The following is a 144,179-nucleotide window of genomic DNA, read 5'->3' on the forward strand; positions in this document are numbered from 1 at the left end:
CGAGCAGGCCATTCAGTCCTGTTTCGACTTGGAATTCTGGGACTGTTTTCCTAAATGCCAACTTGGGAAAGTAAAAACTACTGGTCCCAGAATGCAAATGGAAAAAAAAAGCAAGACTGGGTGACTTCATCGTGCATGATGACAGGAAACTTGCATGTTCTGCATGCTGAGCTTAGGGGATTTCTGGCATGCATGCATCAACAAAACAGAAAAGCGTTTTTGCATTTTCCTTCTCTCCACTTGGAGAACAAGGAAATGGCAGTGGTGTGTAGTAAATCCCAGTAACATAACATAACATTCTTATAGCAGGAGCATACAGCATTCAGAGACATCCTAATGTGCTAATGGCTTCTTCTGTAATCCGTGCACAATAGTGACATAGGATGTGTGGATCCGGAGAATGAAAGGGCCCATGCACCTTGGAGCAGGCCAGAAGCGGAGCCGTGGGATGTCCAGTCAGTCGATGAGGCTGGCATTTCTCTCCTTCTATCTTCAAAGTCTCCACCCTCTCCCCCTACAACTATCATGGCCGCCCCCTGACTGAAGATGGCAGCTGGAGGTCACGGGGGTTATCCATGCGGTGGGGGGAAGAGGTGTGACTGAAGGGATAACACCTGTTAATCTGGGTTAAAAATAGGAGTTCTATTCTTCTCAGGCTCGGATAAGCAGGGGGCGGCCCCTGAGTGTGTGTGTGTCTGTTTATCATAGAGAGAAGGAGAAGGGGGCGAAGGAGAAGCGGAGGGGGGCGGCACACAGAGGATAGTAGAGGGGAAAAGTGCAAGCAATAGCGAGAGACAGCGGTCGAACAGACGGGATACAAAAGCAGGGAGACGAGAGGAGAGCGAGTTGGAGTAGAGAGAGGTGCGGAGAGCGGCGTAGGGTGGGAGGGACGAGGAAAAGAGGAGGGGTGCTCCCAGAGAAAGAAAAGACGAAAGAGAGAAGAGCGGGTTAGGACGGACAGAAAAGACAGCAGGAGAGAGCGAAAGGAGGGGTAGTAACGAGCGGTACAAGGGCGGGGACTCCCTGTGGGAGGACCAGTCCCGAGAGTAGGGAAAGCGCTGAGAGGCTGGGAGGGGAGACAGGGAGAGATCCAGAGGCACTGCAACCGGGCGCTTCAAGCCGTAGACGAGGTAAGTGTTAACTCCGCACCATATACTTTTCAAACGCTCCAGAGGCACCTATGTCCTCTGCAGCCCACAGCTAAGGCGGGCTTTTCTACCTGCAGCGCTGCGGTGCATCCTGGGACTATAATGAATGAGGATAGGCTTGCGGGCTGCGACGCGTTTTTGAGTCTTATTTTGCCTCAAGGAAGGTGCTCCCATTTAGAGGAGTTGGTGCTAACAGAAAGTGGGGGCGCGTTTTATCTGTCTCTTCTTGGCTGTACGGTGTGCAAGGGGTGTGCTGTGCAGTAGATGCTTGTCGGGTGAGCACAGGGGGCGTACAAGTGCCGTCGGATACTTAGCATTTGGCTGCTTCCAAAGTTTTGCTAGTTTCTTCTTCAGCGATTAAGTTATTACAGTATCTGCCTAACCTTATTTATGGTACTCGTTTGACGAACAAAGGAAGAATGAAATGTGGAGCGAGGCAACCCCTAGATTGGAACCGGTAATGAGGAAAGTAATAGTTTCAGAATACTCGGTCTCATTATACGTGCGGTGGTGCAGGTAAAAGGCAGCACAGTCAAGTGCCGCTAATTCCAGTACTATAACGCCACTTTACCACTGCATTACCACACCACCATACTACATATTTTGATGTAAAGTGAGAAGTACCTACAGCATTTACCACTTTACCCCCGAAACTCAGTGGATTGAACGTGCAGTTAACGTAAATCCGTTGGAAATCGCATGGAATTATATGGACTCTAAAATTGGGGATTTACACTGCTACACCTGTAATTCCATGGGATTGCCACAGGACCGAGTGGCGTTTACCGTAACTGAGGTTGGCAGCCACTCCCTACATTTACCACTAGTTGTGATGAGGCCCACTGAATCTGAAGTAGTAGGAAGCTCTGTCCGCGTGCTCAATTGCAAATATAGAGTGGGATCTCTCGTGATGATTTCTTGCATGAGTGTATAGTTTCAAACACGGGTGGTGATCTCCAGGTAGGATGTGTAGTGGAAAACTCTGGTGGTGATGTCTAGTGTTGGTGTGTATTGGTGAGACGAAGTGGTGATGTATAATCGGGGGATCTAGTAGTGGGCTCTAAGGATGATGTCTAGTGGTTAGCTCTGAAGCTGATGCATAGCGATCAGCTCTGGTGGTAGTGTTTAGCAGTGTACTTTGGTGGTGATCTCTATGAGTGATCACCGGCCCTTGCTCTGTATTCAATTATGGTGTGCAGTCAGTGCCACTTCTTGGATTTGCAGGGCGCTGTAAATGCCCGCAATGTTCATTTGTATTGACATTACCTAGTGTGTCAGAGGCATTGCCGAGGGCATCGGGCGGGGGGGGAGGGGGCAATAGCCCTGGGTCTTTTGGTTGTAGCCTGGGATAGAAGCTCAGGGGCTACAACCAAAAGGCTAGCTAGCTCCGAGTCACGACAGTCCTGACTTTAATGTAGCCCCAGATCTTTTCTAGACCTAGCAACACCCCTGGTGTTGACATGGGAGTGTCATAATTCTTTGATAGTAGTCCATCATGGGAAGTTACATAAAAAGAAACAAATATGTATGATGTTCTTATGAATGGTCACTTTTATTCTAAAGGAAGTAACACCAGTATATGTTAAAACAATAATTTTGGCTTTATCAAAACACTGTATATGGAATCACTTTTAGAGATGCAACATTTCCTTTTGCAGATGGCCACAAGTAGGAGAAAATCGTTTGCCCCATGTCAAGCCTTTTTAGTTAAGTGGTGAAGCTGACACATGATCCAAGTGCAAATTAGGCCCTTGACGCACCACACTTATTTTCAGCTCTGGTTGGTAAAAATATATTATATACCAACCGGGTAAATATATAATATGCCTCATTCTGAATGAAAGCGGCCAAGTAACAACATGCGAAGAAATACATTAAAGGTTAGGGAGTTTCTTTGTGATTCTGTTTTAATTGTTCTAAAAAAAGATACAGAAAATCTCCAGCTGGAGATGTGTGGGGCTTCCAGATACAAAAGCCCTCATCAGCCGTTACCAACCAATAATTAATGGTTATTTGGGGAGACTTGCTGACGTTCACAAGTGAGAAAGAGTTACACTTACAGAAACGTAGGAATGTGTTAAGGCATTTGCGAAGCACGAATTCTAGGTGTGGGGAAGTGTTTTTTTCGCGACACATCCTCCTCCTAACTGCGGTTCTGGATGGGTGCTGCAAGGCTCCCTAGAGAGTTAGGCCTTGGACTACCCACCGCACAGGTGGCCCATGCATAGGCTAGCCCTTTGGGTAGTAGCTATAATCCTGTTTTAGGAACGGATCGATTCTAGCAATGGGAGGCATTAAAATGTGACCCGTTATCCAGCAAAAAGTCGCGGCCGAAAAAAGTTTTATAAAATTATTTTTTTTACCGAATTTATATGGGGTGGTGGGTAAGGGTGATAAGTTACAGTAAGGGGAGCATGAGGAGGCTGCGGGGTCTCCCCTCGCATATATAAATGCGGTTTAAAAAAATTCTCAAAAAGACCGATTTCATAGAACCTGCGAACCACCCGGGTTGCCGTGCATTTTCCGCTGTATGCATGTAATGGTTGTGAGGTGCCCTCTAATGTGCATGGATCACAAATGCAGGGGCGGGGGGATCATGGCTAGATTGTAACACCAGGTCTCACCTCTATCACTCTCATACTCTCTCTGCCGGTAGTTGGCCAGGTCGTCTGGGTCTAAGGTCGTTTTTTTTCAAAAGAGGTTGTATAAAACCAGTCTTGACGGTGTCTGGAAATGAGCTTTCTGTGAGGGAGGAATTAATGATGCTGAGTAAGTAGCACCAGGCCCATCAAATGTTTAATGATGGAGGTTGGGATAATATCATCACAATATGAAGTAGGTTTGAGAGATTTGTTTTTGGGAGGTCTATGGGAGCGAGAGGAGATCATTTAGTCTAGAGGGGGCATGTGTGTGCTGGGGCAAAGGGGTCCTATGCTGTGGGAGGTTGAATTTATGATCTGTCGAATTTTGTCTATTTTTTAAATAAAATAGTTGTTGATTCTGTTGCATTTATCCTGAGTCGCTTGCACCTCAGGGTAGGATAAGGGTTTGGTACAATGTTTGCGTTTTTCAAAGATGTCTTTGCCCCTGTTGGTGGCTGCCGCAATGGTGCTGAATTAGTAAGCAGCTTTGGCCTTGGTAATCAGAATCCTACAGTTGGCCCAGAGAGATTTGAGGTTGGTGAGATATCCAAGGTTATGGTTTTTGCAGCACTGTTCTGCTAGGGCTCTGATTGAGCGTTTGTTCAAGTTGAGATTGTTTGTTCCAAGCCATGGTAGTTTTTAGGGGGGCATGAGTGGTCACCAGATTCACACCAAGTTGTTGAATAATCCTAGGAGAGCTGCAGCATTCTTTGTGGTGGGATAGTCAGCGAAGTTTGATTCTAGCTCATTGACTGGGAATGTTTAAAATGGGTGGTGCTGAGTGAATGGGTGTTTAGCCTGACCTTTGTGGGCAGTGGTCGAGTGGGTGATCGACAGTGGGATGGCAGGTTGATCATGGCAGGGTGGTCAGACCAATTGACTGGGATAGGGTCTGCTCAGGTGATGAGGGGGGATGTTAAGACTAAGTCTAGGGTGTTGACTTTGTTGTGCGTGGGGGCAAGCACAATTTTCTTAAGATGCATAAATCCGTTAAATGCAAAAAGCGTGCTTCAAGCATGGTTGATGCTGTGAGACTCAGGGATGTTAAAATCTCAGAGAATGACATTAGTGTGTGCTAGTTTGGCAGAAGAGAGTAAGTTGGAGTCAGCAGTGAAGAAGCCACTCCTGTGAGGTAGTCAGTAGATGAGGTGAAAGGTGATAGATTCCTTGTGAGATGAAGTGAACCTGCAGGCAACTGATTCAGACGATCTTGTTCTGGGATAGGGAATGATGGAGCATAGCCCATCACTCCTGTGGATGATTGCCACTCTGCCTCCTGCCCTTCCTGGTCAGTCAGCATGTTGGATGCAGTAGCCTGGGGGTGGAGCCCATCAAAAACATGGGGGAGGATGGGATAAATCATGTTTCGGTGATGAAAAAGTCATGAAGGTGTTGTATGAGATGAGGTTGGTAATCCCTGCAGCATGAGCAACCGCTGAGCTAGCATTGGGGCAAGGATGATATTGAAGAGGTTTTCTAGGGTAGCTTGATGGGGCTGCCCAGGGCGCGTGGCCATTCGAGCCCTAGCATGGGTGGCGATATCCTGTTCAGGGAGGAGACACCTGGTGATATCTTATGTTTAGTAGTAGCAGTAACAACTTATTTGTAGGTGGAATACAGGATAGCGGGTCTGGCCCTTCACCCTTTCAGGCCAGAACAGGCACAAACATGTGAGGTCCTTGTCTTCGACTGTCCTTTGATGAGGATGCCTAAGGAGGTTTGGTTAAATAGGTGGTGGACAGAGCAACTGAGTGGCAGTGCCTGGTCATCTGGTCATGTGACTAGAAGCCGCCTCAATGCAGTCTGCAATAAGAGATTGCAGGCCTTTATCGGTTCTTTATGGCTCAATGGACCGACTTGGGTAGGTCGTTCAATTACAGTTGATAATCATAGCATAATTCTGTTGCTTGACCTTTCGGTTCTGGTAGCTCATTGTTCCTACCCTGGTAGGTAGCTAAATAAGAGCCTATCAACACTGGAGAAATGTGTGTCACCAGGTGCCTGAACTGCTACTGCCCCTCCCAATCTGGTTATGACCAGTTAATGCACTGCCGAGCGTTAGCACCTGAACTACTCTTGCACAGCGTGAGGTGATGACGCCATTGTGCCGGGCCCAAGCCCTCAGTCAGCACTGGAAGAGGGAGTTCCTGGCACTGGCTATTTGGTACTATTTGGTACCATCTGCATGCCAAACATCCCCCTGGCCTGGAGGTTGGCATACAGGATCATTTGGCGGAGAGTTGGGGGGGGATCTATGGGTCAGGCTGTCCTTTTTTCCCAGTGCCCAACCCCAACTAATAGCATATAAACACACAGAAATTTGGACTCAGAATTACTTGGATTCATTAGTAAAGAATGCACTACAAATTGCCTTGGGTTTACAAAAGGCTACAGCCAGCCTGTTATTATCGAACATTAGAGTCTACATTAAGATGGGCAGGAAGAGCCTCTCTCCTTAAAAGTTATGCACCTGATGACACCTGCTGCAAGATTGTGTTTATGGGGCCCGTCCATGTACCATCTAGGGCGCTCTTTTTCCTTCATGCAGTTGGCACATCCCTCCCACCCCAAACCCCCCCCCTCCCACTCCGGGCCAAACTCAGGTTCAGTTAATTCCTTATTTGTTGGTTTGGAATACTCAACAGGCTCATTACTGGGACGCAATAAGAGGTTACTGACCTATCTCGGTCCTGTATGTCTCAATTTACCAACCCAGGTAGGTGGCTTAGTAAGAGTTGACAGAGACCTGATAATACTGTTGCTTGACCTCTCGGTTCTGCTATCTCATTGTCCCTACCCTGAAAGGTAGCTAAATCAACACTGGAAAAGATGGTGTAAATTGGGGCCTCATCTGGCCATTAACCCCGCACCTGCTACCCGGGCCGCTCCCACCAACTACCTGGATACACTCCCATAAAGCTTGGACTCCTAACAAACAGTACCTTCCCATATTACACACCTCAGGCACAATGCTCTTAGAGCTTCCTCGCTCCCTGTCTAACGCCACAAGGTGTCTATTTTATTGGCACCTGCTGTAAAATAAAACACCTGGGTGGGAGACAGTCTCATGCTTTAGCATTATTTTTAAGCCCTTTTGGGTCACACTCATCTCAGATGCCCTCAGCATCCATTCCAACCGTTCCCTTGCCACATGCCAAAACCCTTCACCTCTATCCCACCCCTGCGGGGGGAAAGTAGCTGAGAGAGAATTCCTCTACGCCATATTTTGGCAACCAGATTCCTCAAAGTAGCCTCGCTGTCGATTGGCTAATGGTGTGAGTGTTTGGAGCACTTACAGCAGTTCGAGTCCCAACACCCTACCTTCTTTATTGCCTCACCCTCTAATCCAGCTGCTGGAACATCTGATGCTGCAGCAATCCTTAAAGAAGGTGTACCATACTGGGCTGCGTCCAGGCTCATTTGGCCCAGCTCCTTTTTCTGCAATGAGATGAACTGATGGACAGTTAGCTGTGTCCCATCCTTGTGTACCAGCAGGCCACCTCCTTTCCAAGATGGCATTCAGAGACCCCGGCTCCCTTCCCACTGTGGTCCATTTCGACACTGGGCTTTTAAAACACCTTCTGTCCTCATCTAGCCAACAAGCCACTAGTTGCACCATCCTGCTACTATCTGCATGTCTCCAGGGCACTGCTAGCTCCCTAACTCTAGCAACCCTAAAAATATGGCAGTAAAAAAGTGCACCAAATGAATACCACCTCAAATGCAACCCTGAACACTTCGAACAAGCTGTGCAGTAGTCCCTACAGAATGTTATCTTGCATTTGTATAGCGCCTACTCTAAGCGCATTGCCTGTTAGCGAGACAAAGGAGGAATATGATGGAACATTCAGTAGTGGTAGGGAGAAGCAAAGTCAGGTAGATGGTTGGGATGAGGAGGAGGGATAGATATGAGACAAAAGAATGTATGCAAAGGAAATGGTAGAGGAGCTATGTGTACAATTGGACCAAATGTATTGTGGCACTCAACTGTATTCTATGTGGCACAGCCACAAGAGGAGAGATAGATGGAGAGGAGGTGCTTTCTCTCTGCAAGGGGGGGGTATGTCTGGAAATTTCCTACTGCATGGTGAGCATGTGCATGTTGAAGCTATGCCCAAGAAAACGCATGCGGAAAAGCCGTACACGTCCAAGCCCCCAACAACATTTTGGAGGGGGTTTATGTCAGAAATCCAAATTTGCCAAGTTTGCAAACGCTTCCTGAAAAGCACGCAAAATAACCCTCAAATGTTTTGGTTTCTTTATTTGTGTCATGGTTGGCAAAACCCTAGGCTTGTTCCCATCATGCTTATGGCCAGACTCCGAGCCTTCCACAGAGTCATGGTGAGCTAGGGTATGTAGAGAACCAAGCCCAAGAAACCACAGCATGCAGAGCTCCTCTTATACCCCTATGCTCTAAACAGCCAGATTCTATATATGGGAAAGCTGGAAGGGAAATATGGGCACATTTTACTGAGGGTGGGATTTTGACAATTGCTGACTTGGGAGCAGAAGCTTCGACTGGCCTTCCTGGAGGTTCCTGAGTCTTGCTAATGCCTTTAAGATAATGGTTCTGTTGGTGTCTGAGGCAGGAATTCTCTTAGGCTGAGTGCTTATGGGAGTTAATTTACATAATCCAGCCTTTGACTAGCCTTCTCACCCTGGGCTGCAATTACTGTGTACTGTTAATAGATGGCATTATCTGGAATTGTACAATCAGACCGAAAAAAAGGTCAGACCGTACAAAAAGTCTGAAAAATGCTACCACCAAAGGTTCGAACACAAAAAGTTCGAACCTTTGGTGGTAGCATTGTAGGTAAGTATTAAAAGAAAGGCTGCAGGGGTGTCCCCCCGCAACACCCCGCTCACTATACTGCGTGGTATAGTGAGCGGGGGTTGCGAGTGACAACCCTGCAGCTCCCGAAAAAAAAAAAAAAACAAAGGACCCTGCGGCGCCGGTTCCCGATCACAGAAGTGAAAGGGAACTGGCACCGCAGGGACTCGGCGTGTAAAAAAGGTAAGTAGGGTTTGTTTATGTTGGGGGTGTGGGTGGGGTGGGTGTTGAGGGTGTTGGTGGGGGAGTGTTGTGGGTATGTTGTGAGTGGGGGTGTGGGTATGTAGGGTTTTTGAATGCGTGTTTGCATGGGAAATGTGCAAACTTTTTGTGTTTCGCACATTTCTCATGCAAAATTTTCCGTTGGTGACTTTTCCGCGATGGAAAAATCACGCAGAACCCATTGTGCAATGTTAGGTCATAATAGGGGTGTATGGTCTAGTTAACAGATTAGATTTCCATGTTTACCTTTGAGTGTGTTTATGGGCTTGCTACCTGGTGTTTTATGGCTGCTTCAAAAGCGCTTGAAAATTAGACATTTAAAGCAAAACATTATAATGAAGCCTCAACATAATATAACATGTCCCAACAACCTAATCTAAAAGTAAAGTGACATCATATTGTCTGCTTACCCTCAAAATGAGCGAATCAGTACGTCCATAGCACTCCGGTAGATTCTAGATAACGTGCGTTTAGCTTTCGGAAAATAATACTTTGATCCCAGCATATCAAGACATTACAAACATGTTTCTACAGCTCAAAACACGGAGTAGCATAATATAACCCAGTGTAGCATACCAAACCTTAATCAGTGTAGCACTTCAAAACAGGGCAGGGCATAGATAATATAGCTTAGTAAAAGCACATAGCAAAACATCACATACATACTCTGCTCCAAACTTACCTTCTGCTGCTCTGCTCTTGCTTTGACTGATTTCAGGGTGAAATGGCTTCTCTTTTGTAGTCCAAGGGCCTAGGTCTTCAAAGGCAAGGTACTCCACCCATCGCACCCTCTTGCACTATGCCCTGGGGCAAACTGCTGTTTCCTTTCATTAAGAGGTGCCATTCCTCCTTTGACTAAGAGGTGTTATCTCTTTTGGCCAGAGTGCGGACCATTTTGGTGCTTTTTGGTGGGAGAGGGAAGGCTCATCCTTTCAAACAACTCATGGCTTTCATCAATGGAGTTTCTTTTTTTAAATGTTATTTATGTATGTATTTATTTTACTTGACCAAATGCTAGGCTTGTGCTTCTGGGCAGAGTGCTTAAGGACCCCAAGCATGCCATTGTTTCTGCGTTGGTCAGACTATTGAGTCTTCCTCAGTGTCATGGTGAGTAAGAGCATGTTGAAGCCCTACCAAGAAAATACTGATGGCAAAGCCCTTCTGCCTAATTCCCTAGGGCCCCCGATAATGTTTGGGAGGGGTTGTATGTCGGAATTCCGATTGCCAATGAATTATTTTTATTTTTTTTGCAACAGCTCCTTGAAAAGCAAGCTAAAACAACTTTGATTTATTTGGGGGTTTCCTCAATAATGTAATGTATGCCAAAAGGATTATTTTTTTTGTACCAGAACCCTGGGCTTGTGCTTAAGGACCCAAGGCATGTCATTGGCTCTGCATTGGTACGACTTTGAGTCTTCCACAGTGTCATGCTCTCTTGCCTTTGCATAATGCTTCTGGCCATAGTTTATGGCTTCTTATCGCTTTGCCTGTCAGAGTATAGCCAATATCAAATCATACGGTTTCAAAATCCCTGATAGCATAAAATATCATTGTGTGCTCTGTGTGTAGTTGGGTGCAGCGTACAGCTGAGCTACTTTGATTGTAGTAGAATGATACAATCATCATAGTTTCATTTGGAGCTGAGCTAGTTTGGTGAAAGCAGTTGTCTTCCTCTTTCTCGTGAGGTTCTGCTTTGTTTTAAGCTGTATTTCCAATTTTTTGTATCTTTACAAAGACATTTCCGTCTTTCCTAGCCGTCTCTCTAAATCCCCTTGTGAAATCCAGGCCTGCCATAGGCCAAGGAAGTCACCTAACACTCCCCAGAACTATTTCTCTACTTAGCCTGTGGAAGCCTATCCCCAGCAGCCAGTGAAGTGCAGAGGCAAAGGAGGAGGGGGGCTTGCTTGCCTGTTCACTCTGCCCCGTCCCTAGTACAATTTTATGGCATCCATCTTTCCCATCCCTCTCCCACAATCTCCTTGTACAATCTTGGCCTTCCATAGACCAAAGAAGTAACCTGGCCCACTCCCTAAACCCCAGCCCTGGTAAGGAGGGCTAGGCTATGCAGGTTTCTGTTTTTCATTTAGAACTGAGATTACTTGGTGAAAGTGGCTGATTTCCCTTTTTCATGTCATATTTCGTTTTTCCATTTTTGGTGTCTTTACAAAAGGGATGGATGCCTCTTTGTAAAGACACACAAAATGGAATTGCATCTAAAACAGTAATATTGCTCAAGAGAAGAGCCATTTGTGAACACATGGTCTGAGATAAGCCATAGAAGTCCGCTAACCCCCTCCAGAACTATTTCTCCTTTCAGCCGACGGCAGCCTATCCCTGGCATTGGTGAAGGGAAAAGGGTGCCTCCTGTTTGCCTGGCACCCCAACCCTACCACGATTTCCTGGGTCCTCATTCTACTACACTCTGTGTAACAACATCTTTACCCCAGACTTAAATTTCTCTTATAAAGGCCTCAGCTGTCCCAAGTTTTAACTCGTACTCCCAAATCTACGAAGTCCTTCCCCATCCTAGCTAGGCTTCCAGGTTAAGGCACACCTCTTTGTTTCTGTATTGTGCTGCTATATATTGTGTCTCACATTTAGTTGTCCCTAAAAAGTGCTTTACTCACTAACAACCTCATGCTCAACCACACCCACTAACCACATGCTCACCAACCACATTAACACTCATGGCTAGAAAAAACCCTCTTCCCCTTCCAAAACACGTACAACTCTGACCAGACATAGCACCCTGGTAAGTTAAACTCACGAGATCTCCCATCTGGAAACAAAACAACTCGGGTGTACAAAGCAATATCAACCTTGAAAGCACACTCGCACTCGGGTCCGTTGCTCCCAATTCTGCATGCATCGGCAGTTAAACAGAACTCCCTGTCTTTTCCCTCACCCCACCCCCAAACAAACATCCTCACAAGCGTTCCATTGCAGATCCACAAGAGTTCCTAGAGACCATGCAAGTGGCAGCGGTGTGCAGTATGAATCCCCATAAAATGCCTGCCCTCTTTTCATTTTCCTTCACACCCATCTTGGCCAAATGAAACATTGTCTTCCTGAACAGGAATAGATTGGAAAGGTGCTACCTCCCCCATGCCTATGCACCAAGCATAATTTTTGCTACCCTTCCAGCTGTCCAGGACCTGCATCTCCCTCTCCCTTGCTTCCAAGTCCACAAAATGAAATTCACTGCAGTTTCTTCTTCTAGCCAATGCAATGTGCCCACATACTCCCTAGTTTACCAGCCCCTATAATCTCCAAATAAAAGTCCTGTATCTGGCCTTTGCTGCTGGACAGTGCATTCAATGCTAGGACATTCAAATGTGGGGAAACACTTCCAATGGTCGAGTGGGAACAATGTAATTGCCTCTTTTTCCAGTTTTTTCCACTAAAAAAGAAAAAAGCATCAGAAGTATAATTTTTGCATCCCTCAACAAATCTTGAAGTGAATGTTCTTGTGCAAACCGTGTAAAACCAACACCCTCAATAGCTGCAGTATATGCCAGTAAACCATCTCGTGAAGTGCTAGCTCAGCACCTGCACAATAAACCAGCTGTCAGAAAAACACTATGGGCCTCATTATAAGTTTGGTGGTATCCCGCTGGTAAATCTGGTGAGATACCACAAAACGGACCTATCGTTACCGGCATGTGGTCAGCCGGAATTACCAGCAGATTATAGGTGCCTGTAAGGGTAGGTAATTCCCCATTCCAAGGAGTCCCACAAGACTCCATGGGGGATTGCCGGTGTTATCTGGTACCTGTAAAACCGGCTGTTTTTTGCTGGTGGGGTTGCCTGACTTACCTCCAGCATTTGGCTGGAGGAAAATTGGGGTCCCCACTAGCAATCTTGGAGTATGCCGGCCCCGAAACATGCTGGTAAACAGAATTACTGGCACGTTTATTCCAGACCGGCATAATCCTAATAAGGCCATATGTCCTTGTTGGTCAAATCTCCCCTGCCACACTGGTGAAATCCCTCCTCCCAACAAGAGGTAAATGCTATACATTTGAGGAAAATCTCAAGAAATGTAATGTTGGTGGCCAGTTCGCTACACTTCCAGCTTTCAGGCCATTCCATTTTCCCCCCACTATGGATCTAAAGTCAATTCTTCCTGCCGCATCAGTGAAACGTTAAATTTTAACACTGTCAGCCTTGGGCCCCTTCCACATGGAGACCTCACTGCACTTAACCAAAAACGACATCCACTGAATCCATTCCAGTATTACTGAGCTACATCACACTTGGGTTTCCCCATACCGTGCGTGAGTAGATTACCCAGTCCAGGTTTTATTCTTTGCATTCCAGCACTTTTACCTTTTTGTAGTTCCTTCATAAATCCAAAAATGCAAGGAAATAAATCCTATGGTTTGTGTTACTCACACCTGATTGCAGAACTCCCTACATGGCACTCCTGCACCAGGACTGAAAGCCCTATGTTTCAGTCAGTTGCATTGTGTTCTCAGCCTGTCGGTACTAGGGGCACAGAAAAAAGGGAGCGAGGCCACTTGAGGGATCCTTGGCTCAGAACAGTAGGATTATTTCCCTTCCAGTAAGTGTCAGACCCTCAAAGCACCATGTCTGTGCCCAGCCGGCTTCAGATCCAGGTTCCATCATAATGCTGCAAACCCTTAGGCATGCAACTGACTTCCGCTCCCTCTCCATCCACTAGAGCAGAGTTGTCCAGCATTAATATTCATGAGAAAAATTTGCATGCAATGATTCTGTGTATGCAAGGCAATCTCATGAATATTAATGAAGGCTATCCTGAAAACCTGTCAGGTTTGCGTCCCCCGAGACCTGGATTTGGACACCCTTGCACCAGAGGTATGACACAGCAGTACCACCTCTGCCATTAACTTTTGACTTGGAGATTGAACCGCACTTACTTACGTTTATAAGCAGGTTTACCACTGCTCAGGATGCTGGCCAATTTTCTGCCTGGATTTGTTATTATCTCGGACCTTTGGCGAGTACAGCAATGGAGTTCTTGGGAGATCATGGGGGGGGGCACATCATAAATTGTGAACCTGTCCGGTTATGCCAATCAGAGCCTGAATGGTATAACATCCCTTCACTAAGCTATATTTTGATTAAAAAAGAAGCATCATAAAAGCAGACAATTTAACACATATTTAAAAACATGATATAAAACACTGAGGCTATCAAATAAAGTTCCTTGGATTGACAAGGCCTTGGTGGTTGCTGTTAAGTTAATTCTTAGAGTTTGGAAAAGCAGGAAAAAACCTGTTATGGAAGACTGGTTAGTAGAATAGGTCATTAGTAAATAAGGGCCGTGAAGATGTATATCTTTCATTATGGAGTTCTTTCAATAGCCTATGTGAGTGAATCATTTTTGGGGTGTTTATTTTTTTGTGTTTGTGTGTGTGAATTCTTTTTTTTTTCATTGCCTTATGAAATTATCGCTGCGGGGTTTTTAGTTAATTGCATAAGATTACAAGATGATGCCAGATGGTATGCTGTTATAGTAATATGGAATATTAATATGTTTAAAAGTCATAGTTAAGGAATGTTACTGAAATCCATATGTATTGGAAATGTATGTTTGTTGTAAAAATCTAATAAATATATATTTTTTAAAAAAGTTCCTCCTTAAGTTCTAAGCTTTCTTAATGAACAAATCTACAACACTAGCTGTTCCCGGCATTACATATGCCGTTCTAGCATATCTTTAAGGTCAATATCGGTCGGTAAATCATAGGGTCACTTCTGTCCCCCTTCATGAATATCTGAATTGCCACTGATCGCTTCCAGGAAGGGGGTGTAGGTCTCTGTGACTTATTAATCGTAATTGAAATGGCTAAACGTATCAGATGGAATGAGAGGTATGCACGGTACAAGAACAGAATCTACGTTCCATCGATCACACGGGCCTCTATGATGTGTCTTTGTAGACGCTTAATTGTCAACCTTTTTCCATTGCGGAGTCTCCATGATGGAATAAGATTGTATAGTAGCATAATTACAGCACCTACTTTCAGTTTTAGCTTTTGAGGAGGCATTCGTCTTACAGCGTTTCGCTCTTTAGAGACTGAAATGTTGAGCCAGTCCTGTTCATTGACACTGGAACTGCTGTGGCCCATGTGAAGAGAAGCAGGGGTGGAAAGAGGTAATTTCCTAATGTTTGCGATAGTGTAAGATGGCAGTGACCACCTAAAACCGTGCTCATTCTATTTGTTGAAATGGTAGCTGTTCTTGAAGTGGGCACACTTTGCCATTTGGACAGCAGAGGGAAAACTAACACTGATAAATTACACGAGCTGAGCACAGAAATATACTTAAGCATTATAGATAGACAGACAGACAGACAGACAGATAGATAGATAGATAGATAGATAGATAGATAGATAGATAGATAGATAGATAGAGCCAAATTCCTAGTTGGAAGATTATGAAAATTCTTCTTGGTAGCAATTCCAGACCTTTTCCATTGCAAGTCATGGAATAAAACATTTCTTCCTCCAATCTTTCAAAAAAGACAAAAGAATATAAAATGTGTAAAATCATTTTTCATGACACTGTCACAAACACAAAATAGTGAAATAATTTTTAGAGTTCCACCTATGAGCTACTGTGACCACCAGGAGCAAATTCGCCCTTAAATGAAACTAAACTGCTCTCTTGCGCGGTTCATACAACCAGCTAGACTAGTTATCCAAACAATAGCATAAACTGTTCTCAAAGTAAAGCTGAGTGTTTGGTAAACTCAAGGTCGTTACGTTTTACAGATTTTTGATGGAAGAATTCAGCACGCAAGGCAGCCATATATACTGGCACCACCAAAAGAAGGTTAGAAAGCCACCCTGACTTCCTCCTATCTTAATTATAACAATTACCCCTCACTCCATACATTTACAGCCATATTCAATGAAAAAAAGTCACATTCGATTTATTCTACCACGATGTAACCTCCCATTCCCTAAAAAACTATGTCCGAATGGCCCAGCATACCAAATTTCTGCTTCAAAAATTTCAGCCACAGACCTAACAACCTTGAGTCATCCACAGACTACAGCATAAAGTAGAGAGAAGTATCAGAAGAGCAAGGAGGCACAGCAAGGGCAGGGCACAGAAAGGATGAGGCGAGGGGATAGAAGAGTTCAAGAGGGAGCGTAGAGAGAGATGCATTCAGCACTGTGGTGGAGGTAAGACCATGGATGGATTTGTAGACAAGAAGTCGAAATTTAAAGAATGCTTTTTTTTGCATCGTTCACTATCCAACATGGTGTCGATGAGCAAAGGTAGGAGAGGATATAGGTAGGGTAGGTTGAAGATTGTGTGAGTAATAAAGTGGCTAACTTTGTTGGGGTAAGAGAAGGAGTAGAGGAGAAGACCAACTTACCTGTTGCACTCCAGTGCACTCTTCGGGATTCCTTTTAAGCCCGGCTCCCTACAGACCTAGGTATTGGAGGTGTGCTTCTGCATGCGCTCTTCCATTTACAGGCACTTTAATTGTTGTGGGTGCAAAGAGGTCAATGGGAGCACCCAATGGGTTAGCTGAGGGCAGGGTGGGTGAGAGTTTAGATGTGGGGGAGACGTGTGATAGTGAGGGAAGGGTGGGGGGTGAAAGGACAGATGGGGTGGGAGAGTTAAGAGGGTGGAAAAGGTGTTGCATATGTTGGTGTTTTTGGAGAAGTAATTGGCAAAGCCAGCAGAGAGATGAGAATAGCAAGTATTTCTGGGGGAGAAGGGCATAGCCTGGGGGATCATGGACATTTTGCAGGAGTGTGTCAAGAGCAGTAGCGAGGCACACACAGGTCTTTGAAGGCATTAACTAAAGCAGGGAAGGAATCCTTGCACTATTGGTGTAATCAGGGGCACATGGATGTCATCAGCTACTTGTTGGATGCAAATATCCACAGTCTTGTGTGTTGGAGGATGGAGCAGGGAGCCAGATAGTACTCAGTAAAGGGGGTACACAAAGTGTATTTGATGGAGGGGGCAAGTGGGAGAGAGAGGGAGTGCTGGGAGGATTTGTCTCGGTCCAGATATGTGGCCATGAAGTCATTTCTGAACTTCCCTTTAGTAAATAGTGATCAGGGAGGGATTAAAAAGGAGAGGTAATAGAGATGGTGAAGTGAATAATAGTGATATATATATATATATATATATAGATAGATAGATAGAGAGAGGTGGGTTGAGGATAGGTAGAACAGACCAAGAAAGCTCCCATTAGTTTGAGTTGGCCAGGGAGTAGTCAGGATGAGTGAGGTTACAATTGGTGGCCATTGGTTGTGCCGAGGGGTGGGGGTGGAGTTGCCTAGCATTACCATGGGAGTATCAGCTGGGATTGGTTCTAGTAGTAGGTACATTCCTGAGTAGAAGAGGTTAAGGCTACCAGTGAAGGACTAAAGTCGGAAGGAGGAGGGGTTCACGATTAGACCCACACCAGCACCTTTTTTTAGAGAGTTTGGTGGAATGAAAGAAGGTGGAGAAGTCGATGGGGTGATCACAGTTTTAATGGTATCCGTTACAGAGAACTTACAGTAGTGGAACTTGAAGAGATCAATGATGTTTTATTGCAGAGAGTTTGGGCATTCCAGAGGCTCAAGGTGAAGTCCTCAGGGGAACAGAGGTTGACCAGAGTGGGAGAAGGCGTGTGAGAGTGAGAGGAACAGCCAGTATGCTGCTTGGTTGGGAATGAAGGATAGAGATGGGAATAGGAAAAAGAAGGCATGAGGAATGGTGAGACTGAGCATGGGGTAGAGGGCAGTTGGGAGAAGAAGTAAGATGTGCAGGAGCATGATGTGGTGAGAACAATAGGAGTGTAGTAGGGAGCGAGGGATGTAAGTGTAATCCACATCCCAAGGGGCCCTTTCATGTATGGGGTTATCTATTGGCATAGGTAGTAGGGTGTTTAGGGAGAGGATAGTTTAGATACAAAAAAGACACCGACACTGCAAAGGGTTTTATAACAAATCTTTATTAATGTGTATGTGATTTGACTGTGTACACTGCCCTTATCTGACTTTACCATGGTGTCTCCACTGTGGGTGACACCTGGATTCTGCAGACTAATGACATGGGAAGACTCCCTTGTCAGGAACAATAGACTTACCCGTGTGAAGATTCCAGGACGGAACAGAAGGATGTTGAAAAAGAACCGTTGGAGAGAATGGTTGAGAGGGAGACAGAGGATAAAAAGGCAAGGTGTGTGCTCCCTGAGTGGGTGGTGGGGCTATGTCCTCGAGTGCCCCCACCAATGCTCAATGGATCTGTGTGTTGGGCTGTGTATGTCAGCTGTGACTCAGCAGTATTCAGAGCTTGGGATGCATGACCGGTGCATCCAGACATCTACATTGCCTGAGGAGCTGTGAACCCGCCTGTTGACCAGACCGGGCAGTCCAAAGCTGCATCGGTTGGCGGCCCTGGTGAAGCATGAGCCCAAATCCGGGGCTGCAGCACCGGGTGGCCCCAGAGCCAGAGCAAAACCTGAGACTCATAGTCCACCCGGGGGCTAGACCTGGTGGGCCGGTAAAGAAGCAAGCCCACGGCTGCATGTGGCGTGCGGCCTGCGTGAAGAGACACCCCTAATCCTTGGCCGCGTGAGCAGGGCCGTTCTGGTTTGAATCATGTTTATTTATCTTACTGCTTCTATGTTCCATGTTTTATGTATTTTGGTTGTTATGTTGTAAAGCGCCTTGGTGTAAAGTTCTATATAAATAGTAAAATACAAATACAGGGCGACCCCAGTATTGGTGGCGTGGCCTGGCAGCCATACAGTACACCTGAGGCCAGACATCCCGGGCCGTGTGGGCAGAGTGGCTGGGTGAAGGGGAAGTGGCCTGCGGAATAAATCCGGCCACCCTGGGGCCAGATAGCTGAAGTGTCATCTTTCTCGCTGGCATGGGTTCTGGGTGGCAGCCTGCATGGACAAGGGGCCTGTGAGGTCTTCACCCTCCCCAGGGCCAGACTGTGAGGGCAGCAGTGGAACTTACCTGGATCCCCCGAAGCTGGCTCCCAGGCGGCTGTGGAGCAATGGACGAGTGCGGCAGGACTGTTGTAGGCGGGTCTGGGGCACAGCTGAGCAGAAAACTTGCTTACTCGAGCCTGCCCAAGGGAGCAACGGCTCCTCTTGAAATTAACAGCCTGCCATGGAGGAAACCTTTCTGACACAGACACAGATGAAAATGGGCTGCTGCAGCCTTCCATATAATCGGGCACCATCATTGATGAAAAAGCTATTTTGATAAGAAGACCCCCCCTCCACCCCAGAAGGGGCAGACAGTGTGATCCTTGGCAGCCACCTGCGGCAGTGCTGGGACTTAAAGCCATTTACAAGTGGATGAAACCATCACGAGATTAAAAAGGTATTGTACTGGGAACAGGGAGGATAGCCCAGGGGCAACATGTTCGCCTTGGAAGCAAGACGACACAGGGCACAACAGGTTCGATCCCCGGGTCCGCGCTTAGAAACCTCTCGGTATTAAGCGCGATATAAATTACTTATATCAAATTGACTATATGGACTTGGACTGACACATTAAAGCTTAGAGTCATACTTAAGGCAGACTGCAACGGTCACTGTAAATAATAAAAAAAAGAAGGTGGTGTTGTAGAAAAAGAGGGATTAAAGAAAAGAAGGCAGGATCCTGGAGTGGATATGGTTAGCAGCCTTCTCAAGGTCTAGTAGGTCAGGGAGGGAGTTAATCTCAAACCGCATCGATAAAGGGACAGATAGGGTAATCGGAAATGTAGATGATGGGCAGTTTGTCATGGTGTGTTGGCTTGTTTTGTTTTTTAATATATTGCCTTTAAGGGTGGGCCACCTCTTATTTGAGTTAATATCTTCATGTTGCAGGATGCTCAGTGGCACTTCCTGTCCAGCTGGTCGTGGGGGTGGTTCCAGTGTATTCCATCACTGGCCCCGGGAAAGGAAGGGGCTCCCTTTCTCTGAGCTGGTGCTAGAAACAGCAGAGTCTACATGAGGAAGTGCAGGAAGATGGTGGGTTTGCTTACTGACCATCAATGTCAAATTTAGCTAACAGACTGGTAGCAACCAACAATGGAGAATATAGTCAATATGATGGTAGCAACCAAAATGGAAAATGTATAAAGCGTAAGCCTAGCGGGGAAGCAATGGGACTCACATAGGGGTTACAAGTCGTATGTAGAGGAGCTGGGGTAGGTAGGGAAGCAGGGTTGTTTTCTTTATTTGTTTGTCCTTATTGCAGGTGAACAAATATGTATGTGTGTGTTGGATATTTTGGTGTGCTTTCTGCTATATCTTTCACTTTGTAATATGTTTTATTTCATTACATCCCACCAAGCCTACTACTCATTTATGATGGCCCTACTGTGTGTTGGGTGTGATGTATCTCCTTGTGCTCGTCACAGAATATTTTTCAATGTTTCATTTTGTGCAATATTTGTAATTTCCAATGCTACTGTGAATGTACAAAAATATTCATAAAGTTGTATTTTTTTAATTTAAGTTTATCTCTCAAGTTTGGCTGGTCTGTTTATAAAAATGTATTTGGTGAGCACAACTTCAGCATAACACCTAGAGGGGTGCCAAAAATCTGGAAATTCGAAAAGGAAAATTTCAAGAATTTGGGGTTGAAAGTGTGATCTTTCTGCCACTATGGAAATCACAATTAAACGTGTTAATTTCAGCAATCGCTTTGGCCATGAAACAACATTGATGAAACTTCACTGAATTTGGCACGAGTGCTCGGATATGACTATATCAATTACATAGCAAATTTGGTAAGAAGAACTTAGAGGAAAACAATGTTTTCATTTTCCTATGTAAATCACAACGGGCCTCATTACGACAGTGGTGGTGGTAAGGCAATAACGGCGCCAGTAGTGCTACCGGCGCCGTTGTTGCCATGCCGCCACATTACGAGTTCTGCTGGCGGGGGCCGCTCTGCATGCCTGGTCAGACCAGACGTGCAGCGCGGCACCCGCGTGCAGAACAGGATGTTAGCAGCGGTACAGTTATGAACGGTACCTCTGCTACCATCCTCCCCATTCCCTTTGAGCCCTATGGGGGTTCAAATGGGAATGGAGACATACCGGTCCTGGGTACCGACGAAGGGAAATTACCGGGCCCTCCAAGGTCGAAATGGCCTGGTAATTCCCCTTTCGCAGGACCCGGAGCTGGACCCGAGTTTGGGGGTAGCCATGCCCTTAAGGGCATGGCTACTTCCAACCTCGTAATGAGGCCCAATGTGATTATACCGCTGCCATGGCTGCAGTAATATATATGTTGATCCAGAAGAAAATCATGAGTCGATATCTTAATTAGGCACAGTCTTTTATTTTGCTTATTTGCGAGCTTTCGTGGAATGTGTCCACTTCCCCAGGCAAAGATGAAATGAAGCGTTTGAAAAACATCTCAGCTTTACAGCTTACATAGCCCCTCCTGCAGCTATCCCGGTATCTGTTCCTGTCTGTACTTGATTTGTAGTTTTGCTCAGAATGGCATGTGCAATCTTCAAGGTCTAAATGGTACGCTTTGTTAAGTGGGGCAGGGGTTAGTGAAACTGGGAAGCAGGGGAAAGAGATAAATACTGTACTGAGGTGTGTGTGTGTGTGTATGTATGTATGTATATATAAATTTGATCTCTGTGGTATCACGTAGAGGTATGCCTACAACCACAATCCATTCAATCCTTCACTACCAACGTAAAATCACATCACAAAGTGTAGAGAAATGCATGGAAATTTTACCATCTGACACAGGGGACCGGAGAAAAATGCAATCCAGGGACAGCATTGAGTGTCTGGGTTGGGTTTTAGAAGGGGCCTGGTTTGTAGGTGCAGAGGAGAACAAGGAGTGGGGGGAGATGTTGCGGGCAGTGAAATAATTCAAAGTAATTTGAAAGAGATGGGTGCGCCAGATCTTGTTCTTGAGCACTAGCTTTGAGACTGTGGCTAAAAAGGGCTGTTATTTGCCATAACAGATATATCATTCACTATACTATCACTACTGTGGGATGGTGTCACAGATTTGGGAGCTTTTGGAGTTTGTTGATTAGGGAGACGCTCCACCAATAATTAATCAAACTTGAGAAACTCCATATCTGGGTGAAATGTGCTCCAGGGCGGGTGAAAGTCACTTTCTAAAACTCTTTATATGCTGGAATAAAATCCTTGCATCCACCTTTGGTTGAAAGACTGAGTGGTGATTCCGCCTACATGGAGCTGGCAGTCAGAAGTCACTTGAGAAGAAGTAATCACAAGACGTGGATTTCAAAGGCACTAGCAACAAAAGGCTGGTCATTGCTTGAGGGCTGAACTGGTGAATGTATATCAGTAAGCATAGACATGGGGACGCTGTACTCCACCATGTAAAGCCCTGCGGCCACCATGCACAGTTAACTTCCTAGGTAAAGGATCGCGCAACAGGCAGACGTGAGCAGATGCTTGTATTCTAGTCTTGCTTTATTTACATTTCTTCACTTCATTTTGGCATCGTGCCAGGCCAGCGGGTAAAAGAATAAACAACATTGTTTAAAGATATTATATTCATGTATGCGGCAGATTTCAGTGCTGACACACCATCACTGGGCATGTGTACTAGAGAGGTTAAATACCAAGGGTGGTGTGACGGTTCTCCAGTATTTAGTCCACCAGGATATTTTCCTTTCAAGCGGGCGATCAGACGTGCTTTAAATCTCCAAAATATCAGTTTCCTGTTCATGCTCTGTTCAGGACACTCAGCGGGAAGGGTAGCTCAGCAAGTTAAGCGTGCACGCATCAGACATGTGGCTAGCCTACATTTTGCAAGTTTCATAATTACAATACTAGAGCCATCCGCTTAGGTATTCATCCTATGTCCAATAAATGAAGTAGCATTGAAATTGGGTAACAGTATCACGTAGTACTACTACAGCAACTAGTAGTGGAAGGAACCGGTCACGAAGAGCTGAATTGTAATGTGACATCTATATTATTATTAATTATAAGCAGGTCTGTGTTATGCTACTTACATTCTTCTAAACGAATAGGAACCAGTTATGAGGGTTCAGCCCTCCTAAATAACCTGAATTACTTGATTATCCAGCTCTTAATTTACATATAGTACTTCCAATATCCCTTTGCTTACAGTGGCATATAAAGCTTATACAACAAATTCTTAATTACATTTAAATGCGTCTCTGATAAAATGCTTCCATGAGATCAGGTTGCCAGAACAGTTTTTGTGTAATAATAGCGCTTGCTACATGAAAAGAAACCTATTGGTTTACCTAACCAAGTTCTAAGATCCTACAGCAGGTTTCAAAGTGATTATTTGTTAGTGTAGCTTTCAGATTACGGTACAGACTAAAAGCTACAGATGATCTAGAGCCGTAGGCCAATATCATCTTGCGAATAATGCCAATGATTAGATAAATCTTCTAATTTTATAACATACTACTCCTCCATTTCGTGCAAAAATTCCGATATTCTCTTCTTTATTTTCTCCCTCATGCTTCATAACAAGTAGACTTTGCCTACTGCGTTTTCTAACATTTCCCACGGTTTTAGGTTTGTGGCCTCTACTCACAAATGTCTTGCTTACTTGCATAGACTGATCAACTGTCTGAAAATCATTATCTTGTGAAGAAATTATCTTCTACTGATCATTTCCCTAAATGGAATGCTGTTCATGGTTTGCACTGGGTGGAAACTCGACACCTATAGCATGCCACTGGGAGATAGAAACATTTCTCAACAATGTACAGTCCAATTTGCCATCAATTACCTCAAACCTGCTGTCCAAAAAGGTAACTTCAGACGCACTGATAGTAATTGCAATTCTCAAATTCAAATATTTTGGTTCAAAGTTCTCAATAAATCCTCAGGGAGACTGTTTTTGCCCTGCCATATGATCGGTATTTGGTGTACCTCATCCAGGGCAACCTCTTACCAGTGCAAAGAATGGTTGTGTCAGTCCATACTTTAGTCCCCACCCAGAATCAAATAAAGATTGCAATTGAGTATCAAATGTAGCCCTCCTCACCCTCCTGTATATGTATGTAAGGCATTGGATGATTATGGTGGTTCACGTCCCTTTGACCCAAGGAGGAGTGTTATGTTATGTTAATTAAGTGTATTAAGTGCACGTACGCCCAAGGGCACCATGGCGGTGAAAGCGTGATCAGGAGTTAATTGTTACTAGGGTCTAAAAGAGAAGTGTTTTCAGTGATGGACGAAAGGATAGGTGGTCCGCAGTCTCACATAACGTGAAAGGGTGGTAGGCTCTCTTCCAGTCTCCCTCGGGCTCTTTGTTGCAGGACCCCCAGTGTACATAGCACAGGCAGTTAGCCTGCTAGTGTAGTCACTCTCCACCAACCAGCGCTCAGCCTGATGAACTAGGAGCACTGGGAAACGTATGTGCTGGCTACCAGTTAATCCTGACAATTATGATCCATCTCATAGCAACCACCACATCTAATTGGAAGCAGTGTGCCGCTGGCAGAGGCCTGAGTTAAGCATACCTCTCCCATTTGCTGCACTCTCTCTGCAGCCCTTCGATTTGCCCCCAGTTTCTCCATAACAGATGTATCATTGCTTCCAGTGCTGCACCTCCACTAAAGAACTAGGCATGCCTATTCAACAGTGGTCCACCTGCCATTGTGAGCCTGCCACGTAAAGGGCATGTCTCTATAAAGGTTTGCGCACTTTTTAAGCAGAGGAGCAATTCCTACATAATCCATACTATCATACTTGCCCCGATTTGAGCTTGTGTGACTTGGGGATTATTGCCTTTGAAATGTTAGGATCAGGGTTTCATATGTAATGCTGCTAGCAAAGCATTTTCACATCTTCGCCATTACTCCCCTTGGCCCCGTGCCTTCCCTTCTCGGTTATTTTTAGGAGCTGGTTTGATTGTTTGAGATTGTTGTAGAGCCCACTCGCATTCACAGTGAACATGTATCCACCAGTGCAGGGGATAACGTGTTCACACGCCCGCCCTGAGGCATGAGCAACAGGGTTGGTGCTTGAGCTGAGGATGGTTTCCAAGAAGAGAGTAAACACACCACTGTGAGATTAGAGAACACACAGAACATACTTGTCTAAACAGATGAGAGTTGGAAGAGAATGGTAACAGACAAGAAGAGAGGGAGATGGAGGCAGAGATGATGAGCACACAGTGACAGAAAGAAAATAAATGATATTGATTGTTGGAAAAGCACATCATCTTCACGTGAGTTAAGTTGTAAAAATAATAAAAAAATATTTCAGTGCAACGTGCCAATAAGTACTGTCCAAATTGCACATCTCCATCACACGATGGTTACTATAAACTGGTCCCGAATGAATTCCACACCTTACAATGTATATACACCACCACCTCATGCTGGAGATGGTCCTCCTGCAAAATCGCTCTCGATACAATGTTCTGTTCTTCCTGGCAGCAAGGCCAGCTCTTTATCAAATGCCAAAAAAAGGGTTGATCCATTATGCAGGGAGAGGAGGGGAGAGGGGAGAGACAAATGGCTGCTGGTTTGTGAAAAGTGATGAGAACCAGGGAGTGGCAGGGAATGCACACTGTTTGGGATGAACTAGCTAGCTATAAGGAAGGAAGGCATAGAAAAACTGGGGAGAGAAACGGGACGATAAAAATGGCAGGAGTTGAGAGATGGCTGGTGAAATGAAAGGAGAGGAGAGTGAGAAATGGGGGGAAATAAGATAAAAGCGATTAATTGATGGTCAAGAGGCAGTTCTTGGAGTGGCATGAGACATTGAGGGGGGCCTAAAGAGTCATAGTAGTAGAGGGTGTCCTTGAGTGTGTCCCTCTGGCATGGCTGAAGAGGTGCAAGTAGAAAAGGGGCCTTTTATGAAATAACTAAAAATAAAAAGCAGCATTAAAACTAGTGGCCAAGTTTACAAGTAAGGACAGATTCCATTATGCACAGCTATGCCATATACAGTGTGCCGAGTAAGTCCAACGTCCAGGTTCCATTATGCTTACTTAGCTCAGCAGTGCGAGATGCAATCGTGCAGTTACCACTAGGGCCAGATTCTGTTATGCCAAGATAGCACATAAGCCTAGGTACCACAATATGGTAATTACCCAGTTTATTGCCCTCCCTCACCTCCCATTTCCCAGCAGCTCTTAAATAGAGTCCAACAGCATCCCCCCTGAGCCGTGCAAGTAGCCACCAGCACAGCCTGCCACTGCCCAGCATTGTTGTAGTCCAGGGGCAGCTGCAAAGAAATGCCAGCACAACTTGCCTCGCAAATGGCAACAATGTAAGCTACTTGCAGAGACTGCAAGGGTCCAAGCCACTCCATGCACCACCTGGCACAGCCCCATGCACACCAGACCATACTTATTAATTTGGGATAGGCTCATCCATTCCTATTTTTCCTTTGCATCTAGTATTTTGGTTTTGGTTTTTCCATTATAAATCAAGGACTACAAGTCCCAGATTCGGAAGAAAGCAGGAATGGATGAGAAGCTCTTGTATTACATTTTCTTAATTCTTTGTGTTTATATTAAGAAATTCAAGACCTGCGTCCCCCACATCTGTACCAGATGCAGTAATTGCGTGATGAGTTCGGCAGTGCAGGACAGACAGACAGACAGGGGGTGGTACTAATCTACCATGAGAACAAATCGTCAAAAAAGAGTCTAGCATTATCGGGGTGTGGAGATCATACACGTCTATACAAGTGGTGGGGCAGAGTGGGGTTTCACAGGGAAAAGGATGATCCTGCTGGATAGATCAGAAGTTACTTCAAGGGAAAGGAGGTACCCTTTTCAGGGCAGGCTTGAATCCTGATGCATACTGAACAGGCAGGGGCTTGGGAGTTCCAGTTGTGGAGTCAATGAAGGTGCAGGGTTAGCCAGGGAGGGTGAGATGCCATAGAGTCTGAGGAAGGATTCAGATCTCAGAGTGCCAGGGTGCTTAGTTCAGGAGTGGGAGTTGGCCAGGTCGAGAGCGGGCTAGTCCATGGATTCAATCTTTCCCTATAAAGCATCAGCAGCAGATGGCCATGTTATCTTCCTTCCATTTTAGAACTTGGTAATTCCCAGTCTCAGGATTGTCTCTGCTCTTATTTCCGAACTATAGTGCACCCTCCTTTCAACTTATCAAGTCAATCAGTGTCCGATTGTACAGCTCAGCTGAAGACATGCAAATTATATTTCAATTAAGCAGAGATAATGTAGGCCGATAGGTTTATTTTATTTCTCGTAATGTCTATTAGCTGTGCAGGGATAGATGAAGACCAACAGCCCGAAGATGAACCAAACATCCTTGATTACGCTAATTGGATGTCCCTCGGTTTCCAGAAGACCTGGCTCGGGCTGCATAGATCTGAACACATTTCAGCCGTGCAGCTTTAATGGTTGCCACTTGGGTCATGCCAGGCTTGAATCTGTATGTATTTAACACAGAGCATTCCATGCAGAGGGTCCTTCAGATCCGTCACTTCTTTATCGTTTGCAGTCCCAAAAAAAAGAAAAGGGGAAACGGGCTAAAGACAGAGTTCTTTCCACCCGTGCAGCCATCTTTTAGTATGCACGCACATTGCAGCCAAGAGCTATATAGAAAATTATGTCCAGTTTAGAAAAGTCCTGAAGGCCCATCCTTTCTCTGCTTAAACTGCCTCGAAGTCTAACTAGCTATTCTTCTGGATGTCGGCTTAGCAGCACTAGGAAAGTACTCTGTTGGTGTTGATGCACTTTACAAGACTACATAACATAACGAGCATTTGAAGGCAAGGTGAAGAAATTGGGAGAGGGAGTGATTGTCCATCAACGTCCATCCCACATGGAGACGGTGGGCGTGGATCAAGGAAGGTTGAAGACTGTATGGCAGTCAAAGTTTAGCACCTTGTCAAGCTAGATGATGGAGAACAGAGGGAATTCCATGAGGAGGCTGGAGAAGCAGTGTCTCCTGCTGAGGGCTCGGGGGAGGGGGGGGACAAGTCTTCATGGCATGAAAGTGCGATGGGGCAGATCTTATGCAAGTTCAGGGAGTTAAGCCTGCAGCTGTTGAGGTGGTTGTAAAGACTGTTGTAGTTTCAGATCGCCATCTAAGAGAGCCAAAGTTGAGAGTCTTCGGAAATGGGTGAGGGTATCGTGGGTAAAGGATATATAGTGGAGGATGGGGGAGGCATTGAAAACAGGGAGGTAGATCGCCTCCGATCTGGAGGAGTTGAGCATAATGTAGCATAGTGCCATTCAGTACTCTATGACAAAGAGGCAGTCCGTAATGCATGAAGGTAGCTCTGAGATGTAGGAGGGGAAGGAGAAGATGTGTGTCATCAGCAAAGAGGTGATTGGAGAAACCAAATGAGGAGGGAACGTTTGGCAAGGGGTGAGGTGTAGGGAGTGAATAGGACGGGAGCGCGGAGTGGAAGGGAGGTGGCCATGAATGCATACGCATTCCAGGAGACAAGGGGCTTCCAGCCATGAAAGAGGCAATGCAAGCAAAAGCAGTGCTCTGAGAGCTGAGGTGAGGGTCATCAGGAGAGACGATAGTCAACTGAGTCAAAGACGACAGGAAGGTCAAATCGGATCAGAATAGAGCACAGGAAAGAACTATAAGCAGTTGTAAGGTAGTTGGAGATGTGGATGAGTGCACTTGACAGTCAGAGGTTGAAGAGATGGGAAAGGTAGGTGAAAGTAAGGGGTTGCTGTTCCTTAACCATCTTGCACTTAACAAGGTTGGCAAGGGCCCAGGATGGGTTGGCAAATGGAGAATGGTTGCCAGCTCAGCTTAAGTGGTAGATGGAAAGTCAGACTTTCTGTGTGAGGTGGTCGAGAGACAGAAGGTAAAGGAGTGCAATCATGGCGTTGTGGATTTTTGAGATTTCAATAGCGTAGTAATGGGTAAAGTCATTAGCAGTGAAAAAGTCTAGGGTGTAAGGTCGAGGGCAGACACGCATTGATTGAAGGGTCATGGAAAACGTGCATGGTGCGAGCAAAGAGAAAAGATGAAGTTGGTGTAATAAAGCAGTAGAGTTAGAGTGGAAGAATTTATTTTGTAGGAGTCCTGGTGGGTCGGGGGGGGGGCATTTTTTTGTAATTTCTTTTTTTTTTTTTTAAACAGTTGCATAGATGAATCTGCATTGTAGTCCTCTGCTGATCTCTCTCTCAAGGTTGGAGATCTGAGTGGAAGGTAGTGAAAAAGAAAGCAGAGTAGCTGTGCTCGAAGGCACCATTAAATGCTAGGTTTAAGTCAGAGAATGTCTTTGTAATGGGTTTGGCATGGGGTAGAGGGAACAACTACCAGGGAGCCGGATTTGATTCAGCTAAAGGCCATGGGGTCGGGTTGGAATTTACATTTAGTGATAGGAGAAGTGGGGAGAAGGCAAAGTGGAGGAGGGGAATAATACAGAGAATGGAATTGGGGCGTGGTGAGGGCGGGAGGATCTATAGAGCAGGGCGAGGACTTGACTGAGGGGGGAGTGAAAGATGAGGTCCAATTAAATGCCTTGGTTTTGGGTTGATTGGCTGTGGAGGGTGAGGACCACAAGCATTGGGCCATGGTCATGTTATGAAAGGCTGGAACCTCCCTAAGAGTAATACTTTTACATGATAGAGCAGAGATTCAACTAGGAGGCTGAGGTCTTGGGAGAAGAGATTACAGGCACTAGGAAGCTGGGCAAAGTGTACAGGGAGAGGAGTTGAAGCAAAGAGGTATAACCAATAACAACAGTTCATAAGAAAATGGGTTGGGGTTGCGGATGGGGTATCTTTACTCGACACGAGGCAGGTTATGAGTCCCCAAGTCAGTCCTGTCAGTGGTACAAAGAGAGAAGACTGGTACCATTGCTCTATTGCATAGCACAGTGGGGCCGAGGCTCAGCCCAGGGAGATCTCGTGCAGGCATAATATACCCAGCAGGTCTGTGCACAGAGGTGACTGAGTATTCTCAGTTCAAATGAAAATAAGGAGTGTCTTATAGCTAAAACATTAACAATGAAGAAAAACAACACGGGTAATGTAAAAGCACCCGATCCCATTCTACTGACCTGCGATTTCTCCTAATAAATTACAATTTACTTGATGTATAAGCGCATTACAAATGCACAATAAATAAAGGCGGGCAGGGGGCAGCAATAGATGGACCCCTCAGGAAGCATTTAAAGGGAAGCGGGATCTGAACGTTGGTTAGCAGAGTCGGTGTTCTATTATATTAGTTATTACAGCCCTTGACATTAACACCTTGCTGTAGTGTGTGATGGAAGGTGGAATGTTGAGTATCTGGAATGCGTGGTAGAATGTTGTTCTGGAGAAGACAGTTGGATGATGGCCGGTGCAGACACTTCTCCACAATTGATTTGTCAGCCGCATATCATCAAATACAATTGCACCAGGATTCCCGGAAATAAACCACTTAATTCGGTATGTACAGATATATATTAGGATGCCATTTGGATTAGCTCCGGCTGCCGCAGTCTTTCAAAGGATCATGACACATTTGTTAGAGGGCATGCCGGGAGTATATGTTTTTCAAGATGATCTATTAGTATGTGGACAAGGAGAACATGATGAGAGATTGATCAAAGTTTTTGAAAAATTGGATGCGAAAGGTCTGACTGTGCAACATAGCAAATGTAAGTTTGGTAGCCACAAAGTAGACTATCTCGGACACACATTGTCAAAAGGGGGTTCTACACCAAAATCTAAAGCGATGGAGACTATCGAAAAAGCACCTTATCCATGTTGCGTTCCTTTTTGGGATTAGCTGAGTATTATAACAAGTTCATGAAGCACTTTGCTGAAATTGCTCAACCTTTTGAAAGTGCTTATGAAAAAGAATGTAAGATATATATTTGGACGGAGGAGCATGAAAGGAATGTGGATGAGATAAAGGAATGTATTATAAAAGCACCTTTATTGGGGGGGGTGGGGTTGTGCCTGGGAGGAAATCAATTATTACTGTGGACACCAGTGGTAAGGTCTTAGGTGCTGTGTTGTCTCAAATGGAAGGAGACTGGGAGAAGATAATTATGTTTGCATCAAGTGCAGTAACTGACGCTGAGGCACGTTATTCAGTGATGGAGAGAGAACTGTTAGCATGTTGTTGGGGTGTGGAACATTTCAAACAGTGTTTATGGGGTGATAGGTTCACTATTAAAACTGAACACAAGCTGCTGGTTGAAGTACTAATTGTGAAAGGTATGTCAAGGGATACCTAGAATTGCAAGGTTGAGTCTCAAATTGATGGACTACAATTGGGATATAGAATATTTCCCAGGGAAAATTAATTTGTATAGCAGACTTTTTGTCCCGCATGCTGTGTGAGGATGTGGACTGTGGTATTGATGCGAACTCTGAGGAACATGAGCGGGTGTGCAGAGTTCTACATGCATTAAGTCAAGAGAAATGGAGTGAAAGTAACACTCAGGATGAAATTCTTACCCAGTTGAATAAATGGGTAGTGGAAGGGTGGCCAGATAGAGAACTAGTGGAGGATATGTTTAAAGGATATTTCATGGTCCAGGATGAGTTGGCGATTGAGAGAGACACAATTTTGAGAGGTATAAAGGTGACACCCCCGTAAGGGGTGAAGCAGGAGATTATTAGGTTAGCGCATGAGGGACAGGTGTGACAATAACGAAAAAAAGGAAGTTTAGAGAAAGACTTTGGAGGCCTGCCATGTATACACAAGTCGGAAGAGAAGTGAGATCATGTGCCGCGTGAAATAATTGTGACAGAAACATGGAAATTAAGATGTCACTGCTTACCCAGTTTCCGGTTGCTGAAGGACCATGGATGGAATTAGCTATTGATGTTTTGGGTCCATATGAAGGTCTTGGAAGGGGCAATAGGTTTTTATTAGTGTTGATTGACAGGTACAATAAGTGGCCCGAAGTTGCTTTTGTGGATGGCGTTGCTTCAGGGAAAGTCATTTATTTCTTGGAGAAGATGTTTAGGAGGGAAGGTATTCCTAGCGTGATATTAAGTGACAACAGTCCACAGTTTAAGAGCAAGGAGATGGGTGAATTTGTTATAAATATGGTGTTTCAAATGAAATTATCTTCGGTGTACCACCAAGAGATGAACGGGGTGGTGGAGAGACTGAACAGAGTTATTGGGGAGTGTGTGCAATTGGCTCTACCTAATGGGTTGAATTGGAAGGATAATCTCTGTGATTTGTTATGGAGTTTAAGAATGACGCCACACAGTCAGTTTGTGGGAAATTCGGATTGATGAGAGGTCGTGGACCTAATAGTAAGCTATGTCCAGTTTGGTTAAATGAGATGTTGGGCGTACCAGTGGTAGATAAGAATGTTGTGGCTGATAAGATGTTGGAAGGTCAGTAGTAGTTTAAGGAATATCATGACAAGAAGCACAAGAACAGTATTGTGTGGAAACGTGAGCAATTCCAGGTTGGTGAGGTGGTTAAAGTACAAAAAGGAAGAACGGGTAGAAAAAGGATTTTCCAATCCTATGTAGGTAATTGAACGTTTTGAAAAAGCTGTCCAGAGTAGAAGGGGTGCGGTTTGGAATGTTTAAATTGTTGGGTGACAGGGTGAAGAAGAAGAATGATATGGTGGTGATGGAATGGGATCATTCGGACTACGCGCCTGTATTGAGTGATGATGGTCGTAGTGGCATGAGTGATGATGTAAGGTTGAACGCTGATTCTGAGGGTATGGAAATTAGGAGAAGTCACAGAGTGTGTAAATTACCTAACACATTTCAAGAGTTCATGATGTATAGATAATAGTTTTATATAGTTCTGCAAATTGTAGTTGTGCAGTGTATACCTGTGCTTTCATAGCCCTGTGAATTATATTCTGTGACCATGAGTTTACCATCTTTGCTTTATCTCGTATAGATGTATGTTCTTCCTTTTCAGGTACATCGGAGACTGTTCTGTAAAACTGTTCTTAAGAGTTGGTGTTTATCTGCAACCGCAAGAGTGTGAAGTACTGTATTGTTAAAACATGTGTGTTTTCTTCTTGGGTATACACTGTAAGGACAATCTATATTGTGTAATTGTTTTTTGAATTGTTTGGTTTTGTTTTCCTTTATGAATTATGTATTTTTAGGAAGGTGGTGTGTGGTATTCTGTTGGTTATTACAGCCCTTGACATTGTCCCCTTACTGTAGCTGTGTGATGGAAGGGGGAATGTTGAATATCTGGAATGTGTGGTGGAATGGTAAGGGCACTGGAGAAGGCATTTGGATGATGGCGGGCGAGTAGTGAGCCTGTATGGTGGGGCCTATTACCATTATTGAACTATATTAATAAAGACACTTTGAAAGACACTTCCTACTTGTCGGATGTGACTGCATCAGAGCCTACAACTGGAGTCATCCAGGAAGGTTGGCCTGGCAAAGAGAGAGCCATTGTCAATAGCTGGAGCAGGGGGCGACCCGTGACCTGTAACAGCCACACCAATGTAGAGGACGGGCCCTAGACATCTGCATCGGGACGGCCAGGCCCTTCCCGCAGACTAGTCTCTGCCCACAACACAACACAGCGCAGGCGCTGCTCTGCAACTCATTGCAGTAATGTCTCTGGTTAGAAGGCCATTACTTACATACATAATATCAGAGTGAGCAAAGAATTTCAAGTTGCCAACGCTTTATATGCAAGCAGAGGACACGAGGTCCGTCCACGCATTTCATGTTCTGCGAGATGAAAACAATTGATTCGGTTCATTACCCGAACTGAAAATATTCCGCAAAAGACTGGTGTATTTTATGAGATGAATGGCGGCCCTTCTGCAAGTTCCTTCATCTGAACACTCTTTGTAATCGCCTGATATAATTACTGTATGAATAATCGCCCGTTTATGAACACCCGCACCCCCCCTGACCTCCCTGGCGTGTGGCCTGACGCAAAATAGATATGGTCAATACAAGTAAGATGTACTAGCCGAGCTGATTAAATGTATTGTCTGAGAATGAAGGATTCATCTTTCAGTGCACCCAACAGAAATCGGATATTCATCTCCCATTACATGATTCCTCCTTGAGGCTGCTCTTTATCTCTTGGGTGAAGTATTATTTAATCCTATACATATTTATATCAGTCTAAGCCAGCATTTGTAATGGTGAGGGTTCATGGGAGCTGTAGTCCAAAACATCTAGAGAGCCGCAGGTTGCAGTCCCCTTAATACAGATAACCCAGCAGCACTCTCTAGAATAGTGGAAATGCAAGTGCAGGATGGAATTGTACTCCAGTTTCTACGGGTCTGTCGCAGGCCATTTTAGGGAGTTAAGTGGTGTGTGCATGTGGTGGAGATGGGAGCAAATACGTGTAGGGTGGTACAGAGTGTCTGGGTTGGTTTATTGGTGGGCAGGGTGTTTTCTGGGTAGCATGGGTACATGTTTGGGAGTGGTGGGTTGGTTGTGATGTGTCTGACTGTTGGCAGGTGGTTTATGGTGTATGTATGTGAGGGGAGTGTCGGTGTGTGCATGTGGGTTGCTTGCTGCATGTGGGAGGGTGTGTGTGTGTGTGTGTGTGTCTGCTGGTAGATGGTTAGTCTGTGCAACATTTTGTGTGAGCGGTTCTATGTCCTTTTTCTCGTAAGTTTGTTTAATGCAATTTTGAACGAAAACATTACATCGAAAAAAACGATCTGTTTTTGTATAAAGTATATTTGTGGGGTTGGAAGAGTGCTTTATGTACGTGTGGCCAGGAATGACAATGCGTTTCAGTTGAGTGGTGCGTTTTGGCGAGCGAGTGATAGTGTGTGCCTGGGTGAGCGAGTGATAGTGTGTGCCTGGGTGAGCGAGTGAGGGGGTTATCGGCAGAGAGGAGATGCCGCAGGTGCAGGGGTGACAGGTGCTATGGGTCTAAATGTCAAGCAGTATTTTTAGGGCCGAGTTTGTCCCGTTTCCCGGGACACATCAGTCTTGGCAGCAAGGAACATGTTCTGGGATTATCGCTCTGGGAGCCCGGGCTGGAGAGGAAGGCCAGGGTTTAGAGGAGGGGTTGTGGGCAGTTTAAAAGCTCAACAAAGGGAGAGTGGTCACAGAGGTAAGGAAAGGAGGAAGAGAGAAAGCAGAGGAGCAAAGGGAGGCGAGGAGGAAGGACTGTGTGACGAGAGCAAAAGGGAGAGGGGGAAACGAGCAGTGGTCGAAGTGTACGAAAAGAAGTAGTGAAACTATGTTCCCTGCTGGCCTGCCCTGCTCCCCACAGACCCCATCACCATGCTCCTCCCACGCACAATATAAACTCCCAAACAAATGCGTCTTCTGTTTAAGGGTATGTTCAGTGCAGTGCACTGTAGGGCAAGTTTCAACTTCTTCCTACACTTTTATTTAAAAATGAAACCATTCCGGTTTTCTTTTCAAAATAAAAGTATGGGAAACAAGGGAGTAAATGGAAATGGGCTTTGCTGAGGAGAATTGAAAACCAACCAGAGAGGATATGCATCCAGGCAGGAGGAGAAGTAAAGAAGGTGCATAGGGGAAGAGGGTCCATAGCACGCAAGGGCAAGAAGGTGCTGACTGAGAAAGGGAGGATTACACCGTGATAGGCGGGGTGTAACACCTTATAAAATCAGGGGTCAGTAGGTTGCGAAGTGCAGTGTTCATTGACATGGCAAAGGCACCGAATAATGCATGATAACATTTTAACTGCATTTAAAATATGCAAATGTAAATCTAATGCTATTTACTACGCTGAGCGGCATGTAAATGTTTAGACAGTGTAAATGTTCCCCAATATTTCATGCAGGGTTCGAAGTTAGATGTGATGAACAGTAGCTAAACCCACTCCTGGATGTCGGGCATCACCAAGTAGGCAGGAGCTACCACTGGGGAACCAGGCGCGAGTACCAGTGCATCCCAAACCTAACTTCCATATACATATAAGATGCACACTTTAATTTTTTGTCCATTATGAATGATTCTTTACGTTTAAATGTATACTAGATGTGTCCTAAGTCCTCTGTTCACTGTTAAACTGTGCCTGTGGTATAAAGTATTGGTGTTCTGAAGAAAGAAAAACACAGGTAAACAGACACCTTTTAACAAACCTAACCCAACTCACCTGACTGGCAATTCACAGATTGGCTGGCTTTGTTATTGGCCAGTAGGTGGACACCTTGTGACTTCTTGAGGTAACTTAGTTCTGTCATGCCGTTACCCCACTGAGGTATGCCTACAGTGGCACAGCTCACCCAGTGTTTTATAAGAAGCCCTTCTTTTGTGAGTGGACCTTTGAGGGCACTTTGACGTGGCTAAGACTGCTGCCTTTCGTTGTTTTTGTTAGTCTGTTCCTGGCCTGTAGTAGGCCTATTTGTTACTCTGGAGTGATCCCTTTGTTTTGAGTGGGGTTCCAGGCAGGCATCATCACATTAACATAATAAATATGGGTTGCAGAATGTAAGGAGTCGGTCCACGAGCAAGCACTGTGAGAAGCCTGATGGTGTTCTTCCACCTACTCGCTTGGGATCTTCCATTCAGGTGGCCAGGGAAGGGTCATCGCTTTTGGATCCCAACTCTGGGGGTGAACAAGCGAGGGAGGATCACCTTGTTAGGGGGTCCTCGGGAGTGGGGAGGAGACACCAGAAGGTGTGACATGGTATCCCCATTTCCTGACAGTGTAGGGTCACGTTTGATTGGGAGGAGGATACGCAAAGGTGAGACATGGTATTTCCCCCATTCTCAATAATACCCCAACCCACTCTCCCTCAGCCTTCATGGGGTATTTTCAATCTCACCCCAACTCCTCCCTATTTCCACCAAATGCTGAGACGAGGAGGAGGCAACTAAGGGCAGTAAAGATTACCCATAGAAATAACATGGAGAAAGTAAGGGTAACCTACTATAGAAAGAACTGAAGTTGTCCCACTAATAGTCAGACATTCAATAATGACCATTCATAACTGACTCCACTTGACTGTTTTTCAACTATAAAAGGTGTGTTTTTTCACAAGGAGGAGAGCGAGCTGGATATGCTGTCTGGAGCCGAGAAGCTAAGGAGCAGGGAGCAGCAGGAGTGGACACCAGGGGGAGAATGACATGCCGAGATGCTGGCCCAGTGTTTGTGAGGGGCTGCAGCGTGGCTAGGAAGCTGTGCCTCCAAGGAGCTGGAGTAAGTCAGCCTGTATCCTACTAGTAGTGTTCGGCAGAATGCTTGTTCCCTTGGGACGTGTGCCGGACCCAAGGATGCCTGAGGGGCAGGGGGTAAGACCCTGACCTCAACCCTGTGTATCCGGAGGGACCGCTTGTCAACGCGACGCTGACCGGTGAGTGAGAGCGAGAAACTCGGAAGCTTGCATTTGACTGAAGCAGAGCGCGAGAAAGACAAGCAGCAGAAAGTGAGATAAAGTGAACGAAGGACACAAAAGTGTAAGAGATAATCAGAATAAGAGAAATACAAAGAAGGAAGTTGCACTAGTGGCACAGAAGAAAAGTAAAGTGAAAGAAGGGCATTTGAACCGTGCGAAGAAGGAAAGTGGAATAAAGACTGAGTGCAGAGGGTGCATGGTAAAGAGAGGACAGTGTGTCAAGTGTACAGGAAGTACGAGAAGAGTGCAAGAGGCGCGATAAGAAAGCAAAGGAGAACAAGAAGGGGTGCAGAAAGCACCTGAAAGTGAAAGGTTTAAAAGAAGGTATATTCTGGTAGGAGGGAGCAATAGAACTGTGGCACTGCGCGCTTCCAGGTGAGATTTGATCTTGTCCTGCTGCGTGTGTACTAGGTCTAATAGAAACTGTTTCTGGATGGGAGATCGGGATTTGTGTTTCGACCAGACACCTTTGTGCCAGACACTCGGGTGGGGGAGTGGGGGTCTGGTTGTCAAGAGAATATTTCTCTCCTAATAAATTCAACAAGAGACATTGGTTTATAGTACTGTGATTTGTATTGTGAAGGATCAAGAAATGGGTTACAGATCACAGTAGTCACACCTAGGATGAGTAAATAACCAGGTGGTTTTGAAAGTCTCTGATTATAGCCCACAAGTGAAGTGTGGGTACTGTATCTGAAAGGTGAGGTACATCCTGACGAGCTGAACTTGGGTTTTAAACCAAAAAGGGGCCTACGCTTGGGGAAGGGAACCCTAAGAGGCCTAACAATGTTGGAGACTTGTTGTTTTGTGGTGTTGAAAGGATTGAAGCTTGGGGAAGGGAACCCCAAGGAACTAAAGATGCTGAAAGTAAAAAAAAGAATATTGAAAGGGCTCTGTGGAGACGGTTACGAGCAGCCCTTTTTGATTGAACTCATTTTTGGGACATTGCCCAAACTACACCTGGTGAGAAGACAACCGGAAACCAACCTTGGTTTCCTATGTTCTTGTTGAACCACTGTTTTCTTCCTTTTTAAAGACTACCTCACATTTTTGTAAAGCGTGAGGGCAAACATAGGGTTAGTCACAGACAGACTTTTATTTTGAACTATCAGACATCAATGGCCTTTAGAAACATCAGTGGAGGGAAGCGACCCTTTAGCGATAGGGCCAGTTAGGCATTACACCAACCCAGGAACCTTAGTAAATACATGTTTTGAAACTAACATCTTTGAGTTTGTCTCTCTCTTGATACCATGCCTGTCTCACAGCACCCATTAAATCAGGGCAAGTTGTCTTGTGTCATGCATGCTGGACATATTACCTCTGGACCTGGAAAACCATCTTCACGCAGAACGGGTTATGCTCATAGAACTGCTAGACCGCTCTATTCTAAATGGAGGTTGTTTGATGTACTGCCGGGAAAACGACATTTGCATTATTCACGTCATTGAATTCACGTGATTCAGGGTAGCCACGTGTGTTACTGCAGTACGTTCATAAGCAGCGTGGAGACTTTGCTCGCTGCTTCTGATTGAACCAATATGGCGTTTGGTAGCTGAACCCTTGATCTGCGTCCTCGCATCTCGTCAGTTACTTCCTTGGCTTTCTTCGGCGTGTTTCTTCCACACGCAAACTCCTGGAGCTGCTTTCTAAAAGTTACAGCAGTTTTTGTTTACATGAAATTTCTACACGCTATCTTCATCAGTCGTCCATTAGAAGACCATCAGACTGCTTCCTTCACACACGTGTTTTGGCAGCACTGTCTGCATGCACTTCAGTCGCGTGTATCCTCACACGCGGGTTCCTATCTTCGCATGCTGCTTTCCTGACTGCGTGTAAGTTGTTGCGTGTAAATCCAACGCGGCTTCCTGAACTCTTCAAGCACAACTGTCCTGGCTGCGTGAACTTTGTTCGCGTGGAAATTCCCACGCGGACGCTGGAACTCCAAGCGCGGCTGTCCTGGACTGCGTGTACTTTGTTCACATGTATAATCCCGCACGGACTCTGGAACTCTCCAAGCGTGGCTGTCCTGGCTGCGTGTACTTTGTTCGCAGGTAAAACACTACGCGGACTCTGGAACTCTTCAGGTGCGGCTGTCTGGCTGCGTGCACTTCTGTTTGCATGTAAAATCACACACAATCTACTCTACTCTTTACACACTGTGGTCCTGGTTGCGTGTACTTTTGTTGCGTGTAAAACAGCACGCTTTCTACTATACTTGCAAGCGCGGCTGTTCAGGCTGCGTGAACTTTTGTTGCGTGTAAATCTGCACACGATATTTTTAACTCTTTGAAACGTGTAATTCCACACGCAAATTGTTCTTCGCTTTGAATCCCTGGCACCTGTGATGAGATAACAGGTGGACTCATTTCATTTCTGTTCTACGTGGGAAAGGAAGTATTATCAACAACTGTTTATTTGAAGGTGATTGTGCACAGTACTTTGGACGATATCCTGTGGTGCAACAACCCGGTATCTAGCGTGAGCCTCGTGCCGTTTGGGATAAGTTTCCCTTACTAACCTCCCCTCCTCTGTCGTTGTTTCAAATCCTGGATTTCTTCTGAGACTTGTTGGTGGAGATTCCAGTTCTAAGCCTACAGGTTAGTGTTGTAATTAGTGCTATTGCTGTGCTATCAGTGAGAGTTTAGTTGGGACAACTTCTCATGATGCTTTATTTATCCTAGGCTGACTTCCTATAATACTCCCACGCCCTTTCCAGTGATCCCTCTCTCTGCCTGTTTTACTAGTCAGAGAGTTGTATCATTTGGAAGGTCTAATTTGACTTCACTACTATCAAGCCGTGTGAATTCAAGGATCCGAGCCCTACCAATTGTATCCTTTTTTGGTTACCGTATCCTTTTCATAAGATACCTTGGTGATTTATGACATCTTGTTTCCATCAGGCATGACAGCTCGTCAGCCTTTTATTTTCGTATTAAATAACAACATTGCAGACTAAGGCGGGGCATAGTGCAGCCAAGGCACAAAGCTCTGGTGTGCGCTGAACCTGGTCTCCCTCCTTGCGGGGGCAAGTATGGCCGTGGGGTGCAATCACTGGGCAGTCTCGGTTTGTTTTCACAAGTGCAACGACTTGAGTCCTGGATTGCAGTGGAGGATGTGGCTCTCCACGCAGTGATGTCCGACAGTCCGCTGAGTGCACATTTGGCTGATGTTGTCATGCTTGTTATCGAAGAAGCAGCTCCTAAAGGGAGTGCTTGTGCACCTCGGTCTCCAATTATTCAGCTGCATGACTTTGAGAGGTGAAACCTGTCATTTTCACATTGTGAGGAATATTACCAAAGTCCATTTTCAGTGACTGTAATATGTGTATATACATCGTCACCTGATGAACCCCATTGGAATTTAAGTGCCACTGGCCCATCCTCATGATTCATGATGGTAGATGATACAGGACAGCTCAAGAACTAGGCATGTTTCCCAGACCGCATGAATCTCCGACGCCTTATTGGAATTTGATGTGGAAACTAATCCAGCGATTCTGGAGCAGCCCGTACCTGCCCTTATGGAAGATTGGAGGGGCAAGGCATTGGGGGATGCATTTTTGCCACCTGGATTATTAGCCACTGAAATGTTGCGGCTCATCAACAGGAGACATTTGATTTACTGCTCCCTTCATTTGAAAAACAGCAAGTTTAAAACCAGCTACAATAATTGAGTCGACTCGACAAAAATCAAGCGCTAAGAGGAGAACCTCTACTTCTATGCCAAATGTGAACTTGCTGAATTTAATAAAACCTGCTACAGACTATGAGAAACCAGAAGGTGCGTCACCCACTAGTCCCCGGGGATCTGTCATCCAGGTGGCCAGGACACTGCCATCACTTTTGGATCAAGCTCCTGGGGTTGACTAGTGCGGGAGGATCACCTGAGTGAGGGGTCTTGTGGGAGTGGGACACAGGATGGTGAGACACGGTATCCCTTTCCCTATAACACCTTTACCCCATCCTACCAGGTAGGATATTTAGGAACTCTACTCCCCACCCCCTTTTACAACACAAACACTTTCACACGGACAGCCTGCTATGAGAGAAAACAGACTAACACCCGAGCAGTATACTTGACGTGCCCCAATACAATGGTCTGGTGGGGTCAGGCAATTACCGACCATCACACACATCAGACTTCCGTTAAGCTTCCCCATATGGATAAAAGGTGGAGCACGAGAGCACACTCTGAGCGAGGCAAAGCACACAAGGAAACAGCAGTTTCAAACCGGCAGCTGAAGGAGAGAAGAAAGGCGGCAAAACAGAAGGGGATCGCAAGAAGGGAAGTTCCTTTGACCTTTTTGACAAGGAAATTTTAACTTCCAGAAACCTTGAGAAAAGAAAGCGTAATACCAGGAAACCAGGCTGAAGAATCCTGCATTGTGTGTCGGAGATAACCGGGTGCCTCCTGCATCAATAATCAAGGCTGGGAGAAGTACCAGCCGCCGGGATACCGTTCTTGGCTCCAAGAACAAAGCAGTGTCTGTGAAATCAACACAGCTGGTGAGTTGGGGAGACTGATACAAGTCCGGTCTGTGTTGAAGCCAAGGTTGCAAGCAGCAACATTGTATGGCGAGCGCCGGGACGGACATTGTTAAAACGTATGTGATAAGAGACGCAAGTAAAGTTGAACTGCTGATGAGTGATTGAACTTTCAAAGCAAGATACAATACCTTTGACAGAGTGGTCCGACACCGCCTAGGTGCTCAATCGAAGGTCTCGGAGGTATCCAGCTGAGAAGTGACAAAAGTGAAAGTGAGAAAAAGGTTAGTTCAAGAAGAGAACAAGTAATTGTGAATCGTAGTGGTCCTGCGACTGGTCGAGGAAAATCCTGCAAACAGTGGAAAGTCTTTGATTTTGATGATGTCGATATATTTTGTCCGAACCCAGCGGAGGGAGACCGATTGAAGGTTTTATGTTACAGTGTGTCTGAGGCCGATGGATGGGGGACACAGGGTGAACAGTAATTCACCTGAAAAGTTATATATGTGAAGTCCTAACAGGAAAGGAACTTTAATGTTTGTCGTGTTGCATCAGGCCCTCTGAAATAGGAGACTTTGAATGGCAAAAAGACTTTGGCACAGATGGACCTGATGTTGAGGTTTCGAACTGCATCCTCATGCTAGAGAAGCCAGAGAATGTGCTAAGCTAGAGTTTGCCGCCTTTTCCCATGCTGAAAACGTGGGTAAGGGAAGCCAAGGGCTTGAAAAAATCCTGACATAACATTTCTTGAACACTTCTTTTGCAGAACATTGTTTCCCACACTATTTGTATTCAAAAGTAAGGATTGGCAATTCTGTTTATTAGAATAGGCCCTTTTATTTTGAAAGACTCTACCAGGACTGTGTTATTATTATTTCATGGTCGTAGCTTGCTCCCATCTTTAGCTTTAGGATTAGAAAGGCGTTTTTCGAACCAAATTGAAGTTCAATTAACACCCTTCAACTGTGACAACTTGTGCCTGTCTTACTGTTTGATACAATGCCTATCTTACAAGACATAACATCTGTATCAGTTGACATAGATGAGGCCCTTCCAGTTTTTACTGCAGTGACCACTCAAATCACTGTCCAAACTACAGCCCAAGTGCATCATGAGCCTAATGAACACCCATCACAATCTTTGGCTGTAATATTCAATCTTGTTGGTGCAGATGCCTTAGGTGCTAAATGTAATTTTTTTTAAAAGAGAGTTCTTTCTAAAATTGGGAACAACCTCTACTAATGGAAATATACTTTTGCTGCAAGGTAGTTTGGAGCCTGCTCTAGGAATCTCTGATAGAAGTCTTCTGGTATCGCTGCCAAGAGTGGAGATGGAATTGGAGACACCCGTGGCACAGAACTCTATTGTTATTGATATTGGTGAAATACAGTCAATGGAAGAGGTTGGAACCGACTTGGTAGATGATCCGGCCTCAATTTTAACAGAACACTTAACATTTAACTCAACTAATTTGCCTGATGCTGAGCTGCGAGTGGTCTTCATGAAACTTTAAAAGACATGGATGATAGGGTGAAGCTTGCCGCCCAGTCTATATCGGCTTTGAATCTTGTTCTGAGCTCTTTCGTTAACTTCTATGAGAACATAAAAGATACTCTTTCTGTAAATGTTCTACAATCGAGTGAAATAAAGCTGGCCATTGCCACGTTAATAGACTCGGTGGAGAAACAGGGTAGCAAGAGTACAACGTTACAAATAAAAATCTGTGTCAATGGAAGATCTAAATCAGAAAATGGAAGTGATTGCAAATACCCTGGAAATCCATCAAAGCCTCATTATGAACCATCTCCAATTGATTGGGGCAAAGGAAGAGCTGGGAGGAAAACTGGTGGATGGAAGTAACAAGACTGAAACAATTAGCTAATTCTATGGAGATGCAATACAATTATTGCAATCTAGAAGATCCAGGGTTCTAGTCGGAGAACCAGAAACATCAGATTAAAAAATGTCTTCAGTTATAAGCGTTGATTTGCTGAATTAATCTATTATGGATCTGGCTGATGAACAAGTCAAAACCTTTGCGATAATAAGCAACGAAAAGTGAAAACATTTAAAAAAATAAGAAGCAGGTAAACTATTCTAAAGGTTCAAGAACGTATTTCAGATTTTTGGATCTATCTCAAGAATTAAATACTGTTGAAGATCAACTGACTAGTGACCCCTCCAAGAACAATAATGGCATTGAACCACATAGATGGCTTTCTCGTCGGCAGGGTGAGTTCTCAAAGAGATCACAGACTACTGAAACCCAGGGGCAGTTGAACTGCGATATATCTGTACAAGCTATTGAGCCCCAAATCACAGCGACCATAAATAAGGATAACATCGACAGAATGAAAAACTTAGAGCAACAAACACAGATCGGGAAGGTGATAAATGATAAAAACTCTAAGAAGAAGCTCTGTTCTAATGTGCAAACTCAAGTGGATTCGAGACAACTAGATCCACAATCTGAGTTGATTGGAAACATCTCACTGGCCAAACAGAAACTTCCTCTGGAGCACTGTGAACCAATATTCCACATGGGAAAAAAATAAACACAAGGCGGTTACTGTAACAAAAGCTTCACCACCCTGTTCAAAGTGTTGCAAACCACAACCCAGCAAAGGTAGATAGTCCACTATGTACATTGACTCAATTACAAGTCTACCATGCAATACATCTGCAACTTCATGTTACAGCAAAGGGTGTAAATAACAGGATGTGAAAGGGAAAACAGTAAATCAGGGGAAGACCTTCAAGCAAAGAGTTCTCAAAGTCCTTCTTTGTGCGTCCTCTCGTCTGGTTGGAATATTTGGCTGATCCGGGAGAGCAGATTATATTACATGGACAATCGATTCTGAGGATAGTAAAGGATGTGCCAGACCTATATTTACTGTCTACACATGCAATAGATTACATTCATTTTCCCTACGAAACTTTGACTAATATAGTGGAAATTGGTGTACATTCTCGCTTGGGTGTCAATGCAATGGTGTAGGCTGATATATATTTTTTTTTTAAATGGGGTTCAAAATCTCAACTATTAAACCGAAAGAGGAGGAGTAGTGTGATAAAGGACAAGTGCTATAATAAGCAGAATGAGGCCAGTAACCAAACCCAAGTGCAGGAGTTGGTTAGGCTTCCTGTAATTGAGAATGGAGGAGGTGTGAACCACGAGTAATGGTTGTTCTCTGTTGCTGGGGATATTGACACAGGTCTTTCAGAGGCTTGAGGAAAACAATGTGCTTCATTACAAGTCTGGCGATAGCTGTATCGGTAAAACCAGCCAGCTGCCACCGGACTTGTGAAGTTTTCTGGTGCCTGGCTTCATGGAAACACTGGGGCATTAACGACCCCGGTGTTCCTGGAAGTCAGGTGCCGGAAAATTGTTAATCCCCATCCCCATTCCCATTTGAGTCCCACAGGACTCAATGGGAATAAGGATGACAGAAGCACCGGCACCGTTAAAAACGGTGCCCGTGCTTCTGTGAAAGACTGTGGGCGGGTGCCATCACCCTGCCAGGTCCGACCTGGCATGCGGGACGGCACCCGTTCCCAGATTCTTAGTGTGCCAGTCCGGTAACAACGGTGCCGGTAGGCTTACCGGCACCGTTGTTACCGGACCGGCACACTCATAATGAGGCCCAATGTGTTGCTTTAGTGAATGGTGAGCTCAATATACTAAGCTGAATACGATGGGTTATAGGAGCTTCATAAATGGGAATACTAGCAGTGACATATTTGATTCATTTGACTTGGTATTGCTGCAAGAAACCGAATAAAAAATTGATGGATTCACCATGTTAGATCAATTGGCGGTTAGTAGCAAAGGAGGAAGCCCGTCAGGCGGTCTCATAATTGGTTTGAGAAATGCTAAAATAATAAAAAGCATTCAAGCTCTATTATCGCTATTATAGCTCGCTGAAGAGTATGGTGCTATAGATCTCTACTATAACCCTAGTTGCAACACCTTGGATGAGTTTTTGGAATGCATTGCTGAAGCGCTGTCAGATGCAGTTTCTTCAGGGGGGAAGTTTCTAGTATTCGTATTGCAGGAGATCTAAATTCACATTGCTTAGAATGGGAAAATAAAGCTATGACCATAGTATTTGTTCTTAACATATTTCTATGTGGATTTATATATTTTTCAGCTTGGGTGATGATTTTTGTAAGCTTGAAGTCCCCTCCAAAACCGAGTATTCTTTAAAACCAAAGAACTATTTCAACCAACTAAAGCTGGGAAGATATCTGGTTAAGTGCCTTATGTTGCAGACTGGTCTCAAATCCCAGCTTCATAATTAACTAAAGTGTGTGATCCTTGGCAAATAACTTTATTTCACTGTGTGTTATCTGCCAAAATGAGAAGTGCCCACAAGCTATTAAGATCACATGTGTACACTACACAAAAAAGCTCACCCACGGTTCTGCTTCATATATAATAATGATAATGCTACTTGTTAGTCTGCACATCAAAAGTTATTTGTTGCTTGGTTTATTTATAGACATTTTTTGTAATACAACTTACCATCATCCCATTGAGTATCAAATACTACATAGGTCATTTTCCGTGGTATCACTTCCAGTGACGTCAATACATCTGCAAATTCGGGCAGGCTTAATTTATTTTTTCACATAGCCAGACACATTACTAAACCTGGCAACTTTAAATGGAAAGCAAAGTTCATGTTTGTCATGAAAGTTAGATGTCAGCTTGCACTTCTTTTTCTATCAAGTTCCTACCATATAGCGTGTACATGTTTTCGGTTCACCATATGGCATGTGCATTAATTGAAAAAATACTAGTCTATTCCTTGCATGCTTGGCCCGGATTATAGAACCTTGCAATAGCAGGGTTGACCATAATCTTAGCTTTTGGTGCTGTCATTGAAATAAAATGGTGCCCTAATGGTAACATGTACAATAACCGCAGCAACATATACCAGGGTATTGCAGCTTTGCATGAGCAGTGTAGATTTTCACATGTACACAGTCCTCGGCCTTAAATGTACACAGCCTGCGTTTCACATGTAGCATGGATTTTCACTCTAACACTATAGCCTTTTACATGCATGCACACCAAAGATTCACATGTGCACACTTGGACTTTCAAATAAATGCACTCAACATGCTTTCATTTGTGTGCACGCAACAGCCTTTTGCATGCACACATGAAAGCCTATCCTATCTAAGTACATGGCAGTCTGAGCAGAATGTAGAGCTCAGAAAAAGTGTGCAGAGAAGAAAGGCGAATTAGATGACAATTGATTTAGGAAGCAAGAGGTGAGAGAAAGGAATAGATGAAAGAATAGCAACTGAGAAGAGATGAGGAGACATGGGCAGGAGAATGTTTTAGTGTCAGGTGGATGAGCGAGACAAGTGAACAAAAAATGGGTAAAAAAAATCAAAGGGTGCAAAAGTGAGCAAAAAAGTTATGCAATAGGAAAATGCCAGGGACAGAGAAAGGAATGACAGATAAGTGTAGGGTTAACTCATTTAGTACCATCCCGACAGTAGCTCCCTCCCAATATTTACAGCAGAACAAGACAAGCTCCCACACAGCAGTCACTCTTAACTGCAGTTTCCATCTGCTAGAGTGCTCATTAAAATAAGCATTGGGGTCAGACTGCAGCCTGGATCTCTGCTTTCCTTTGTATAGGCCCTGTGCTGTTCTGGAGCTTGGTGCACAGAATAATAAACATGTGGTTCCATGTGTTTATAACAATTCGCCAATAACCAAACCCTTTTTTTTCTCCAACCCTGTTTCCCTCCTAGTGTTATTACCCCACCCTAAACCCCTTATATACTTTTACCCCAAAATTTAATATTTTTTCATTCTTTTGTATTCACTGAAAAAGTAATTAGTTATTGTGAATTTATCACTGTATACCTAAACATGCTCATCTTCTCTGAAATTACATTGCAGTTAGTGCGACATGATGTATAAAATGAAAAGCAATTAATGTGATACCGCTTATTTCATGCCTCGTATGATTACACTTATATAGGGACATCAGGTATGTATCTAGGGGACAACCTCCACTTTGGCTCCTCTGCGCTTCACAGCAATTGTTTTGCTGCCCTTGCAGCAATTACTTGGCCCTTGGTTTAAGCATGCAAATCAGCTTGACTGCTCCCTGCAGAAATATCTGTCTGTCCCTCGTAAAGCCGGCTGGCCCTTGGCCCTGACACTGCTCCTTACATCAATAGCTGGCCCTCACAGCTCTTCCTGCAGCCAGGAGATAAGCTCACCTTCCAACTTGAGAGAGGGTCTTCTCTGGGTTTGGGGGCAGTGGATGTCTCTTCCTTGTTGTCCCTTTCTTCTGCTGTCCCCCAAGCACAGCCCACACAGGTTCTAATAGCACGTCACCAATTTTGTAACAAAGTCTTGGCCACATATGACATGGAGACTGGTGTAGGAACAGGACACATCTTTACAATTTCACTCTCAGGTACAGGTTACAATGACACATTTAGGGATATCGGGTAAGTATCTATGGGACAACATACACCGGCACGCTCTGTGAGGGGGTTAGTAATGTGAGGCTCACAACTGAGTTTAGTTTTCTCAGCGGTTTGACATTTTATTTTGAAAAGAAATGATAAATAAACCCTAACTAAACCTACTCTACCAGGGAATTTCCTACCTTTTTATTCTAAGTTCTAAAATAAATCCTCATAGCATACACACAACTAACCCTGACACTAAACTACCAAAGTAAAGCAACAAAAACCTAAATAAAAGATTACCAAACAATTGAGGTCTTAGTTGACTTCTATTTGTTCGCGGCAGATTCTACTCACCAAGAAATACCCAAAGTCAATTCCTCCCAAGGAAAAACAAAGTCTCAAATAATTTCTTGAAAAGCTCCAAAGAAATAAAAAATCACTCAAACAAAAATCCACAGCTAGCAGTTTCTTCTTCACTGGATGAAAAGCTCCCTTTTCAAAGTTCCACAAAGAAAACTGCACCAATGGTAATCCTGGATAATCTTCAAAAACAGAAATGCCACTTATACTTTAATAACAACTTTACTTTCTGCAGCGTCTTGTATGAAACTTGTCAGGATGCTTCTTTTAAGGAAGATGCTCTTTCTGCGACGACTTCCTTTTCTCAGTGTTGCTGTGATAGCCGACGTCTATGCCTCACAGACTGCTTCTACTTCAACCTCTTCATCATGTAACAGCTCTGACACAATTCTGGACAACCACAGTCCAACGTCTACTGCTACAACCTGATATTGTGGTCATTTCTTTATGCAACTTAAACAAGACTCTGTGACCTCTACTGGTTGGCAAAGCACTCTTCTTTCCACTCCTACCAGAAAGGGGGGGCCTCTTTGCCTTTCCTTTAAGTCTTGCCAGTGTCAGCTTTACAGTTGCGTAATTATTTATTATTACAAGCACCCAGCTCAGAGCCATCTTAAGCACTTTTGGGGCCCGGGGCAGGGACACCTGTTGGGCCCCACTCCACCGAAAAAAAACAAATTAAGGGGTCTGAATATCTGGTCACCCCCGCCTGCATCGTGATCACTCACAGCTTGAAATGCTGCCTCGCAAAATAAGCATAGGTTCTCATTTCAGTCCCATTACCCTCTTTAGTCTTGCTGTAATCAGAATGATGAAGTAGCATTTCCAGGACAACATTAGCAGTCCACGATAAGGGTACGTGTGTTGTAGCATAGATACAGGACATTTTTCATCACTAGCAGCACCAAGGAAGGTATACTGGCCATAGTGCAGGTCACAGGTAATATAAAAAAGGTGCACATAAACCGGAATAGACAACTCAGATTAGCTGCCTCACATAATGTGAAAGTGCTTAAGCATGGATACAGGAGACCAATTGGAAGCAAGACGAAAGCTACACATATCATAGCATAGATAGTGAATGAAGATTAGAAGCTTCTAGGAAGGTGTCTGAGACTGAGATTAAAGCAGCATATGTTTCAAGTAGTATTACCATTGCAGAGCAAAGGAACAAGTGGTTGTGGTGTGCAATATGTAAATGCTTACTATTATAGGGGAAGTAACACTATAGCCATTGAAAGCAAGTGTGAAGCTTTTTTGAAGACCATACCCTGAGAACAAAATAACTCTGAATGGTTTAACAGATTAGGCAATATGAGATTAAATGAGATGAGGATCACACATTGGTCAGGCAGTGATCCTGGGATTTGGGCCCATACTGCAAATTCTGCCATTTTCTTTTCCAATTCTTACCATGAACTAAGACAATAGAAGTGGCATGGAAAGTACACAATTCGCATAACCCAACATGACAGTTTTAATAAAACCAAGTTTTATAGAAGCTTATCATAAAATGACGATGATTGTAACTTCATTGGGCCTCATTACAAGTTTGCCGGTCTGGAAACAACAGTGCCAGTAAGCTTACCGGCACCGTTGATTCTGGACCGGCAAACTACGAGTCTGCTGGCAGGTGCCGTTTCGCCTGCCAGATCTGATCCTGGCAGGTGGAACGTCCCCTGCCAGCAGACTTTGACGGAAGCATTGGCACTGTTGCACACAGTACCGCTGCTTCCATCCTCCCCATTCCCATTGAGTCCTATGGTACTTGAATGGGAATGGGGAGTAACAATTGCCGCCACCTGAATTACCGTACAGCCAGGGCTGTAATGCCCCGGTTATTCCGGCAAGTCAGGCAGCGGTAATTCATCACAAGTCTACCACCGGACTCGTAATGAGGCCCAATTTTCTCCATCATCAAGGGAAGCATTAAAGTACTAGCAGTCTAATTGATGTGATCTTAAAAGATTTTATCTTGGTTTCTCTTTTGTATTTTAAATCTTTAAAAATGCTAAAAACAGGCTTCTGAAATTGTTATTTATAAACGTGCAGATAAACCTTTAAATTGTACAAAAAAGCAAACAGTTTTTGTGTCAAATGAGCAGACCTTAAAGTGTGCTTGCCAGAGGCTTGCAATATCTGGTGGCTTTCTTCTGAGTAGGACCACTCCCACTTAAATGACCTATTTAAAAGGAAAAATCAGGTAATGGGCTAAACAATTACACCAGCATGTGAGACGGCAAACCTTATTTCACAGAAGATAGCACAGTACGGTCAGTGATATAAGATGATGTGTCATGGATCACTGCATCATCTGCTAACAAAGCCAGGACACGAGAATGAATGCCTTGATTTCACAGTCTTGAATATGGTTACCTAATCACCACTCTAGACTAATACTTATGCTCATTATTAGGGGTGGCTGCCTAGAATTTACAACCACCCATATGAAGAAACCAAATTATGATTCCTAGACCGTCGACATACTGATGCTTTTTGTTTTTATAGCAACTATCATCTGGTGCAGTTGCCTTGCTGATAATAGCACCCGCTGTGCTACAAAACAAAGTAAATATACATGCAGGTTTATCGACTTGCGACATAGGCAAGTCTGAGTCGGCCTTGCTGGAATTGGTTTTGTAATCTTGCATATGAACACAGACAACTCTGCAATGAGTGATTAACACACAGAGCTATCTTCTGAACCATTGTAGCTCTCAAATGTATCAATATGCATTTCAACTTTGGCTCTCGCACAGGATCAAGTGGGTCCCCACAGAAAGGTGCTATAGTGAATGCACAAATTATGTATACTACAGTGAACAAAGAAATCATTAGAGGATGAATTAATCAAAGCAGAACATTCTCGTCAACAAAAGACAGGCAATAGGTTTAACCTCAGCAGCATGCCATAAAATATCCCAATGTGTGCCATTTATGTCTGGTCAACAATAGAAACTGATATTAAAAAATCTTGCAGCCTTGTGAGGCCCCCTCCAAGGTGGGGGCCAGGGGAAAGTGCTCCTTTTGCCCTACCATAAAGACGTCTCTGACCCAGCTCCCTTCCCCAGCTTCATATGCATCTCCATGTCTCCAGGGTTTACCCAAAGCTGCAATGCCACTCTGAGTTTCATATGACTGTCTCACCCTTTTATCAGAGGACCCTGGGGTAGTATCAGTTTCAACAACTTCAAGACAACGAGCTTCAGTTCCTACTTTGGCTGGTTTCCTCTTTGGGAGGTTCTGTCTACTGGCTTGGGCAAAGCTTGTTCTACTTCTGAGTTCAACAACTTCTGCAACACTTGAATGTAGGATGTTACAACAGTTAAAGTTCACTTCAGGATCAAATTCAGGCGCACGCGATTGCTTCTTTATGGTAAACCTCAACTTGCTACTTGCGTTCCCTTTAATAAAGTCAGCATTAGTCTTTAACAATGATCAGGAAACATATTTCATACGCAGCCTCTCTGAAGTGATATTTTCTTGTAACTGAATGGGGAAGTCAGCTAAGGCTTATGTGATCATTATTGCTACCCTTCTCTCTGTTAATAGGAGACATGTGACTTCTCCGGTCAATGATTTTGGAGTAACAATGGGCGCAGAAAGACTTTCTACACACGTGAGCACCTCAGGTACTTCAGTATAGTAGCGTGATACATTTCCCTTTGTTTGACAAGTCTTCTCACCACTACGAATAAGTTCACTCGCTTTACCTTCTATTCAAATGAATTTCAGCTGGTTACAGTTACCAGCAAGGAGTTTCTGCTGCTTTGGAGTACGTTCCTGCATTTACCGGCTCTAGTATTACAGCGATTGCGGGTTGCCTTGACTTTCCAACTTCTTTTCCTCTGCTACTACTAGCACAGGCACTCTCAGGATCCACACCTCTCCTCAGCTTGAGTGTCTCGGGTCGGGCCTCATTAAAGGAGAGTCTTACTCTCTCCTGCTTTCCTCAGCTTGCTTCTGCACACAGGCCTTGGGTAAAATGCTGGACTTCAGCTCTGCATTCACAACACTTAGGCGCACCTGGAAAGACTTCCAGCTTTCTCCAGTCTCTTCAATGCAGCCACAGCCAGACCGGGTTTGTGACCACAGGACCAACTCAAAGCCTGCAGGGGAAATCTGCTTGTTCTTTGCTATGGCGTCCCTTCCGTGGTCACACTTCCTTGTGAACTACCAGCCTCCAATTTTGTTTCTTCTTCTCTTTCTACTACTGCTGCCAACCTTCCAGCTCCTGCTCCAGCTTCTCTCTGTGAAACCCTCATGCAGCAGCCTTTATGCCCCTCAGGAAGATTAATTGGCTCAATCTTGATTGCCTGACCTTGCCTTAGGCTATTAGGCTTACCTGCCTGTTCTCTATGTCTGCATGCCTCCTTAGCCCTCCCCCTCATCCCAGTCCCTGGGGATTCTGGGACATGTAGTCCCTTTCAAGGAATTTCGGTTTTCCTACTGCTTTGATGGTTTTAGAAACAATTTCACATTGCTCAATATTTTTAGAAGCGGAACTGTAAGACTTAGCCTTTTTAGAGATTGTTTTAATAGGACTGACCACATGTTCATCATCACTTTTGGTATACCTTTGGTCTTGGAGAGAATATATATTTTTAGGGAGGAAAAAGACTGGTTCTTCCAATATGGCACTTTGTTAGGTTATACCCTGGGAGTTTATCTCCCCATCTCTATCAGGAGGTTGAGATATTTAAAGTTGACAGTATGCCGATTCCTCCTTTAACCCCATAACAAAAGTGTGCCTCTCCAGAGAATAATACTGTGTCTCACCCTGTGAAAACACCCCACCACCCTGGGCCTTGTAGCCCCCCAGGTGATCCTCGTGCAGTACACCACCCCCAGGTTTCAGATCAGGAAGCGTCTGCCCTCTCCTGGCCAGTCTTTAGGCAGGATTTTAGTGGGGGAGCCACAGGATTCTCCACACCTTTTTCTGTCAGCCCATCTTCACCTGACACTCTCCTAACACAGGAGGGGACATTCACTCACTCAACACTCCATGTCAGTCACTCCTAACATTCCATGCACACAGAGCAGGGTTCAAGGCAACGGCAAGTTACAACATGCAACTTCTGCATAAAAGAAGACCAGGGAGTTAGAAACGGTGGCACTGCGGGGGTGCTAGCCTATGTCTAAACTAGCAATGCTGCCCCTTGTCTGCAGCTATAAACCTATGCAAAGAAGAAACCTGCACAGTCTGGCTCATTAGGAGGGGCTTGAGGTAGAGCGAGAGGAACTTCCCTATCCCTGCCATCGTTTTGTGGTATCAGTAACATCAGCATCTGTCATTGCAACAAGATCTAGAAGAAGAAATATCCTGTGACCATAAGCAGGAAGCTGTGCTCCCAGCACTATCGTCTTCAGTCTACACCGCCAGAATCCTACAGGATGCTATTCATGTTTATTAAGGGAAAGGTATTTGTGGTGTCTAGTTTAGTGCATCACTTTAATGGGCAGAATGCACTCTGGAACCCAGAGGTTGGGAGGTTCCAGGGATGACCGTTGCTGGACACACGGGATGGGAGCCCTAATTGGAAAGATGTTACTGTACTGTTCTCCTGTACAATTTTCCTATCTTACCCTCTCACTGCACTTACCAGGCTCCAGTGTGTTCCTCACATGAATGCTGGTCCATCTGATGACGTATTGTAGTCACACATATGCCTGCTTATGTTTTGCCTCTTTCTTTAATTATATTTATGGGGCAACCGCAGGTTCGGTTTTTTTTTTCTTCAGTTTTGTGGAGGTTTTTCCTTTTTGCTTTTTTGGTTGTATGTAGCTACCCAAGATCTAGTATTAACTCTCAATATTCACTTGGGTTGCGTAAAGATATAACGAGCAGGAACTGCACCACGTAGGATCGTTAATCAGAGGATCTAAGGTAGGACATTTAGTACCGAGAAAAAAATGAACTTTCAAAACATGAGAGATGGATTTTGGGGGCTACGTAAAGCAATGGGTTATTTTGCCCATATTATTGCATTTCACTCAAAGTTTGTTAACCTTATTCAAAGTTGGAATTCACTACTTCTTCAACGGTTTTTCTACTTATATTCCGTAAAGGTAATTGTGGTTTGTTTACTAATCGGTGCCATTTAAGAACAGCATATTATTTAAATGCACTTGTTACTTATTACCTATTTTTACCCAACAGCTTGAGCTGTATTTATATATAATTATCTATATCAAAATTCACCCCGAGAGTAGTTTTAAGTACACTTTTTGGAACTGTATTTAATAGCGTTCTCTTTGCCTCCAACTGTATTGATTTGTAAATGTATTAGGATGGTTGCTTAAGCTCTCAATTACAACTGGGGCACCAAAGACCATGACGCCATCCTTGCTCCAGTGGAGGCATTACATTTATGCAGCAGGAACAACTGGTTCAAATTCCTTTAGTCTCGTCCCCTGATCCAGGAAAAGAACTCTGGTATAGTGTGGTTAGCTCTCTCCAGTTAATCCAGACAGGTTGCTCAGTCCCATTTACCCAACACGGAATTCCGGAGTGTCAAAAATACCAAAACGGAGTGCTGCATGAAGTTATGAAGACATAGGGAATAAAGGACCACAGATGGCTCAAACGAGAACGGTCCATACTGAGTCCATATGCCAAGTCAATTGATTTTTATTTCGGACAATATCCATAAAACAGTACAATCACAGTAATACAATAAATAGAAATAAAATCATGGGATTAAAACAAGATTCAATGGTCCAATCTCACTTGTGAATGTATAACATACTATGGCGTTCTTTTTAACTCTAGTCTGAGCCCTATTGCAGTGCGCCAACTATATTGGTGTTTGTTTTGTCTCTTCAAATCATTTACACTGATACATTTAATTATGTGTGCTTAGCTTTATTTTTTATCATAGTACCAATGCTTTAGACCTTGTTTTCAAAGTGCGACTTTTCACAAAAAAGGTGACTTGTGGAAAGTGTTTAATTTGTTTAAACCAGAGTTTTAAAATCTAATGTAAAAACAACTAATGAAGATACAATTCATCTATGAAAAGTCGCACTTTGAAAACAAGGTCTAAAGCATTAGTACTATGATAAAAAAAGAAAGCTAAGCATACAAAATTGGAAAAATGTAAAATGTTTCTGTGTAAATGATTTGAAAAGACAAAACAAACACCAATATAGTTGGCGCACTGCAATAGGGCTCAGACTAGAGTTAAAAAGGTATTGTGTATTAATGTAACGGTCACAATAAACTGAGCTCAAGCGTGCTGACAAAAAATATGAATAAACAGAAAGGACTAGCCCAGGAACAATACCTTTATATTGACCGGAATCCTTCAAATATACTATGGGGTTCTTAACCCACTGCACGGGCCATATTGGGGGTAACGGCCCAGCAGCCTGAGTTAAATGCCTGAGGGAAGCCTGTGGGTGGTATAACGAGGGCCCTGGGATGTTACCCTTTGTATGGCCCGTGGAACAGGTTAAGAATGCCATTAGCACCCCAGGTTACCAAAGCAGTAACCCATGGTGTTAAAAAAAGAAAGCATATTCATGCATTCATACGTCACGTGTGGCCCGTTCAGTGAATGAAAATGCTTTGGCAAGATGGCCATCGCGATAGTAGAAGGCGGCGGGGAGCTATATACGAAGCCCGTCATCTATTACCCACGGCGGCCGGAAAAGGAAGAGGCAGGGAAGCTGCTGCTACAATCAGATAAGTGGGGTTAGGGAAGAAGGTTGGGATTTAAAAAAAAAGGGAACTTGGGTGGTGGGGGGCCGGGATGGCAGGCTGCAGAGCCGGCCATCAGGTGACTTTGAACCCGGGCTAGATCGGGAGTATCAGCCCACGTTTCCAGCCACCTGATTGGCTGGCTTCCACCCGCAGGGTGCTAATGAGTGCTAACAGAATTTCAATGATTAAATCATATAGTCAGAGGGTGTATAGCCTATATCGGACCTGTGACGAGACACAAAGGTAATGTTTGGATAACATATGGGAATCCTCATTACGCTGATCCCCCTCCCTCATTGAACCACTCACATCCTGCCTGCAACCTTTAGTATGGCTGCTAGCAGCTGGATGCCACCTTAACCTTATATCCCTGTTAAGGAGAAGGGGAGGGAATGGCAATGCCATAAGGGATACACAGATACAAAAAAAGAAGTTGGTAAGGATTTTATGGGCTGACAAAGCCTCCCTAATGAGTGCTGAGAAGGGGAGCAGAGTAATGAGGATTACCATACATAAAACATTGGTGGTGGGTCTGGCTGATTCAGAACATTCTTTGGTGAGTGTCGATGCAATGGGAGTGAGGATCCACTGGGCAGCCGCGAGGCTTGACTGCCCTGCAGATATCAATTTCGCGCTCTGAAACACTTGTGTACGAGCGCAATAGAAATAAAATAACAATCAATCAATGGTTTTCAGTAGACCCATTTCTTGGTTTGGATCTTGGAATCATAACACATAGGAGATTTCTGAGTCCTGAGAGATATCTGAGTAAATGCGCTCGGTCCAATATAGTAAAAGTGCTTATAGATCAAAATGTTTTAATGTTGTTAAACCCCTTCTTACCAAAGCTCCAAGCTGTTCCTTCATAGAATACTCACCCGCTTTAAAATCGTAATTTCTTTTTAATAAAAGGAGTCCCAAACTTTTAAACAAAGCAAACGAAGATACGGCCACACCCCCTACCACCCACACAGCTCCCAATGCCCTGGATGATACAGAGGCAAACAAACACAAGGGCCTATTGGAAGTCCATAGCTCTGGTATATTGACCACATTTCGCTATCAACTCCTTATGACACAGGGTAGAGTTCAGATGTGTTTGATGGAGCCCAGTAGTGGAAATGACGTCACCATTCCCTCTTCAGGAAGCTGTAAGACAGGGATGTGTTTTGGCACTGATTCTTTTTCCTTATTTATTAAGGGTGCCATTGACACAATGTTATCAATGTCTACTGATGCCCCATCTCTGGGCAGTGGTACAGTACCTGTATTATTATTTGCTGATGACGCTGTCTTAGTCTCAAGTACCTCAAAGGGTTTGAAAATTCAACTAAATAAAAACATTTTTGTAAAATGAATGGCTTAGTTATACGTTTGGCAAAAAAATAATCTATGCCTGTGTCACCAGTCTGCACAAGGAAGAAACCAAAATTATCTTTTTTTCTTAGTCTTCAGAAGATAATTTTGCTACAGTATGTTTTGCTTTTTGTTGTATAATGATTTAAGATGTTCAACTGGTTTTTAACTAATAGAAAAAAGACACATATATATATATATATATATTTATATATATATATATATCATTAACTATAGGAAATGCTGTGATTGAACAGGCTACATTTTTATGACTATTTGGGTATCGGGTTCATGGATTGTGGTAGCTGGACCTTCCCGTTGGACAAAGGAACCATCGCTCTGGCGAGATATAGGTCAGCAAATTCGAGATTTATGGGGGATTATGACAATGGGGAGGTTCGTCCATCATTAAGAATGTACAAGGCACAGTCTGGGAAGGCGGCTCTCCCTGAGGATGAGATATGGGGGTATCGCCCCTGTTCGAGTCTGGCCATCACGGAAAATTCAATTCGAAGAAATATTAATTTGCCGAAATCTACAACTACCCTTCCGCTTCATATAGAATTTAACCGGAGAGGTCAGCTAATAACTATAAAACCTCTCTTGTATTGGATACGCTTATGGTCCTCGTGTGAATTAATAGTGTAAAATTGTCAGGAAGGGTGGGGGAGGTTCCAATCCCGCCCTATTCCTGTGGCTGACCCAAAAAACAACAACCCCATTCCTTGAAGTCTTCCTGTGTACCAGCAGGCAGCGCACCCTTCATCTAAGGCTATCCTTTAAGGATGTGGCTTGTCCTGTGCTTCGGTCTCGGCTTAGGGTGACCAGATATAAAAAATAAATAGGACAGGCCAGCAACATAGAAGGAAACTGCTCATTGGAGGAGAGTGGCCAGGGAAGGGAAGGGGGAGGAAATGGGGGCATGAAAAGCTTTCACGCGCAGGAAGCGAATAGCCAGGCACGCTTTTAGGGATTTCAAAATCTGGCCCCAGCAAACACCGGGACTGTAGCCACCCATACTTGCAATCGTGGGACGGGGTTTATAAAATTAAACTCCCAGGACCCCGGGATGGAGGGCAATTTCCTGGGACGGTCCTGAGAAAACCGGGACATCTGGTCACACTATCTCGGCTGGAGCACATCGAGGGAACTGGGGAGACCACCACATGTATAACAGCAGTGAGTGGCCGAAGGAAGGTGATGATGCGGGAAGCGTCCCCACCAGCGAATACCACCTCTGCGAGGTACGTCAGTCGCTGCGCCACCGGATAATGGAGCAGGACACAGGTGACAACCTCCCAGTTCTCCAAAGAGGAAGCGCAGAGTTGGAGGGAGAGGGGCAGACACACCAAGACAGACACACCGCGGGAAACCGTAATGGCCTCAGTGAAGCAGGAGCATGTGTGTGCAGATTAAATCACTGGACACTCAGGGTATTAAGTATATACTGGGGTCTGCAAGGTGGCCGTAGAAGCAGGGAAAGGTGGTCCACATGGGCTTTTTTTTTTCCCTCCATGGACTGAGCGTGCTGGAACTGTGTGTAAAAAGGGGGGGGGGGCACAGGACCTTTTTGAAGTTTCCTTCCCATGCAGTGGGGAATAGTTAGGTCAGATTGGCTAGGGAAAAGCTAGCCAATCACAGGAAGGGGAGGAGATTATAAAGCGAGAAACGGGGGGTGGAGGAGGCGAAGTGTGTGAGGTTTGTAGTGGAAGACGAAGAGACCAGCAGGTGGATGTGGTGATGGAGTGTGGAGGATCTTAAAGGAGGGTGCGTGCGTGCGTGCGTGCGTGCGTGCGTGCGTGCGTGCGTGCGTGCGTGTGTGTGTGTGTGTGTGTGTGTGTGTGTGTGTGTGTGTGTGTGTATATATATATATATATATATATATATTTAGTCAGAGACCGACTTAGCACTTGGATGATTGACAAACGGTGAGCGGACCCTGTGTGTACTGCTCCACCACCTTACCAATTGCCTCACAAGAGACGTTGTTTAAACAAAATGCCAGGGGTAGCGGAAGTGACATCACACGACCCTTGACTACATCACAGGAAGTGATGTAATTTGACCCCGCCCCAAGTGACATCACAGGAAGTGATGGCACACAACCTTCACATTTTTTAGATGCATCTAGCACCCGTGTTTTAGATGCTCTAATTTCATCTAGATATAGGAGGCCGAGGCACAGAGGGAGGCATGATTTGTCCATGGTTACACATTTGGGAATGCCATTTTCCAGATTCGACGTGGGGTCTATATGTAAAACATACATAATGCAGTTTTTCTAACAGGGTAACCAAAATCTGTAATGCAGGCTACAGCTAGTGTACGAAACATCTATAGATCAATGGACACAGAATTATGTGTTATCCGTGGCATTGCTGTGTTAAACAAGCCAAAAAAGCACTGACCTAGGGAGGCGTGCACTGCTGTTTAACCAGGAGAAAAATGCTGCATGAGCAAGGCCTGAAAATGAAATCTTTTACCAGGATTTAGTATCCACAAAATTCCCTGGTTATAAATGTATATATGATTCAGCTACCTCTGCGATAGAAGAAACTTATTAGACTGGTCTGCGTGCACAGAGGGAAGTGCGCCTGATAATGTTATCTTTGCTGGAGTATGCCTGGGAAAGTTTCTTTCAATATACCCAAGACTCTCACACCCCCATAGTTTTTATTATCTAAGCGTAATACTGGGTGACAGAGGACTTAAAAAAAAAAAAAAGAAATTTCATGTAACATCATTGCTGCACACATAAATTCATAGCACCACAGTTATTTAAAATTGAAAACACTGACAAGTTGCTTCTCACCAGGGACTCACTGGCTAACTTCAAGGCGCGGCCTACCTACTACCCCTTTGTCAGACCCAGTGGTGCACAATGGCGTAGCATAACATTTGGCAGCTCCCCTGCGAGCCATGCTGTGCCCCCCCCCCCAAGCTCCTTAACAAAGCACAGGGCATGCCACACCCCGGGCCGGTCCGGACCACCACGTGTGTGGAATGTCCATGATGATTATGCCGCTACAAAGGCATGCACTACTGCAAGTGAAAGAAGTAAATGTTTTTCAATCAAAGCTTACATCTTTAACGTAACATAGAAAGAAGGGGGCGGTGACTGGTCTACAAATATACCAGCCACCAGAAGTGGCTGGTAAATTGTTTTTTTGGAGGGTGAAAATATTTTTCACAAGTATGTGATTGTGACAGAGCATAGCGAGGGAGCCCGAACTAACGAAAATGGGTTGGGGGAGGGGGATGGGGGGATTCTTCTCCCTCCCCAGAGTAAATCTTTTGAATAATGGGTTTAAATTGTGCATTACAAAGCACACTTTCTGGGAAAATGTGGGTAAAAGTCCAACAATGTGGTTAAAGGGACAACAATTGGTTTTGTAGGGTGTAGGGTAAATCATGAAAAAAAGTACAATAGATCCGAGTCACCAAAAGTGCACAGGGCATTTCCCAATGCATTAACATGCCGGTCCTGCAATATATGCCAGCATAAAAAACATTTGTATGCTGGCTGCGCCCATAGATTTCCATGCTGGCTCCACCAACATATGCTAGTATTCTCATATAAGACTATACTTATGTTCCCTTTAAGAAATGTTTCTATATTATCATTACTGGCACAGGGCACAAAACTGGCTCTGGCAATATATACCAGTACTCCTATGTAAGTACATACTCCTGTTGGTTTGGCCATTAAAAGTGACATGTCACAATAGGACAACTGTCCAAACTGGTTCCAGTGTAAGCCAGTCTAAACCAATCAGAACACTTATCTTGCTTGATTCATCATAGATGCTCAGTTAATAAAAAGTCATGCTACAGTGAAGAATATACAGGCTGCTACACCAAAACATCAGTCTAGCGAGGTAACACTTCTTATCATGCTTGCTTTTTTAAAGATACTGAGTAATACATATCATGCCACAGTAAGCAATTACTAGACTGACTGCACCACAATGCCAGTCTAGCCAGGGAATGGCACAGTGAACTTGCCTTTGCCCAAAAATACCAGTAAAACAAGCAAAGTCAATAAAGGATGTAGCAAAAATGCTCAAGTGATCCCCAATTGCCCAGGGCCGTGCACACACACACACGCATCCCCTTTCACCCACCAGTCACTCACCCATACATCTCCTCTTGCACTCGCTCACACTGGATTCACCACACAGTCACACACCAAAACCCACCCAGAACATTCAAACACACACTACCACATGTATGCTAATTCACCCACCAGTCACTCACTCACACCTTCTCTACACAGGCACACACACACACACACACACAGAACATTCAAAAACACACCATCACATTCATACTCATTCACACACCACTCACTCAATCGTACACCTTTTATTACCTCCACCCATTGCATTTTCTACACAGGCACCGCACCCACCCACCCACCCAGAACATTCAAAAACACACCATCACATTCATACTCATTCACCCACCAGGCACTCACAACTTCTCTTACATCCACTCATTGCATTCGCTACGCATGCACACACCCGCGCACTCAGAACGTTCAAAAACACACATCACATCACTTCTCATTCACCCACCATTCACATACATTTTTCTGACATTCACCTCACACAGGCAAAACTTACATCATATTACAAAAAAAAGCCTTCTTACCTCTTTCTTGCAGTGTCGGTGTGCCCGTCCGCCCAGGCCCTCTCAGCTCCTCTGTGCTGCTCACAAGCAGGAACCAGGGAGCTGCGAGAGCTTCCTGGTTCCTGTATGTGAGCTGCAAGGAAGCCGAGGGTAAAGGGGTTGGAGCTGAATGTGGCATGTGACATGTGCCACATGTCACGGTCAGCTCCAACCCCTACTGAGTACCTCCCCAGCCCAGCCTTCACCCTGATGGATGAGGACTGGACCGGGGACCCACCAGAACTGGTGTGGCGGGTCCCCCCATGCCACAGGAGGGCCCGCTACACCAGGAACCCCCATTTTATTTTGTGGGCAAAACAAATTTGTTTTCAAACTTTTTTTACTCCGAGTTGGGGTTGCAAGGGATTCCCAGGGGTTGCAACTGTGGCCCCCATGGGTCACAGTTGCAACGGTTGGGACTCCTGGTGACCCCCAAATGATGCCCCTGCGCCTCACATCAGCCACAGCACACAAGCCCTCATCCCTCCCTAAAAGAGCATTCTTGGCACTCGCTCACTGGGCCTGGCTAAACATTTGTCAGGGCTTGTGGGGGCCCATTGCAAAATTATTGGGCCCCCCTTGCCTATAGTCTGTGGCACCCCTGGTTTGCTTGGATAACAATGGAAGGATACAAAGGAATGCTCTTTAATCTCATGGGGACAGGCAGCCTGGGGGGAGCTGAAATACTAAACTGCCACTGAAAAGTCAGTAATTGCTCTGTCAGCAAGGTGCTAACACAGATGAAACCAGAGTAAAAGGCAAAGAGGTGATAACACTGCTTGGTGCTATTAATGGCAGTCTGTAACCTGCAGCAAAGTAAACATTTAAAGTCTTCAGTTAAGGTGACAGCAGCCAGGCAAGGGCAGCCTGTACCATACATGCAAGGCAAAATGCACATTGAAAGAAATATGTTGCTGTGTAGTAAGACTGCCAAAATAGAGGCAGCTGCTTGCCCCTCGCTGAGGCTCTGAACACACACACAGAACAACAAAATCGCAACACTGTGGCACTGTTGGGCATACAAAGCACTGATACATTCTAATTTGTCTTCCAGACTTGTCCAGCAATAGATATGCAGAACCGTAATTTGCACAATATGGATTGACATAATCAGAAGCGACATCACAGTAAATAACATTACACTCAGTGACCAACCGTCTTCGCTACTCTAGGACACCATTGGTAAAGACATTAAAAGAAGTTTTCACGTGTAAGCCAAGAGAATAATGTGCTGTGCAATATATAAATATTCACTATGATTAATATGCAACAACTGAATAGTTTAGTAAATCATGAGGGGTTTTCTTCATAGGAAACATTGCAAGCTGAATCCATTCTAGTGACACCCAATGTCAGCAGATCAGGCACAGTGATGATTTGCAAAGGATCACACATTTTGTTAAAGTGATGAAATCAGTATTTGTACCCAGGCTGTGATTTAAGCAGTTGACTACATATCTTCCCAGTGAGAGGTCACGTAAATATTTTGTACGGTTTGGGTTTCCAAAAAAGATAATTCGTTTTCTAACAATGCCTTGAGAATTACACAAATGACATAAGAAGCCAACCTGACATTATGCACATTGTGATTGAAATAGGTCAAGCAAAAACACATGTATAGCTTTTTATTTTCCCCTTCCTGAATCTGAGATTGCAGTAGCAGCATGCAAAGGAATGTAGACCTAAAAACAATATCATTTGGTTTTAAAAAAGGTATTCACAGTGAAAGATAATGCAACATAGGGTAATCTGCTTGAGTCATTATTTTACACTATTCAGTGTCACACTGCCAGTCCCATTTATTATCGCCCACCAATCGCACCTTTTTAGGGACAACAGTCCTTACCCAAGCACCCCTGTGTTTGTGTCATAAACCTCTAATCTGTTTATTGAAATTAAGTTGACACAAAGCTGAACCTAGGGGTGTTGGGGGGGGAACACTGGAAAAGGTGTTGTGCTTCCCTGCGCTTTTAACCGTCACATGAAAAGTGTGAGCTGGGAAGACTTTGGATAGGTGACCCTGCTTCAGAGGAGAAAAGTTGGGGCTTATTCCTGTGCTGAGCTGGCTGTGTGCGAGACACAGCACACATACCATGAAATTGGGACAGTCCTGCAAAATGCGGGATGGTTAGCCACCCCACAGACACACCCAGCCCCGTTCCCCAACTTTGGGTTTCATCTGTTTAGCTGTCAATTTGGTATAAGGTGAACACAGAGAACTCACACAAAGGGGATTTTCGTCAACCATGTGGACCTGTTTGCCCATTTCATAACCACTTTCTCTAAGAGGCTGCATTTTAATTGTTTCCATGTTAATTAATCTACTGCACTTGTGACTGCGTATAGGTGTTTGGCAAGCACCTGCCCACCTTACATCACAAATATGCTCCCCTTTTACTCCTTTCCTTCCTGCTTCCTTTTTCTCACATACAGCATTCTTTTGCCCCTATCTTTTTTCCTTACTAGCAATTTCCTCTCTGTTATCCCACTCTTTCTGTATTTTTTTAACATGGTTGTTGCCTGTTTCTTTCCTCATGCCCTTAATCCTCCTGCCCTTTTCTTTCTCCATTTCTGTCAAAGGTTCTTTGTTATAAAGGTCCTGCGCTCTTCCTCATTACTGACCTGCCTTCCTCCACTCAATGGTTCCCTCCCTTGTTTGCCCACATCACACCATTTGCCTTTACGTTGCTGCACCTCCTTTCCCCCAATTCTCACTCACTTTCCTCCCTTCCCTGCTTTTGTCCTGCCCTGCCTCACTCTTCATTTTCTCCCCGACTCTTTTGACCTCTATTATTCTCCATTATCCTCACATTCGTGAACCCCCTGCTCCCTATGTCCCCTACCTTTAATTCTCTTTATCCTGCATTTCCCCTCTTTTTGCTCATTAACAATTGCCCCATTCTCCTGTCCTCATTCATTCTCTGTACCCATTCTCTCTTTTACCCTCACCTGGCTCCCTTCAATCACCTTATCTCATGCCTTCCCTCACCCCCAATCTCTCCCTCACGCTTCCGCCTTCCATTCTCCACTCTCCTGTCCAATCAGTGTCCATGTTGCCTGCTCCTTCTCTACATTTCTCCCTCACTACCCTGCCATTGTTCCCTCTCCATTTCCATTCACTGCCCTGCAGCAGGGCCCTGTGGCACTGGAGGAGGTATGGAGGTGGTGGGTTGGTGTTAAGAGGTCTTTCAAGTGACACAAGAAGCACCCACAAGAAAAGGTACCCCCTGGTATGTTTTGAGATTAAAAGGAGAATTCCTTTAAGTCTAGGATGTGTTTAATGACATTTCAAGTGTGTGGGGGAAGAACACCAGGTACATGCACACAATGGTTCTTCATGTAGTAGGAATTATCCTGTGATATAAGCTCCTGTAATGTCCCTTCCCATTGCCCATGTTATTGCCCGTTGCCTTGAACCCTATCATTTCCAACATTAGCTTCCGGCTGGATCATTCAATATTACCACCATTGACAGCAAAACCTGGCGAGGAGGCTCAGCTGTCTCTAGCTAAAAGTCAGGACCCCAAACACAGAAAATGGTATTAAAAAAACACAAGAGTAGCATTTGTCCCTAAAGTTCAACATTGTGCAACTCCACCCACTGTAGACTCAGCCTCCATTACCCGCCCAGCTGGGGCCCTCGGTCAGTTTCTGCCCAGTGTCCTTTGCCTTAAATCTGCCACTGGTATTAGTAGTAGTGGAGAGGGGAAGCGGTAGTGTGGAGCAGTATTAGTGGGAGGAGGGAGGTAGTCATAGGGAGCAAGGAATAGCAAGAGAAAGAAAGTGGGTGGAGGAAAGGAGTTACTATCGAAGGGTGGAGACAGGAAGGCGGAGTGAGACTTCGGAAGGATGGATATTTGGTTGGTAGGAAAAGGGAAGAGAAGGAGGTAAAGTCGAAATACGAAGTGAAACTGAGCGTGATTTCCCTAGATGATTCCAATGGATTGAATGCCAGCCACTGACCCCAACTACCTGTAGATGACTAAGCGTGGCTAGTGGAGGGACAGATCGAAAGCCCCAGAGAGAGTCAGTGAGCCAACGCTTCAGGAACACTGTTGCAGCATTAGCTCTGAGAAAACAGACAGAAGAGGTTACTGGGCAATAGCAATAATCAGTATTTAAAGACGCCTCGGCCAGGGTGGGTAAACCAAGGCAGATGGGGGGGTTGGGGGGTTAGAGAGGGAGAGAGGGAGGGAGGGAGAGAGAGGGAGAGAGAGAGAGAGAGAGAGAGAGAGAGAGGGAGAGAGAGAGAGAGAGAGAGAGAGAGAGAGAGAGAGAGAGAGAGAGAGAGAGATCGAGAGATCGATCATTGGACAGCTCTTGAACTCTGCCTTGGCACTGAAATATTGGGATTGTAAATGGGCATTTGGCTATGAATCCTATTTGGATTTTATTAGTCCACATTGTACTTGTATACCTTTTTCTCAAATGGGCTCGTGCCATTAGAGCATTGCTTAAAAATATGGAGTCCCCTACAATTAGATTTTTGTGCCTTTTTTCAAAACATAGCAGAGTCAGAAATACACCTTTTATTGTTCTGCCCTTTTTGTAGGGAAGATTTAGGACTGCTTAATCAAAGCCTCTTTTTATTAGCAACACTATTTCCCCTTTATCAGCTGCCCTGACATTATGCGAAGGGACAGTGAGGGTGATAATGTGAGCTTTGTGGCCAAATGTATACATAGGGCTGGGTTGAGAAGAGCAGCTCGTTTTAGCAGTTGTAACACAAAGATTCCAGTCACCCCAGTGCATGTCATATCGTAATTAAATTCTGTTTTGAGTAGTAGTATTTTATGAGGTGTTAAGTGTAAGGACTCTTGATTGCTAATGTGATTCTTGATGATATTTTTAGTACTTGATAATCTCATTTTAATGAAGATTTGGGATGTAACCTAGCTATTCTATTCTTGTAATTTTGTATAATCTGTATTGTTTTGTAGATGTTGCCTAAAGGCTTTCAAGAACATGATGTTCTTCCACCCTTGTATGTTGCTTATGGTGCATTAAGGGTCCTCGTTAGTGCTGGATGTGTGATAACAATCATTGGGCATCATTATTAGTTTGCTGGTATCCTGCTGGTAATACAGTGGGATACCGGAAAACTGACCTAACGTTTGCGCCGCCTGATATCCCAGAATTGCCAGGTTATTACAGATTGCCAAAAGAGTAGTCTCTCCCCATTCAATTGAGTCCCATAGGACCGGCATTCTCCTCCATGGAGTCACATAGGACTCGATGGAGGGGAATGGCAGTATGACCAAGGTGCTGTAATACTGTCAGTTTTTTGCCAGTGGGGCGCCCAATTTTCCTCCAGCTCTTGGCTGGAGGTAAATCAGGTAAGCCCCACTGGCAAACCTGTAGTTTGGCGGTGCAGTAAAAGTGCGGTAACGGATTTACTGACATTTTTACCAGCACTTTTAGCACAGCACCAAACTTGTAATGGCCCCCATTGACTTTGGTCCGAGAAGAAGGGATCATCAGTCGTCAATGGTTGAGATAATCATTTTGCCACCACCATCATTGCATCTCCTAAAATAACTATTTAAAGAGTATTTACAGCTGGGTGGATACTTGGGAGCCGTAAGATCAGAAGATCTCTGATTGGTAACTGACATATTTATATCATTTTTCTTCTGTTCGTTTAGGGATGGAGCATCAATCAACAGACCAAGCCGAGGGCACTCCATCCATAGATTTTTCAGCTGGCCCACCTGAGAAGACTGAAGTTTTGAAAGAAGAGACGTACCTGGGAGATGATCACAGAGGCACGACTGAAGAGGCTACGGGAAACAATCAAAGGGACTCTGTGGGCAAGATCCATGGGGACACGAGTCAAGAGGAGGAACATGGAGTGAACTGCAAAGGTGCACATCAAGAGAAGACCTCTGAGGTAGATAACACTGACATGACTGAGGAGGCCACTGAAGCCCACCACACCGATAGCACAGAGAAGACTCCTCAAGACCAACATGCAGACACACGTCCAGAGCAAGATCCTGTAGTCGATAAAACTGACATTACTGAGAAAGTAATAGAAGCACAACAAACCACTGGAACAGAGAAGACTCCTGAAAACCAACATCCTGCCACAACTACAGAGAAGGCTCTTGAAGACCATCTCCTAGACCTGGCTCCAGGGGAGACCCTGGGACTGGACCACGGTAACACAAGTCTGCGCATGACTCCTGAAGCTGAAAATGGAGGCACGCCAGAAGGAGCGACCAACGTATTCACTACCAATGCAGAGCCTGATGTCACAACCAGGAGAAAAGGGGAGGGGGAAGGCACCACTGCTGGAGAGGATGTGAAGCAAATGGACGAAGAGAATGAGGAAGGCAAGAACACCATCTTGACAGAGGCATCAGGAGGTGAAGAGAAGCCCACAGAAGAGGAGTCCGGAGGAAAAGGGCTCTATGAAGAGGAGGAAAGCTATGGTAAAGCCATATCGGTGAGAATGAAGTTATTTATTTTATTTTGTCACTTTGGGTGTTGCACTTTGGTGTTCCCTCTCTGAAACCCATCGCCTACTACCCCCACAGCATTAGGTAGCTTCATTTTCCCCTTTCAAGCCCACTTCAGTGCACAGCAGGATTCAGTCAGACAAGAGGCTTATTATAACTTTATTTTTGTAGATTTTTCACTCGGAGTTCTGCATGCTGTAATTACTGTTCATGCAGAGACCCTGATATTTCCACATACAATATCATAGCTTACAACAGTAAGGGATTTCCTGCAATATTTCAAAACATTTGCATGTGGAGTTTCACTCATGTTAAAAATGATCAGTTTCCATCTGTTTTGGGGATGTAACTTAATTGGCTACAGTGGCAGAACATACTGATAATGTGTCTTATGTGTGAAAGGTGGCAAGAGGGTTGGCATCTTGCCAAGGGTTTTACCAACTTTGGTACTTTCTACATGGAGCTCCTGGCATCTCTCCTGGCCTGCTACAACATCCACACACACCAATATGAAGACGCTAGTCAATTGTACCTCAAAATCACATCCATGAGACACATCCACCAGCTTAATGCATGCCTCACCTTGATACAAACCTGGCTGTGCAGTGCACACCCTAAACGTACTCCTCTAATCAATGTCCTCCTCCTCTCCAATTACACTGAACGCACCCACATCCAAACCTGGCTGTCTGCCAATAACCTAGAGGGCTTTGCCCCACTGCTGACACCACACACCAAGGTCCTGGGATTTTGCATTGAAAGCCATCTCTCGTTCAAAACGAACACAGCAATGGACACCCTTTTCTCACCTGGATAGTAGAATTCCATAATCACCGGCCTACTCGCCTTTACGCTCACACCAATGAGAAGTGTCCTCCATGCCGTGGTCTGCCACATCAAAAACATTCTCAAATTTGACCACATTATGCCCACACTCAGACTATATTAGTTACAAAAACAAAACAAAACTGGAAACGGGCATTTGTGATCTACACCCCAGGGAGTAGAACCTCATACCTCGCCCTGAGGCCTTTGGGCGAGTGGCACATTATAAACATTAAAATAAATAAATTAAATAAATTAGAGTCGTGCCCACCCTCAGAGAGGAGCTCAAGACCCACCTCTTCGAGGAGTACCTTTTCATGCACCAGAGAAACCCCTGAGCTGCTTGTCGGCTGACCCCCACTGCATCCCTAATTACTACTCCTTGTTGCTTTATTGTATATAACACAGCCCTGCTATAATTTGTGCCCCTATCTGTATTCTGGGGCGGCGCAAAATAAATACCCCAAAATAAATGAATAAATGCATATTCTACACTACCATTGAACTCCATTATGTCTAGCATACACCTCCTGCCCTTGGGTGATGCTACTGTTTACAACCTTGGATTAGTCAAAAGATTCCACTTTATTGTAAAAGGTAACCCCCACAAAATGTTTGACCTCATGTGTAGCCCACATGCGGTCAATTCCTCCTTCGCAATTACTACATTACATTTTCCAGAATCTCCTAAAACTCCTGAGGCGAATGCTGTGGAAACTCACATGCCCTTCTGCATTGCTGAAAACACCACATGTAGCCAAAGAGACCTGGCATCTGTTGCTGCAGTGGTCTTTGCTGTGGAATGATTTACTGCCTGTTTTCAGATCACCAAATGTTCATGTTTACACGTGTTTATCAATGTATTTGTGTTTTTTTAAACATATGCATAGTTACCATTTGGTACTAATTTGGAGTAGTTAATTCATCAAACCATGGTTCTTACAGTTGTATGCCTTTTTCAGAAGCACTACACCAACAACGCCATGTCTCATTATTGTGCACTTTGCACGTATAGTGTACCCATGGTTGATACACTAGGCACTTTATCACCTGATGTTACCTTATTATTAAAGTTTGTCCTTTCTCATCAAAAAGCACACTGTACGAACATGCTGATCTTCCTTCAAAAACCACGGCATATGTATATCATCCTGGAATTATGCCAATCAATTATTTTGTGGCAGCTCTCGCACGAGATGCTGAAACGCACGAACACTAATACAATTGGAGTTCAGTGCTACTCGTAAGCACCCCACCGGTGTTGTGAACGCCATTAAATGTTTTCAGTTCTCATGCAGACTAATCTGTGAAATGTTGACAACAGATCTGAGATGGTAACCACTTTCCTAGAAAAAACAAAGTTTGATGTAACATCGGATCAATCAAAGAAACCTAAATAAAACATGTTTTGTAGATCAAGTGAAAAAATAACCTCCCTTGAGTGTAAACACCTTCTGGCAAGTAAAAAAATAACAATAGTGTTTTAAGACAAGTGCATAGTTTACAAATGTGTATATGCATACAATAGTTCAAACTGAAAAATAAATATTTTACTTCTGGCGGCAAGTCCTCCAATTTCAGAATTCGACATCGATTGCAGCCATCAGACGAGAACTGGGCCTGCGCTCCCTGAAAGCAGTAAAAGACGCAGGAGAAATGTCCCTCTTCAGGAAAGTGCTCATGCCTGAATCTCCACCGCTATATAATCTGATAACTACGGAAATGAACAACGATAGCTGCAAGATGCTGAATACATGGGCCGCCAAACAAAGAACAAGTCTGGCTAACATCGCATGCACAGAAGAGACATTGATCCAAAATCCAACCAAAGGAAAAAGGAAAATGGACCAAGAAGACTGGATTGAAACTCAAACAATTGCGGAAAAAATAAACTCCTAAAACACCTTTCATCTCAACCGAAAAAATTGAATACTATGACTGAAATCGTCAATGGATTTCTGGATAGAGCACTCCGCTCTACTCTCCTAAGGGCAAGGTTGAACTTATTGCCAACTAATGAAGTCCGGGCCATTAGGGGCCTCTCTGCTACAAACCATTGTCGTCTGTGCAAAATCCGATCAGAAAAGGAGTCAGTGAAACATCTCCTTTAAAACTGCCCGAAGACCATCAAATGGAGAAGAGCATTCCTCGGCCCTCTACTTGAACCGTTCTCTCAGTACGACGAAGAAGTGTGGTGGTCCCGTTTAATGAGTGGCTCAAGGACTTCATGGTCTCTAGCAACGGCAAAAATCCTAAAAGCCGCCTTGGACGAATGCGCCAGAAAAGAGACGGAACTCCTCGCAGCAAACTTGGCCGCCTAAAGCAATGGTCTCGAAACAGGCAAACCTAAGTGGAAGAAAGCAGAAGAAAACAGAAAATGAAAAGGAAGATGGAAAACCATTTTGCAAAATCAGAAAATTGATAAAAGCAAAATAAAATTAAAAAAAATATATAAATATTAATGTGTGGAATTACTTAAAACACCATGGCTCAACTCCTGTGACAGTATCCCATACATCACAAAAAGAAAGGAAAACCTTAAAATAAAACCTAAAACTATAATAACTCAAATAGATGAAGAACAATTCAAAATGAGCTGAACAAAAACTGTAACATGTCAACCATTTGCCTAGGACATTTCCAACATTTCTGCTATATTGTGAACAGGGTACCAGTCCACCCGAATTATATCATTGAGACCTCTGAAATCTACCCACATGCTGAAGGATGTATCTAATTTGCAAGCCTAGACCACGAGTAACAACCAATCGGAAGACACGTTCAGTCATGTCACTATCCCACGACCAGATTCATTCGTTATTTTTATATCTCCCGAACACCCACCCTGATTCCTCTCACTGTGTACATTGGGTTTAATGTCAAGTTTAAATTGGATATTGTGTGGACAACCTTTTAATAATTCTTTTCGATTAATGAAATCAGAGGGTATAACTTTGCCACTTGATATCTGTGTGGTGATGCTTAGAATCTGTACTTGCCACATCTAGCCTCTATTGTCGGGCACCTTTGTGGTCCCAGCCCACAACACAAGTAACCTTCTCCACTACAAATTTTGCAGGTCATACAAGGACGTGTGACATGCGCTTGGACTGTTTGTAACTGTAAAGAAACAACACTTGGGCGGGATCGAATGACATAAGGGGACGTGGTCCAGTGAGCCCGGCTGTCAGCTAATTACAAAGTCAGGTTCGTGTGTGTTAATGGGGAGGGGGTGGCACGTAACGGCAAGTGTGGCTGCCAGTGAAATCAGGTGGGGAACCAGCAGAGTTGGTGACTCGCCACTAATGAGGCGTTTTCCTCTTCTTTTTTTTGGTCTCTCTCGGGTGTGCTGTGTGGTGTGTGTGGTGCGGGCCGTTCGGGGAAGAAGAGCGAGGCGCAGCGAGAAGCAGGGGAGAATGACCCGAACGCCGCGTAGGAGGAGGCATTCGTCTGGCATGCATACCAAGGTGCTGGGAAGCAGCAACTGAATAACCGGCCTGAAAGCTGAGGCCAGATCACGGGCCGGGCTGGGAAGGCAAAAGGGAATCACAAACTGGCCTGGAAACGGATGTCGGGTTGAGCTGAGGTCCAGGCACACCATCAAAGTGGAATGCTGCCACGGAGCGAGATTGAATCGCGGAAAGCCTGCAGCTGCGCCCACAGTGCCGGTTGAGCCAGGAGACAAGAAACAAGGGACAGGAGCTAGTGGGGCACAGCAGCCCTGTTGCTCATGCGGAACGCCACCACTGAGGGACAACTAACAGGCTGGTGAATTGGGTGAGACTGCAGGGCAACCTAGGAAGACGGGAATTGGTACTTAATAGGCCATCACCAATGCGGAACGCCACCACCGCAGGAGCCTCCCTTTGTGCTTGTCCTATATCAAGACACTGGTGACTGGGGGAAGGGGGAGGGGGTAGAGAAGGGCCGTTGTGAGGCAACAACGCCCTGGACTGTGGCCAGAGAACCATAATATCGGTGTATGGTACAATAAATAGTTCAGTATAAATACTTTACTGCAGCCGTGTACTATATTCCATCCCACTCACGTGTGACAGTAACCAAGCACTGCACAGGCACTTTCTTATGTCGGAACACATTTTCTTGATTTATTTACCCAAAGTGCATGCTAAACCTCCACGTAAACTATAAGGGGACCATTGTCCAGTATCATTCTTCCTCACCCACTTTCATGGTGTTCCCTGTTGCACTTTACAGACCACCAGACACTCATATTACCATTTCTTCATCGTATACTTGCTGAAAATCTCAATCGACCATCCTAACTTTGCTTTTGGTCAGTTTATTTTAGGAAACCTACTTGCAAAATGCCCCTTAGTGCCACACTTATGACATTACATTTTGGAGCTGGACACTCATTTTCATTTGCCCCATGTCATTCCATCCACACCTGTACCACATTTCAATAGCTGATAATGTTCTTAACCTTGCAAGCAACCACTTTCTGGTACTCACCGCTCTTTGCAGGCAATGTTGTCTCCATTGCAGCAGCAATGTTCACAAATTTGCTAGATAGTTAAAAAGTTCTTGTGAAGTGGAAAGATGTTTTTTTTTTAAGTATCATCTTTGCCTGCCAGTGTCTCTCCTAGTTTTGCCATTAGTCTGTCACGGAGATATTCTGTCGAAGCTCCTGTGAGTGTGCATACAACTAATAATGCTCTCATAGTTGAAGCAGAGTTGTCTAGCCGCACTGCCTTAATCCGTGTCCTTGAGAAAAACATTCCACCTAATTAAACTAAATTGAGCTTGCCATTTTTATCAAGGAGAACCATGGCCTTCATTGCCTGATGTATTGTCCTCTGACCTTTTTAGGAGATATCTACACATCTTGACCCCTTGTACCCTACCCATACAGTGCTATAGCAATGTCTCTTTTCAGTCATTATTAAACCCCCAAATCTCTCTAGCCCTCAGTGACGCTTAAGGCACTTAAAAGGAATCAAGTCCCTGTTCTGATGCCAGGGGTGAAGCTACACTATGCATTGTGCAGTGATGACTAACAGCGGTCGATGATTGTGATTGACAAAAACAACATATATTACTTAAATGGAACCCAAAAACATGTATGATTTTGCTGAGGTTTGTGTATTGCAATCATCCATTTTGGGTTCCAAAAACGTATTTTGATTGAGGGGTGAATTTGCTTTTTTTTGGATGGGTTGCACATTAACCTTGGTGCATATATATTTGCCCTCCCACACTGGTCTTCTGCAAGCTCCACACCTGTCCAATGCACCCTTACTAGACTGATAGATATGCCCTCACAACATAGCCTACAGGGGTTCACCCAAACACTGTGCATCCCCCCATGTTCCAAACATCCTTACACCTTGTTCTGTGTCGAAGTCTCCATGCATCCAACTGCATACCAGTGCTTCTCCACTGACAGGTCTGAGGGCAGGTCTTTGCTTCTTCCTTGCATGACAGGCTACTCTCCTTGGTTTACAATGCGGTGACTCCGTCAAAGCTCTGGAGCCAGTCACATCCAATTAAGGGTGTTAAGGATGCATGTGAAAAAACAGGGAACCAGTGAAAGGCGGACAATAGTTAATTCTGAAAAACACACACGCACGCACGCACACCCCCCCAAATCTTGCATACATTCTTATCGAAATTGTGGTCTGTACTTCCAGGCATCCAAATTCCATGTCTGGCGGGCCGCGAACTAAGTGTGTAATAAATCACTGTTATAACCTAGAAACAATTGACAGGACCCCTCATTTATTGCTTAACACATTAAGTCCACTCACAACCAATATTACCAGTATTACAGCCCCTGGGTGAACGGGGTTCTTACCAAAAACCCACGTATAGAGACAGAAGAGCACCGTCTCCCAAGAACCGCTCACTGGCAGCAGGACCCACTCCCAACCATCATGGTCAGCGCAGTGATATGTGTGTTCTAGTGCTCTACCCCCATTTCCAGTGTGTATGTTAAGAGCAAGCATTCCACTGCAGGCAGAGTTTAGGCCAGAGAGGGGTCAAGATCTAGTGATCATTTCTCTCGAATGGTCTTAGTGGATCTCATAGCTGACCAGCTTCAATGCGCTTCATCACAGCATTCTGATTGTATGACTTCAGCCAATAGGCATAGGTGACTCAGTTCATGAGAGCTGTCATATTTTTCGGACAAATTAATACTTGGCAAAATCTATGCCCCTGTATTACTCTGAATTCTATACATAGAAAAGTAATGCCCCCAGGACTCTGCCTTATCACTGTTGTTATTGAGTGTCTCCACCATCACCACCTTCAATCCCAACATTCATGCAGGCTACATATTTTGCGATGGATGCTAATATATTAAAACGTTAAAGTAATAGTGTCTTGATCTATGTTTACATCTGCTCCAGTGGAACCTTAGTTCTTTGACAACCGTACTCATTTAATGCCTTTACTATATAAGCAAGAACCTCTAATTCGACTGAGCATAACACAGTTCTTGTTTGCTAAAACATCTGTTTTCTTTTTTGAAACCCCCTCAACTGGTTAGTGTAGTACATTTACCATACTTTGAGACATTATTGTGTTTTAAATAGTACTACCAAAATGCCTGCTGGCCAGGCTTGAAGCATAAACTTGTGTACATTAGTACAACCTTTGTAGTGCTCCACGCCTGCATATATTCCAAACCATATCACCGCACAACTTGGTTGCACTCTCAAATCAGAAACATGGCTCATCCCCAGCATCTCCACACATCCTTGATGCCTTCATCTCTACTGTCTGCAGCATACAGCACATCAACCACAACGAGAGGACCAGAGATGGTGCCACTGGCATCCAAAAGACCTAAGAAGGGAACAGAACTTGGAAAGCTAATAGAACTATCATCCCAGCATAGTTTTTTCAGTTTGTCCAATAAAAGGTATCAAAACTTATTTTGTTAGATTTTAAAACTGGACTAACACAGCCCCAAACCCTTTCTCTGACTCCTTCAAAAATAATACCATGGCTTCTCTGGCAGAAGACCTCAATATCCTGGCATCATTATCTTGTACATCATCCATTGTCAACACCTTGCTCAAAAAGCTTCACCGTACACTGACTGACATCAGTAACACCCCCCCCCCCCAGATATATTAAGGCGGCAAAAAAAAGCTGCCAGGATCTATGTATAACAAGAACTCACCAACTGCAAATGTGCCATCAGTCAGCAAGAACAGATCTGTAAATAAGCCGGACGTGAGTAAGTCCTTATCAACCTGAAAGCCTTCTGTTGAGCTTTGGCTGCGGTGATGAGGGTCTAGCAGGCTCATCGCCACAAATTAACCACACAGAGTCCACTTTCAGTGTGTCAGGCACTGAATCTACACCATACCAGTTCCTATAGTACATTAATCTTTAAATGCATGCAACACAATCAGCAATTTATCCACAAATAAAATCGGACTAGATTCAGACCCTACATGAGTGACGCTCAACTTACTACAGATGCCCCTGCCATCTCTTCCCCCATTATAGCACAAGATGTTTGGAATTCAAGGACATAGCACAGGAATTAATATCATCTAAATGTAAAGGCCACCTCCACAAGGATTCTGCGAGTGCCTGCTTGTACATACAAACAAGCAGGCCTTTGGCTTCGCCATTAACCCCCTCCCCTCAACTGAGCCACATAACCTCTGAAACGCACCTCATGTGGTTTAACTATCCTCCTCCAACATCAAGGCCTTGAGTTTGCATCATAATGGCTTCCAACTCCTTGCTTTGGCCACATCCGTGCTCCTCCTCTGAATTGTCATTTAACACCTTTATTCTCTCCTCTTTCCACAATCTAGGAGACTGCCGAAGAGTCCCTGAGCCTTGAAACAAAAAAGGAAGAGAAAGATGTGCAGCCTGCACAGGAAAAGGAGGAGGAATCGGCTGAACCCTCCCCTGAGGAAGGCCCTTGCAGTCCTGAGCTCGTGGATGAGAGCTCAGGGACTGGAGATACACTGCCAGGTGAGGGGTTTCCAGATAATGGAAAGAGATGAATTTGAACACACGTGAAGACCCTGGCAGTGGAGCACTGTGGAGAATTGCATATCACTCTGGTGTGCTGCGGAGAAAGCTGAGATGTATGTATGTAGGTAGTACCATATGATGCTGACGATTTGGAGTGCTCTGCATATGTGCCGGGCTATAATGAGATTTGTGGACTGCTGGGGGAAGTGTGTGAAATTATGTGCTGATTTGTGGAGTGCTTGGGGATTGAATGGAGTGTTGTGGGGATGTGCTCCATGCAACCGGGAAATGTTGAATGCTGTGGAAATGTGCAGAATGCTGCAGAGCAATGTGACGCACTGGGTGCTTTTGAGGAGTGCTGTTTGAAGCGTGGACTATCGTGGGGAACTGTGTTTTTCTGTGACCGGCAGGTCCATGAAAGTCCCTGGCATTGCTTTTCTTCATAACAATACCTTTGAGCTCTTTCAGATGGTGAGAGTGCAGACAATGTGTCAAGTGCTGGACCTTCTACTGCAAGGTAAGAAGTGCCCACAGCCCGCGCCATCCAAGAACCCAGACCTTCCTGGAACATGCTTCTTGATCATAGAGAGAAAGTGGATGCCTGCTTGTGAGAGATATTTCCATAGAGAGAATATGGGATATGAGAACAATGATAGAATATGAAGCAACACCCCCAGCACCCAGTATGCTTAATGCAATAGACAGCAGCGCATAACCTCCTAACATTATTGGCAGCGGCACTGCAGTGCAGCACCTAACACAAAGGATGTTCCCTCCACAAACACAGCCCACCCTATGACACCAGCAGCAGTACAGCACCCCTTTAAACCATATCCCACACCTGCACAGCACCCCAGCATCATTTTGGTGTCCAGAACGTATATACATAAAAGTATAAATAACCTCTCTCAGCCAAAATAACCTATTTCCCCTTTCTTTAGTGGTGGATCTGTTGAAAGTGAAAAGCCTCCTGCCCCGGAGAAGAAGAAACCTGTTGAGAAGAAGAAGGATGTTGCACGCTCCCGCACCATTCCAAAGTCGTATGGGGGGCAGTCCCGCAAGGCCATCATGGAAAAATTTGGGGGGTGAGTGAGTGGTGGAGCCATCCGTGTTCTCCCTGGTAGCATTAAGGAGGGCGTGTCGAGCAAACAATGGAGGGGGGAAGCAGGTAGAGACAGACCAAAACTGAACAGAGTGCCACATGCAGGAGATGGTGAGAGTGGGAAAGGGAAATAATAGCAAGAGGGACTGAGGTAAAAAGGGGGAAACTTGTGCATTGAAATACTGAGGGGACAAGGATTATAGGTGCGGGAGTTAGAAACTGTATGAAAAAGAGGGGGACTAATGGAAAAACGGATGTGACTACTGAGGGACACCGAGATCAAAGGAAAAGGGGATACATTAGTGTCATATTTGGGGTGCCATTTTCTCGGTTTGCCCCTTTACAGTGGGTCTCAGAGTGTTTGCGATTTGGATCATTTTGGATCTTTGCACACTTAGAGAACAGACTTTATTTAATTGACATCCAATGTATTATTTAATGGTAATTTACCAAAACAAATAAGCTGTTTTACACACTGCATCATGCCAGAAGTAACATGTTACCATTCTAAATGGCCCGAGAAATCCCTCATCCTTCTATGCAGCTGTTATATGCTCAAAAGCTTTTCACTGAATGTAAACTTAAATGGCACCTTCCATTACCACCTCATGCGAAATCCTTTCCCATTGCCCTAGTCCAACCCTTACTCAGTGTGCAGGAGGCCCATACCCAGCATGCATTGCAACCTCTGAGGTCAGACAGACTTACCATACTGCCACTACACAGCAAAACACCTGGCTCACCCACTAATCCATATCCCCTTTCTTTAATCTCATCTACTCGCCCAATGTTCTTCTTACGCCAACGTTTTTTGCTATGGTCAATTGCTCACTCAACCTCCAGCCAATATGTAATCCCATATCAAAATGCATTTTTGGAAAAGGCAGTAGTGGAGCAATTCTAAACCTATAGATGGAAAAGGGTGACTTATCACAAATGTAATACATTAAGCATCAATGATGGTAGTGCCTACATAATAGGGATGCCAGAGCAGTCCAGCCATTCCAATTTCTTACATTGTACATTAAAAACAATTCTTTATTGCTCATCCTGTCCATTCAAAGGGAGATGCCGATCCTTTATTCGTCTACCCTCTTAGCTTGTATGGTTTTCTAGCTAATATTCCTGAAAAGAACATCCAGATATGGCGATGTTTCCCGATCGGGCATGACCAGTATCTGCAAACTGGTTGTTGTATTGAATTCTTCAGGACCAAAGAAGTGTTTCAGCAGGTTCCTTTGTTCTAGGTAACTACTATGGCTCAGCAAACCTCTGAATTCCACATAGTTTCCAATCCCTCCATTTCTTCTATATAGTTGGGTGCAAAATGTTTGAGGGTTTTGCATACTGACACACCATTATGCACGTTTCATTACAAAGTCCTGCATTTCCGATAGCCACAACATCATTGTCCTGATTTGATATTTTTTACTTCTTTGATATGGCTATAGTGCCCGATGCCTTCTGTCCTCCTCAAAGTGGGAATAGGTAACCTTTTCGATCCACTTCTGGTGTCCCACTCAGAGGTTGGCTTTGTGTGAATGTACTTTGCAACTGTTGTTAGATTTCACTCACAGAAGGGGAATTTCCCCTGTTCTACGGTCCAATTTACCTGAATGATCATCACTAGGGAATTTATTGGCGTATCCCCATTAGGAGAGCTGGTGGGGCGTTTCTTCCCCTGCTCGTTGTCCAAGCAACACAAAGTCATGTGCTTTTATATGAGGAAACGCCTCACCTTTCTATTGTAAGTGAGCCGGAGAGGGTGCATAAAAAGGGAAATGTCTACGCCTTCGGACAACATAAGCAAGGAAATAGCAGAAAAAAGTAGCCAACCGCATAACCTGAGATGGCAGCTATGGCCAATTCTAGGAATTCAAACTTTTGCTACTATCATCATTTGGGGTTTCCAGACTTTCAGTAATAGGTGGGATCGGGAAATAAAGTGCACCTTTGAGTTTTCTAGCTATCCCAATTTGCAATCTTTGGGGTCGCCGGGCAAAGTAAGGGTAATGCTAAGTGAGAGAGATTGCTACCAAGGGACTGCCGCCAGCCATGATGCTTACTAATCTTGAATGCAGACTGTCTCTCTCCCCCAGCTGGTGGCAGGCCCTCTGAAGCACTCTCTCACTCAGCCTCTTCACATCTGCAACCCACCACGACTCTACTTTCCTCTCCTCTGCCAACACGACACACACCATCCCAGCTCAGAAGTCTCCAACCCCATTCTTTTTTCTCTACCTCAAAAGCCAAATGACCCAGCAGAAACAGTCGGAGTCCCCAAGAAGCCAGAATCCCCTTTCTTTCCTATGCACCTTTTTTAAAGTCTCCCTCACTCTTCCTTTCAAGGTATACCCCTGTATAGAAGGCATACCATAGCTCTGCCTCTTTCAGTGATGTCATCCCATCAATCAGCCACCCCAAACCTCCTGGAAGCTCCCAGAGTGCTACCATGTATGGTTTAACCCTGTTCTATCATATTGTCACCTTTTAAGCAGAGTTTAGTGCAGCGAACGCCAGCCAAATGGCTTAGTTGAAAAAAATGTCCTCTTGCCTTCCTACGCTGGAAGCTTTGAAAAAAGGGCCTACTTACAGCAACATGAAATCGCACATTCCTGAGTTAACGTCTCCATCGCAAAAGCAGCTTTATTTCTTGCATTTATTCTTTGAGCAGCACTCCAGAACCTGTGTCTGCAGACCCTAACTTTGCACCCTTGCTTTGTACTCAGTACTATGGACTCAGCTGTCTCGTTCTAAACACTAATTGAATTAGTAGTTGGTATTAAGATTAAAAATTAGCAGGGATTGGGGTTTAGAAATGAGTCCCTACACTCACTGAAAATGCGCACTACCATTGCAGGGCAAATCCCTAGCTACCACCCTCCTACCCCATTTGTACATGCCATGAGCCTACATCAGTGCTAAAACACACCCATGCTGCACACCATTCGGAACATTTTCTGTGTATACTATCATACACCCTAGAAATCTGAGCAGTGTCAGTTTTTCTGCATGGTTGAAATGCAGAGCACCCCCTACAGGTATATCTGATATGCAATTGGATTTAGAAAGTTAAGCACCTTTTCCAATCTTTAAACAGAAAAGTGGGAAACACTCTGGGAGGAATATTAAAATATGTATCTAGTAAAGTAACCTCCAAGCACAACGAATGAGCAGAAGGCTAAACAAACACCCAATGTTGTTTCACCGCTCATTGCATTTTGTCAAGGATGGAGAACTATGTCTCTTCAACACTTGTATAGCATACATTTCTATGTTAAATATACTCTTTGTTAGCCTGATTGCCATCTTGCAATGCTGTAAATACATGCATTTCAAATAGAGTACCCGCTTAAAGTTAATACACTAATCCTTCCTGTAATAACACATTGAGCCAAATATTATTAAGTAAATATCCTGATAAACCCATTCAATTTATTTTTCATCAACTGTATCATGTGTGCCATCCTTATTGCGCTGTGATATTATTTGCAACAAACCAATAGTTCCACTTAAAAATCTTATTTGTTAGTAGAACATGGAGATCGTTATTGAGCTCCCGATGTTTAGAGCGCAGTTAATAGCTACTGGTATTGACTGCATTCTGAACATTCTGTCTTCTGAAGCAGCCAGGCCCACAACAATACAATTTCCAGTCAAGATGTTTTTCAACAATACTCTTCCTTTCTGGGAATACCTTATTTTTGCTGCCACATGCTATTTAACACATGAAAGAAAAGTTGAAACATTAGAAGATGCTTTCACTTTCTTATAGAGACACCATTTACTTTCACATGACTCCAAATGCATGATCATGTGAAACCTTTCCAGTTCAACCAGGTTGCAATTAAAATACTTATGAAGCCAACCATGTTATTTAAATACTACAAAATAAAACCACATTTAATTTACTAACTCAATTTGTCTATTTCCTTTTACTCACTCAAAGTAAATGTTTTACTTCACCCCCAAAACTTCAATGCATGCATTGCTACTACCACCATGTGTTAATAGCCTTCTAGACCCCAGGAGAGGTCATTATCTGTTGAGATAATGACCCTTCCCCATTATGCCCGAGATGAAGTGGCTGGTCATTATACAGCGACAATGACCCCTTGATCAGTCTATAAGATATCATACATTATCTCAGAAGCTAAGGATGAAAAGAAACTGCATTATTGGGAATAGATTTGATGAGTTCAAATCCATATGAAGGATTATCTAAATTATAGGAAAGAGAAAGTATAGCCAATAAAAGAGAATTTTGATCTCTCCTTCATATTGCTGCACATTTTCTTTGGCATTCTTCGCAGTTACGTCTACCCAAAATAAGACTGTCTTGGAGAAATAAATGAAGACCCTCACTTATATTATGTCCATTTGGGGTCAGTGATCGAGGGTCTGTGATCATCTGTGCTTCCATTTCTCTCAGTTCGTTTTTCTAGATTCCCACCTTTTATTTTCCTATTTATTTGTTGTGCACAAAAGAATGTTGGGGAATCGCTATCATGTTTTTCTGTTTGGTGTATCACCAGTGGGTCCCTGTATTGCTTTTTTCATAATGGCCCATACATGTTCTTGAATCTGAACCTTTAAGCTTCGGATGGTCCTACTTGCAACCATTTTCAAGAAGGAGAGTATGAAATTGCAATGAATACATTGTAGACTATCTAACTTAGTCCTGATATTTCCATCATAGAATGTTTTTTGTGTTTGTTTTGTACACATGTACAGACCACACAGCTGTAACACGTCTTCAACCCTACCGTTTTTTGTTTATTAATCACATTTTTTGTTTCTGTTTACTAAAGGAACTATATATCAATTGGTCTCTCAGTGTTGCCAATCCCTTAAATGCGAAGTCTGGATTCTCTCCTACAACCTGTTTCATGATGCCATCTTGTAAAAAGATTTCCCACTGTTTGACATACTAACTTTTCTTGCATACTGAAGCCAGTACAACATTGCAGAAGAGTCATTTTCTCTCTGGATGGTTTTGGAATTCATAAACAATTCCTATTAATTATTTGATCTTCTCCATAGTTTTATTCAGGCACCATTCTGGACATCCACATTCTTTAAACCGATGGTGTTTTTTTTTAATGATGCCTGCCAAATCCTCCTCTCTGCTAACAGTATATTTAATGACATATGTTTTACAAACAAAGCTATTTCCATTTTAAAATTACATACTTTAACACTGGGGAGAACATTAATTATCTTGATTTAAATATTAAAGTAGTAACCTAAGTAGGAAGGAATTATTTTCAAGAAAATGTAAATATTTTCACATGTTGAACCTATCGAAGAAGCTATAGTTCTACCTGGAGGAGCTGTCACTGACTTTTGCACCATAGGTAAAATGTTGAAACATGAGATAATTGGATGTTGTACTGGTAGGAAACGTTTTTCTCCATACGTTAACATACCATCCTTAAACCATTTTGCCAAATTGGGTCCTAATCAGCGTTTTCACTCTTTTTAAGATTGGCAAGTCCAAGGTCCCATAAACTCCTTATCCAACCATTGTGAATAAGCTTCATCTCATTATTCATCTACTCCCGACGAGCAACAGTTCCTCCCTTATCATTAACAACTGTTTTGTTGTTCTGAATGGACTTAATTGCCTGTAAAGTTTCCAAAATAATGTTATGGAGACTCAGAGATGCATGGTGCAAAAATGCCATGGCTTCAAATACCAATTTTTCATAGAGTCCCACTGTGATGAGTCTTCATACCTCAGTTTCAGGTGTACTTCTCCTTGTGTCTGCTGTCACTGTTAATACAGGTATCAATGCACTGTGCACGATTACTGAGGGAAGCGGTCCCATCATCTGTTTCACTTTCATATGATAAGGACCCCAAGGTATCAATGCCCTGTGCACGATTACTGAGGGAAGCATTCCCATCATCTGTTTCACTTTCATATGATAAGGACCCCATCACATCTAACGCACGGAAGTCTGCAATAGAGAATTAACTATTCCTCGAGATGTATCTGTGATGATAGTTTTATCTGAATCATGCAACATCTGAATATGTATTTTTATGGAGGATTTGAAATCAATCCATTTAGTTTTCTATCAAGTCAAAACTATGAGTAGAACAAAAACCAAGTCTCAATTTCAGAATCAACCTCTTCCTTGTAAATGTATAGTTTGATAGAGTAATAACTACCTTCTTCATGCTTTCTTCTGTTGTGGATTGTCTGTCCTTCACTCTGATGTTGTTTGATATTTCTCATCATTCCTTGACTTTTTTTCCTTGTGTTTCTGTCTGTGTTTTCCTCCTTCCCTTCTTTTCTTGAGGTTGCTATCTCATCATTGTTTTTGGTCTCTTCGATTGTTTATTCTGAGTAACTCTCCCCTACACTAAAAAAAGGATCTCCTTCATGTCTTATTGTTGCTCTCTCTTTGTCTGACCTCTCGATTCCCCAAAGTCAGTGGTCGGATGTCTTCTTCCTGTCTTGAGGACTTGAGTCAGTTTTTGCTTTGCACCTGTCTTTCCACAAATGGTGATTTCTTTTTTCAAACATGTATATATTTGTCCCATCTGACCTTGTTTGCTTGAATTTTCCTGTCTTGCATTCTTTTATTTGTTTGGAGTTTATCTACATTTTTCTCCATTTGCATGAACAGTCCTTTAACTTTGTTATGCTGAAAATCTTGATTTCATTGATATGATATAATAGGTATTTATAACGCGCTTAATACCCAGAGGTTTCTAAGCGCGGACCCGGGGATCGAACCTGTGTTGCTCTGTGTCGTCTTGCTTCCAAGGCGAGCATGTTGTTGGTGAGCTATCCTCCCGAGACATTTCTGTTGTGATCTTTTTCATCTCCTTTCTCTTTTTCATATTTCATCCAATCTTTCGTGGCATATTTAATCAAGGCTTCAATCATTTTTTAGGAACTTTTGTTGTTATCTCTCACCATTCTTTTAACAGTTCTGGATCTAGATCATTATATGACGGAATCATCAATAATCTTAATTCCCTCACAATCCCGTTCATTTTTAAGATATGTTTTTAGAGAGGTAAAATGTCCAACACCTGTTTTCTTTTTGCTTTCTCCAACCTCCCAATTAATTCTTCAGGTCCAGGATTCCTTGATATTGTTGGTTGATCTGGAGTTCATTTTCCTAATCTAGCAAGGCAAAAATATCTACTGCCTTTTTGTGATGCCTATAAGAGTGTTGAAGAGGCAAGTTCTCCACCCTTGACAAAGTTTCAGGAGGGGCAAAATGTTTTGTGCGTTTTTATGTCAATGTCACAGGCCATTGTTCTTGGTGTTTATCATATTGGAATCCCCTTTGATGGTATTCACAATAGCACTAGAGTAGTCTTCTGTAATATAGTCAGCATTTCATGCTAAATGTGCCCAATATATGCTCATAGCTCTTGTCAAGTTCAAATGCTGTTTAAAGCAATCAAATATTTAATGCTGCTCACCTCACATGCGTTATGGGCGTTCAAGATATGTTCCCTTTCCCTTCTGTTCTCAGCCCAACTTGTTCAACCTCCACTGTACATGGCAGCTCAGCATCTCTGTTATGACTCTGCTCCTGCACTCACCCATGATTATCAGGAAATCATGCCATCCAGAGCTCATGAAGCATGCAGTTCTCAACAGAGTACAACATATTTTCATATGCGTTCCACTACTGTATGCCTCCACCTAGCCGGACGCTGAACATACATGGTAGGTGAGCAGCCGTTAACATTTCTGTGTGCCTCCACAACTATCGTTCATGCCTCCTTCAAGCGTGGCTGTGGGTATACCATCGATGCATTATCCCTGGGCTGAGGCACACTTCCATACACATACTTTAAAGAAACAAGTGAGAAGCACTCCAGAGGAATATGAAAATATATTTTTATTTCTTCAATTCATCCATTAAAATAAACACAAAGGACAATGGCCTCGGAGATAAAAACCAACCAACACATTTTGCCCCTCCTGAAGCTTTGTCAAGGGTGGCAAACTCTGCTTCTTTAACACTTCTATAACATCAACGCTAGAGGATTGAGATGTCTGATACTTCAGGACAAAGCTCCAGGCAGCCAGCTCTCCTATTAATTTCATTCAAGTGCCTAGATATCCTGCCCTTTTCTGGGGACCCCAAAGCATCACCATCTCTGGGTTTTGAGATTTGTCCCCCTTTATATTGTCCAAAAGCTCTCCAGGGGGTTTAGAAGTGCCCCCTTTTTTGTGCTGCACATTCCCTTCGTCTGGTGCGCCCACTCTTCTGGGATTAAGTGTATCTCCCCCTCTCCGGTGCCTATCCCCATTTCCGCAGACAAAGGAGCACTCCCCGTCTCCCCATCCTTCTTCTAGGGATCAAGTGTCTCTTCCCCTCTGGGACTCACCCCATCTCTTCTGTGGATCATAATGTTCTCCCCTTCACTGGTGTGAATACCCTCTTCTGGGGAACAAGGGGATCTCCACCTATTTGCTGCTCACCCCTTCTTCCTGGGATCAAGTGGTTCTTCCCCTCTGCTGCTCACAACCTCTTCTGGGGAACATGGTGACTTCCTCCGAGGCTCTCCCCCTCTCAAGGGTTACCCCTTCTTCAGGGGATTATTGGAGGTTTTCCTTTCTCTGCTGCCCCCCCTCCCTCCCACTTCTGCAAATAAAGAGGTTCACCCTCTTCTCTGGTGCTCGCCCTCTCTTCTCCAGAGCAAGGGGCTTTCCCTCTCTCTTGGGTTCATCCCCTTTTGTGGGGATTAAGATGGTCCCCTTCTCTGTTGCTTTCTGGCTTCCTCGTGATACTGCTCTCCTCAGCATACAACCCAGGTTGTGGCTCTTAGCCTCATTGTCAAATCACTCACCATCATTCAGTTGTTTGAGGCAAGCCTTTGAATTAGGCAGATAAACTATCAGGGGTGGCTCCATTGAGTTTTGGGGTCAAGTGTTTAGGAAGCCCTTGTCAGGTTCTGGCTTGCCTTCTCCACAGGAGCAGCTGGTCCCACAGACCCTCTCCAGATGCTTCCAACCCAACCCTTATTTAACTTACAGTTGTGTTGGAAACCCCAGGGAAGGTAAAGGGGTAGTGGATAAAATAATAAACAACAGAGGCCACCAGGGGGTGCACTCATGTCAGCAGCCTGAGCGCGTAGCTCCCGTGTTGCTGGGCCATTACGTGTGAAGAGCCCCCACCCCAGACAGACACCGGTGGCATCACTTGGGTGCAAAGTATCAAAGTGCACTTCCCCAAAGTTTGAGGAAGATTGGGCACTTTCCGACGGAGTTATGGCTGATTGTAGCCAGCCACAGGAAAGTGAAAGTAACTTTCCCCGATGCTGCGGCCCAGCCTGAGAGAGCATCGCGGCTGCAGGAGCAGCATGAGGCCTGTGCATGGAGTCTGGGGCCACGGAGAGGACCGAATTTAGCATCGTAGGGGAGATCCAGGGCTTGCAGGAGCTGCCAGCTCACGCCCAGCTAGCTACAGAGGAGACTGACCTGTGACGGCGGATTTCGCCTACAGAGGGACAGTGTGGCAGCTGAGAGGTGAGGCTCGCCTGGAGATAAGACCGGCCCCCTGTGAGGTGAAACTGCAGTGAGGTTGCAGGGCAGTACCGGCTGCACCAGAAGGGTGCTGACCCCCTCAGAGAGTCAGTGTTTGTGTCAAGGACGGGGCTCTGCCCCCGCCTGGGAAGGTGTGGCCCCCAGGCTCTGGCCAGGGATGTGTGCCCACCTCCTGGGTGCGCAAAGGCCCCCAATTACGGACGACTGCCAGGTGAAAACCAGGTGACGACCTGCTGCAGGAGTGGGGGGAGCTGTCATCAAGGTGCAGCGGACCTGGCGAGAGGAGCTCCATGTGAGGAGGAGCTGGCCTGTGGAGAAGCTCAGGAAGAGGTGTGCTGAGAGCCCAGACCCCGGCACTGAGCAGACACCTACAGAAGAGGCCCCGGAAAGGACGTTTGGCCACTGTGCCTTGCGGTTCTGCTGGGCACTGGGAAATGCGAAAATCTCGATCTTTCAGGACCTCTCATCACTTATGGCGAAGTGACGACAATGCATGCCCCTTACAAAGTGGCTGAACGAGAAGGGAGTTGAGGTACAGGTGGGGCTTCCCTTTCTTCTTCTCATTCGAAGTGGATGGATATGGATGCAAGCTGGTCACAGAGGCGGACATACGCAGGGTCACAGGCGAACTAATGGGAGAGGAGGTGGGCCAAACGGAAGAAGGACCGAAAGGCCTTGAAGATGCACAATGGCACATCAAAGGACTGAACAGGGGCGAGGTTCCTGACTCGAGGAAATTTAGGAAGTTGAACACCCCTCCGGCTGGGGCCTCCAGAACTTCACATTTCAACACCTCCTTGGGCACCTAAACGTGTGTCTCAGATGCACATAGTTTCTGGTCTGTTGGTAATGTAAGAGCGGTCAGGGTTAGAGTTCCGGGGGGGGGGGTTCGGATGAGCGGACGGGTTCGGGGGGGTTTGGGGGGCTTGGAGGATTGGACTGGATTACGTGGAGTGGCCTCTTCGGAGGGGACCCATTGAAGGAGATGGGTGTCAGTTGGGGGAGGGACAAAGGGGCATTTTGGGGGGAGTAGAGGGGAATAAAGACAGGGTCTTTTGATGTTGAGGTGGCCCGGATGACCGGGTCCTATTGGTGGTCTGGTGTTCGTCCAGTGATGTTAACTGGAGCGGACCGGGCACCACAATGGGGGTGGGGAGGAACTGGGAGGGGGAGAAGGAAGGAGGGAGGACGGGGAGATGGTTAGGAGAGGGGAGCAATGAGTTATCGTGGCCTGGGGAGAAAATGCTGAGTATTGGATGCGATCTGTCTAGAGGATGTGACTCAATGTAAGCAAATGACGAACCTGACTAGGGTACAAGGGGATGATTGTCTCTGAATTTGCACACTGAATGTTAAAGGGCTGAATTCACCAACTAAAAGGTCCTTAGTGGCCAGTGTGGTTAGTTGAAAGGGGGTGGATGTGCTATTCCTCCAGGAAACGAGGTTCGCCAGGGGTGAGGAAAGGAAGATTCCATGCAGATTGATCGGTCAGACATTCTGGGGCTCAGGGAATGCTAGGAGAGGGGGGTGGGCATTCTGATACATAAGCGGCTAAAAATGGAAGTTGAAAGGGTGTGGTCTGATGGGGAGGGGAGAGCGATATTGATTGCGGGCTCATTGAGGGGAGTCCGATTCACCTTTAAGGTACTGTATGCCCCAACCAAGGGCAGTTGCACGTCCTGAAGCCTATGTTAGCGAAAGCTCTGAATGATGGAGTGGGGTACTTGGTGGTGGGTGGAGATTTCAACATGTGGGCAGACTTGCAGTGGGGTAGGAAATCAATGGACAGACTGGGACGACGGTTCCCTCATTGGGGGAGGGAGGCTTACAGGATTGTTTGGATATTTATGGCCTGATGGATGTGTGGCGATTCTTCCACTCAAGAGAAAGGGGATTTACTTTTTACTGGATGTATGGAGATGTAATAAATCCCTGTGGAAGGATCAGGAAGGAAGGATCAGGTGTTCCGAGAAGAATTTGAGGGGGCGATAAGGGACTATTTCCTGCTGAATGATACAAGCGAGCTGGATCAGGGGATGGTATGGGATGCGGGGAAGGCGACATGTAGGGGCCTGCTGATTACAGAGGGGGCATGCAGGAAGCAAGAGAGGACCCTACTGGAGAACAGGAGAACTGATAGAGGAGGTGAGAGGGAAAAGAGAGGAACTGCGACCGCTGGAAGTGGGCAGGATAACCCGGAAGCTTCAGTTTCTGAAGCAGACGTACTATGAAAAAGGGGACAAAGCAGATGCTCTCCTAGCGGCAAGGCTTGCGCGGTCAGCATGCAGACAGATGGATAGCGAGGTTTAGAGTTCAGGGGGCATGCTGGAGATGTCTACAGGAGGAGTGGTTGAGACTTTTACAGAGGTTTATGAAGGCGTATAGAAGGGGGGGAGACCACTTGGAGGGGAATGCTGTGGGAGCCTACCTAGAGGAGGTGTCCCTACTGAAATTGACCCCGGAAGAGGCAAGGGAACTGATGCAGCTATTACAGGAGAGGAGCTTGCAACAACAATCCGTGGGCTGCAACTGAGAAAGGCGCCGGGGTAAGACGGGTATACCGCTGGCTTCTACAAAATGGGTATCAGGTAATATTATCCCCACCAAAAATATCGCCGTACATATGGACGTTGGGAACGGCCGTAGGCGATATTTTTGGTGGGGATAATTTATGGGCTAAATGGATGGGGGAGTTGCGGGGGTGTCCCCGGCAGGTTCCATGGGGTAATATTGCAGTAAAAATATGGGGAAAGTTTTGTATGGTGATATTTTTGCAGCAATATTATCACATGGAACCACAAAATGTTTGCAGGCATCCTTACTCCACACATGGTCAAAGTATTCAACCATATCCTGGAAAATGTAAGGGCCCCAAAAACATTAGTGAGGGCTCTAATAATGGTGATACATAAAGAAGGTAGGGACACCAGGGTGTATGGCTCGTATCGTCCGATCTCACTCCTTAATGTGGATGCAAAGATATTCACCAGAGTCCTAGCGACAAGACTTGACATGCATATGCCGAGATTGGTCCACTCTGACCAGGTGGGTTTTCATGAGGGGGAGACGAGGGACTGACATGATGTGCAAATCCTTGAACTTGATTGCGGAAGCCCACAGTGGTGGGGGTAACCCCATGTTGATATCTGTGGATGCAGAAAAGGCATTTGACGGGGTGAACTGGGATTTTTTTAAGGCAACTCTGGTCAAGTTTGGATTGGGATCGGGCTTCTTAAGGGTTTTCATGTCACTATACTCGGACCCGAAGGCGTGTGTCGCTGCCAACAGGAATTTCTCATGATGGTTTGGACTGGGTCGGGGCACAAGAAAGGGCTGCGCCCTCTCGCCAATACTCTTTGCTCTCTTGCTGCAACCCTTGGCCCCGAAACTACGTGACGATCCTCGAGTAGAAGAGATCTGTGTGGGGTGGGGGTGGGTGGGTGTTGCACAAGCTTGGCTTATATGCAGATTACATTTTACTGTATCTCAGAAATCCGGGGTCCTCAGTCCCTGCAGTGGTTGAGATAGTTCAGTAATACGGGGCACTATCAGGCTTCCTAATCAACAAGGGGAAATCCATCCTGTTCCCGCTGGTCCAGGTGGAACTGAGTGACAGGCAGGGCCTAGATACTTTGGGGATGAGGGTAGAGGAGGAACGGTTGCAATATTTAGGTGTAAATGTTACAAGGGAAATACAGAACTTTTACGAAGCAAACTTCCCATCACTCCTAGCGTAACTGTTCGGGGACCATGAGAAAGGGGGAAAATTGACGATTTCCTGGATGGGCCGGTTGAACACCATAAAAATGAACTTCCTCCCAAGAATCCTTTACTTGTTTGAAATGCTTCTGATCCAAATCCCCCTTGTTAGGTTCTGAGAAATTAAGGGCCGTCTCTTGAAATTCCTATGACAGGATAAGAAACCGAGAGTTCCCTATGAGGTCCTGGTGCTTCCAAAGGAAAAGGGAGGAGTGGGATTCCCTGACATCTTCTGCTACTACAAAGTGACTCTGCTGAGGATTCTGCTCCTGCACTTACGGGAACAGAGGGACTGCCAGTGGGTGGAGTTGGAGAACTCCCATCTCAGACCGGCAACTGTAGGAGAATGGATCTGGGTGCCGAGAGACAAACTTCCGAGGAGGATTAGGGAACACCCCATCCTAGGAGTCATCTGGTATCTATGGCAGAAGGGGCCGGAGATGAAAGGGGTCACAAGTTGGCCCTCCCCTTGAAGTCCTCTGTGGACCGCAGGGGTAAGGGACCGCATCCCAAACCCGGAGATGTTCTAGACTTGGTTTGATGGTGGCCTCACAAGGATTGGTCAGTTATGGAGAGGGGGCCAGTTGATCTCATTGGTTGACTGGGAGGGGGAATTGGGAATAGGAAACTTTTCGGTCTTTTCTTACTTGGAGTTGAAGGGTGTCCTTACGGCTGACGATTGGAAGGACAGGGTACAGAGGGACCTAACGCCCTGGGCGAAGGTCTTTCACTCGAGAAGTGGTATGAAAGGGCTGATTTCTGCCTTGTATGGGGCCTTGGTAGAGGCGGGCAGGGGAAATATGAAAAAACTTCAGAGCAGGTGGGAAAAAGACCTGGGGGGGGGGGGAGTAGACTAAGCGCTATGGCAGCGAATGTGCAGTAGACCTCCATTGCATGCCAGTATAAACTCCATGTGATCAAATTGCTCTATAGGTGACAATACTACCCAGTGTGCCTCTCGAATATGTTTCCAGGGACGAGTCCTCTATGTTGGCATGCATGTGGGAAACGGGCGGATAACTGGCATATGTGGCGGGGTGTGCCAATGTTCAAATCTACTGGGATGAAGTCCTCGGGTGGATGAAGGAGGTAGAGGGTATCCCCAGACTGAAAACACTGCTCCTTGTCCTGTTTGGTTTGGAAGGAAGTGAGGGGGGATTACAGCGGCCTTCCTCGCTTGTCGCACACACTGTTGCTGGCGGGAAGGGCCTGCCTGGCAATGCACTGAAAACCTGCCCTACCGAGTAAGAGGGAATGGATAAACACAGGGAAGAATATATACTTGATAGAAAAGATCACGGCGGCCATACGTGGCAGGCGGTTGAACCTCTTGGCGGAGTGGGCAGAATTCCGGAGTAGATATGTGCCTTCGGAGACATAAGTTGGGTACCACAAAGGTTAATTGAGTGGGGCAGAGCAGGAGAGGAAGGTGTGCGGGCAAATAGGGGATATTGTGCAAAAGTTTGAGACAATGGCATTTTTTTTAAATGAGCAAGACGTTAGTATACAAGCGGGGCAGATGGCATGGAACTCAACAGCTGTGTTTTTTCCTCGGGCCAAGTGGTGGATTGAGGGGCCTTTGGAGTTTGGGGGGAAGGCAGGATATAATGACAGTTAAGAGTAAGGTTTTTGTCGGCCAGCAGAGTGTTGATTTGTATTGTTCATGTTCCTTGAGGGGCAGCATTGTATTACACTGTAAAATTTCAATAAAGTTGAATTGAAAAAAATAATAATAATAAACGACAGATGCTTCTCTGGCTGGCTCTGGTCTCGGGATCTGCAGTTGAATAACAAATTGCAATTATGTTATTCCTTTTCCAGCCAGCGATTGCTTCTCCTTCCAGGAGCCTGCGTGAGGCACGCATGCGCCACGATGGTCTAGCCTTTCGTTTTCCTTTTTGGAACAACTAGGGAAAGGTTTGCGCTTGCCTGTGCTCTTCTCAGCGACACTAGGCACATCCAAAAACACACATGGCCCGCGCTACAAGCACAAATCTGGACTCCACCCTGCATCCCTGCACGCGCACCCAAGTGATATGTCCTGAAGCACAGTGCTGCAATGGAGAAGCGGGCAGCAGTATTAAAAGAAAAAAGAGAAGCGCACAGTAAATACAACTCCAACTCGCTGCACAATCACCTTACACTGACGCTTGCTTCTGCTGGCTTCCTCAAATTGAATAACTTTAGTGAAATTACTGCTGACAGTCGATAGTCTCAATTTTACAAATATTTACAGTTCTTTCTTTCTTACAACCTCTCGCTTTCCTCACAAAAAGATGTGTTCTCACTTGAAATATTCTAGTTGTTGTAGTCTCAGGACTGCCTTCTGTAACTTTAAAAACATCTTACTTCAACTGCATTCAATTTACTTCAGATTCTTTGTTTCTCTGAGCCTAACTTGAGGGGAGCTCAAAATACACAACCTGATTCTAAAAAGTTTCTGATGAAAGGCAGTTGAGAATTGTTCTGAACATTCCAAAGTGATTGTTCCTGCACTCTCAACCAATCGGCTTCCCTTTCATCGTTCTGCAGTCTTGGCAGACCTGTACAGCTAGGGTTAAGGAAAACAAGAAACAAACACCATGTCATACTTTCCTTTCCTCCAAACTTCTAATCTCAGCAAAACATCCTCCCACCTTGTGGACTGTTACTAGCCTCTTGCCTCTGCAAACCCTGCCAGCCCCCTCTGATCGGGTCTGGAGTTTTCTCCTCAAAGGCAGAGGAAAGACGTCTTTAAAAGTCTTACCACCTGTCTGGATTTCTTTCCCTCTGTTTCCACTGTGTAAGCTGTTATTTGTTTGCTGCTCAGTTCCTCCACTTCTTGCTCTATGTCCTTCTGCAGTATAGATACATTTGGGATTTTGGTAGTTAGAAGGCCATTGTGAGGAACATAAAAGACTCTAATAAACTGGGAAAAACTGTTTTCCTTTGGGAACAGAAGCATTTCTGGCATTAAGTGATGTAGCTGCATGGAAGGTAGAGAGTGGCTCTTTCCGTTAGAAGCTCTATTTCTGTGAGGGAAAGTATTAGGGTTTTCCCTTCAAGGCGCCACACCTGTTCTTTAAGGGATCTCTGTGGGTGGGATCGCTGTCCACCACAGTTCAATGCCTTGTAGGCATTCCCAAATCCACTCTGGGTTTTGGAACGCCAAACATGGTTTTTCACAGGAGATGCAATTGAGAACATTCTGGTTCTTCAGGGCAAGGTAGTTATGAACTGGCCAGTCTCTTGGGTGGGTTCGGGGATAATCGGGGAAAGTTCTGTCTGTCATATTGGGCCTGGTTTAGAGAATTCCTCTGGTCTGGTCTTTGTTAAGAATCGTGTGTTTTGTCTGTAAGGAACGCCCCACTTTTCTCTCTGTCGTAGTTCTATCTGGGAACAAGACTTCAGTGACTGGCTGGCCAGGATGGGGGTTGTGTTAGGGCCCTCTCAGTCTTACTCTCCGAGAGACATTGGGAAGAGCATACTGTTGGCACTGTGACCTCCAACGCTGGGGTTTTTGCACCACAAGAACAAGACATATTTGTTCCGAATACTATTGTTGCATCATAGCCTGATCTCCGAAAGGCTGGCACAAGATGTACCACCAGACAAGGAGTACCACCCAACCATGCCCCCTTAAAACCAGCAAAGGACATTTACTTGAAAAGAGATTACACAACTTGGATGTGTTCCTTTTTAATGAGCTTTTCCCAAATTCCCAATTTTAGCCAGAACCTGAGTCAGAAAATGCTTGAAAGTGATAACAATGAGTGAAACCATACATTGTAATCCACAGTAGGCCAACATTTGGTTTGAAATGACAATGTGCATACCCCTGTTGCCCTTAAGTTGAAAATGCCAAAGACAAAACCTACTAAGACATTCACAATGTAGGATATATGGGACTGTCTTAAAACCCACAGCGTGGGCTTGAGACTAGTGCTGAGCTAAGAGCTTCAACGCTTATATTCCATAGCCACAGACCGAGTATAATTAAGAGAGGTGGAGACGTAGTGAGAGTGAGCTCTGGGCATAGTCTAAACTTTCTCTTTTTCATATTCTCAGCCCTGCATCCGGGGCTTCCCCGGGCATCAAGGTGCAGCGATCCACCAGCTTCGGAGCCTCCAGCGTAAAGAACATGCTACTGGAGTGGTGCAAGGCCAAGACCAGAGACTACGAGGTAAGAGAAGGGGAGGGAACAGAAGGGAGAGGGAAGGCTAGATGGCTAGATAGAAGAGAGGACCAAATGGCACTGTGATTTAAAGTTGAGAAGGGGGAAGGAGGGCACCACAAAGACTCTTGGTAGAGGAAGGAGCATGTATTCAGGGCATGATAGTTCCCAATAGATCTGTGCATAGACAGATGCATAAGGTGGGCAAGTCTACGTTGTGCAGCTTGGCATTGGCTTGCGCTGATAGATGACTGACAGCGAAAGGAACCCAGAGCAGAGGGGCTTCTCCTCGGTTGTACGCCACTTGCCTCCGTGGATAGATTATTTTTACCTCTTCTTCCACGTTGTTGTTATATTCAGAGCAGAACTTGGCTACTAAAAGGAACTTTCTTATTTTGAACTTTGATTTGGAAAATTCTGCTTTAAACCTGGGAAAGGGGATCTGACCCTGGTTACAAGGATACATGCTTATCAAGTTTATGTTTAAGCATGCTTGTTATTTTGTTAAACCTGTATTGTCATTATGAGTTTGATGTATGCATAAGTGTGAGGGTCAGATTCCTTTACTTTTATTAGAGTGTTTTCCTTAAGTCTTAGATTGATAGGCAGGGAAATCCTGTTAGGTTAGGGACAGTGAGGCGTTTATCACACCCGTGTAAGTTAAATGGCTTCTTGTGAAAAACCTTTATGACATTTAGAGACCTAGATGTTAATCCTGTCTGCATCATTTGATCAAAAATATGTCAGATTCTTAGTGCGAAGGAAGTATTTTTAGGCATATCAGTAGACATTCTTCCCACAGCCTATATAAATGATCCAACTCATCACTACAGAGGTTTGCTAAAACCATCCTGTAAATGTAGCATAGTAGAAATAACACCCATCACCAGCCCTTTGCCACCTCCTACTAGGATAATACTATCACAGTAGACAACTCACAGGGGCTATCCTCAGACTAGCACAACATCATTCCACCTCTTGAAGTACTGTTCTGATCTTCAATGAGTAACACAAAATTGGCACAATCATCCTATCGGTTATATGTAGGGGGCTCCCCTCCAATAGCAAAGACAAAGGGGAGCCCCTGGAGTGTAGCACTAAACACTCCTAGTCCAGGGATATAGTTATGGGGCACCTCATCAAAACAACATCTCCAACTTCTCCCTCTTCCGTCTTTCCACAGAACATAATCCATTCAGACCCAACTGTCAAAAAACTACAATCTCAAAGGTCACAATTCCCTGTCAGTCAGCCTCCTCCCTCCCAGGCAGCATGATGTCACAGGGTGCAGCTCTGCTTCCGACAGAGAAAAATGCCACACCACACTTTCCTCAGCTGACCAATGAAACTGGCGGCTGGGAGTGATGCCACTTGCAAACATAAAAAAGGAAGAGATTAACCTAACCCACTGCCTGCCAGGGTGCAGCCAGGTGGAGAACCACACACAGCAGACAACCAGGATTACTGCCTCTAACCCAGTTTATACAGGGGGCTTCATTTTTCTTTGTTTAAATCCCAAGTGCATGCTGGGATTCAACCCACCTTCATACCATAACAAATGTCTTTATGCTGCCCCTAACCTACATGTTGAATCTAAATATTTGTATCCTCTAAGAGTAAACTATTTTGATGTATTCGATCATTTTCTTCCCCATGGTCAGACTTGTAAGCGCTTACATTTTTGTAAGGCATCTTACTTTAACAGTTAAAGATTCATGTAAATATTAAACGCTTTAGGCACACTTTTAGAAAGGTATAGATCTTACCTGTACTTTATTTGATTGTCAAACATGGCCCTTTTTGAACATTAAAATTCACTTTGTTTACATTTTTACTTTTTTATTTGCTTCATATATTGATGACTTTTAGTGTGTTCTCTTCCTTTTTTTTTCTTCTTTTCTTGGTATTCGTCTGCTTGGTTCCTAGTCCTTTGAGGCTAGCCCTTCTCCGATGAGCGTCCACCTCAATGTTCTGTTTCAACAGAAGGACCTCTACCTATTTTATTTACAAATCACCCTTTGTTGCTTTCAAACCGCTTCATAGTCTTAGGGAGATACATTGAGGATTCACAATGATGGGACGTAGGAGAGGTTCTGTGAAGATTTTCATCTATAGAATCTGATGTAGGGAAAGCTATTCCTATCAATTCTGCTTGAACACTTTTCTTCTTGAATTCTTCTGTGAGACTAGAATGCCATCTGGTGTTCCATATTATATCCACAGAAGGATCTTTACAGTATATTTGCTTATACTGGGGCTTTGTAGATCACCACATGCAAATGAAATTGCTTCTAGGTGTGGTGAAAATCAGTGTTTAGGCTAACCAATACTGGGTCATGGTCCGGGTAAAAAAGACTGACAGGGTCTGGGTGTGGGAGGTCGGTATTGAGTATTCAAAGTAAGCCCAGCCACTGTCCCTGAAGACCCAGTCTTGATAAAGTCAATCAGTGACAAGCCCGGTGACTGCTGATACTTAGTTATGGTAATTGTCTAGAAACTGCTAAGGGCAGTTGACAAGGACTGTGATGAAAGGAATTCTTAGTCATCGTCACAGGGACCTGGGAGTGATGTCACTAGATCTTCAAAGCCAACTGCTCTAAAAAGGACTCTTAGGAACATGTACCAAGGACATGTTTCCAGACCATTTTGAAGGACCAAACAAAAAAAGGACAATTCCCCTCTCTTGTAAAGAGAAACTCGGAGTGAATCGGGGCAACTCAACTACTTAGCCAAGGGAAGCAAGACTTTCGGACAAGCCTAATCAGCTATCAGCAGTACCTTCCCCACATTGAAGAGAGCAGCTATGGGATGCTCACACCTCTCCCATACAGCACATAGGGTTACCAGGAGAAGGACAACTCTTCCCTGTACAGCAACCAGTCACACAAGGTGAACTGCACTTCTTCTCCACGCTATAGGGAGACTTGAGGAAAAAGGGAACTCGTGGATTCCCTACAGCTGCAACCCTGGTAAAAGAGTCTCCTGTGCCAACACGCCAATTGGAAACTATGAGGTAAACACCCACACAACACTGAATACAGGCAAACCTGTTTTTCCAACCCCCCAGTTCAACAAAAAGGCTTTATAGAACACACACTAGTCGGGTAAGTACCAGCCTGGACTCCGAGAGGGAGAGCACTTGCAGCAAGAGGGGAAGAGTGAAGACAGGAGCACCACACAGAAGAGCATTCCAGAATGGCGGCTAATTTATTGAAATACTTCTTCTATCTGAGACTCATGACCACAAAGCATCCGTGTCACTGAGCAGGCTCAGAAAGAACACCTGGCCTTCCAGCCACTCAGACAGAAGCTATTAAGTCCAAGCCCTGTATAAGGACCAACTCGCAGGACAGCAGTAAAAGGGTGGTTGGAGTGTAGGGTTTGTGAGTTGACATCAGACAGCTGGGGAATTGCTGCATAAGGAGGCAAGACATGTGGTTTGGAGATGATGGGCATCAGAGGGGCGGGGAAGAGGCAGACTGGGAACATTGTTGTGCCATCCTGAGCTTGCAGTGGTTTTCCTGGTGTCAAAGGTGTTTAGGAAGGCCATTCCAGTGTCTGTGGCCAAATAGCACTAACCCTTTGCCTTCTTTGCATGTCCTTTTGGATCTGGAGCACATGGTGACCCACACCATGTCAATCAAAGGTTCCTAGCTTGGTTGTGCCATGTATATTCCTTAGTCAGATACCTCGGTCTGATGTTCTGGATGGCTCTATTGGTTATACATAGGATTTCAGACTCGATTCTATGCATCAGAGGGAGTTCGCTGGAGTTTTTTCTGACCTTGTGTGATATGTTCCACTTTCCTCAGTCCTATTTAGACTGCTCTATTTTGGGCAAGTTGAAGAGGTTTAAGGGTCTGTCTGGGGAACTCTTCACATATTCTGTTACAGTAGCCCAATAATGTTTAGCTTGGGCATATACAGAACACGTGGTGCAGTGGTAGCAACTGTAAGGTTTTTAAAAAAATGTTACTTACATGGTTCTAGCTAACTCATTTTCTTATGGGCTAATAATGCATAGGTGGCAATTCCAGCTTCACCCTTTCAGAATTGCAACCCACATGCTTTGATATACATGGCATGGCAGACATGGCAGGCACTTGTAACCCAACAGCATACACTTAGGAGGGGAACGAAACATGCACAGCACACAGCTACTGACTGTCATTCATCACATTCGTACCACCCACACACGTTTTAGGGCCAACCCAAAAGGGGTCCTACATAGGTGAAAAGAGGTGAAGCCGGACGAGGCAACATAGGACAGGCCTGTGCAGGGATATGCTTGATATTGATCATACGAGGAAACTAGGGCCGCCACTTCACCAGGGAATTCTGAGTGACAAGCATGCACTGATCTAAAGAGCAAAGCAAGACAAGGACTATATTTCTAGGGCTGTAAGAGATGCATTGATGAAGCCAGTAAATGTACCAGAAGTGGCAAAAGTAGTACTAGATGCAATGCAGGAAAGGAATAAATGGAAACTGGGGCAACCCATTCTGTGAAAGGGAACTACTGTATTTTGTGGTTTCTATCCCGTTTTAAAAGTGCCTGTCTTGAAGTCCTCATGCACCTCTTTAACATAGCATGACGGAATCTCCCCGTTCTGATCTTCTCACCCATTCTTTGTCTCTTTTATGTGCGCCCTGAGACCTACGGGTGAGTGGCGCGTTATACAAATTTAAATAAAATTGCACTACCCAGTTAGCCAGACTGCCTATTATTTTCATATGCAGTCTGCCTTTCCCGTGTTCTTTTCTTGCAGGATGGCTCTTGGTGTGTTTAGTAAATACTTGTTTGGACATTCCTTTCATGTAGTATTTACTGTATTATGATTTCTTTTGTTTGGGTACCCTATGCTGACCCACCAGAGTTTAGCATGTCCTCTGCCACTGCTACCCAAGTCCAGGGAGCCATTATATGCACTTTCGTCTGTTTAGCCTTTATGGTTGGAAGACCTTCGATCCAATTTGTGGTACAAGCTTCAAGGAAGAAGCTTTTCATTTACTCCTCCTGCTACTTTTTCCGGCCAGCAAGGATTTTGTGTCACTAAAAATGAACAGATACTTTCAAATGCTCCATGCCCATCGCATTAGAGGAAAATGGTGTGTAGACATTTCAACGGACAACGCGTGACTATTTCATAGCTCGTTCTCAAAAATCATAACAGAAATAGTTTTGAGTTAAGAAGTGGTTCAAGCAATAATATGATCCCTTGTCACCACAACTCTGAACCATTTTGGACATCTTGAATTATGCAACACATCAATAGTAGCTGCAATAAAATCACTTTGATCCATCCTATGTGTGCAAAAATAAGTCATGTAAAGATGCAGTAGAAGGACTTCACACAAACCTTTACTGAAGGAAGAAAGCAAGAGAAAACCTATCTCTCCCTGTTCCTAAAAGGGGGTTCCCTGCCTCGACTAAAGATCTAAGCTGACTGTCAGGATGTCTGTCAAAGTAAAAGTGTCCACGGTCCTGTGTCAAGAAAACCTTATTTCTGTCCATAACACCATAAACTAAGGAATAAAGCAGTCCTATTCTGCTCCCAGGAGAATGTCTCCCTTCCCCTGGATTAAAGGCAAATTTCCAAAGAATATCTCCTTGGTGGGCCCTGAGAATGCCTCCCTTCTCCTGGCGTTTGTTGTTAGCCTCAACGAACCGGGGGAATGACTCCCTTCCCCAGGTCACAAGGTTCCAAACAATATTTACTTTCTCAGTGGGCCAGGAGAATTCTGGGCATCTGTCTCTCTGTGCCTTCACCTCGCAGATCTGCTGTCTGGCCGTAGATCTAAGGTAAGGACTTTGCCTCTTGGGTTTGTGTCACCATCTGCCAGCCTTCCAGTACCGTTTGGTCTCTTTGGGCAAAGGAGTCCGGTTGTCCTCCTGGCTCCATGAGCAGACTGCTCACAAATTTGTCCAGGCCTTCTCTGTGTCTCCTTTCGGACTTCCCGGGCTTAATGGTCTCTCGACTTGGTTGGTTGTGTCTCATCGATAAGCAGTCAGTCTTTACTTTTTATGGTGTAAAAGGAACCGTGCGTCCACAGAGGTCTATCCACAGCAGTTCCTTCTTGGTATTGCTCATCATTATTCCTGTATTCCAACTCGCCCCAATACTTGGATCACCTATGTTCCTGATGTTCTTCTTCGTCTCAGTACTTTCCAGATCCTTGAGGTAGTCTACTTTACAACAGTACATGGGTCTACTGTCCTCAAAGAGGTTAGCAGAAGGGGGAGAGGCTAGCGTGTGAGGGGGGTTAAGATGTTTTCATAAGGGCTATACCATGGATGGTTGTCCTTCTACCCACAGAGGGGTTGGTAGGGGTGAGTCCCTCCCAATGAGATCCTCACGAATTATACCATCCCCAGGGGGACTATCGGGTAGCGGCCTCACCTCCCTGGCCCCTTTGTGAGCAGTGACAACATGTAGTGAATCGTCACCGTAACTTGCAAGGGTGAAGGGAAATGATGGTGGTCAGAGGGAGAAGCATGTGAGCAACAGCTATGTGTGTTCACTATGTATTCATTTATTTCTACCTTCCTTTATTTCCTTGCTTTTTTATTTATTTTCTATACTTCTAACCTTTTCTTTTCCATTTTTCTGTTTTCTCTTGTGCTTCTCTCCATCTCTTTCTCCTAATGAACACCTTTCATGCCAATCCCCTTCTTGTGCAGCATGTCGACATTCACAACTTCTCATCTAGTTGGAGCAGTGGGATGGCCTTCTGCGCCCTGGTGCACAAATTCTTCCCCGAGGAATTTGACTATGCCACACTGGACCCCAAGAACCGCAGGCAGAACTTTGAGATAGCCTTCTCCACCGCTGAGTGAGTATTGTGGGGTTGGGGTGTGGCCTACACAAGACAAAGGCTTCTTGAGGTGTGGGTGGTTATGCAGAAAATTCAAAGTATTCTGGTGGCGCCCTCCAGGCAGAGGATGGTGAACTATGTGGAAGTGTAGCATGTACTCGGGGAATGAGGAAGTATTTTGGGGTATGGGTGAATTTCCTGGGTGTACGAATGCTGTCTTAGAAAGGTGAGTATCTCGAGAGTTTGTGTTAAGGTATGAGAGTACCATGGTTGTGTGCTCATGGCACAGCAGGAATGTACACAAGGAAGGGGGTATCCTAGGAGTGGGAGTGTGTGCTCAGGTAAGTCTGACACAGATGAACAGAGGATTGGTGAACGATGTTGGGATGCAGATTCCTGTGAGCAGGAGGTGCATATGTTCAATAGTTTGTAGAAGTCAGACCTATATATCTGTCTTCCTTGCTGTATACTTTCCATTTCTCTTTCACTCTCTCACAAACGCACATCACTGCTCTTTCTTTCTAACACACACACCTAAAGTCTCAACTTCAACCTAACCAAGTGCTGAAAGCATTTGAGCGGATATCAAAACTAACTCTTCACCTCCACTCTTTGACCCCTTCCCTTCACTTCCTTTTCCCCTCGATATCCTTGTTTTTATTTCTCTCCTTTGCTGGTCATGGGCTACGGGCCTCCCCAGGAAGTGTGCAGACTGTGCCCAGCTCCTGGAGGTGGACGACATGGTTCGCATGCGTGTGCCAGACTCCAAATGTGTCTACACATATATTCAGGAGTTGTATCGCAGCCTGGTGCAGATGGGGCTGGTGAAGACAAAGAAGCAGTGAATCTCTCCCCTCCGGAACCCCCCTGCCCAAACTATTCCACATGCATCCTCCAACCAGAAACCCCCACCCTTCCCCTACAAATCCTTTTTTTCTCCCACCTCACTGCAACACATCAACATGAAAGAGGGAGAGACCCCATCGGAACGGGTGAGATTACTTTTTTTGCATTGGCAAGTGTCTGCTTCCCTAAAGATGGCTACTGCACTGTAGCACCCTGGGACATTGATACCCCTGTTCCCAAAAGAAAAAAGTCTTAAGGAGAGTATCCTATAACCTTCATGGCAACAATAGCTTTCTACCTGGCACTAGTTTACAAGATTGCTGCAAGACCAAGGCATATGCGGTATGAATGTTGTATTCGCACACCCTCATACCACCAAGCACAATAAATGCACAGGAAGAGTAACTATATCAGAGATTAAGGGAATATGACCATCCCAGATCAACATTTGGTCTGTAATGTCTCATTCTTCTAATCAGATAAGAAAGATGCCAGTGTCTCTCACCAGCTCATGTACCAGCGGGAGACTTTGAGCACCGTCAGGTATAGTCTAACAACCTGCTTTCCAGGAAGAAGCATTGGCATCATGCCATGGGCTGGAAAGCACCCACCTACAAACATCTTGGAAAAGAAGTAGATCCCTTCTTGGGTAGGGTCCCCCACCTGCAGTAGCTAGTTTTGAATTCAGATATTCTTCTGTGGAATGGTTGTTCAGGATGACACCACATGCCCTCTTGTGCAGTTTACTTCTTGACACAGTGTCTTGGTTAAGCGAGACTGTAGCATTGGAGATCGCCCTACCTGGGAGAATACTCTAGAATGATCATGTGAGCATAAAATAAAGCACAGAGAAAAGAGTAAATGCCAAGAAGGTACATTCTTCCATTCATGACATTTCTGGTAGTAGGAGCAGCAGAGTATAATGGGTTAAAAGAGCCAATAGGTGGCTCTGCACCGTCTCCAAGTGCAAAGAAAGTGATAGGACACAACAGGCAGAGAAAGTGCCCATAAACATATCCTCTGATGGTAGAAAGCAAGATTGGATGCAATGTGATAAACGGATTGGATAATACCAAAAATCTCTTTAGTTGAGGCACATCAATTACTGTGTGGGTTATGTGGTAGTCTAAACCAGCAGAGAAGACCATTCTTTGCCTGGCCAAGCTTTGGATGCAACAGGCGAGAGGAGGAGCACCGCTTTCTGCATATTGTCCTGTTGGATGGGAATGCTGCAGATTCCATCCTGCAGCTTGACATGGCCCAACTACCTCAATCTGAACATTCTCTGTTCTACCCCAGAGTCTTTGGAAATGTCCCAGGTTGCTGTCAGGTCAGCATGCTTTCTAGTGCCTTTTTTCCCCACAATTGCATTGCTCAAACCTGCTTGCCCTGTGCTGCGTCCACACTTACAATTGATCATTCTCCCCCTGCATGCTGTCAATAGTGTGTAGTGAACTAATGGTCAGTGTGTCGTAGGAAACCTATGAAAGCTCTCTCATTTAGATACTCCGAAGCATTCTCTGCTCATAGAAACACCCCACCCTAAGAAGCCCTGTTCCACAGTATTGTAGTAGCGCTGACATTTGATTGGTGAAATTCTCATTACATGAAAGACATATTCCATAAAACCATTACTAGGACATCAAGGAGCAGGCCTTTTTACCATAGGCACCAGAGTCTTTATTGATGCAGGGAATTTAAAGCTTCATGTGAAAACAGAGCATCCAAATCTTTTCCGATTCCTTTGAAGATGCTCAATTGCTTTGAGCAATCCTTCTATTGCAGTGAGACGAAATTCACTTTTGAAGACCGTACTGTATCAAAATCCCCTGCTAAACTAACTCTCAGATGCCACACACTATATTTAAGAACAACTCAGTTAAAAAACTTAGGGTACAAAAGAATACCTAAAAAAACAAACCTTTTGTAATAATATCTATCCCTAGAAAAATATAAATTTCCCTCTTCTCAATTTTGCACTCACCATACCATCTAACTTTCTGGTAGAATTCGTTAACGCTATTGCAGTGCAAGCGTTGGAAACAATAAATTTGGTGGCCAAATGACTTTCTAATACCTATGCACAAGCCAAAGCTGTTGTCTTTGTCAACGCTTGCTTTTAACAGGATTTAACTTAAAAAAACAAATGTAAATCAAGTCGCTTAACACACGTTTGGTTAAGACATTTTTATTACACCACCAGTCCATTTACAGCTGCAGTTAAACCATTAACACTCAGTAGACTACTTAGAACTGACGAGGGAAGGCCAACATCTATGCTGCTGCTTCATAGGGCTATCTCAAAGAGATCCCATGGGGAGCTCTCCACTAATATTGATAGTCTTTCTCATACAATTGAGTAACTTTTCTAATAAATATAAATTACTCAAATTAATATCATGAAATATCTTATATTATAAAAATGATCTTAATTTGTATACACTCTAAGTATAAACTCTCCAAATAACAATACCCATTTAATGAAAATAAACTCCCAAATAAATGTATTGCCATAATGACAACAGATATTTCTAATAATAAACTCTCTTGGGGGAACATAACCATGCCTAATAACAATAAAACCCCATATAATGTGAAAATCCATGAATAAATAGACTTTTCTCTAATGGTAAACTTCCTTAAGAACTATAAACTGCTCAAATAACAAACCTAAATTATATACACCATGGCTTTTAATGAGAAAGTCCCCAAATACTAAGAAACTCCCTGACATAGATAAAATCCTGTGCTAAGGGTATTGAACCCTAAAACCTTGAAACTATCAAAACCAACATAAACTTCACCAATAAAAGTGAACACCCACTATAACATAAAATGTGCCTAAAAATGATAAACTTCCCGGACACCAATGAATCTCCACAATAGCAAACTCCCTCAGTTACCAAAGATAAGCCTAATTACAAGCAACTCATTTAATGGTGACCTAGTACTCCAATACCATTAAATCAAAAAAGTCCACTAATAAAGACAACCAACTAATAACATAAAACGTGTGTAATAAATATAACTGATGATGATTAACGCAGTAAATTGTAGTACACTTTCCTAGTAATCATGGATCCAGTTATGATTTTGAAGTAGGAGTATGATTTCAGTATTTTAGTCAAATGTCTTTTACTGAGTAAACTCCCATTTCCGATGTGAGTAATATTTAGGCAAGTAAAAATGTATGTTAAGTTTAAATCCTAGTCATTCATAGAAATTAAAATAAGATTTGTTTACATTAAAGTTCCACTTCAGATCAGGCAGTAATACTAGGTGGCTTCTGTCCTACAGCAGTGCTGCTGGTACCACTTATCAAATGTAACCCTGGAGCTCTGTGGGTGGACACCATGGATAGGCTGTGTGTCGGCTAATTCCCATTCTTTGTTGTTGTATTTTTTGTACTCCCTATACTTTTTGTTCTGAGTATTTGCCTGTCTTTAGGACACACAAGTGATTGATATACTGCTTACATGTAGGGATGCCAGAAAACATTAACTCTCCAAATAATTATTAACTCCCTTTGTACATATAAACTCAAATAAGAGCAGTGAACTCCCTGAATAAAAATCAAGTCACTTATTCATGATAAATTCCTGTAGTAATGAGAAACTATCTATGTAACAAACTCTCCTAATGTCGGAACTTTGGCACACAGGGGTTACTCAGGCTCACCACAACAATGGCTGGAACTTTGAGCTAGTGGTTTTATACTAGCTGGACGGGTTCCTAAAAATGGTGTCCCAATTCATTCCTAAGTGGCTACCTGTGGTGGTTTAATGACAGTGGCCTTCCTTATGAGTTGGCCAGTACATAATTAACGTGGCAGTATTACCGTATACCGGCACGTTTCTGCACCGTCCAACTAAATGTTAGCCTGTGTGGTGCCTGATTTACCTCCAGATAAGTGCTGGAGCTAAAACGGGCACCTTACTGCCAAGATATAGACAGTGTTAATGGCACAGGTATTACCAGCGAATCCCCCCATAAAGTCCAATGGGACTCCATGGAATGGTGATTTGCAACCGTCGCCAGCACTCGTAATCCAGCGGTAGTACTGCCGGACCGAGTGCCGGTAACGGTATTACCATTTGCCGTTAGGCTGGTGGATTTACCAGCCGGATACGGCAAAGTCATAATGGGTCTCAATGCCTTGAACCTTCGTCCCAGAGAGGTGTAGGCTACGGATGATGTGCACGCTATGAAGATTCTCGTGATCGACCCCTCTATATAAACACGCCCTTTAAGTGTTTAAAAAATTGAGCTGGCAAGACAAAGGCTTTCCATTCTTATAGAGCTTAGGTTATAAATACTTAGTTAGGTTTTTGAGTTTATACATTGGAAATTGACACTTTGTACTGAGTATGATATTTTCTGTGACACTAGTCCTCTGCACACAGTCTGTCAAAAGGTAAACAAATCACAGTCATCCAAGTTCTGCAAACTATAATAAAGGTCTATTGGGAATAACCGTATTGATCATTTTGCCTCCCAGCATGGTAACATTAGGCCCCAAACATGTATGTAAGTATGCATTTTCTAGAGCGTGAAACTAACCAGGAAGCAAATGTGTACTGTACAAATATGAGCCACTTTATACAGAGTAGAGCATGAGTGGAATGGACTCTGTGGTTGAGAATAGGCGGCACACTTTGCTGATGCTACAATTTAAGAGCACTTGCTGAGGAACTGTGTGAACATTAGGGTATTAATTTCTTTACATTCGGATATTAATTTCTTTCTTTTATAACTTTATAGTGTTGGCACTGTGTGGATGACTGGTGGAATGCAGTGCCCCAGTGCCAGCGCGTATCATGTGAAGGCCTATTTTCTGTGTTCTTTTTAGCACAGCCGCCTGTACGTGATGCACACACCTCCGTTCTTTTCGGTATAAAATAACTAAGTAATTAATAGGTTACACATTAATCTCGATGAAAGTATCTCTGGTAGTTTCAGGATGATGCTTTGAACCGAAAGCCCAGTGGATTGTAGAATATGGATCATGCACCCCCCCACCAAAAATGCTCCTGAGTGACCACCTACATATACACCTGCCCATTTGGTGTCCATCTCAACAATGAAGATGGCTTTTTATTGGGAATCTTCTCAACTTCCCAAAAAGCATCGGGGCACTTAGCAAGGCACCACAGGAGCCCACAGGAAATCCACTCGATCAATGTAGTAAGACATACATAAGGAGCCAGGCGTACCACTTTGATAGGATATGACCTAGATGTACTTCAGAAAGTTTTCATGTTTCTACATTGGAAATGCAATCTGTTCGTGATGATGTCCTCTGCCTGATACAGGTGAGAAAAGGTGACTTCCGGATCCAGATGCCAACACCTGCTCTATGATGCAAGGCTGATGGGTTTGGGTTTGGCAAGCAGGAGCTTTCCACATTCGCTACCACAAGACACCTGGCCCTTTAAAGAATGCCCAGCGTGTAGAAGGATGCGTTGCTGGTAGTACAAGCTCTGCAGGCCCTATAATTTAGACCACACAGTGGAGAAATATTTTTCTTTTTCTCAAGCCAAGTGTAATTCACAAATAATGCTGCTTTCCAGGGTTCAAAAAGACAAGTTATTCCCAGATGAACCTACCACCAGAACAGCGTTGGCTTTGCCCGCTCCATGCATGGCTCCATGGATTTCATACATGTGTCATTATCTGAGAGAATTCATTGCGGCTGACTGGCTCTTGTAGCCTTGGTCCAGGAAACATAGGAGACCCATGTTCTTCAAATACACTTGAAGTAAAAGGCGTGTGAAGACCCAGGTTATCCCACACACCAACAAAAGAAATCACTCACATGTGCAGACCCTCAGCAGGAGGCCAGCCCTAAGAGCAGGGGATTGTGGCATATATAAGGAAGCCCAAAAGCAGTATGGGTGTGGGAGTTTGGAGGAGGCCGAAGAAAGAAAACAAGTGTAAGCAACACAGATACATGTGAGTACAGGTGTACCTGTGTTGTATCTGTGTTGTTTACACTTGTTCATTTGTTATGACCTCTGTCTTGTAGAACCATGACAGTAGGATATATATGTTGTAGATTTTGTGCATTGCACTCTAAGTCATGTATCTTGGAGATATAGCTACTGTAATTTATTTTGCCTCATCAAATATAACACTGTTGTTCTATGTGGTGTCTGCCAATAGACATATTTATATAATTGTTTTCAGAAATGCAATGACAAATTTTAGAAACAAAGAAGGGTTCTGATGATCTCTTTTTTGACCAAGGAAGTTTGTTTGGCCAATGTGCATCTAAGTGATGGGTAGAATAGTGTGGTCATCCACTGACCCCTTTAACTGTGTCTTGTGACAATTTAGCCCTCCTGGGCAGAACAGGGTCCGGACCAGGAGCCCTCTAGTTGATCGCATTGGCCTCAAATACAATGGCCTCGCATACAAAGACATGCTGAACAAGTACATTTATTTGAAATAGTCGTGATCACAGTAAGTCGGAATTATGGAACGGCAAAAGGTCGCTGTAACGGTACAGTCGCAGTGATGTGGGCGACATTTTTGTATAATTCCGAAAGGTTTAGAGGAGGTGATGAAAGAAAGAGGAAATATGAGCTTAGGACTTGGTAAAAGGAGGAGTAGGATGAAGAGGAGGAGGAATGGGTGAAAGGATGAGCAGGAGGAGTGATTACAATCTGTGGTGGAGGTAGTTAGAGAAGGAACTGTAAAATTGCAAGGAGTTTGGAGGAAGAACTGAGAGAGACACTCACACCCCAAATTTGCAGGATGTCTGAGTGGGGGAGGAGGTACAAGCCCATGGAAAGGTATTTGAGGAGACCTGCATGAGCCAGGGCCCTGAAAGAGGAAGAGGCGAAGAGCCTATAGGCAGACGCATAGATTGAGGTAGCAAGAAAAACTTTCAGAGGACATATGGGGCCCAAGTGAATGGCCATGGGAGAAACAAGGCCCTAATATCTCCAACCCAGCCTCCCTCCTTGCATAAGCCACCAGAACAAAGACCTTTCCAGCTGTGGTGGTCTAAGGCCTGGAGATATCTATTAACCAGTACCCGTCATTAGGCATACTCTAGAAGAGCTTGACGCTAAGACCCGCCAGAAAATCCCCTAAGAAGTCCCAGCAAACTGTGAACAGGAGAGCAAGAAATATTGCAGAGAACAGCACATATGTTTATCACTGACAGAACCACAAAAAACAGAGACTGTGAGTGATGCTGCGGAGAGACGTAGAGAAACTTAAACACATTTACATTTTGTTAATTGGAGAGGGAACATTTCCTTTTTTGGTTTTCCCTTCAAGAGACGTTGTTTTGTGTTAGATTATGGTGTCCTTTTGAAAAGAAATGTACCAAAAAGACACTTGTGGAAAGACTGTTTAATCCGCCCATTTCTTTCCCTGTCTCCCGAAGACTCACCATTCTGGCAAAATCACTGAAACACAGAGTGAACCAAAAGACAATGGATGGAAGGGAACTTTGGGAATTGGAGGTAGAAGGTCCTCTGGGTACAGAACCCCATCCGTTATCTGCTAAGAACGTAGCACCGTAGGGTTAGTTTAATGTATGCTCCTTTCCTGAAAACTATTATAATAAGGTCTTGCTGCAAACCTTTAGTGTCACAAGTTTGATTATCACTGCTCTGCTTCATCACATTTGGTGTCATAAGTGAGAAAATCAGTCTAGACTTGGGGTCAGCCACATTATCAGATATAGAAGCAGCAGGAAACTAATCAGAACCCTGACAGCCACAGAGGAAAGAGGAGTAGAGGTTATATTAGCTACTGTCTTCTACTTTGGTTAACACTTGTCCCATTACTGGCATCCCTCAGAAGTTTATTTAATATGGCAAAGTGAATTACTCCTCCAAACTTCCAACTTGGAGAAAGGCAATACCTTGGTGAGATGTCCCTTTCACACATGTAAATGCGATTCCTGCCTTTGTTTATTCAGGTTCCTCAAAACCCATAAATGTGCCGACCAGACAAAGCCAGCAACAGTGACGAGGAGCAGTGGATCCAGTTCAGAGTGTGATCTTGATATTCAGGGGGAGCTTCCTTTGAACCCAAAGAAAAGACCTGGAGAGCCAGAAGATCAGTCTGGAAGTTTCCAACCAACCAGAATATGAAAGCGGCAGAGCCCTCCACTTTCCAGAGGGTGCCCCAGCAGAGCCTACCATATCAATGTCTCTGGAGAGCATCTTGTAGACGTTTATGACAAGGAAGCTGGCAGTACTGTGCCCACTAAATTAATCAACAGGGGGCACATTTCTAATGAACTCCTTGCAGAAGTTTGTGGCCAGAGAACAGACGGAAGCATTCTTTAAAACATTTGACGTAATCATGGTGGCAGCCTGGTGGAAGAAGGCCTGCCAGCCACAATATGTGGCACCGCAACTGACAGGCAGCCTCTAGAGTTTTAAGCAATGGACAGACTAAGTACAAAGCCTTGAGGGATGGCACCTTGGAGTACCTAGGTCATAACCAGGAAAATCATCAGCAATGCTTGCATATGAAAATGCTTTTTCAGGTAACCCCTTGAAAGCTATTTTATCTTATTTCTCTCAGTCTGAAAAGTCTCTAGCAGCCTTACTATGCCAAAAATCAAAGATCATCTAGCTATGGAACACTTCTTGACTTTTCGTCCTCCTGAATTGCAAAAGCTAGTGCAATGGCTCCATCGTCTTTACCTAGAAGTAGCTATCCAGGTGGCTACAGGATTCCAGAGGGTTCAACTGTATCTGCCCACTATTATCAAGAACAACATTAAGAAACCAGTGAGCCAAACTGCTGAAATGAAAACCAGGGGGCCCCTAGGAAGATCACAAGTGATTCCTGACATCACCCTAAAGACTATTTTATATCTAAGACCCACGGCCCAAGCCACCGGGCTTCACTGCAGCAAAGAGACAACAGTGATTTCACCTGAAAAATCCCTCATGGTATTACTACACCTTTGGAAAGATGGTTCTGGAATTTACTTGAGGGGTTCATTCTAGGAGCAGTCTCGGACTGGTTGTTTCAAACAATCCAAGGAAAGGCCGCACAATGTTTGTTAATGGAAGAGGAAAGCGAGATCCCTCCCTGGACTATCGAAGCTGCAGGACTGGGAACAGTCATAAGAGATTGGGAATGGCCCTCAAACTCTAGGAAGAATCTGAGTCCCCAGTTCACCAGCCGAAACACGTGAGTCTAAAATGGAGTTGGGACACAGAGGAAAGTGGAGATTTATCACAATGTCCACAACTTGACCACAGGGGAGTAGGGAAACGTGATCATGGTGCAGGGGCCAGATGCCACCACCGATTCCATGATGCAGTGCACGGAAGTGGTGTGGTGGGATCCCCTCGTCACTTTCTGAACACCTGGGACAGGATCTCGCCATATTAGCTACACCAAAACATGTGGCACTTCAAGAAAGCATTGCTGGTAATATGAGCTCCATGGGCCCTGTAACACTCACTTACAAAGATTTAATTTTCTCAAAGTGTGATTCACAAAGGTCAACCACATCGCTTGCTGGGATTCAAGCAGAGAAGTTTACAACAGACACTGCCCACTCAGCGCAAAGCTCCAAAGCTTCTAAGCATATCGGAGTATCAGAGGGAAGAATCCAACATGGCTGTCCTGCTTCTCATAGCCTCAGTCCATAGAATGGAAGAGACCTGCATTCTTCAAACAAATACATCCCATGTAAAAGGCTTGTTAAGATCCGGTCAATCCTGCACTGGCACAAGAAACCACTCACATTTGCAGACCCTCACAGGATGCCTTGCCCAGGGGGAGGTGACAGGGGCATGACTAAGGAAGCCCAAAAGGAGTATAGGTGTGGAAGTTTAAAGGAGAGGAAAGAGAGTTTGGTAACAGTTGGAGAAAAAGGAGATTGTTGGAGCAGCGTAGGATGGTGGTAAAAGGAGGAGCTGGAGGAGGAAATAATACCTGAGAATGAGGAGGAGGAGGTGGTGAAAAGAGGCACAGAGAAGGAGGAATGGGGAAAGGGGCAAAGAAGCACGAGGGAAACACACTCCGAGGAGGATGTGTGAGAAAGAAGGAGCTTTGAGATTCTGTGCTGTTTGGAGAAAGAGCAGAGAGGGACATTCACCCCCATGCTTACAGCATGTTTGAGAGTGGCAGAAGGAGGTACAAGCATTTGGCAAGGTGTTGATGAGGTATCTGAGGAGCCAAGGGTGAGCCAGGTTCCTGTAGGAGGCTTATGGTAATACCCCATAGAATGAGCTTTCTGTGAGGTGAAAACTCAGAGGGGGGAAGACTGGCCATCAATACAGGACCCTGGAAGGAAAAAGTGTTCCAGGAGTTAGGCGGCCGGTCCAAAACCCTCATATCCAGCCGCCCTCATTATGTAAGCCACCTGAAGAAATGCCTTTCCAGCTGTGGTGGTGTAACACCTGCCAATATCTATGGATCACTGACCACTATTGGTTATATACTCCAGATGAGCTTTTGGGGAAGACCCACCAGACGATCCACTAAGAATCCTTAATATTCTGCTGACGGGATAGCCAGAAATACTCCCAAGAAGACTATTTGTTCATCACCATCAGATAAAAGAATCCAGAAGACATAAGTAAGGCAAGGGACAATTATGAAAATACTTTAGTTTTCCCCATTCTTCCCCTGTCTCAAAGATTAATCCTTCAGACAAAACTTTATTGACATCCATTGAACTCAAATACAAGTTCTCTTGCAACTGGAGAACCTTATGTCCTAAGAAAGCAGCACTCTCTTTAGGTAGTGTTTGTTTAAGTTAACCCCATTTCTTGAGAATCATTATAGCAAGGTCTTTCTGTGAATTACAGACAAATAATTGGAATTAGTAGGTTCAATATGTTTACTGTGCGCAAGTGACCACTCTAGATTTGAGAACTCTCAATGCTCTTGGCCGGCAGCGAACACACTATTCCCACAAACCTACCCACTGGGGTTTGAAATATTATAAGCAAATGATTGAAAATCTGGGAAGGACTACGTTTGCACCAATACTGCTCCGGGGAGTGATCCCATATCTCAATTTTCACCTATTACAGGTATTATAGAATGATGTAGATCCAACTTCGCATTGATTTGGAGTCTCAAGCCACTGTCCAACATAACTGTATTTGATTCAAACGTTCACTATCCAATGCGACTGTGAGTTTTCAACCTGGTCTCAGATGAGTTGACATTAACCAGGTGTCACTTGCAATCCATTTTTGAACTAATTAGCCCAAGGCAATTCTTACCCGTTTAGGACTAGACAGTCCTTCCAGGAGATTGAATCATATGCTTTGGAAATAGGGCTTGAGAACGACCAGGTGGTCGAAACACATGTCGGCTGTCCACAACATGGAATACATTCCTCCTATTATAGAAACACTTGTTTTGTATATTTGAATCCAGATCCATTTTCAATTCTGAACCAATTATACCCCTGAGCGCGAGTCACCTTCCCAGATTTTCAATCTTTCTGCGAATTACCCTTTAAGGCTGCAAACCTAATTTTCCCCCTCTCTAGTCAGGCAAAGAAGTGAACATCATGCTTTTTATAGCACCAGTCCGCTGCACACGCCTGGTTTAAAGGTGAATACATCGCAGCCACCCAAGTTCCGCAACCTATATTTAAGGTCATTTGGAAATAGCAGCCTCAATCATCCTACCTCGCAGCAATGCAACATTTCTACCCTTCATATTTGTTTGGAAGTAAGGTTTTTCTAGAACATAAACCTAGTTAGAAAGCAAAAGTGTACTGTACAAGTACAAGCAACTTTATATAGAGTACAGTGTGAGCGCGGTGCAGTCCCTTGGTGATGTTGGGTGACACTCTGTTCTGCTGCTCTAATTTTAGAGCACCAGCTAAGGAACTGTTTGAACAGCAGGATATGAATGAGTGTTGGAGCTGTTTGCCTGTCTGGTGTAATGCTGTGCCAGCAATGAAACTTAGCAGCAGAAGGCCTGTTTTCTTGTGCTCTCTTTTCAGCACAGCCATGTGCACATGATCCAAACCCTTCATCTCCTCGTGGCTTTGCTCTGCAGCATCTCCCCTCTGCTTTTTAAGGCCCCACAGAAGTCTTTTCCACAGCTACATCACCAGGATCGAATGTGGACCCATAGAAGACCACTTCTAAAGCACATTTTATCAAACCATGTCCTCGTCTGAACAATGCTGGTGCCATAAGAGTACCCACGTCAGAGCCCTTAGTCTCCAAAGTCTCCTTTAGAGTAAGCAATGGAAACAGCTGCTTAGGAATGATCAGTCTAGCATTTGACGGGCCACTTGAAATATAATTATGAACTCACCAAATAACGACATTCCCCCCTAGTGATTCTCTTGCAATGAATTGTAGCCAACCTGATAGCAAGAAACACCCCTAATATCTCCTTTCATGACAGAGAATGTTCTCTACAACAACAACCTTTCTAATTTGAGTTAGTCTCTGATAACAACATAACAAGTGTCGTATGAATAACAATGTCTGCTTGTACTAAATATTGGAGCATTTAGGAAACTCATTGCAGGTAAGAACTGCCATTCCCAAGTGCCATTTACCTGTCACAAGACCTCCTCCTGCCAGTAAAGACCTTCTCATAGGCCAGGTTTAGTTGTCTGTATCTTCTGATAGGGCAGGCTTTGGTTATCATTGGCTTTTGACAGAATAGAGATTGGAGGTCCATGTATTCGGGTTGGATGGATTCCTAACTTTGTGATCGAGCTGCAGCTGCATGTCTCTTCTCAGGAGTAGAACAGAGGAGAATTGTCTGTACTTTTTGATAGGACTTTTGCCTCTAGCGTCTAAAAAGTACAGCGCTTGGTTGTCTGTGGTTTTTGCCACCATCTGGTAGGCTTGCATTTGATAGTCTTACTCCCGCCCAAATGGATAATGTTTGGATGTAACTTTGTGTCTTTTGATACTCTGGTATTTGATACTCTCTACCTCCGGGTAGAGACAACCATTGATAGTGTAGGTGTAGCAAAGTGATGCTCCTAAGAGGACATTTCGTAGTGTTGGTCCTATGCCTTCTAGCAGTCTAGGGTGCAATTGTACCATATGTTACATCATAATGTAATCCTTTGCACCTTTAGGTAACCCAGTTGGTAGTGAAAGCGCTGCCGATTGTTGCTTCTGGCAGCAGTTGATTGTGTTGCTATAGCAGAATGCAGCTTCTCAAAGGACACTGGTTGGTAGTGCTGTCTTTGCAACAAGCTGCTTCTGGTAGAAGTTGGTAGTGTTGGCACCACACAGCGCTTCTCCTGATAGGACAGTAGTTGATGCAGGTGCTGCTTCTGAGAGGACAGCATTTAATAACGTTGGTGCTGTATGATGCTGCTGCAAAATGCATTGGACCTTTTCGTACAGAAGAGAGGGTTCCGATGGGTCAGGAGTTGATAATGGTGTCAGTGCATAGTGTTGCTTCTAACAGCAGTTGGTAATGTTAGTTCAGTATAGAGCTTCTTCCGGACAGGTCTTGTAGCACAGCAGAGTGTGGTTTCTGATAGGACAGACATTGGTAGTGGTGGAATTGCAGATACTGCTTCAAGAAAGGAGTTGGTAGTTTTGGAGAGCAGCGTGCTACTTCTGATAGTAGTTGGTGGTGCTTGCACTGCAGTGGGCTCCTTCTGATGGGCATTGGCGCAGCGAAGGGCTGATGCTGACCAACTCTAATGTTGCTACTTTCCTTCTAGGCACAAGGCTGACTGCACCCCATTGGTGGAGGTGGACGACATGATGGTAATGGGACCCAGGCCTGATCCCATGTGTGTCTTCACGTATGTCCAGTCTTTGTACAACCATCTGCTGAGGGTGGAGAAACGTCGCAATGAAGGTCTGATGGCCACATAGCATCATGCATCACCTTCTCCAATGGATCACCCTGAAGTATAGTGATGGAAAAACACTGCTAGCGGCTGCCTGTGAACACAACCTGCTTCTTCAATGGATACCTGCTAGGTGCTGCCTCTGAAGGTCAAAGTAGGCCATGAATCCTCACAAAGACATTCACTTCACGGGGATACCACTTGCACCTCAAGACCGTCACCAAATATTCCCTGTAGTCCCTGGACTGATGGCATGCCCACTGAGTGAGGTGAGACCATTAGTTGTGCTGAGGGCAGGTGGATTGTGTCCTTCCAGTATTCTAAGTAAATAGCCACGGAATGGCCCAGTGACACTGCCTCACCAACCCACCCTTACATTTCTAAACACCTCCATATCCCTCGTCCATGATGAGCCAGCCCACTATAGAAAACAGAGTCCCAAAGACTGGAACCAACTCTGTGACAGCCAGAGGAGCTGATTTAAACATTGATCCCTCATCTTTATTGGCTCAGTTAATGCATGGCCTCATCTAATGTTTTGATGTCAAGACCACATGTAAAACATCTTAGGCTAATATTTACTGGCTATGCTACAGGTGTACAAGACCACAAGGAGAACATCATTAATAAGGATTCTCTTCCCCGGACAGCCCATCCTCCTGCCAACTTTCACCGACCTTACACTTCAACCTTGTTTTCTGGTGAAGAGTATGAAGCAATGCCCCCTGAATAAATATGTTACACACACTGTGGAAGCTGAAAGAAAAAAGAAAGAACAGCATGTACCCATGAACAGTTGTGCTAGGACATTCTACTACAGGAATGCCACTTGGGTTGGGTGTTGCAGAAGTGAGACACCAAGGTGGGAGCATTGCCTGATTGGAAGAGGTGTTCAGACTATTGTGTACATTGCCCAAACAAGTAGGGGGGAGGACAGAGGAATGCTAAGGATGCATGTGGAGATTTATGACCCTCTTACCTCCAACATCCATAGCCTCCACTCCGTCACAGAGAAAAGCCAATGGTAGATTTGGAGTGGGAGCCTAACACACATCCAGGTGGTCGACCAGAAAGGGGTAAGAAATTGGGTGGGTATCAAGCCTGAACTCTGAAACACTTGTGTACGAGCGCGATAGAAATAAAATATCAATATCAAAACTGCCATCTAATCTCAGCAGGCATTTACTTCAGATATTTTCAGAAGATGCAATGGTCATCAAGTTATTCTTCCCTCGTATCCATTGGCTTATTTCTATGCTACTTTGGCCCCTCTGGGGGTTCTCTCCCTTCCACAGAGTGAAAGCTTCTCCACTGGAGTGTGTTGGACCTTTCTTGTATGCTGTGTGTTATGACGTTTGTAGTTGGGTCCAACAGGAAATGTTAACAATGAAAAATATTGTAACCAATAAATGTTTTCTTCCATAAATCATGGATCTGTCAATTTCTTTGTCTCCAATACCGGGTATTGCTCGTGAAGGAGCACGTCTTTTTCCCCACTGTTATAAAAATGAACATTTTCCTGACCCTCTGATTAACAAGATCTTCCCCGCTGTCCAGGACAATCATTGCTCCACTGAAGGGCAGGAATGATGCCTCCATTTCCTTCACCTGCACTAGCACTACCTACTCCTCCCACTGCTGATGTTAACCTCCCTATCGCCATAGTGCAGGGATGGTCAGAGAGCTCATGGAGGGAGTTGTCCTGACCTTTGTCCTTCCATATCCGGTGGGATCATGCAGTCTGAGATGCATCGGCTTGAAACATTCTATTTATTTATTTTATTTCTTTACTTATAGGAATCACAGGCAAGCAATGCATTTTTGGCACAACAACACGTACAAAATGTAACATTGAAAACAGTGCAGAGGACATGGGTCCTTGACATTGTGGTGAGATTATGGGACTTGAAGACCAGATATTAGAGAGGAAAGTGGAAACATGAACCAGAGATGAGGACTGGACAGAATAACATAGGTACGGGATGGTGCAGGAAGGGCTGAATAAAGGATGGAGAGGTGACGGAAAGGTTATGTACGGTTGTCCGTGAGGATAGGTAGAGAGGGAAGCAGGGTGATGCAGTAGTGTAGGGTGCTAGGAAACCGGCTCTTCAGAAAAGAGTTGTCCTTTGAGGTTGGATTTAAATAGTGGTAGATTTGGAGTAGTACCGAGAGGGAGAGGAAGAGCATTCCAGAGTGGGGGAGCGAGGAGAAAGAGCAGAAATGAGAGGGGATGCATGGGCGCTTGAGTAGTGGGAAGGGGTGAGCCAGTGATGATTGCAACAAGCAAGGGGGGCGGGTAGGGAGTGAGATGGTGTGGGGCAAGTCCATGGATCGTTTTGAAGATGAGACAAAGTTTATACTTAGCTCTTTGTTTCATAGACAACCAGCCAATCTGGTGATGGGCAGAGGAGGTAGCGGTAAAGCGAGAAAGGTTGAAAAGTGCGTGGACCACAAAGATGAGGACTTTGTCCAGAGGTGAAAAAGCAGCATAGTTGTGAAGGCCATAGAGGAGACTGGCACAACAGTCAGATCTAGAAAGGACTAAGGAGGTGATTCGTTGTTTAGCAGTATTGAAAGGAAGAAGATGACAGATTTCTCTGATATTGGAAGGTTGGATCTGGCTGCAGTGGCAGGTTTGGAGAAGAAGAGCAAGAAGTTGTGAGATGGGTCAAAGATGACACCAAGGTTATGAGCGGAAGCAGAATAATGAAGGTAGTTGGGGGAGAAGAGAAGACAACGGGGAGAGTAAGAGAGTCTGTTTGGCTAGGAAGTAGAGAACTTCAGTCATAGTGGAGTTGTGCATGATCGAGTGAGGTGGCATCCAATATTTCATGGCTGAGAGACAGTTTGACATTTTTGACAACCGCTTGTTGGATAAGAAGTGAAAGGAGACGAAGATCTGAGTGTCATCAACGAAGAGTTGATAGGAGAAGCTGTAAGAGGGGATCAAGGCGCCAAGAGCTGAAGTACAGAGAAGTGGACTAAGGACAGACCTTTGGCGAACTCCAACAGTAAGGGGGGGTGGTGTGGGATGTAAGGCTGTTCCAGGAAACCTGTAAGTGTCTAGGGGCAAGGTATGAAGCAAATCAAGTAAGGGCCATATCTCTGATGCCAAGAAGAGATAATGTAGATCGAAGGTCAGAATGGTCGGCAGTTTCGAAAGCAGCAGAGAGGTTGAGAAGAATAAGAGTAGATGAACGGTCCTTATGAACTCTCTCCAAGACTGCTGGCTTTCATGAATCGCCAATCGGAGCAGCATTTTCATCTGTGGGTTTCCCTGTTTTCTCTTCCATTGGGAATTATTCTCTTGTGCTGTGTCTCATCTCTCACTCGCCCTGACCCCTCTTGTGACCTCTTAGAAACTTTCTTGGCATGCTTCGCACTCACAGAATTTGCCTCACCAAGGGTTTTACTCCCCAAAAGATATTTATGATTTTTCACCCACAAATCATCTTTATTTAGCTGCCTCTTTCATAGATAGCTAGTGAAGTAGTCTTTAGAGGGCAATATCACTGGAACTCTCAACAACATGCTAGGGAAATCGGGACTCAGATGTTACATCCTTAAGTGCGCCACAAAGCCAGGAGGATAGCTCAGGGGCATTGCACTGGTCTTGGAAGCTAGCCAAGGCTGAGCAGCACAGGTTCAATACCCGGTCCCACGCTTTGAGGCCGGACTCTGGCATAAAGTGCAGTATAAAAAGCCAATTGTATTATTTATATTTTATATCCCTAGTACAGGGAATATTAAAGTAGGGAAATTGACAGAGATATTAGGTGCTAGTATAGTAGGACCTTTCAGTAGTTTTGTTTCACCACCATAATAACACTGTAAGCCTGAGCTGTCTGTTTAGTGGAAACCCCTTTGGAGGAGTTCACCCGGCTTAACCCAGTGTGAAATAAAGGTGTTGGACTTTAAAAGCTTTGTCTCGGGTGTTTCGTTTGATTCAACATTGTCACTCATCAAAAAAAGTCCATGTCACTCACCGGGTTAGGATCTTCAGCCTGGGCACAAAGAAGACCCTAAATCAAAGCCACGACCAATAACTAAACGTGCCCAAGAATCTAATACCTGCCCCCCGCCTCCAGTTGCTACAGGTAATGCAGTCTGTACAAAACAGCAGTGCAGGGCCAATAGCAAACAGGCAGCAAAAGCAGCATTTGATCACTTCAGTGATGCAGGGCTGCGGAATGAAAATCAGACCAGGTTACAATCATGTGTGTGAACGCGAACGCTGTAGTCCCCAGTCTCTCAGTTTCTGCGCTGAGTGGTCTCTCACCTCCTTACAAGCTTATCACTCCCTTTAGACCTATCCTCCCTTCTACAGTCTTCATCCTTCCTCTCAGACAACCTCTTCACAGGCTCCTTTTCTCTTCCCCAGCTCATTCTGCTCCTCTTTGGCCACTATGTAGGCTCCTCTCAACTGGCATCTCTCTCCTCTTCCAACCAGCCTCCTCTCTTCTTCCTCCAGATAATCCTGCATCACACCTTCACTGTCTTCAACCACCTACACCCTTCTGACATCCTTCCAACCTTATGTAGGGGCATGGTCCCTACCTCCAGGCACTTCCTTTGTATAATTGTGCTCTGGTGGGTAGGCTTTTGCGTGTGGGATAGTAATTGGTTAATCTGTTTTACCGCTTCCCTCATGCAACTCCATTGGCCCCTCATTTTCTTGTTGCAGAGCAGACCAAACCTTTACGTCGCCCCAGCACCATCTTTGATTCACAGTTCCTGCACGCAGAAAAGGAATTCAGATCCAGTGTTGGACACACACTCCAATGAGTTTCCCTGCTCGCTCAATGGGCCTGGAAACTAGACAATTCATCATGCAAGGACCTTTGCATACAGTTTGAAGTTATTCCTCTCAGTGTCTGGGCATTTTTCAGCCCCACCCTCCCTGTGTACCTATGCCAGTGTTCCCACTGTGTAGCGCAGGGTTTGAGAAGGGATTACAGTAGTGCGCTGAGTGTTACTTACCGTGTTTCTGTGAACCCGGCTCTATTGGACTCGTTCTGAGCCCAGAGGATGTTATGTGCAGTCTTTCCACACTTGCTGCTTTACAGGGAGGCGACTACCTTCAAAAACACCAGCCTTCGCTGAGTGCGTGGAGTACGAAGAGTTATGCCGTGGAGCGATTCAGGTGCCACACATTGGAAGTACTGTTTGGGAGGTGGAAAAAGGGCCCGGTGTGAGACATCATTATCGATATTTACTACCACTTCTGGTTTTGAATTGTGTAATACTGCAAAACATTTGATACAAACGAGCCGACCCAATTGAGCTCCCTTAACCGACTCATTTGCTTGAAAACCACTCGTGTGCGTCATAATTAAACACATATACACGTTGCTTGCTCCATTGAATACACGTATTGCCTAATCTTACGGATTTATAATGGATGCGTCATTACGCAGCAAGAGTGTAATGAGCACCGAAGGTGACTTGATCTACGATTCCATTGAAACTCTGTCAAGTCTAACTCACAACGACCTGCCTGCCCAAGGAAGGTGCTCCGATAAAACCAAACAAGCCAAATAAGTGAAATGACACTGGCCCTCATTCCGAGGTTGGTGCTAGTCATGGCACCAATACCGGTACCGCCACCGACGTGGTGGTATGGGGATTTACCGGTTCATTCCGCCCTTTGCGGGACCGGTAAGTCCCCATTTGAAATGCGCCATTTGAAAGAGCCCCATAGGGCTCAATGGGATGGGGGAATGCAGCAATAACGGTACTGCAAATTGTGATACCGTTATTGATCCCGGTATCCCTTTGCGGGTCCCGTCCTTAACGCCTGCTAAAACCAGGCGTTAAGGAAGGACCCGCAAAGGGACCTCGGAATAGGGCGAAAATGGATTACCGGCACCTGTGTCATTACCGGTGCCCGGTATCCCTTTGCGCCCGGGTCGGAATGACCCCCACTGTTTTGCCAATCACAGAGTCGCATTCTCTTCTGACATCTGTGCTCACGCCAGTACGTGAGCTAATTAAATCATCTAGACTCCTCTGATGAATTGGCAACAATCAAACCAACTCTTTGTCCACCAAAACATGTGCCGGCACCTATAGACGCTTCCCGGGAAACCAATCAGATGCCATCAGTCTGGTGTCTGCAACAGCTGTGTCAACAGCACCCTGCATTTCCTCTGTTAACAACCCTAAGCCGTCAATAGGGTGGACATTAGTATAAACAAGGAGCAGGATAATTCTATTGTTTTGGACAAATCTTTTTTACGCCTCTGCAGGGAAATGGGTGACTTGGGCGACAGGCTGGATTGTACTTCTAATGGTACTATAACTCAGGTTACAAATCAAGGCACCCTGCTGGGTTGGGATGCACACGTAGCAATGAGCAAATCCAATTTAAAGGCATCATGCAATACTGCCTTTCACTCCCAGGAACACACAATTGAGGCGAGATTCGAGCCTTCCTCACATCTAGATAGGATATTGAAGATTAGCAGGTGCCACACTCGGATGGAATGGTGAATGATGGCAAGCATCACACCTAGACATAATTACAAGGACAGCAATGCCAATTAACCAATCCACTAACAAGTTCACCCCTCTGCATACACCTCTCAAACTCTAAACGAAACACAACCACAAGCCTACAACACAACAATCAGCACAAACTTCACTACACTGCAACAACAAACCAAACCACACAGACTCGCACAACAGCACACGACTACCGACCGTAATACACCCTAAGCCCAGCCAAAGGACCCACCGGGCTGAGGCTGCCAACAGCACATCACTGCTCTCTTGCACTTTTTCTGCTCATTCCCACTAACTCTCCCCTCCCTCCCCTTTTTTTTTCCAGAGCCGCCAGATTGGGACCACTACAGTGGTGAAAGTGTGCGGTACAAATATCCTTTTACATTAACATATTGCCAAATGTAGAATCTTTGGGGCCAGTTTCCATCTCGACCCTCACTTCTTGGAATCCTTGTTAAGATTGTATGATAGCATCAAAGATATAGGGCAGGACAATGCCAAAAAATCCCAGCAACCGACTGCAAAATACAGTCTGTTGGATCGTGTAAAGAAAACCAAGGGTAAGCCATTGGAAAAACAATCAGGCTCCTTAGCCTTTGACCTGGACATGGAAAATTCTATGTCAGAAGAGGCGACTGCAGCAGCCCAGCCACCAACCGTCATCAATCAAACACCTAATAGGCCATCACCGTTGGGGGGCTGCTATTCTGGCCTGAGCACTTCACCAGTGCTCTTTGACACACCAAGAGAGAAGGAAGGCCCAGATGATGAGGGGACGAGCTATTGCCCAAATGAATCTGTGCTGGTTGGGTCAGGAATAATTCCCAAGCAAAAGCCAAAGCTGAGAGAAGGAATCATCAACAAAAAAAAAAAACAAGAAATGTACCACTAATGAATTGAAACACACGCATATCTGTTCATTGCCAGCAGAGGTGGCAGGGGTGGGGGCATCATTGGTCTAAACTCTCAAATACAAGACTGCGTCCTTGGCTGGCCCAACAATTGTGATGTAACTGGTGAATTGGTGTAAAAGAATAATCGGACAAAAATTACAACCTTCTTGCAACTCACAAGGGACAACGCCCCTGACCCCAACATACAGCTCGGCCTACACCCATCAGCTGACCATCTCTAGATTCAGAAGAAATAGGTCGGGTGGATCCAGCTCCCCGGTAACAGCTGCTAAGAACTTGGACGCTTTTCCTCAAAACCTCAGATCTGAACCATCGAACCATCATACTGGGCCTTCAGAAAACACTGTAAGACTTTATTATTCCCCATCTGATCAGGTTTGTTTTAGCCTAAGTACCTGATATGCCTGTAACCTTTGTGTATTAACCTGTAACCAGTGCCTTGATGCCTCTGGGTTTAGTGCGCTTAACAAATGCAAATAAATAAATAAAACTGACAACTGCTCCTGTATTCACAGGGTGGATTCATTTACTGCGACAAATTCTCCATGTGAATCTTTAGACACATTTGCAAAGCCACTGCACAACGTCCCTATGCAGGAACTAGGGGGACATTTAGCCGTACCTACAACTTCAGACATGCTTCTCAACTTGTATTTATCTGAACCATTTAAGCAAAATTGCCAGGCTACACAAAGTATTGGTTGGGAGAACATCACACACATAAATGGAAACCTGCCAATGAATAGGGGCATAGGCGTTGCTAGGGGGGATGGCTGAGGGGGCTATAGCCCCAGGTCTTTAGGTTGTAACCCCGAATACAAGCTCAGGAGCTACAACCAAAAGACTAGCTAGCCCAAGTCCCGACATTAATGTAGCCCCAGATCCTTCCCAGACCTAGCAACACCCCTGAATAGGGGCAAATAGTTGGGAATCTTTCAGGCTATTCCAGCATTACACGCCCTGCACACAGGGGATATTGATTACGTGGCTTTTCCAGAGCAGGGCCGCAACCATTTGGTTTGCTATCTTTACTCAAACATACTTTCCAGATTCGTTTTGGATGAGCGGTCCACTTTAAGAACCTTAGGGTTTGATCTACACGAGCTTAAAAGCCCAGTTGAGGTTTCGAGTTTTCTTTCTGCTCCAATGCCACAATAGAAACCAGTGTCATCCAATTGGCCTGTACACCATCAGCAAGGGGGTTCTGGAAAGGCGTCAAATGTAGCCAGTAACACCTCAACCACGCCTTCCAATAAAGAGTTGGGGCAAGATTGGTCTTGGTTGGAGGCAGCTATAAAAATGTTTGCCAACTGCAGAGATCGTCCAGAGCCTCTTTAACCCTGTGAACCTACCCATAGCAAATTGGAACTTTTGTGGACACACGAACACATCTAGGGCACCTCAGTCAACTAACCTAACGGGCAAACATGTTCTAATGCAACATTTCGATTTAGAGGGGTTCAAAACATTCACTAAAATTGCCAATAGAGACAAGCTGGGACACCCCTCTGGTGGACTGGCTACAACAATTGATCTAAACATTAAAGCCAGGTACTATGATATTGATACCCACAATGAGAGTCCCCTAGCTGTTAGCTTGCTCACCAAGCCTCTGGATATGGAAATCCTTCTCATAAACCTGTATTGGAACCCCAATAAGATTGCATGCTCCTTGCTGCAGGCAGCTTTGGATGTTACCATTAACAACTGGATTGAACAGGGGTAACTCCTATTCCATTATCAAAGGAGGTGACTTTATTTCAGATCGTGCTGAGGGTGCCAAATTAAATGACATTTCAGCTGTCTCATCGTCTGCTCCATCACGCTGTATTGCACGTGGTACTGATTGGGATTTTTATATGCAAAGTTAGGGATTGCTTCTGTGTTTGCCTGTGGGGGGTGGGGTTGCACATTACTAAGATTTCTACTTGGCACAGGCGGAATGCCTCTTCATGGATCGATCATGTATGTGTGTCCCGAGGACTAAAATCACTATGCAGTCCCATATTAATAAAGAGCATGGAGATGAGTGATCATACAACCTTACAATTTGACTTGCACTTGTCAATTAAGCTGCATAGCTTTGATCCTAACATTGCCATGGTCTCACCCATTAGGGGTGGTCGTTCAGTTAAATGGAATGCAACAACTTGCAGCAGCTTATTAAAACCATTGAGGAAAGTAATTGGTTACATATGATCTCTTTTCTGCTGCAAAATTCAACACTACAGCGTTGCAGAGTTTGAAGGAACTAGTTGCAAAGGGTAAGATGTTGGGGCACAAATAATTCCACCACACATACAATGTCAGGTTTGCAGAGGCTACAAAGGGTAAGACAAAACTGTACAAAGATTTGATGTGTGAACACTCTTCTGCTTAAAGGGCCAGTGTCACAAGTGGGCTTCTTGTAACAAGCCCCTGCCAGATCACTGGGGCAAAGTGGAGAAAGCCAGCAAATCCTCCACACACAGACCTGCGTTGCTTAGCTGGCAACAGGAGCCAGTCCCCATGGCTGCCCCTCTGTTCATCCCAAGAGTCAAGCAGTGGTCTGTGTCACATAGCCACTCCCTCTTTCCTCCAAGCTACCCTTCATCTTTCGGAAGGGTGTCTGCTAAAAAGTAGTCGACATTGGCTTGCAAGCATCCATCTTGGTGGACTATTGAGAATTGGTATGGCTAAGAACCACGGCAGGACTAAAGCATGTGTATCTGTTACACTCTAGTCAGGTGAGTGGTATAAGGTTTGTAATCAGGGTGAGGGTCTGCCCTCTAAGATATTTCAGGGAGTCTGTGGCTCCTTTTATAGCCAGACTGTCCAACTCCAAGACTGCATAATTTCTTTCTTTAGGGAAGAGATTTCTGCTTAGAGGATGGGTTACTGTGAGAAACTAGAAGGTGTCTCACCCACTAGTTCCCAGGGCTCTGTCATCCAGGTGGCCTGGACACAGCCACTGCTTTTGGTTCCAGTTTCAGCGGAAGGATCACCTGGGTGAGGGGTCTTCGGAGAGTGGGAGTGGGTGGTATCACCTTCCCTGTAACACCTTTACCCCATCCTACCCGGTAGGATATTTAAGAACTCTACCTCTCCCCTTTTACAACACAAACACTTTCTCACTGACAGCCTGCTCTAAGGGAAAACAAACTTAACACCCGAGCCTTGTGCCTCATATTTACCAATATTATGGTCAGACAAGGTCAGGCAATTATCGACAATCACTCACACCTGACTTCCATTACACTTCTCCACATGGATAAAAGGCGGAGCATGAGAGCACATTCTCGGAGAGGCAAGGCACACAATGAAGCAGCAGTTTTGAGAAAGCAGCTGAGCAAGAGAGGAAAGGCAGCAAAAATGAAGGGGATCGCAAAGAGGGACATTCCCTTGACCTTTTCGACAAGAAACCGTAACTTTACTGAACCCTTGAGGGAAAACGTAAGTCCAGGAAGCCAGGCTGAAGAATTCTGCATTGTGTGTCAGAGATACCGGGGTCCTGCTGCATCAAAAATCAAGGCAGGGAAAATCACCAGCCACTGTGGTAATGTCCTTAGCTCCAAAAACAGAGCTGCATCAGTGAAAGCAACACAGCCGGTGAGTTGGGGAGACCGATACAAGACCGGCCTGTGTTGAAGCCAAGGTTTTAAGTAGCACCACCGTAAGGCAAGCACTGGAATGAACATTGTTAAAATGCATGTGATAAGAGACGTGAGTGAAGTGCTTGAACTTTAAAGCAAGCTACACTACCTTTGACGGAGTGGTCTGGCTCAATCAAAGGTCTCTGTAAGGTATCCAGCTGAGAAGTAATAAGAGTAGATCAATTTGGTCCGAGCCCGGCAAGGGAGATCAATTGAAAGAGAACCAATAAATGGGAATCAAAGTGGTCCTAGGACAGGTCAAGCAAAATCCTGCGCACAGTCGAAAGTCTTCGATTTTGAAGAAATAGAGAAAGTTTGGAAAAGTATGTGAATTTGGTCCAAGCCCGGCAGAGGGAGACCAATTGAAGGTTTTGTGTTAAAGTGGGTCTCAGCCCATCAGAGTGGGACCCGGGATGAACAGTAAATCACCCGAGAAGTTATATAAGTGAAAATCCTAAGAAGAAAGGAACTGTACTTGTTTGTCATGTTACATAAGGCCCTCTGAAATAAGAGACTTTTGAATGACAAAGAGACTTTGGCACAGAAGGTCCGGATGTTGAAGTCTCAAACTGCATCCTCGTGCTAGAGAAGCCTGGAAGTGTGCTAAGCTTGAGTGTGCTGCTTTGTTCCGTGCTGAAAACATGGAGAAGGGAAGCCATCGGCTTGAATAGCCCGACATATTTCTTGAACACTTTTCTTTTGCATAACATTGTTTCCGACACTTGTATTTAGAAGTAAGGATTGGTAATATTTTTATTAGTATAGGCCCTTTTATTTTGACAAGACACAAATAGGTTATTAATATTTGATGGTTGTAGCTTGCTCCCATCTTTAGATTTAGGATTAGATAGTCGTTTTGCAAACCCAGTTGCAGTTCAATAACACACTTGAACTGTGATCACTTGTGTCTATCTTATTGTTTGATACCATGCCTTCCTTAAATTACTCAGTTATTTCGCTCTTTGGACAGCACAGCACCTAGTCCCAACACACCCCTATGATCCTATAGAGGTGTCAGTCAGTAGAATACAGTTCTGGTTAGATGCTGGCATTATAAGAAATGGCGTTTGGCAAAGTGAGTTCTTCAGTCGCTTTAAAGCCTCCTCTCTGTCTGTCCATGTGATATTGTTTGTCTTTGCTCCTTTCAGTAAGTCTGTGAGAGGTCCCACTACTGTTGAAAAGTGAGGGCGAATTGCTGATAGTATCCAACCAAACCCAGGAAACCTTGGAGTTCTCTCTTTGTTGTAGGTGGTGATAATTTCTGTATGGGCTACACCTTGGCTTCCTGGGGTTGTACTGTGCCTTTCCCCACTTTGAATCCCAAGAATTTTACTAAAGGCAAAGCTAGCTAGCACTTGTCGGAGTTGGATTTTAAACCAGCCTTCCTCAAGCTTTGGGTTACAAGGTGCAGGTGATTCATATGATCTGACCAGATCTTACTATTGATCACAATATCATCTAAACAGGCTCCAGCATACTCCTTTTGAGGCGGTAGCATGTTGTCCTTCATACGCTCAACTGTAGCTGTGGTGCTAAGGAGTCCTAATGGCAAAATGTTTAACTGAAATAATAGTTTTCTCCCTATATCAGGAAGCCATAAATATATGTCAGGAGCCTTTAACTAGATCCATATTAGAAATATAGGTAGCTGGTTTTATTTGCGTGGGGCATCAGGTGGACATTGAACTGTGAGATTGTGTTTACCTTGTGAGACTATAGAGAATTTCCGAGGTCTGTCCCATTTGTCAACCAGTACTACCAGTGAGGATCAATGGCAATATTTGGGCTGGATGACAGCAAGTGTCATGCGCTGCCGAGCCGATTGTCGGTTACTTCCGCGATGGAGGCTCCGGCGCCGACCATAGTTCCAGCACGTTGCGTTTCCTTGTGTGCAGTCACGGTCTAGTTTTCCTTCAACATGGCGGTCACTGGGAAGTACATAAGTCTCCCTCTCCCAGCTATCAATGCGTTGCAACCCCCGTAGCTTCCGCTTCAGCCTTTTGGGTGAGACGCTAGTTTTCTGTCTTGCGGCTTGCCGCTCTGTCTCTTCGCCTTATCTCTCCTTGCAATACCTCTTTTCTTCCGCTAATCCCCCCTCTCTTTCTCTTTCCCTTCCTGGTTCTTGGTTGGTTTTCTCTTTCATTTCCGGTGGCTCGCCCCTGCTCCTCGGCTTGAGCCTCTCTCCCTTTCTCCTGGGTCCTGCTGCCGCTCGAGTTTTCTTGCTTGAGCTTCCCTCACGCTTCTCCCTTTTAGTGAGAGCGCTTCCTGGTCTCTGTCGCCTTCGGCTCTGCTCCGCCTCCACAGCCCGCAGCGGCCGTCCACCTTCACTTCTTCGACTGCTGGACTCTCGTACTTTCCCTGGGAAGACTTCTGCTCGACCTCCTGCCTCACAAGGGTTTTTTGTGCCAAGAAGGCTTTTTCCCTTGTCGCCTACTACGGGAGAGGAGTCCCAGGACTGCTTGTTTCAAGCATTCACTGTGGCTTCCTCTCGGCAAGTTGCTTCATCCACAAGGAGAGATTTCTGCGCACGTCGGCGTCTCAATACAGACGAATTGCAGGATTACCATTCAGGTGAGGAGGAGAAAGGGAAGGAATTGGACAGCAAGTTCCAGCATTCCCTCTACTTGTGTTTACACTGCCTAGTGTCTGGCTTCAGGTATTTGGTAAGGTTGAATCCTAATGGATTCCACAGTGGCCATTTCTAACAGATGAACAAAAGAATGGACCTTCCCCAGTCTATCCACACATACATCTTCAAAACATGCTTAGTAATCTCATAGGTCGTTCACTTGACAGTTCTTTAAGATTTCTAAAATCATCTGTATCAGGTTAGCATCTGAATAAGTCTTGGTATAAACATGTGCATGCTGGTAACCCTACTTTGCCATTGTAACACAGAGTGGTTACATGAAGATATCCTTGATATCACACTGATTAGACTGCTTTGGTTAGCGTTTTTATAACGTGGAAGCTATCTAGTAGACTATTAAGGTAGCCTGTCTACTGCGCTCAGAGAATCCCTTTAGCCTAATTTCTATGGTAGCCTGACTGTCTCACCTAGAAGATGTTAGGACAACCAGTCTATTGCAAGAGTAGCGTGTCTGTAGTGCCTAGAAAAGTCCACAAAGGTAGCTGGCTTTTTCTTCCCCACAGAAGATTGGATGAAACAGCAACATCAAAGATAAGCGCCATTTGAGCTTAAGGTATGTATAAACGCACCACTTTTGTGGACATCTGCTGCATGCACTGCCATCCATCCACGCACTGTAGGATGCAGCTACGACTATGACAAATTTGGTCTAGTCGGTCACATCACTGCCTCACACAAACACCAGACTTGAATGAACCCCTCTGTCATTAGAATACAATGAAACCTACAACAAATTTCAGTATAGCTGGGTACATATCGAGTCCCCTGCACTAGTGCTCAGTTGTGACCTCCCTCAGCACCTGTCCACACACCTGACTTATTGGGTTGCTCACTGGAGCCTGGCCAGCCCCGTAAGAACTAATCTTGGCCAAATGCATACACGCATATTAAACCTCCTCTTGGAACATTACTATGCCTGGATTTAGGTCCCCAAGGGCATACCTACCACAAAGCACTTGAGGCCATAGAATGGGAAAAAGTGCTATATAAATGACTACTAAACTACAATGCAATACACTAGCCATCAAAGAAGGATCACCCGGTACCTTCCAAACTTTAAGCCACTTGATATGGTAGATTTGTGTTCCTCATACTTTCAGGATAGCATGGTTTCCACTAACCTGTGATCTGTAGTCTGTTCAGCAGCTAATCAAAGAAGGGGATCCTCAACTCTGTCAGTAGCCTGATGAGATACAGGAGGACGTACAGAATTGGGGAAACCCCTCAGAATAGCGAAAACACCCTTGAAGAGTGTTCAGCGGTGAAGGCGATGGTGAGAAGGTAGGGCCCACAGGGGTGTACAGGCAGTGGTGAGAAGGTAGGGTCAAGAAGGGCATGGAGGCGAGTAGAGCACTGCTTGCAGCCAAGGTGAAAAGTCAATGTAATAATCTGATACTGCTAGAGGTATAGCAGATGGCAGCATTGGTATTGCAAGGAGTGCAGGCTGCAACGGGCTGCTACCAAGGGACAGAAGCAGCAGCTATGCAAGGAGCAATGACACAATAACAGCATTAAGCGAGGAGCGCTGGGACTTGAAATATTAGGAGAGAACAGGGAACATTATGAGTCCTGGATTAGGGTAAGTGGAGAGCGCTGTCAGCACGGAGAGCTCAAGAGGGGGAATGCAAGAGCTGAAGCAATGAGCGCTGCAGGGAGCAAGAACAAGGTCTCTGTAGTACTGTATGGTCAGCCGCTGGAGCGAGGAGCTCTGCAGGGAGCCAAAGCAGAGTCTGCCGCGAGGAAAGGCACTGGAGCGAGGAGCACTATCGGGAGCCAAAGCAGGACCCACAGTGAAAAAATTCACCGGAGTGAGGGCACTGTTCCGGCAGGCTGGCACTGAAAGCGGGAGGTGCGAGAAACACAGCCAGAGCCAGGGGTTACCTGTAGGAGTCATGAGCAGTGGATCAAACCAAGTTTCCAATGTGCAATGAGGTAGCAATGCATGGTGTTGGGTATCTCTAGGTTGCTGTCCGTAAACCAGCATAAATTGGGAGCAACTGATGGAGGTTTCCAGAGTATTCCTTACAGTAAACAAAGCCCAAGGAAGGTGACCATCCTACTTCTTAATGGGCCTCATTACATGTTTGTCGGTGCAATATTAACGTCGCAGTAATACCATTTACCGGCACGTTACTGCACCAGCAAACTACAGGTTTAGTGGTGGGGTGGCCAGATTTACTGGAAGCTCAGAGCTGCTGGTAATTCTGGCACCCCACCACCAAAATAGGCCAGTATTATTGGCCCTGGTATTACTGATGCTGGTAATATCTGCATTTCCACCCATGAATTCCTATGGGACTCCATGGGATTCTATAAAATGGAGAATTCCAGTACTTACTGGAACTTGGAATCTGCCAGTAATTCCGGCAGACCAATTGCCGGTAACGGTAATACCTTCTGGTGGTATCCCACCAGACTTCATTCACAGATTTCCTTTGGAGTTTATTCAAAGACTGAATCTCACAACTGAACCATCTGATTCAGGACTACAGATGGTTGATCTGGGAGTATCAAGACATAATAAAGTTTTGAGCTTGGACATGAATGTGGATTTCTAATCTATAAGGATCTCTTGAGGAAGCCCTAGCCTGGAAAAATTGATAACAATAGGCTTGATGAGTGGTGCTATTTCAAATGCTTGAGGTTAGTCGGTGCCATAGTCTACAATGAGAAATATGCGTCTGTTCCCACTTTTGGAAGGGCTAATGTGTCCCATACTGCTCATACCCAGCCGAGAGAACAGAGTTGCAAAGGGGCACGCCCGACATTTATGCAAGAGGTTTTTCTGACAAAACGGCTTGTATGGATAACAGAAAAAGATATACTACCTCCAAATCAGATTGAATTTTGTAAGGGGTCTGGTACAGTGCACGGTCTGATATTGCTGACTACTGCGGTTGAGCATGCCTGGCAAAAGCGTAACCTCGATGTGTACTGTGCATACATCGATTTCTCTGCGGCATTCGACACTGTGCAGAGAAATCGTTTGTGGCAAAAGTTACACAAGTGGGGGATCCCACCAGGTCTTCTTCGAATGCTGATGATGTTGCACACTAATACAACAGTACAGATACGCCTAAATGCTGAGGGCAAACTATCAGCCACAATGCCAACGACCAGCGGAGTAAAGCAGGGTTGTATGGTTGCTGCAGTGCTCTTTAATCTATATCTGGCAGATATGCAATCCACGTTCTGCCTGAGCAAAGCGAACCCAGTGAAAATCTCTGAGGTATTTGTTGGTTGGTTAGCATATGCTGACGACCTAATCCTGTTGGGTTACACCCCTGCTGTTCTTCAGCATATGCTATACACATTAGCTAAATACTGCTCAGACAATGGTCCACTTATAAACATCGATAAGAGCAAAGTGATGGTATTCACTAAAAAAAGAAACCCAAAAAAATACATGTGGCAATTGAATAACAAAAAAGGTGGAACAAGTAAAATCTTATAAGTATTTCGGTGTTATTGTGGACGAACGTTTGAATTGGAATACCCAATGGACATCTCTTCAAAATCGCTGCACCATTGCGACCAATGCTTTGAGCATATTCATTGGCAGAAACTGTGGCTATTCTGTATCAGCAGTATTGACCATATACACAGCTAAAATCAGGGCCATACTATTGTATGCAATAATTATTTGGGGACATATCATCAAGCTGGTGGAACGGTTTGAAGCTTGTTTGTTACGTAAATTATTTTGTTTACCAGCCACCGTAAGTGCAGAGTATATCTATTTAGAATTTGACTAACTGGGGATGTCACATGTCTTTATCAGTCACTGTGTGTTAAATTTTGATAATCTAAACCGTTTGAATGTTGACACCATAATTGTACCATATGTTGCTGCTATACTCAGCCTGGATGTGCCTGCTTCGTTTGGAATAAAGGGCAAATTGAAAAAAAATCACTTACAGTGGATTGGTTCATTGCCCTTACAATGTAATCCCAGCATTCTGAACATAACTCAAAAGAGTAATGAAAAAAATCTGTTACGAACAACAGTTAACTAATCTCACCACTAAATCCCATAGTGGATTTTATTGTCAAGAGCGAATAATAAGAACATTTACACCAGGATACATTAATGCGTACCCAAGTCCGCAAACTGTTCGAGTATATCTCTTACTGAAATTTAACAAATCAGTGGCACTCGGTACTCTGGGTGCACGAATGGGATTATCCCACACGAAGCGTATGTGTCGATTATGTGGAAATAACATAACTGAGACATTACATCATCTACTAATTACATGTGAAAGTTTGGATGCTGTTCGATACAAAAATATGAAGTCATACAATAATTGTTATGATCCTAGTGAAATAGAAGACTTATGGCTTCAATTCCTGCGTGGCGATGATTTGAATTTGATATATTTTATGACTACTTCCTATAAACAGATTGTACTGATTTTAAATTGTCTTGAGTGACCATGTAATGAATTGTAGTGTATATATATGACCTGTGAGAAATGTTTCTTATTTTTAAACTTGCTTTTTAACTTCTGGCTATATGTGACGATGAATTGTTAATGGTTATACAAAGCATTTGTTTTGCTATATGTACAAATAAAAAAAACCTGAAAGGGGCACGCCTGACATTTATGCAAGAGGTTTTTCTGACAAAACGGCTTCACTTTTTTTTTATAGTTGCCTGCCAAAAAACTACTAAGGATGTGGTCCTGCGTTTTTGCAACGTCCAGGTGTCAAATGTCAAATGTGAATGGATCATGTCTAAGATAATTCTTCTAAAGGAAGGCAAAACTAATAACTGATAGAGGGGGTGGGGCAGACTCCCCATGTTGTTTTTTGCCCCATAAAGTTATGCTTTCCTATCCACAAAATGGGGACTTTTCCAACCTTTTCCATAATCTACAGAGATTGTTCAACATCGGACCAGAAGGAAAGGTCATTGCATTGGGCCAGGGAGCGCAAATGCATGGTCAACGTTTTGACTAGGTATCATCCTGGAATGAGTGGGCCAAACCTCCTTTCTTCCCCCTGACGTCAAAGGTTGTGGCAGGTTGTTGTCATGGAAGTGAGTGTGCCGTTGGCATTTTATATGTGGTCTGGTTGGCCTATGAATGGTTCCCTATGCGTGTGGTTCCTTATGTTTTGGGTTGCCAGGGGTTCTGGGCATAGGCGGCTGCTGTGTGTGGGATTTCTGGTACCGTCTTTGTGTTTGGATGATTGGGGTTTGGTGCTGGTCGTGTTACCTTAGACATTCTTTTGTGTTTCCCTAGGGAGGGAGAGGTGTTGTAATGTGGCTTGCAGTAGCAGTGAGTGATGTCATGAGCTGGTGGAATGTGAGGGTTGGAGTGTTCTACAGGGTGACCGTTGGACTGAGAGAGAGAGCTGAGGGGTATGGGTGTGGGGGTGAGCCCGGTGTCTCCCTTTTGATGTTGTCATCTGTGTCCCCTTCTATCCCTTGTGTACTGATGGAGTACAGGACCAGGACAATAAATGACCATAAACTTACCTTTGGTGTCCCGGATGCCCACTTTGTTACACTGGCGACGAGGATGGGATGGTAGGTGGACTGCCTTCTCCATCGGCGCTGATGGGGGGGTGCAGCACCCTTGGAACACCGCCCCCGTGGAGGTCCCCCACACCCAGGCGGGCCGTATCGAGTTGGTCCGCCCTACGCAGTTTGTTGCCCCTTTGGTTCTCCGGGATGGTATGTGTCCAGAACAGAACGCCTCACATGTTACGAGGGGTAGCGTTAACTGTTGTTGTTGCTTGGAGCCGAGAGAGATTTTCTCCATCTTAAGGTTGGCCTGGGAGCCTGACGAACTGGGTGGCGCTCCTCTGTCCAGGAAGAGTTGAGCGCGGCTCCAACTGTGTGCCACGGTCTCGGGCGTGGTGGCTGCTGAGGAGATGTGGCCATGAACCTGGCGCCGTGGCAGCTTTGTGGAGCGGACAGCCTCTTGGGACATCGGGACCGGTTGGTGAGCGGAGTGATGCCTTGGGACATGCAGGCCTGGGCAGGGAAGTTGTGCCCCTCTCTGTTGCTGAGCTGGGAGGCGTCTGAGGCAGCGCAGGGAGCATTTTTCGTATACTGGCTGGATTGTGCTGGGCAGTGGATTTGTCCCTTCTCCATGGTATCGGCTGGCGGAGAGGTGCCGGAGATCATCGGAGAGTGCATAGCTGCATTTCTACGAACACCTGCGGTGCTCTGTAGGAGAGTCCCAGCACTTGGGGTGCTTAGGGCAGTTCAATGGCTTTGCCTGGTAATAAGATGCGCCTGCCTGTTGAAGGGAGCCTGGGAGGAGTTTACTGGCAGCTCCGCTGGAAGTTCCTGGGACAGCTACTCCATTGGAATGGTGACGTCACTCTGCTGCGGCCGGTTCCAGGCCTATCGCGTGCCAGGGCCGTTGTGTTTCCACCAGCTGTTCAACACGCGTGCTGCAGGGAAGTAAACAGGAACGCGTCGATGAGTGGGCGTGTTCAGAACATCACGTGATTTGGTCTGGTCTTCGAGCATGGACAGGCCATGATGGAGTTTACAGCCAAAAGCCGGTCGCAACTTCTGTTCGTATTGTTGTGCCATGAACGAAGAGACTTACAACAAGTGTCAGATTGGTTGTGAGCCTAGCCAGGGGACATTCTGCCAGGTTAGTGTTTCGGGCCATATGTGTGGGTGTGTGAGTTGAGTTAGTATATGTTGTGGCCCATGTTAGAGGGATAGGTACTCGGCATCCCCATTTTAGGTCCCCGGCAGTAATGTTAGGGGTGTGTTATTGAAGGCTGTTGTCTTGTGCCTGAGAGTGTGTTCCGTTGTGGCCTTCTGTGGAGTATAATGCCCTGGTGTAGAGTTAGATTTACGGTTTTCCTACCTCGTCCCTTTGGAATGGGGAGGGGGGCAGTTGGGGGTAGAGGCGAGTGTTTTATGCTGTAATTACTCAATTGCATGTAATGACTATCGTGCTTTCTCCATTGAGGAAGAATGAACCTCTCCCACCAGAAGCGTTCATTTAGAGGGTTGAACCCAGAGCTACACGTGAACTGAGTGTTCTGGGACATAAGTTTCTTGCAGCGTGCAATGTTTATTTTATGCGGCGTGGCAGCGTGCCATCCCAGATATATCGGCGGATGGAATTGCCTAGTGTCTGGGTGACATTTCAAATTTGTCTGCACCTATTTTTGGCATGCATTATGTAATGTTATCGGCATTTCATAGCTTGTATGCTTAATGTTGTGTGTATTGTAGTGTGGAGTGTAGTGCCTAGGTGCGAGTACAATGATTTGGTGGACGTGTGGGGTTGCGTGTTTTTGCCTGCTTTGGGGTCCATAGTGCCTGGTTCTAGTGCCAGGGTAGGTCGCTATGTCTGTGGTGTGGGTGCGTGTTGGAGCAGTTTAGAGTGATAGGTGTTGTCTTGTCCCATAGTGCCCGGTTATAATGCTGGGGTAGGTCGCTATGTGTAATGGTCTGTGGGTTGAGTTGGATTGCCCATTTGTGTTTAGTGATGGACCTAATTATTGCGGGTGGTCCTGTTAGGTGTGTTCAGAGTGTGTTTGGTGTGCCTATTTCCAGAGTGTTGGTCTGTTGTTTATGTAGTGCCTGGTCTAGTGCCGGGGTAGGTCGCTATGCTTGTGGTGTATCTCAGGGCAGTGTTTCTCTAATGTTCCGTAGTTCCTGGTTCAGTGCCGGGGTAGGTCGCTATGGTCTTTTTGTATCTCAGTCGTGCCTGTTTCCCGAGTGTTGCCGTTAGAGTTGATGCAGTGTTGTTGTGGTCATAGTGCCTGGTGCAATATCAGGGTAGGTCGCTATGGGTGTTGTTTCTCAGGGCAGTGTTGTGCTGTTGTGTTTCATAGCGTTTGGTAGATGTTCCGAGTTTGGTCGCTATGCCTGAATATGTATTCGAATTTCTTGTTGTTCCTTAGCGCTTGGTCTAAGTGCCGAGGTAGGTCGCTATGGTTGAGGGTTTATCTGCTTTGCCTGTGTTTCCATAGTACCTGGTTTTGGACTGGGGTAGGTTACTATGTGGGATCTGAGGTAGTGCAGTTTCCCACCTGATTTCTAGTTTGGTGAACCAGGTTGTCTTAGTGATGTGTCTAGAGGTGGTGTAGCGTAAGAAAGAGAAAATGGCCAATGGTTTAGTGGTTGGGGAGCAGGATTGTCTATGCCGTTTCTTTTGTGGTACCTCAATCATAGCTGTGGTTTGTGGGTCCCTCGGTTGATGTTGGACATTTGGTGTTGCTACATTTAGGGAGCGGTTGGTTTATGATCAGAGGGGCAGTTCTGAGACTCCGGGGGGGCAGACCCTAGTGGGAGGCGTTTGGTGCATAGGAGGGTAAGTTGGTTAGGTAGTTGTGTTAGTGTTTCCTAACAATAGTATGTCTACGGGTGGGAGCCCTAGATTCTGAGGGGCAGCTCGAGACAGGCGTAAGTGCACAGTTTGTTTTTAGTCCTCGAGGGTGAGCGTCGAGGGACATGGGGAGTTGATGTCGAAGGTAGTGGCAGGTTGTTGTCATGGAAGTGAGTGTGCTGTTGGCATTTTCTATGTGGTCCGGTTGGCCTGTGAATGGTTCCCTATGCGTGTGGTTCCTTATATGTTTTGGGTTGCCTGGGGTTCTGGGCATAGGCGGCCGCTGTGTGTGGGATTTCTGGTACCGTGCTTGTGTTTGGATGATTGGGGTTTGGTGCTGGCTGCGTTACCTTAGTCATTCTGTTGTGTTTCCCTAGGAAGGGAGAGGTGTTGTAATGTGGCTTGGAGTAGCAGTGAGTGATGTCATGAGCTGGTGGAATGTGAGGGTTGGAGTGTTCTACAGGGTGACCGTTGGACTGAGAGAGAGAGCTGAGAGCTGAGGAGTATGGTTGTGGGGGTGAGGCCGGTGTTTCCCTTTTCATGTTGTGTCATCTGTGTCCCCTATTATCCCTTGTGTACTGATGGAGTACAGGACCAGGACAATAAATCACCATAAACTTACCTTTGGTGTCCCGGATACCCACTTTGTTACAACCCTCCAAGTTTTACAACCTCTTGTAGGTTCAGCTTGAAAACAATCATCTGTGCCATCATGTCCTCTTCCTGCACCAAACAGATATCTTTTCTGTGGCCAATGAATAACACCTTAATGACATCTCAATAGTCTTAAACTATCACTCCAGGCCCAACATTAAGGTCATACTTTAAGGATAACCCTCACTTTGCAGCTATCCTCCCATATACTAATAGGAAGTTGAACCCTTAGACCAGTAGAAATGAGCACCCATCCACCAGCCTTCATTTCTTTGTCATCAAAAATATAGAGGCCAAAGCCAGCAGTGACTTTGAATGGAGGTTTAGCACATGTTGTAACTCTTACTACCTTCGCTGCTCAGGCCTTTTGGTCAACCTCCATTGATCCAATTTCTCATACAATCGGTCACAGAGTCAAGTGGGAACCAATTTGAGACAGATACAGGTGGTTATCAAGTAAACAACAGAAGGGTTATTTGGGATGTGTCCAAGGCTTAGATTTACTCAAAGAAAATTCTATATCAACATAGGATGTCTTCTCCATAGTTCTCAATAAAGCTAAAAGTCTCTTGGAGCAGTTCAGAATTCTCTTGTGACAAAAGAGTCTCTTAATCTGCGGTACTATCCCGGAAGTGTTTATCAAAACTTCTGTCTTATTGTTCTAGTTCTGGTTCCTTTAAACTCAGGAGACCCTTCTGCCTAGTTCTAGCAGCCTCAGTCTGCTTGCACCTCAGACATGGTCACACACAAGATAAAGACTCGGGTGTTGCCAGGCTAGGCTCCACTGCCCCAACCAGGGGCCAGGCCACTTTAAACTGTCTACAGGTTAGAGTTGAGGATGTCCCCTTATCCCTGGGTGCAGGGCCTGCACCACAATTCCCCCCACCCTGTTACTCGAGGGGTTGGGACTAGTTCATTCCTAACGGGCTCTCCTGTTCTCTGTGCTGTTAGCTGCTCGACACTCTGTGACATGCTTGTTTCTCCATTTAGCATTCTATTGCAGGCTTACAGAATGCCAGTTTCTCCTCGCCTCCTAGTTTAATCCCTTTGGGCAATGTGTGCCCATTTTTCCTCCTTGCACTCCTCTCACTCGCCTTTTCCACCTGTAGATTCTCCTCCACGCCTTGATCATCCTCTTAAGGTGTTGACTCCTCTTGGTCTTCCCCCTCTCCCTTCTCACACTGCTCCTTCTGGATGTCCCTTAGCTTCAGGTTCTCAACCTAATCCTTGGTTTTAATCTCTCTACTCCACTCCTCCCCCTTCCTCTCTCTAAGCCCATCTTCCAAGCCTCCTTTTTCTCCTCCCCAGCTCCCCTTGGCCCTCTCTGACCTCCTCTTTCCAACCTCCCTCTTTCCTCTCCGACTCAGCCTCCTTTTCCTTCAGCACTCCCCTAAGGTGCCCTAAGCTGCCTTCATCTGCCCACACCCTTCTGACAACCCTAAGTCTTTATTTAGGGATCTAGCCCCACGAGCTCTTTTGTATAACTATGCTCAGCTGTGTGAGTTTGTGTGTGTGGAACTATGAGTAGGTAATCTTAATTTGACCACAGCCCTCATGCCACTCCACTGGCCTGCCTTTCCCCATTCAGATTCAATCTTTGATTGAGCTCACACATATGCAATGTTAAGTAGACACAGCACAGCTCTGCATGGTTCTCCTGCTTGTGAAACAGAAAGCTTTCTGCAGACAAGGACTCATACATACTGGTTGGTGTTGTACATCACAACGTCTAGGGATTTCTGAGCCCCACACTCAGTGTTGCCACTACACTTCAAGTGTTAGGAAGACATTACAGTCTTGGGATAAATATTGTCCAGTTTGACCAGGGAGAGTTTGGATTCTCTTGGATATGTCCAGATTGCAAGGGACCCCTAAAGAGCCAATGTCACAAGAAGGCTTTGTGTGACAAGCCACTGCCATATCAGTAGCACTGCATCATTTAGTGGCAGTGACACCTGTCCCACATGGCTGCCCCACTCTTGAACTACAAGTGTTAGACAGACGACATCATCACAGGGCAAAAGCATTGGATGCAGTAATAGCCAGAGCATATTGATGGATGAAGACAATAACACAGCTGGAATGTGGTAATAAAAGTTACACTGTGACAGTTATTATGGACGACTTCTATTACGAAAATCCACATTAACCAATTGTCTTGATTCAGAATGAAAACCAGTTTCAGAATTTCTGCTTCAGTGTCTCAATTGGTCCTCTTGGTCTGGCTGACAGGCTGTGGAAGGTAGGCAGTGGGATATGGGACAGGCATGGGCAACCAGAGACTCACATTTTCCTAGAATTTAACCATAAACCAGGTGCCTCGATCCATAATAACCTTTAAGGATAATCCGAATAGTTGAAGATATTTGCCAAAGGAATCTGTGCCAATTTACGAGCCAAGGGTAATTTCTTAAATACAACAGACAATGCCAACCTGATCTATTGATTGACCACTTCCCAAAGAACAGTACTATCTTAGTAAGAAGGCAGTTCCTTGACAGACCCCTAGAAATAGCATGCCATGCATGTGGATGTCTTTCCTTGGGCTGCAGACGTTCACAGGTTTGCCGCATAGGGATTCAAATAAAGATTTAATGATCAGGAGCTTTAAAAAAAGGTAATAGCTATCAGGCACCAAACAGTGAGCATGAGCTACCTTTGGTCGACGAGAATCTAATACAAAGGGCACAACAAAGCTAACTTCAACAAGATATGCGAACTAGAACTGTGTGTTTATTGTACATGGCCATTGTATATATATTCCGTTATACTTAAAATGTTTTCTAGAGGTTTTACTAATGCATGTTTATTCAAATTCTCAAGCGCACATGATTAATGTCATACAAGTATGTCACCGGCTTGCCGGGGATCCAAACGTGGATTTTGGTAGCAATTTGTGTCAAGTCAACCAAGACCTTCTAGGCTTCAACAAGAAGATCCCAGCAATGTTGACCCCTTCACACAGCATGTTTACAAGTCACACATATGACACATTGAACATGTTATCAAAACACACTAGCCAGTAAATGACAGATCTTTGTGATGCTGTTGTCCCTTGCCACTGGTGTATTATGAACTTTGAGGCAAATTTGTTTCCACAGTGAACCAGTTAGCATGCACAGATTTTTTCTGGAAACATGTAAGACCACAGCGTATTTTATTTAAAGAAAACGTGATGAAAGTGTTTATTCTGATGCATATTGTTTTCCGGATACCTATTTTAAGGATTTCTGTTTGATCAACATTCACAGCATATTCACTGTATCCATATTGTGCTGAGAGAGGTCTTTATATGAATCATCAATGCCCCAAACTGAAGGCAGGAACCCGGCCTCACTAATGCAGGATGGGCGCTGAGGTAAGAAAGGACAATGGTTCCATCCTGTGAACTGAAAGTCAAAACCTCCTTTTTGTTAGTACATCTGAAAATGCATATTTGCTAGAAAGAGTTGGCCCTTCTCCCTGTTGTGGCACTCTCAGTTTAAAGTTGGACCGATGCTCGTCTCCATTTTTTTAAAACACCCCCTTTCCTTGTTTTCAACATTCATTTTAAACACCCGTTATTCTCGAAATCTTCAAAGCTCTCGTTAGTGCCAACCCGCAGGATGCAAGGCAAAAAAAAAAAAACGTTGTTAGGATTTCAAGGAGGCAGACCTTGTTTTACACGTTAAAAAAGGTCCCTTTTCCTCATTTTTGGGGATGAATATGCGTGCCACCACCGGGGCCCTTGCTGGTTTCAAGACAGGTGGAAACATAGCCAAAATCAGTACTACATCCGTTAATGTGTTTTTGTTCACATTAGGACAGGTTATCCATTATAAACTACTGGTGTACAGGCCTGTGTACAGGGGCCAAAGTGCAGGTTTTCGTTGACACAGTAGGGCCACTATATATATTCTAAGCCTACAGCTCTCTTTAGCACTGATAACTGGCGAAGCTATGCAAATTGGTATTGTCTCTATATATCCTAATTCAGGCAACAGCTCCCTCTAGCTGTGAAAACGGGCAAAGCTAATGCATCAGACAAACTTACAGGGACAAACATACATCTGGCCTTTTATTATATTGTTAGAATCTGTGTTACTGGTAAGATGTCAAAAGATAGACCAAAGGAAAGAGCAGACACCCTGAAGAGCTCTGCAGCAATTGGTGTGGATCCCTGTGCCCTTTGGAAAGTTGCCTTGTGTAGAGTACATTACCACATGAGG

At 44.8% G+C, this 144,179-nt stretch overlaps 1 protein-coding gene across 3 annotated transcripts; it reads left to right on the plus strand.

Annotated features, from left to right (window-relative positions):
* The first annotated feature begins 768 nt into the window (after window positions 1–768).
* On the plus strand, window positions 769–118,731 carry SMTNL1 (smoothelin like 1). 3 transcript variants are annotated; one of them, XR_011281840.1, is made up of 9 exons: window positions 929–1,130; window positions 67,703–68,505; window positions 77,146–77,308; window positions 77,780–77,828; window positions 78,253–78,396; window positions 95,746–95,860; window positions 102,534–102,685; window positions 103,368–103,659; window positions 117,174–118,731. XR_011281840.1 is itself a non-coding variant. In XM_069629020.1 (8 exons), exons 2-8 carry the CDS (start codon window positions 67,705–67,707, stop codon window positions 117,328–117,330), a joined length of 1,581 nt encoding a protein of 526 aa, XP_069485121.1. In that variant the 5' UTR covers window positions 769–861; window positions 67,703–67,704; the 3' UTR covers window positions 117,331–117,474. The 3 variants fall into 3 exon arrangements, 2 of the variants coding, with proteins under 2 accessions (XP_069485121.1, XP_069485120.1); XM_069629020.1 differs by lacking the exons at window positions 929–1,130; window positions 103,368–103,659 and adding an exon at window positions 769–861 and having other exon boundaries at window positions 117,174–117,474; XM_069629019.1 differs by lacking the exon at window positions 103,368–103,659 and having other exon boundaries at window positions 936–1,130.
* Window positions 118,732–144,179: the final 25,448 nt, after the last annotated feature.

This window comes from Ambystoma mexicanum, chromosome 12 (assembly GCF_040938575.1).
Source record: "Ambystoma mexicanum isolate Mex_15411 chromosome 12, UKY_AmexF1_1, whole genome shotgun sequence".
Lineage (NCBI taxonomy): Eukaryota > Metazoa > Chordata > Amphibia > Caudata > Ambystomatidae > Ambystoma > Ambystoma mexicanum.

Bases quoted from the DNA above. Each gene is read 5' to 3' on its own strand.
- SMTNL1 (XM_069629020.1), top strand. From the start codon at position 67,705: ATGGAGCATCAATCAACAGACCAAGCCGAGGGCACTCCATCCATAGAT. The intron at 77,829-78,252 runs GTAAGAAGTGCC...CCCTTTCTTTAG, and splicing joins GCTGGACCTTCTACTGCAAG to TGGTGGATCTGTTGAAAGTG. The intron at 95,861-102,533 runs GTAAGAGAAGGG...CTTCTTGTGCAG, and splicing joins CCAAGACCAGAGACTACGAG to CATGTCGACATTCACAACTT.